Source organism: Manihot esculenta, chromosome 11, assembly GCF_001659605.2.
Source record: "Manihot esculenta cultivar AM560-2 chromosome 11, M.esculenta_v8, whole genome shotgun sequence".
Lineage (NCBI taxonomy): Eukaryota > Viridiplantae > Streptophyta > Magnoliopsida > Malpighiales > Euphorbiaceae > Manihot > Manihot esculenta.
In genome coordinates this window covers 3,882,548-4,026,726 of record NC_035171.2, presented here as the reverse complement: position 1 = coordinate 4,026,726, position 144,179 = coordinate 3,882,548, and the positions used below count along the sequence as shown (strand labels likewise).

The 144,179-nt window shown below is 36.3% G+C and overlaps 6 protein-coding genes and 1 pseudogene across 7 annotated transcripts; all 7 read right to left on the bottom strand.

The window, feature by feature from the left end:
* Positions 1–13,899: 13,899 nt before the first annotated feature.
* Positions 13,900–17,805, bottom strand: LOC110626689 (proline-rich receptor-like protein kinase PERK15). Its single transcript, XM_021772734.1, has 10 exons — positions 17,682–17,805; positions 17,523–17,606; positions 17,321–17,391; positions 16,622–16,701; positions 16,325–16,457; positions 15,949–16,101; positions 15,805–15,873; positions 14,922–14,973; positions 14,600–14,806; positions 13,900–14,060 (listed from the first exon to the last, which is right to left on the bottom strand). The coding sequence occupies exons 1-10, from the start codon at positions 17,803–17,805 to the stop codon at positions 13,900–13,902; spliced, it is 1,134 nt and encodes a 377-aa protein (XP_021628426.1).
* A 15,780-nt stretch (positions 17,806–33,585) lies between these two features.
* Positions 33,586–34,227, bottom strand: LOC122725133 (thioredoxin H1-like). Its single transcript, XM_043961887.1, has 2 exons — positions 33,870–34,227; positions 33,586–33,761 (listed from the first exon to the last, which is right to left on the bottom strand). Exons 1-2 carry the CDS (start codon positions 34,225–34,227, stop codon positions 33,586–33,588), a joined length of 534 nt encoding a protein of 177 aa, XP_043817822.1.
* A 790-nt stretch (positions 34,228–35,017) lies between these two features.
* On the bottom strand, positions 35,018–38,811 carry LOC110626362 (proline-rich receptor-like protein kinase PERK15). Its single transcript, XM_043961886.1, has 8 exons — positions 38,253–38,811; positions 38,094–38,177; positions 37,881–37,951; positions 37,265–37,344; positions 36,970–37,102; positions 36,677–36,829; positions 36,447–36,569; positions 35,018–35,107 (listed from the first exon to the last, which is right to left on the bottom strand). Exons 1-8 carry the CDS (start codon positions 38,641–38,643, stop codon positions 35,018–35,020), a joined length of 1,125 nt encoding a protein of 374 aa, XP_043817821.1. The 5' UTR covers positions 38,644–38,811.
* A 12,126-nt stretch (positions 38,812–50,937) lies between these two features.
* On the bottom strand, positions 50,938–57,308 carry LOC110625779 (annotated as a pseudogene).
* Positions 55,057–57,125, bottom strand: LOC122721272 (proline-rich receptor-like protein kinase PERK14). The gene is made up of 5 exons (XM_043961885.1): positions 56,735–57,125; positions 56,577–56,660; positions 56,434–56,447; positions 55,318–55,479; positions 55,057–55,236 (listed from the first exon to the last, which is right to left on the bottom strand). Exons 1-5 carry the CDS (start codon positions 57,123–57,125, stop codon positions 55,057–55,059), a joined length of 831 nt encoding a protein of 276 aa, XP_043817820.1.
* A 6,065-nt stretch (positions 57,309–63,373) lies between the features above and the next one.
* On the bottom strand, positions 63,374–89,424 carry LOC110607634. Of its 2 annotated transcripts, XM_043962045.1 has the most exons (24): positions 89,274–89,424; positions 88,808–89,152; positions 88,632–88,715; positions 88,434–88,504; positions 87,930–88,009; positions 87,552–87,684; positions 87,216–87,371; positions 87,009–87,081; positions 86,199–86,558; positions 86,038–86,121; positions 85,829–85,899; positions 69,507–69,586; positions 69,203–69,335; positions 68,937–69,095; positions 68,529–68,858; positions 67,607–68,276; positions 67,449–67,529; positions 65,887–65,951; positions 65,726–65,775; positions 65,450–65,576; positions 65,173–65,331; positions 64,853–64,925; positions 63,957–63,987; positions 63,374–63,818 (listed from the first exon to the last, which is right to left on the bottom strand). In XM_043962045.1, the coding sequence occupies exons 1-24, from the start codon at positions 89,323–89,325 to the stop codon at positions 63,557–63,559; spliced, it is 3,729 nt and encodes a 1,242-aa protein (XP_043817980.1). In that variant the 5' UTR covers positions 89,326–89,424; the 3' UTR covers positions 63,374–63,556. The 2 variants fall into 2 exon arrangements, with proteins under 2 accessions (XP_043817980.1, XP_043817981.1); XM_043962046.1 differs by lacking the exons at positions 85,829–85,899; positions 86,038–86,121; positions 86,199–86,558; ... (6 more) ...; positions 88,808–89,152; positions 89,274–89,424 and adding exons at positions 69,764–69,834; positions 69,965–70,048; positions 70,124–70,648.
* Positions 89,425–105,463: 16,039 nt separating this feature from the next.
* On the bottom strand, positions 105,464–106,245 carry LOC122725061 (thioredoxin H1-like). Its single transcript, XM_043961537.1, has 2 exons — positions 105,888–106,245; positions 105,464–105,779 (listed from the first exon to the last, which is right to left on the bottom strand). Exons 1-2 carry the CDS (start codon positions 106,243–106,245, stop codon positions 105,592–105,594), a joined length of 546 nt encoding a protein of 181 aa, XP_043817472.1. The 3' UTR covers positions 105,464–105,591.
* Between the last annotated feature and the right edge of the window lie 37,934 nt (positions 106,246–144,179).

The following is a 144,179-nucleotide window of genomic DNA, read 5'->3' as shown; positions in this document are numbered from 1 at the left end:
CATGAAATGTGCCACATCACAGACAATTCACATTAAGGGTGAACCTGTCACCAAATAGTCCCAGCATCATATCCATGCCAGGCCGTAGAATGGGGTCCTGGTCTTCTTGTCATATCATAACATTACTTACCATTGGCCCAGGGCCTCATCTGGCACCTAGTCTTCGCGGTTCATACCGTGCCAGGCCGTAGAATGGGGTCCTGGTCTTTCCTCAGGGACTAATTGGATCATACAGCATTCACCCACATCCACAACCAAGAATGCAGTTCAATATATTCGTGGATTCTAATGCAACAACCTATTATATCTCATGGCATTCGTGATGCATGAATCATGCTGAAACATTTATTATTTACTTTAAAATATCAGTAGTTATTCCACTCACCTCTAGCTGAAGCTCAAAAGACTCTGAAGCAGCTATCTCACTGCTGAGGTCATCGGTTCCTCGGGTCCGAACCAACACAGGTGGACTCAAATGAGGTACCAAACCAACATGAACATGACTCTGAAATACTCCCCAAAAACCCCTTAAAACACCTTAGAACAACCATAAAAATCATGCAAAGGGAGGCTGAACAGGGCACTTTCGGCGGCAGGTTCGGCGGCCGAAAGTCTCTTCAGAGCCGAAACTCAGCCACTTTCGGGGGCACCTTCGGCGGCCGAAAGTGAGCTCCAAAGACGAAACTCATGCATGTTCGGCGGCACCTTCGGCTACCGAAACTCCCTTCCAGAGCCGAAAGTCCACTTTCGGGGGCAGGGTTCGGCTGCCTAAAGCATGCCTCCATAGGCAGGTTCGGCGGCCGAAAATCCCTTCGGCTGCTGAACCTGAGTTCTTCCCAATGGGCAGAACTCAGCCTCTTTCAATGCACATTGCCTCCCAAACCATTTAAATCATGCATTTTCCTATTCTACAACATGCATTCTCAAGCATACAAGCTCCTAGGGGCTTCAAACTATCTTAAACCCCATCTACAACACATCAATCAAGCATATCCAACATACATTGCTCATAAACACACATTTAACCAAAAACTTAACATAAACCTACACATGCATTTCTACCCCAAGAAACTTCATAAAACTAGTTTAAAACATACTAGGAAGGCCGGATCGAAGCTTACCTCTTGAAGATCTAGAGGAGGACGACCCTAACTTGGAGATGGGAGAGATCCGCTCTTTGGTCTCCAAGTTTCCAAAACTTACTCTTTTTGTTCAAATCTCTTCAAAACCAAGCTAGAACTCGTTAAAACTTGAAAGATTGGAGGAAAAACAACTTAAAACGACCATGGGAAGGCAAGAACTCACCGTGGCTGAAAATGGGAAAGAAAGCTTGCCCGTTTCGGCCATGGAGCCCTTAAATAGGGGCTGACCATGCAACCTTCGGAAGCCGAAGACGCCCCCCAAACTCATGCAAGTTTTGCGGCCGAACATGAGGTTTGGCGGCCGAACCTTTGCCACCTTCGGAAGCCTAACTTGGCCCCCTAAACTATCCCACGTTCGGCGGCCGAACCTGAGGTTCGGCGGCCGAACCTGGAAAATGCCTCCATGGTCTTTTTCATTCAAAACTTAATTTCCTTTTTACTTAAAAACATAAAATACATTAAAACATTTTATAAAACATGATTTTACCCCTCTAGAGGTTTCTGACATCCGAGATTCCGCCGGACGGTAGGAATTTCAATACCGGAGTCTAGCCGGGTATTACAGTGAAGTCCTCATTACTGATAGGCAGAGCTAACACCGTTGCCAAAGTCAACCTCTTCTTTAGCTCCTCAAAGCTCTCTTCACACTGGTCAGTCCATACAAACCTCTGTTTCTTCTTGGTCAATCTGGTCATAAGAGCTGCAATCTTAGAGAAATCCTGAACGAACCTCCTGTAGTAACCTGCCAAACCTAAGAAGCTCTTAATCTCTGTCACTGTAGTGGGTCTAGGCCAGTTAGCTACAGCTTCCACCTTCTTGGGGTCCACTTCTATTCCATTTTCTGATACAACATGCCCTAAGAATGAAATGTTCCTCAACCAGAACTCACACTTGGAGAACTTGGCATACAAGTCGTGTTCCCTCAAGGTCTGCAAAACCAACCTCAGATGATGGGCATGCTCCTCTGCATTTCTGGAATACACTAGGATATCATCTATGAAGACAATAACAAAGTGATCCAGATACTGGCTAAACACTCTATTCATGAGGTCCATGAATGCTGCAGGGGCATTGGTTAACCCGAACGGCATCACAAGAAACTCATAGTGCCCATATCTAGTCCTAAACGCCGTCTTCGGCACATCTTCCTCTCTTATCCTCAGCTGGTGATACCCGAATCTCAGATCTATTTTGGAGAAACAACCCGCTCCTGCTAGCTGGTCGAATAGATCGTCGATCCTAGGCAATGGGTACTTATTCTTGGTAGTGACTTTGTTCAACTGCCTGTAGTCGATACAAAGTCTGAGGGATCCATCCTTCTTCTTCACAAAAAGTACTGGAGCACCCCAAGGCGAGGTACTCGGTCGGATGAAGCCCTTATCTACCAGTTCTTGCAATTACTCCTTAAGCTCCTTCAATTCTGCTAGTGCCATCCTGTAGGGAGGGATAGAGATCGGTCTGGTTCCAGGCATCAACTCAATTTCAAACTCTATCTCCCTAGCAGGTGGTAAACCCGGCAGTTCGTCTGGGAAAACATCTAAAAACTCTCTGACCACGGGCACTGAGATGGGCTCTCTGACATGACTATCCAGCTCTCTCACATGAGCTAGGAAACCCTGACAGCCCCTCCTGAGTAACCTATGAGCCTGTAGGGCTGATATCAAACCTCTAGGTGTACCCCTCCTGTCTCCTCTGAAGACAACCTCTGACCCATCCTGACCTTTAAACCTGACTACCTTGTCTCTGCAGTCCAAGGTAGCACCATGGGTAGATAGCCAATCCATCCCTAGAATGACGTCAAAATCTGTCAAATCTAGAACCACAAGGTCGGCTGAAAGGCATCTCCCCTCAACAAAAACTAGGCTACACTGGCAGACTGACTCTGCCACTGACGGGTCACACTTGGGTCCACTGACCCATAGGGGACACTCTAACCCAGAGACCATCAACCCCAACCTCTCTACGGCTTTCGGAGCAATAAAAGAATGAGATGCACCAGGGTCCATTAAGGCATAAACATCTGAACAACCAATGATGAGATTACCTGATACCACGGTGTTTGATGCATTTGCCTCCTGCTGTGTCATGGTGAAGATCCGTGCTAGAGCTGATGGACCTTCACCCCTGAAACCCACTGAAGAAGAGGCTGCCCCTCTCCCTCTGCCTTTGCCACTGGCCTGCGTCGCGGCTGGAGCTGCTGGCTGAGCCACACTACCAGAAGCTGTCTGCTGGAACTGTGCCATAAAAGCTGCTCTAGGACACTCCCGTGCCATGTGTCCCTCCTGCCCATATCTGAAGCAGGCTGTCGTCCCAAACCGACATACTCCCTTGTGCGGCTTCCCACACTTCATACATACTACATTGTCTGCACCTGAGCTCGAGCCACTTCCTAACCCCAGACCTGACTTGATCTTGTTCCAGAACTTGTTCTTTTTGGATTTCCTGAGGCCTCTGTCCCACTTTTTCTTTTCACCTGAAGCTGCTGCATTCAGAGAAGAGGAGTCTAACCTTCCCCCGCCGGGGGTCTTGGAACCTGAAGACTGTACCACTGACTGTTTAACTTTTCCTTCGATTATTGCACTAGCCTCCATCCTCCGGGCCATATCCACTATGGCATGGAAACTCTCCCTCTCTGCTGACTGGATCAAGGAGGAATACCTGGAATGGATCCTCATGATATACCTCCTTGACTTCTTCTGGTCTGTGTCGAGATTTTGCCCAGCAAACGGCAACAGCTCCAAGAATCTATCTGTGTACTCATCTACACTCATCTCCTCCGTCTACCTTAACTGCTCGAATTCAATCATCTTCAACTCCCTTGAGCTATCAGGGAAAGCCCATCCTGCAAACTCATTAGCAAACTCCTCCCAAGATAGACTATCCAACCTTGGGTTCACATAGTTTTTAAACCACTCTCGGGCCTTCTTGCACTTCAGTGTGAACCCAACCATTTGAATGGCTCTACCATCATTAGCTCCTATCTCATCTGTAATCATCTTGACCCTTCCAAGGTACTCAAACGGGTCATCACCTGTTTCATACTGGAGAGCACCCAGCTTCATGTAATCGGTCATCTTGACCTTGCTCCCTCCAGATGAGCTAGGTTTAGGTACTTGGGTTTCTGGTACAGTAGGTTCTGCTGGTGGTGGAGGAGGCGCAACATTCCCTGGGTTAGGGTTTACTGTACCTGGGTAGAAAGATGGGGGTGGGTACATAAAGTACTGTGGGTATGGTGGGTAGAAAGGTGGGTATGGCATGTGAGAAGGGTAAGGGTTAAAGCTGGGGTAATCCGATGTACCTCCCATCGAATACCCGGGATTCTGTGAAAAGGGTGGATATTGGGGTGGCTGAACAAACCCCGAGGCCTGAGTGCCTCCTTGAGACTCTCCCATGCCCTCTTCAGACATGCTCACACCAAGACTGCCATCCCTCCTCTGATCCACATCCATCTCATCCCCCACATCTTCCGACATTCCACCTTGCACTGTTCCTCTTCTGCTCACATCAAAAGACCTTCTAGGGTCCCTTGACGTTCTCTCCCTGCTAGACCTGCAGGACATTGCCCTAGGCAATGCAGAAGGATGGGCATTCGTGCCCTCGTCCTGAGGTGGTACTCCAGTCAATCGTGCAGATCGACGAGTTCCTCTCATCTTGCTTACTGAAAAACAACACACATCACATAAAACATTAGCATCAAATGGTTCATGTGGAAACACATGAACCCGCATCACATACATAGCATATCATTAATACACATGCATAAAATCATGGCATTTCACATCATCATACAAGACAGGACTCTACATCCTATCCTAGTCGACATGATTTTTCCTATTGTGCTTGCCCTACTATGACCTCTATGAGCCCGACACTCTCTATAGGTCCGACCATGTGAACCTAGGGCTCTGATACCAATCTGTAACGACCCAAAAAAGGGACCGTTACCGGGACTAGGATCAGATCGACTTAAGGTCGCCGGGACCCGTAGCAAGTCTTATCATACATCCTGTATACCTGTTTAATCCCATACATGATCATACATTTACATAAGAGTTTAAACTTTCATTTCATTCACCAAGCTCAACCTGTGCATGCACAACTCATAACCATAAAACCCTACATTAGAGCCCTCATCAAATGCTCCAATGGGGTAACATATCATATTTTAAGCTTGGATTACATAAGTATCATTAAACATTTTATAGACCATGTGCAAAAGGGATTAATCAACATACTAGGGTCAAGCACAACTCTAAACCTCAATAAACATCATTATATTACATGACTGATCAATACTATTCATTACATCATATTCTTTCTCATGTCCACTTACTAGCTATTACATACATAAAACTTCCTACTCTAGCTGACTTTCCGGACTACCTCGTACCTGCAAACCTGGGGAATCAAGGGAATAGGGTGAGCTACTAGAGCCCAGTGAGCAGAATAGCAAAACAATGTATTAAAATTCATGCTTTCATGGCATGCATCACATCACAAGCAAATCACATTAAGGGTGGACTTTGTCACCAATAGCCCTCTACATAATCCAATCATGCCAGGGGCGTAGTGCAGGCCACACTTGGTCTTTCTCTTACACATATCATATCATACATAGCCAATCGTGCTGGGGGCGTAGTGCAGGCCACACCCGGACTTTCTCTTACATTGTGCCAGGAGCGTAGTGCAGGCCACACTTGGACTTCCACATCATATCATATCATATCTCATCCTATTGAGGACTAATGGGTCATCCAACATCCATCCACATCAACATCATAATATGCAATGCAACATATTCGTGGATTCTAATGCAAACAACCTAATGATTAACATGGTATTCATGATGCATGAACATGCTCAAACTGATTTATTTACTTTGAAACATATAGAGTTATTCTACTCACCTCAAGCTAGCTCTAGGAAGGTACTGAAGCAACTATCTCACTGCTGGGGTCCTCGGTTCCTCGGGTCCGAACCTACACAGGTGGACTCATATGAGGGACCAAACATACAAGAACATGACTCTAAACTACTCCTCAAAAACCCCCTAAAACACCTTAAAACAATCATAGAAATCATGCAAAGGAAGGCTGAACAGGGCACTTTCGACGGCAGGTTCGGCGGCCGAAAGTCCCTCTAGAGCCGAAAGTCATGCACCTTCAGCGGCACTTTCAGCGGCCGAAGGTTCCTTCCAGATCTGAAACTCGTGCATGTTCAGCGACACCTTCGGCGGCCGAAACTCCCTTCCAGATTCGAAAGTCCACTTTCGGGGGCAGGTTTCGGCAGCCAAAAGTTTGCCTCCACAGGCAGGTTCGACGGCCGAAAGGGCCTTCGGCTGCCGAACCTGGGTTCTCCCAAAGTGGCAAAATCCAGCCTCCTCATGCACATTTTGCCTCCCAAATCACTCAAACATACATTTAGCTATTCTACATCATGCATACACATATTCATCAGCATATAAGGGCCTCAAACTATCCTAAACCCCAACAACAACTCAAAACAACACAAATAAACATACATTGCTCAAAAACTCAACATTAACCTAAACATGCATTTCTACCACATAACCCCTCAAAACTTGCTTAAAACATTCAAGAAAGGTAGGATCGAAGCTTACCTCTTGAAGATCTAGAGGAAAAACGATCCTAACTTGGAGATGGGAGAAATCTAGCTCCTTGGGTCTCCAAGCTCCAAAACTTGATCTAAGCTCACAAATCTTCAACAACCAAGCAACTACTTGTTAAAACTTGAAAGATTGGAGAAAAATCAGCAAAATCGACCATGGGAGGGCATGGACTCACCTCTGGCCGGAAATGGGGAAGAAACTCACCCATTTCGGCCAGAGAGCTTCTTATAGTGGCTGGCCAGGCCACCTTCGGAAGCCTAAAGTGCTTCCAAAACTCATGCAAGTTCGGCGGCCGAACATGGGGTTCGGCGGCCGAACCTGGAATTCCCTCTTTGGTCTTTTTCATTCAAAATTCAATTTCTTTCTCACTTAAAACCTTAAAATACATTAAAACATTTTATAAAAACATGATTTTACCCTTCTAGAGGTTTCCGACATCAGAGATTCCACCGGACGGTAGGAATTCTGATACCGGAGTCTAACCGGGTATTACATCCCCTGCCGAGCTCGGTTCTGCCACTGTGGCCAAGTACACCACTCTCGCTTCTTCCTGGCTTCCCCGTACTACTCCCACTCCTGCCTCTGTTGGGAACTTCAGTGCCAGATATCTGATACTGGTGGCGGCCTCGAAGTCAAACAGCGCAGGTCTCCCCAGGATTGCGTTGTAGCTCAGTGGGAGTTTGACCACTAAGAACACCGCATAATGGGTGCGAGTTCTTGGCGCTTCGCTTAAGGTGAGAGCCAGCTTCACCTTCCCCTCTACGGGCACTGGTACTCCTCTGATCCCCTTGACCGGTGCCTGATCCCGGACTAACTGCTCCTCGGGGATTCCCATCTGCTGGAAAACCCGGTAGGGCAACTGTAATACCCGGCTAGAGTCCGGCATCGGAATTCTGCTTTCTGGTGGAATCCGGGATGTCAGAAGTCTCTAGAAGGGTTAGATTTATGTTTTTCTATAATGTTTTGCTATGTTCATCAAGTTTTCTGAGTGAGCCTGAGGTGGCGATTCTTACAGATCTCACCTATATAGAGCAGCCAGTGCGGATTCTGGACACACAGATCAGACAGCTAAGGAACAAGGAGATTCCGATGGTGAAGGTTCTGTGGAACCACCATAATCTAGAAGAATGCACTTGGGAGACGCGGGAATCTATGCTTCAGCAGTATCCATATTTATTTTGAGGTTAGTTTCCTCCTTTTTATGTGTTTGTTATTTGTTTTTGGCACATTCGAGGACGAATGTTCTTAAGGAGGGGAGAATGTAATACCCGGCTAGAGTCCGGCATCGGAATTCTGCTTTCTGGTGGAATCCGGGATGTCGGAAGTCTCTAGAAGGGTTAGATTTATGTTTTTCTATAATGTTTTACTATGTTCATCAAGTTTTATGCATAAGGAAATGAGTTTTTGCGTGACATGAACCAAGGCAGAAAAGCCAGGTTCGGCCGCCGAAGTTGAGGTTCGGCCGCCGAACATGCATGGCTTTCGGTTTCACGTGTGGCCGCCGAAGGTGGTCTGGCCAGCCACCTATAAATGACCCTCAGTCGGTTGAAGCGGTGCAAGCACCGTTTCTTTTGTCTTCTGAGGTGAGACCCTGTCCTTTGTGCGTATTTCTCCCTGTTTTCATTAAATCATGCAAAGATTTGATTAGTTTTCATGATTATTTGAAGGTTTTACGCTTAAAACTCAAAGTTGTGAAGTTTGGAGAGTTTGAAGGCAAGTTGCTCCAAACTCCACGTTAGGATCCTTCATCTACTTGTTTTCACGAGGTAAGTGAAGATTCTGAGCTTACTTTTATGTTTTCTGAAGGTTTTATGGGGTTTGTGGAGAGAGTTGCATGACTAGGGTTATATGTGAGGTTTTAATGATTTTGTGCATAGAGCTTGTTTCTGTGTTGTTTGTGTTGTGTGTTTGGGGTTTTTAGGTAGTTTTTGACCCCTTTGAGCATATACATGAGTATATGCAAGTGGAGGAAGTGTGGTGTGAAGTGGAGAGGAGTTTTGGTGCATTTGGCGAGAGGCAGGGCAAGTTTCTGCCCTGTTGATGAACTCAGGTTCGGCAGCCGAAGGTACATTCGGCCGCTGAACCCCTAAGGAGAAGAGAGGAGGTGGCTTCGGCTGCCCAAGCTTGCCCCCGAGCTTTTGGACTTTCGGCTCTGGAGGAAGTTCGGCCGCCGAAGGTACCGCCGAAGGTAGAGACTTTCATCTCTGGAGTGCCTTTTGGCCCTCGAAACTTGCCCCCGAAAGGGTTCGGCAGCCGAAAGTGGAGTTTCGGCCGCCGAAGGTGCTTGAGTTTCGTCTCTGGAGAGGACTTTCGGCCGCCGAACCTGCCGCCGAAAGTGTTCTGCCCAGCTTTCCTTTGCATGCTTTGCATAGATGGTTGAGTGAGTTGCAGGGGATTCTTGGGGGGTTTCATAGAGTTGGTCATAAGCTAGTTTGGTCCCTCATTTGAGTTTATCTGTCCCTATACAGACCAGAGGAACCAGAGAGAGCAGCAGTGAGTACTGCTCCAGAGTTTTCAGAGCCTGCAGAGTCAGTCAGTCCAGTTAGCCAGAGGTGAGTGGACCTAAACTTAATGCCTTTACTTGCACAATGAAATGTTTTCACATATCTCATGCATCATGATTATGCACTAGGTTGATTGCATTAGTATCCATGAATATGTTGCATTGCATCGTTATTTGTTGATGTGGGTGAATGCTGAATGATCCAATAGGCTCAGACAGGAAGTCCAGGAGCCTTTGACTACGCCCTGGCAGGTATAGTGAAGTTCAAGAGCCTTTGACTATGCCCTGGCAGGTATATAGTAAAGTCCAGGAGCCTTTGACTACGCTCTGGCAATGGTAAGTACAGAGGTGTTATATACACATATACATATATGACAGGAAGACCAGGTGCTCGATTCTACGCCCTGGCACAGAGTTACTGGGACTATGTGGTGACAGGTTTACTCTTGATGTGGTTTGTTTGTGATATGGTGCATTCCATGAGATCATCTTTTAATGAATTGTTTTACTGTTCTACTCACTGGGCTATAGAGCTCATCCCACTCCCTTAACCCCAGTTTTGCAGGTTCAGTGTACAGTGTACAGGGCAAGTCAGCAGAGCATAGAAAGAGTAAAGAGAAATGTCAGGGTGTAGAGTGGACATGTAATGTTATAGAGATGTAATAGTTATGTTTGCAGTTACAGGTGTGCTTGACTTAGTTGTTTGTGTTGTAAAGCTGTTGTTATGTACATGATCTGTATATGTATATGTTTTACAGAGTATGTGAAATACCAGGCTTAACAGGTATGAGTTAACCCATCTAGAGCAAGCTCTAGTCAGGGGTACAGAGTACAGAGTACAGAGTACAGAGTACAGAGATAATGCACGCACAGGTTAAGCCTTGGTTCAGAAAAGAGTTTTTATTTTCACAGAAAATGCATGATCATGTATGAGTTTTACAGGTACACAGAGAGTATAGCAGGCTTGCTACGGGTTCTGGCAGCCTTAAGCCGACCTGAATCCTAGCGCCGGTGACGGTCCATTTTGGGGTCGTTACAGCAACAAGTTCACCTTACTCCCGTCATCCACTAAGATCTTCTTAACACGGTAATTGTGAATGACGGCTTCAATGACGAGGGTGTCATCATGGGGTATCTGAACACCCTGAGCATCCTCCGGAGAGAATGTGATGGCCATTGAAGAGTGCTCGACGACCTGCATGACCTCGGCGCTGCTACTTTCCCCCTCTCGACTCCTCTTCTTCCCCCTACGGCTCATCCGACCTCCTGTTCCCCCAACAATCATGTTGATGGTCCCACTGGACCCATCATTCACTGGTCCAGCCCCTGCTCTCCTTGGCCCTTGGGCTGCCGGATTGGGCTGAGGCCTCTGTCCCTCCGGTTTCTTCACGAAGTTCTTGAGGTGCCCTCTTTTTATCAGCCTCTCGATCTCTGTGATCAACTGGAAGCAGTTATTAGTGTCGTTGCCGTGCGTACGATGGTACTGACAATATTTGTCAGGATCTCGCCGATTTGCTTCCGTTTTCATAGGCCTGGGCTATTGGAGGAACTCCTTGTCCTGGACGGCCATGAGCACTTCGGCTCTAGAGGCGTTGAGTGGGGTCGGCTTCTCTGGAACCCACGGAGGGAGTGGCCTCTGTTCTGAGACCCGAGGAAGGAGAGGTCTTTGGTCCCTTCGCTCCTAGGGTCGTCTATAAGGCTCAGGTCTCTTGCCATGCTTTTTCTCGTGCCGCTCCGGCCTCCCTTCCTCCGGTGCTTTCCCCTTATCTATCGCTCCCCTGGCGAACCTGCTTGTTACCAAGGCATCATCCTGCCTTATGTATTTTTCAGCCTGCTTCATCAGCTTGGCCAGCGAGGTCGGAGGCTTCCTGCTCAATGAACCGAAGAACTCGGTAGAGGTCGTCCCCTTCTGCATGGCTTCCATCGCCCTTCCCTCATCGAGCTCGGGAATCTGCAGGGCCTCCGTATTGAAACGAGCGATGTAATCCCTGAGCGATTCGTCTCTCCTCTGCCTGATCGTCTCCAGGTAGCTTGTCTTTCTATCTGCGGGCACCCCTGCGATAAACCGGCTGATGAAGCGAGTGGCCAGATCTCCAAAGCTGCTGACACTTCCGGCCTCAAGGTTATTAAACAATGCCCGTGCTGGCCCCGTGAGTGTCGTTGGGAATACCTTGCACATCAAGGCATCTGACAAAGTCTGCAGCTCCATGAAAGTCTTGTAGTTCAAGACATGCTCCCGGGGGTTTTCAGCTCCGTCGTATGCAGCCACAGGCGGCATCATAAATTTTTTGGGGACGGTCTCTTGCTGTACCCACTTCGAGAAGGGTGAAGAGGTAGGTAGAAGAGTTTGGCTGGGGTCTTTCGCCCCTAACTTGACCAAAAGCTGCTCTCTCATTTTTTGCAGCTTTTGGTCTACACTCTCCGCTTCCTGCCTGGGTTTCTTCTCCTGGTGGTACTCCTCCTCCCACGTCTCACTTCCCATTGTTCCGGCCATTCCAGCGGAATAACTATTGACTTCATCATTCTCAATCAACTCTCGCGCCCTCCTTCCGTGAACCCTTGCTTCTAGCTCTACTTCTCCGCCAGCTCTCCTGCTTCTTTCTCCTGTTTCTCGGCTGGTTGTTTGAGGAGGATTGGGCGTAGGTTGGCGAGATTCATTGGTTTTGGGTTCCTCTACCACTGGCAATACATTCACTGGGGTGTTAAGGCCCCTTTGTTGCATCATCTGCCCCAACCAGTGAGCGGTATTTTGCAGTTGGAGGGCCATAGTTTGAAGGTCCTGGTTGGATGGAACAGCTCCAGGTACGTTCCCCGCCAAGCTTGGCGAGGGGTTGAAGAGGATCAGTATTTGGTTGTTTGGTGTTGTGGGACTGGAAAAAGAGAAATGTTGTCCCTCCTGATCAGAGCTTAGGTCATTAAGAGTATTGACAGGATTGTTTTCGTTGTGGTTAGCCATCGTGGATCTCAGTGGGTATTATAAGAGTGGAACTCCGGTGATGAAAAGATCTCCTTCGAGTTCCCACAGACGGCGCCAAATGATGATCTGAGATCCAGAAAAATAGGGTTTTACAAGGGTTTTTGTGAACTTAAAGAAAAACTTAGCCCTATAGGAGAGTATTCCTCCCCTTTTATACTCTTTCTTCTCCCTCATGTGGAGTAGCCTCTTTGCTATAGGACCACCTACTCCTGGGTGCAGGTACATGCATAGGGATAAACCCATGCCCCTCCCTGTGTCAGGCGAGTATTTAATTCCCTTCGACGCGTGCGTGGACAGAGTGGACAGAACGGACAGGGTTGCGAAATGACTGGACCCGCAGCCTTCTCTTCTTGTGACTGGGTTTGAGGGAGAAAGGTCGGACCCTGGGAGAGGGCTGGAATGGGCTGGACTGGGCTGATTGAGTGACTGATGGGTTGAACCTGGCTTATTCAGGGGCTTAGGAGCTTCATGATTTTGGGCCGATACTAGCGGCCCGTTTCCCCAATGAGATTGAGAAACCCAGCGATCATCAGAATCTTTTTTTTTTTTTATTAAAACTTGTGGTAACATAAAATTGAGAAGCAAATATAGCAAACAAGATGATAAACAAGCTATTGAAACAATAAAATAAATTAACAACAACTATAACTCTGTAATTAAAATATTATTGACTAATAATATAGTTTTAAAATTCTATTTGACTAATAAAATAGTGCTTAAATATATATTTTTATTACAATAATATTATTTATTATTAATCACATTATCACTTTTATACGGTATTATAAATTATTAATGAAAACTTATAATATGAGAAAAATACTTTAAAATATATAATATTTTATTTTATTTAAAATATTATTGATAAAAAGTGAAAAAATATACATATAATTTATAATATTAAGTATAAATATTTAATGAAATATTTTAATATATATTAATTATTTATATGTGATATTTTATATTCTAAAAATTTATTTAAAATAAATATTTATTTAATATAATATATTTAATTTAATATAAAATTTAAATTAAAAGATTATATATTTTATTAATAATATAAAACTTTAGAAACTGTGTTATAATTTATTATTAACTTTTTTAAATTTAATTTAATACTCTTTAACTATAATTATGTCAAATAAAAAAAAAATGCTTTTTGTTATCCAAAGTTTAAAAATATAAATAAAAATATAAATTATGGTAATCATTTAGATTTTTTTTCAATAGTTCAAATACTAATTAATTAATAAAAGAAAATTTTATTATTTAATTTCTACATTATAAAAAAAATTGATAAGTTGATTTTTCTTGAAAAATATATTAAAACATTTATAAATTTTTAAAAAGTCTACTAAATAAATTTTCTATTATTTTTAACCGTTGAATATTATTAAAAATTTTAAAAAACTATTGATAGGAGAAACTAATTAATAAACTTTTTAAAATTTAAGAGATCAATTAATGTTTAAAACTATAGACACTAAATAATAAAATATTTAACATTAATTTTTTTGAGTGAGAGATTAACTAATAAATTTTTTAAAATATTATAGATATTTTAGTATATTTTTTAAAATTAAAAAATCGAATTTTTTATATTATAAAAATTAAATAATAATTTTTTTTAATAAAATGATTTATACATTTAACTTTTCCATGTAATATCCAACTGAAACTTACCCTCAACGTCCTCATTGTACTCAAATTCTTCTTCCTTCCCTTTTTCATCATCATCACCATGTAATATCCAACTGAAACTTACACTCAACCATTGAATGTCAAACGACGATGGGTAAATGATTTCAACTAGTCAGCACGTATTCATGATGTTATATATGAAGTCCACTTCACAGATAAGACGAAGACTTTCCACAATTGACCAAGTCCAAATTGTGTTAATTAATTTAAAGCTAATTGAAGATGCACTGGATAAAAGCATTAGCCATGCATGGTGAACGTCCCCACCATCATCAACTGAATTTCTCAATATAAAAACTCTTAAATTAACAGTACTGATAATTTCATACTGAAATCTCTGAGGCCAAATCATTCCTTTAGTTCATCCACTTAGTAATACATTTAAGTAATATTACTTAATAATAAGGATAATAGCAATGATGAGTAGAAGTGTTGGTGGTGGTGGGCATGTCAATGCTAGTAGATGGTGTTGCCGGAATGTTAACCGGAAAACCATTGTTAGTCCCCATTATGAAAATTTTAATTAAACTTATATATTTAATAACATAATTATTTTTATTATATAGCATTTTAGCTAAGTTTATCCACATGCTAAGTTCATATAAAATATATATATATATATATTATGCGTATCTTTTTGTACTGACCTAAAATCCCGTGTGCGCCACCAGCATGCCTTGCAATGGTAGAGATCAGTTGCTCTACGTTGGCACCAACAACCTTGTCGAGTAATTGTCCTCGTTTCAAGAACAAAAAGGTTGGCATTGCCTCAACTGCCCAATCCATAGCAACAGAACACAATTCATTAACATCCACCATCAAGAATGTGACATTTGGCATCTCCTTCGCCAACTCTGCCAGAATTGGACTCATGGAACGGGAACGTGGGCACCAGGCAGAAAATGAATTAACAATTAAAAAAAAAAATTCATTACAGTTGGATAAGGAATGAACCTTTATATATAGTACTCTGATTTCCATATCCATGCAGAGCAGTGCGTCGTTCAAGAAAATCTGTTGCCTGTATGATATTTATAACAAAGTTAAGGACATCAATGTAAATTCAATTTTATAATATTGAGTATAAACATTTAATGAAATATTTTAATATATATTAATTATTTATATGTGATATTTTATATATTATAATTTATTTAAAATAAATATTTATTTAATATCATATATTTAATTCAACATAAAATTTAAATTAAAAGACTATATATTTTATTAATAATATAAAACTTTAAAAATTATATTATAATTTATTATTTATTTTTTTTAGATTTAATTTAGTACTTTTTACTATAATTGTATCAAATTAAAAAAATATATACTTTTTATTATTTAAAGTTTAAAAATTTAGATATAAATATAAATTACCATAATCATTTAGATATTTTTTTCAATAATTCAAGTATTAATTAACTAATAAAAAAAATTTATTATTTAATTCCTACATTAGAAAGAAATTTATTAGTTAATTTCTCAATTTTAAAAAATTTACTAATTAATTCTGCCACTTTTAACTATCTAATATTATAAAAAAAATTAAAATATCACTGATATAAAGAGATTAATTAATAAACTTTTAAAATTTAAGAGATCAAACTAATGTTTAAAATTATAGGATTAAAAAATAAAATATTTAACACTAAAATTAACTAAAAATATTAATTAATAGATTTTTTAAAACGTAATGAATATTTTAATATATTTTTTAAAACTGAAAAATCAACCATTGAATTTTTAATATTATAAAAATTAAATAATAATTTTTCCTTAATAAAATGATTCATGCATTTAGCTTTTCCATGTAATATCCAAATGAATTAACAAGAATTGAATTACTTACACCGTAATCTGGACCTTTTTGTGACGATAATTCATCTAGAGATAAAATTCCTTCGAGAGCGTGAAGTATCTATATGGCATAGCAATAATGAAATTATTGTATATATTATCAATTATTAATATAATACATAAATAAATTTTTTACCTTCTTTATTGATGGACGAAAATTTGGAGGATTATTTATACAAGCATCCGCATAAAAAATCATTTGATACATTTCTTTATAATCAAACCTCAATGTAGAATCTACAAAAGCCGCAAGTTTTCCGTTCAAAGCTTTTTTAATTTGAGATTTTGCCTGCAAAATATTTAATAAAAAAATATATTTTTTTATTAAGTTGAGTTTACAATAAACATGAATTGCATTAATATCAAATAAAAGTTGTATGTAAATACTTATTTCACTTCTAAGACACCAAATATATATATATTTTTTACGTTTTAGTTATTAGAGAAAAACCTTTTACTTATGTAATTAATTATCACAAATTTTTAGAGTATACTACATGCGTATTACATACCCATTTCACAATATCAACACCATTTTTTATAGGCATTCTTCCGGTAATTAATTCCAAAAGTATAACACCAAATGTATAGACATCTGATTTATCATAATACTGTCTCGTTTCTATTGCAAATAGATCTACATAACTGCATTAAACACAATAAAAATACATGTTAAGATTCAAAAAATTAAAATTTAAAAAATCATAAACTTTTATCTGGTTTCATATGTGTTTTTATTTTATTTTAATTATTTTAAAAGTAAAATAAAATAATGGCACTACAAATTAAACATGTAAAAATTATCTTACACTCTGGTTCCGATAATTTTTGATTCAGAGATGTGAGTAGCAGCATTTGAAAAAAATCGAGCAAGTCCAAAATTTGCCACCTAAAAAAAAATTATTTAAGAAGATTAATAAATTTATTATGCCATATCTATTTTTATACATATATAGCATTAATTGCTTCATTTCTTACTTCTTTCAAAGGTTGACGGTTGAGAAAAACCCATGAAGGAGGACGTTAGTCATTAACTTGATATAAAATATTAAATGAAAATATTGTTACCAATCATGAAACTAGAAGTCCTATAATTTTAGTAACTTTTTCTGTCTAATTATAATATTTCTTAAATAAAGAAAATAATTATTGATAATCTTTATTTTAGAATTAATGTTTAAATCATTATTAAATAAAGAAGAAATAATACAACAAATTAACAAATAAAAACTAAAACGAACTTCTTATAGTATGGACTACCTTAGTAACTTTTCCTAAAAATTTATAAGAATTAAATAGATAATTTTTAAAAAATATAAATACTAATTATTATATTACCTTTTAAAAATGTTAAACCATAAAAAAAAACAATCAAACTCAATTATTATTAAAATACATCTATCAAAGTCTTTGAATTTATATAACTTTTCAATAATTTTTGAGAAAGATTTTAATCATAAATAAATAAAAATTTATAATATATATATTTATAATTAAAATTATCTTACCTTTGGTTTAAATTCATCATCGAGAAGAATATTATCTGATTTGATATCTAAATATATGATCCGAATATTACCTAATATAAAAAAATAAAAATATTTGTGAGAAAATAAATTATAAACTAAAAGAAAACATTTAAAATAGATTGAGCACTTGAGTGATAATTAAATATTAAGATTAGCAAATTAGATACAGTTATATACTTACAATATTCATGTAAATATTCCAGTCCTCTTGCAGTGCCTTTGGCAATATTCATTCTCTTTTGCCAGTCCAAATTTCGATCGCTTTCTAAAAAACTATTTTTTAGTTTATATTAATCTTCATAACGATTATGAAAATACAAAGAGAAAAGATGAGACTCACTATGTAACTGAGAGCTTAAGGACTTATTGTGAAAATATTTGAAAACAAGCAATTTATTGGCCCCTTCATTGCAGTAACCAAGCAGTTCAACAAGATTTTTGTGGCGGACGCTGCTAACAACCATAATCTCATCCTGCAGTTTTCCTTGAGACTGTAAGTCCGGAAAATTTTTAAGTTTCTTGATAGCATAGTATTTATTAAGGATAAAGACTAACTATAACAGTTTTATCTATTTGTAACTTGAGTTATAGTTGTATACTTATCTTGTATTTAGTTAGTTGTAGACTTATAGCTGTATACTTATTTTGTATTTAGTTAGTTGTAGACTTATAGCTGTATACTTATCTTGTATTTACTTAGTTGTAGACTTGTATTATATAAGCTTCTGTAATACGTTCAGTAAATATAACAAAAACCCCTTTTTTCTATATGGTATCAGAGCCGCAATCTGCTCTCACGAGTTTTCTGATCCAATTTTCTTTTAATTAATGGTTTCGTCATCTAATACTGTTATTCAATTAAATGCTCCAACGCATTTTCCAATTAAATTTACTCAGGAGAATTTTCCTTTTTGGAGAAAACAGATCCAGTCAACCTTAATTGGTCTTGATTTACTTGATTTTATTGATGGTTCATGGGTTGCACCATCACAATTTATTTCTGAAAAAGATAAAACAGCCAACCCAGCTTTCGCCTTATGGTTTCGACAAGATCAAATCTTGATCAGTGCTCTTTTAGGAAGTTGTTCCGATACTATTCAACCCTTGATTTCTTCAGCCAATACTGCCAAAGAAGCATGGGATCTGCTTCACCAGAGTTTTGCTAATGTTTCTCGTTCTAGAATTTTGTCCTTAAAAACTAAATTAGCACAGAACTCTAAGGGAACCAAACTGATTGCTGTTTTTCTCAATGAGATGAGGGCTATTGCAGATGAGCTTGCTCTTACCCAGAATCCGATGAGTGATGATGACTTAATTGTTTATATTATCACGCGATTGGGAGATGATTACAGTCCCATAGTTGCTGCGTTTAAAGTTCGTGAAACCCCAATAACCTTTTCTGATCTCTTTGAAAAACTTACTGATCATGAACGATCCTTACAAGAAAAAGATTCCACAACTGTTTCAGCTACGTCACAAGTGATTACTACTGTCAATTACACTCAACATTCTGGAGGGCGTTCCCAAAATCAGAATGGCAATTATTGTAATATCCGGCTAGACTCCGGTATCGGAATTCCTGCCGTTCGGTGGAATCTCGGATGTCGGAAGCCTCTAGTAGGGTAGAAACATGTTTTCATAAAATGTTTTAATGATTTTCATGGTTTTAAGTAAAAAGGAAATGAGTTTTTGAATGAATACAACCTTGGAGGAAAAATCAGGTTCGGCCGCCGAAACTCAAAGTTCGGCCGCCGAACATGTGTGCATTTCGGGTGAGCCTTAGGCCCCTGAAGGAATAAGTGAGGGAAGCCCAGGTTCGGCCGCCGAACCTCAAGTTCGGCCGCCAAACAGGGCATGCATGCGGAGGCACGTTCGGCCCCCGAACGTGGCCTGGCCAGCCACTATAAAAGGGTCCCTTAGCCGAAAACGGGCGAGCTTTTCTCCCCATTGTCGGCCAAGGTGAACTCTCCGCCGTTCCTCACCGATCTTTGATGTTTTTCCTTTAGATCTTTCAAGATTTTCACAAGTTTTCATCTTGTTTTGAAGATTTCCAAGTTTTGAACAAGTTTTGGAGCTTTGAGGTTCAAGGACTCAGATCTCTCCCACCTCCGAGTTTAGGACGTCTCTCTCTCGATCTTCAAGAGGTAAGAGCCGATCTTAAGCTCGTTTCATGTTTAAAGTGAGTTTTATGCAAGATCTATGGGGTAGAATGCATGTTTAGCACATGGTTAGGTTTTTGAGTTTATGTTGTGTTTTTGAGTAATGTGTTGTTGTTGTGTGTTGTAGTTGGGGTTTAAGTTAGTTTGAAGCCCCTAGGAGCCAATGTATGTGTATTTGCATGATTTGAATGAGTTATATGCATGTTGGGAGATTTGGGAGGCAAATGTGCATTAAGGAGCCAAGTTTCTGCCCTTTGGCAGAAACCAGGTTCGGCAGCCGAAGGAACTTTCGGCCACCGAACATGGCTGGGGAGGCAGGCCTTTCGGCTGCCGAAGTTGCCCCCGAAAAGAGACTTTCGTCTCTGTCTGGGACTTTCGGCCGCCGAAGGTGCTGCCGAACCTGCCTGGGTTTCGACTCTGGAGGGACTTTCGGCCGCCGAAGGTGCCGCCGAACCTGCCCTGTTCAGCCTTCCTTTGCATGCTTTTGCATGTTTGTTTGAGGTGTTTTAGGGGGTTTTTGGGGGATGTTTTTAGAGTTATGTTCTAGATGTTTGGCCCCTCATTTGAGTCCACTTGTGTAGGTTCGGACCCGAGGAGCCGAGGGCCTCAGCAGTAAGTCAGTTGTTTCTGTCAGTGTCAGAGCTAGCCAGAGGTGAGTAGAATAAACCTTTATGTTTTTAAAGCAAATGAATTATACCGTTGAGCATGTTCATGCATCATGAATGCCATGTGATGAATTAGGTTGTTTGCATTAGAATTCACGAATATGTTGCATTGCATTTATGATGTTGATGTGGATTGGTTATTGGATGATCCTTTAGTCCTCATATGGTATGATGATGCTACGGCATGATATGGTATGGAAGTCCAGGTTGTACCCATTCTACGTCCCTGGCACATTGGTATGTATGATATGTTATGTTAAGAGAAAGACCGGTTGTACCCATTCTACGTCCCGGCACTTTGGAATGTAGAGGACTATCGGTGACAATACCATCCGAGATGTGATTTGCTGTGATGTGTTGCATTACATGATGGCATGAAATTTTAAATATTGTTTTCTATTATTCTGCTCACTGGGCTCTAGTAGCTCACCCCTTCTCCCTAATCCCCTAGGATTGCAGGTACGGGCTAGACAGAGAAGTCAAGAAGAGTAAAGTCTTGTAATTGTAATAGTTAGAAAGTGGACATGATAAATTGTAAGATGATGTATAACTGCCTAGTTATGTTATGTATAAATATGTAATGTAACGATGTTGAGGTTAGAAGTGTGCTTGACCATAGTATACTGTAATCCCTTTTTGATACATGATCTTAATGTTTATTGATGTTTATGTTTAGCCAACTCAACGCATGTTATGCCACCCATTGGGGGCATCGTTGTGATCCCACAGAGGGGTCAAGTTTATGATTATGATTATATTTAGTGCATGCATAGGTTGAGTTTGGTGTATGAGAGAATGAATGAAAGAAAAGTTTTAATTTTTATGTATGATTGTTGATCATATATGGGATTAAACAGGTTTTCAGGATGCATGTTAGGCTTGCTACGGGTCCCGGTGGCCTTAAGTCGACCCGGATCCTAGCGCCGGTAGCGGTCCAATTTTCGGGTCGTTACAGAATGGTATCAGAGCCCCAGGTTCATATGGTCGGACCTAGAGTGTCGGGCTCATAGATGTTATAGAAGGTCAAGCACAATAGGAAGATCATGTCCAATAGGAAGATCATGTCCACTAGGATAGGATGTGGAGTCCTGTCTTGTTTTATGATGTGAAATGCCATGATAATATGCATGTGCATTAATGATATGTGATGAGGGTTCATGTGTGCCCACATGAACCATATGATGCTAATGTTTGCTTGTTATGTGAACTGTTTTTCAGAAAACAGGATGATAGAAACTCGTCGATCCGCAAGATTGACTGGAGTACCACCTGAGGATGAGGGCACGAGCGCCCGTCCTCCAGCATTTCCTAGGGCAATGTCCAGTAGGTCTAACAGAGAAAGAGCAGTAAGAGACCTTAGAAGGTCTTTGGATCTGGGTAGAAGCAGATCAGTCAGAGGAACAGTTCAGGGAGGACCGTCTGAGGACATTGGGGATGATATGGATGTAGAGCAGAGGAGGGATGGCAGTCTGGGTGTTAGCATGTCAGAAGAGGGAATGGGAGAGTCCCAAGGAGGCACTCAGGCCTCGGGATTTGTTCAGCCACCCCACTACCCACACTTCTCACAAAATCCCGGGTATTCGATGGGAGGTACATCAGATTACCCTAGTTTCACCCCTTATCCCACACAGATGCCATACCCACCCTACTACCCACCATATTCACAATACCCAATGTATCCACCCCCACCTTACTATCCAAATCCAGCAAACCCTACCTCAGAAAATGTTGCACCACCTCCACCACCTACAGAACCAGCAGCCCCAGCTACTCAACCTTCTAGACCTAGCTCAGCCAGTGGGAGCAAGGTCAAGATGACCGACTATGTGAAGTTGGGTGCTCCTCAGTATGAAAAAGGGGATGACCCGTTTGTGTATCTTGAGAGGGTCAAGGTGATCACAGATGAAATTGGGGCTGATGATTGTAGAGCCATTCAGATGGCAGGGTTCACACTTAAGTGCAAGAAGGCACGACAGTGGTTCAAGAATTATGTGAACCCGAGGGTAGACAACATGTCTTGGGAAGAGTTTGCAAACGAGTTTGCAGGATGGGCTTTCCCAGATAGTTCAAGGGAGCTGAAGATGATAGAGTTTGAGCAGTTGAGGCAGACCGATGATATGAGTGTTGAGGAGTTCACAGACAGATTCTTGGAGCTGTTGCCGTTTGCAGGGCAAAACCTTGACTCAGACCAAAAAAAGGTCGAGGAGGTATATCATGAAACTCCACTCTAGATATTCCTCCTTGATCCAGTCCGCAGATAGGGAGAGCTTTCATGCCATAGTGGATATGGCCAGGAAAATGGAGGCCAGTGCCATCGTTCAGGGAACAGTTAAGCAGTCAGTGGCACAGCCTTCTGGTTCTAAGACCCCAGGCTCTTCTTCTTTTAGTGCAGCAGCTTCAGGTAGCAAAAAGTGGAATAACACCACTAGAAAGCCCAAGAAGAACAAGTTTTGGAACAAGGTTAAGTCCAGTCTGGGACTAGGGAGTGGCTCGAGCTCTGGTGCAAATAACGCAGTTTGTGCAAAGTGTGATAGGCCACACAGGGGAGTTTGTCGGGCTGGGACAACAGCCTGTTTCAGATGCGGGCAAGAGGGACACATGGCTCGGGAGTGTCCTAGGACAGCTTTGGGAGCACAGTCTCAGCAGACAGCTTCTGGCAGTGTAGCTCAGCCAGCAGCTCCAGCCATGACTCAGGCCAGTGGCAGAGGTAGAAGGAGAGGGGCAGCCTCTTCTTCAGCGGGTTACAGAGGTGAAGGTCCATCAGCTCCAGCACGGATCTTCACAATGACACAGTAGGAGGCAGATGCATCTAACACCGTGGTGGCAGGTATCTTAGTCATTGGTTGTTCAAATGTGTATGCTTTGATAGACCCTGGTGCATCTCATTCTTTTATTGCACCGAGAGCCGTTGAGAGGTTAAGGTTGATGACTTCTGGGTTAGAGTGTCCTCTCTGGGTCAATAGACCCAAGTGTGATCCATCAGTGGCAGAGTCAGTCTGCCAGAGTAGTCCTGTGTTTGTTGAGGGAAGATGCTTGTCCGCCGACCTAGTGGTTCTAGATTTGACAGATTTTGACGTCATTCTAGGGATGGACTGGTTATCTACCCATGGTGCTACCTTGGACTGCAGGGACAAGGTAGTCAGGTTCAGAGGTCAGGATGGGTCAGAGGTTGTCTTTAGGGGAGACAGGAGGGGTACACCTAGAGGTCTGATGTTAGCTCTTCAGGCTCGTAGGATGCTTAGGAGGGGATGTCAGGGGTTTTTGGCTCATGTGAGAGAGCTTAGCAGTCAGGTTAGAGAGCCCGCCTCGGTACCAGTGGTTAGAGAGTTTCTAGACGTCTTCCCAGACGAGCTGCCAGGTTTACCACCTGCTAGGGAGATAGAGTTCGAAATAGAATTGATGCCTGGAACCCGACCGATCTCTATTCCTCCCTACAGGATGGCTCCAGCTGAGTTGAAGGAATTGAAAGAACAGTTGCAAGAGCTGGTAGAAAAGGGCTTCATCCGACCGAGCACTTCACCTTGGGGTGCACCAGTTTTGTTCGTGAGAAAGAAAGATGGATCCCTTAGGCTTTGTATCGACTACAGACAGTTGAACAAAGTCACTACCAAGAATAGGTACCCGTTACCAAGGATCGATGATCTATTCGACCAGCTAGCCGGAGCGGGTTGTTTCTCCAAAATAGATATGAGATCAGGGTACCATCAGTTGAGGATCAGGGAAGAGGATGTGCCAAAGACAGCCTTCAGGACCAGATATGGGCATTTTGAGTTCCTTGTAATGCCGTTCGGGTTAACCAACGCCCCTGCAGCATTCATGGATCTCATGAATAGAGTGTTTAGTCAGTACCTGGATCACTTTGTTATTGTCTTCATAGATGATATCTTGGTGTACTCCAGGAATGCAGAGGAGCATGCCCATCATCTGAGGTTGGTTCTGCAGACCTTGAGGGAACATGGCTTGTATGCCAAGTTCTCCAAGTGTGAGTTCTGGCTGAGGAGCATTTCGTTCTTGGGGCATGTAGTGTCAGAGAATGGGATTGAGGTGGACCCCAAGAAAGTGGAAGCTGTAGCCAATTGGCCTAGACCCACTTCAGTGACAGAGATCAGGAGTTTCTTGGGTTTGGCAGGTTACTACAGGAGGTTCGTTCAGGACTTCTCGAAAATAGCAGCTCCTCTGACCAGGTTGACTAGGAAGAATCAGAAGTTTGTGTGGACTGACCAGTGCGAAGAGAGTTTTGAAGAGCTTAAGAAGAGGTTGACTTCAGCACCAGTTTTAGCTTTACCATCTGGTGATGAGGACTTTACAGTCTTTTGTGATGCGTCCCGTATGGGACTGGGTTGTGTGCTGATGCAGAATGAGAGGGTGATTGCTTATGCTTCTAGGCAGCTGAAGAAGCATGAGTTGAATTACCCCACGCATGACCTAGAGATGGCAGCAGTAATCTTTGCACTCAAGATGTGGAGGCACTACCTCTATGGGGTAAAATGTGAGATCTTTACAGATCATAAGAGCCTGCAGTACATCCTGAGTCAAAGAGATTTGAACTTGAGACAGAGGAGATGGGTAGAGCTGCTGAGTGACTATGATTGCAAGATTCAGTATCATCCGGGAAAGGCGAATGTTGTGGCAGACGCCCTAAGCCGGAAGTCACTAGGCAGTCTATCCCACATCACGGCAGAAAGGAGACCAGTGGTGAAGGAGTTTTACAAGCTCATTGATGAAGGTCTACAGTTGGAGTTGTCTGGTACAGGTGCTTTAGTGGCCCAGATGAGAGTGACACCTGTGTTTCTAGAGCAAGTGGCTCAGAAACAACATGAGGACCCAGAGTTAGTGAAGATTGCCAGGACTGTTCAGTCAGGCAAAGACAGTGAGTTCAGATTTGACAGTAAGGGGATCCTCCGCTATGGGAGCAGACTATGTGTACCAGATGACATAGGGCTAAAAGGAGACATTATGAGAGAGGCTCATAATGCAAGGTACAGCATTCACCCCGGAGCCACCAAGATGTACCAAGATCTGAAGAAAGTTTATTGGTGGCCAACAATGAAGAAAGAAGTGGCACAGTTCGTGTCAGCCTGCGAAGTGTGTCAGAGGGTGAAGCTGGAACATCAGAAGCCGGCTGGAATGCTTAACTCGCTACTTATTCCAGAGTGGAAATGGGAGAACATAGCTATGGACTTCGTAGTGGGGTTACCGGCAGCGTCCAACAGATTGGACTCCATATGGGTGATTGTGGACAGACTCACCAAATCTGCTCACTTCATCCCTGTCAGGAGTGGCTACTCTGTAGACAAGTTGGCGCAGGTATATGTGGATGAGATCGTCAGGCTGCATGGGGTTCCTGTTTCAATAGTGTCGGATAGAGGGCTCCAGTTCACCTCCAGGTTTTGACGAAGTCTGCAGAATGCCATGGGTACCAGGTTAGATTTCAGTACTGCCTTCCACCCCCAAACTGACGGACAATCAGAAAGGACCATCCAGACTATCGAGGATATGCTTAGAATGTGTGTGCTGGACTTTAGCGGTTCTTGGAGGTAGCATCTACCGTTGGTGGAGTTTGCCTACAATAACAGCCATCATGCTAGCATTGGGATGGCTCCGTATGAAGCTTTGTATGGGAGGAAGTGCAGGTCACCGGTTTGCTAGGAAGAGGTTGGAGAAAAGGCCTTGGCAGGGCCTGAGCTGGTAGAGATCACCAGCAGGGTGGTACCCATAATCAGAGAGAGGATCAAGACTGCTGCAAGCAGACAAAAGAGTTATGCAGACATCCGCAGACGGCAAGTAGAGTTTCAGGAGGGGGATCTGGTATTGCTCAGAGTGTCTCCAATGAAAGGAGTGGTTCGCTTTGGGAAGAAGGGTAAACTAGCCCCACGATACATCGGACCCTTTGAAGTCTTGCAGAAGATTGGGAATGTGTCGTACAAGCTAGATTTGCCTGCTTCAATGGAAAGAATCCATCCGGTTTTCCATGTTTCAATGTTGAGGAAATTTGTGTCAGATCCGAGCAAGGTTCTTAATGAGCCTGATGTGGAGATCCAAGAGGATCTCACCTATGTTGAGCAGCCAGTACGGATCATAGACACCCAGATCAGAAAGTTGAGGAACAAGGAAATCCCGATGGTGAAAGTCCTGTGGAACCACCACAACATAGAAGAGTGCACCTGGGAGACACGGGAGTCCATGCTCCAGCAATACCCTTATCTTTTCTAAGGTTAGTTCCCTGTGAGTCTTGTGTGCTTTACATGTTTGATATGTGTATGCCTTGCATGTGCTAGTTGAGGAACATTCGGGGACGAATGTTCTTAAGGGGGGGAGAATGTAATACCCGGCTAGACTCCGGTATCGGAATTCCTGCCATTCGGTGGAATCTCGGATGTCGGAAGCCTCTAGTAGGGTAGAAACATGTTTTCATAAAATGTTTTAATGATTTTCATGGTTTTAAGTAAAAAGGAAATGAGTTTTTGAATGAATACAACCGGCCGCCGAAACTCAAAGTTCGGCCGCCGAACATGTGTGCATTTCGGGTGAGCCTTAGGCCCCCGAAGGCATAAGTGAGGGAAGCCCAGGTTCGGCCGCCGAACCTCAAGTTCGGCCGCCGAACAAGGCATGCATGCGGAGGCACGTTCGGCCCCCGAACGTGGCCTGGCCAGCCACTATAAAAGGGTCCCTTAGCCGAAAACGGGCGAGCTTTTCTCCCCATTGTCGGCCAAGGTGAACTCTCCGCCGTTCCTCACCGATCTTTGATGTTTTTCCTCTAGATCTTTCAAGATTTTCACAAGTTTTCATCTTGTTTTGAAGATTTCCAAGTTTTGAACAAGTTTTGGAGCTTTGAGGTTCAAGGACTCAAATCTCTCCCACCTCCGAGTTTAGGACGTCTCTCTCTCGATCTTCAAGAGGTAAGAGCCGATCTTAAGCTCGTTTCATGTTTAAAGTGAGTTTTATGCAAGATCTATGGGGTAGAATGCATGTTTAGCACATGGTTAGATTTTTGAGTTTATGTTGTGTTTTTGAGTAATGTGTTGTTGTTGTGTGTTGTAGTTGGGGTTTAAGTTAGTTTGAAGCCCCTAGGAGCCAATGTATGTGTATTTGCATGATTTGAATGAGTTATATGCATGTTGGGAGATTTGGGAGGCAAATGTGCATTAAGGAGCCAAGTTTCTTCCCTTTGGCAGAAATCAGGTTCGGCAGCCGAAGGAACTTTCGGCCGCCGAACATGGCTGGGGAGGCAGGCCTTTCGGCTGCCGAAGTTGCCCCCGAAAAGAGACTTTCGTCTCTGTCTGGGACTTTCGGCCGCCGAAGGTGCCGCCGAACCTGCCTGGGTTTTGGCTCTGGAGGGACTTTCGGCCGCCGAAGGTGCCACCGAACCTGCCCTGTTCAGCCTTCCTTTGCATGCTTTTGCATGTTTGTTTGAGGTGTTTTAGGGGGTTTTTGGGGGATGTTTTTAGAGTTATGTTCTAGATGTTTGGCCCCTCATTTGAGTCCACCTGTGTAGGTTCGGACCCGAGGAGCCGAGGGCCTCAGCAGTAAGTCAGCTGTTTCTGTCAGTGTCAGAGCTAGCCAGAGGTGAGTAGAATAAACCTTTATGTTTTTAAAGCAAATGAATTATACCGTTGAGTATGTTCATGCATCATGAATTCCATGTGATGAATTAGGTTGTTTGCATTAGAATTCACGAATATGTTACATTGCATTTATGATGTTGATGTGGATTGGTTATTGGATGATCCTTTAGTCCTCATATGGTATGATGATGCTACGGCATGATATGGTATGGAAGTCCAGGTTGTACCCATTCTACGTCCCTGGCACATTGGTATGTATGATATGTTATGTTAAGAGAAAGACCGGTTGTACCCATTCTACGTCCCGGCACTTTGGAATGTAGAGGACTATCGGTGACAATACCACCTGAGATGTGATTTGCTGTGATGTGTTGCATTACATGATGGCATGAAATTTTAAATATTGTTTTCTATTATTCTGCTCACTGGGCTCTAGTAGCTCACCCCTTCTCCCTAATCCCCCAGGATTGCAGGTACGGGCTAGACAGAGAAGTCAAGAAGAGTAAAGTCTTGTAATTGTAATAGTTAGAAAGTGGACATGATAAATTGTAAGATGATGTATAACTGCCTAGTTATGTTATGTATAAATATGTAATGTAACGATGTTGAGGTTAGAAGTGTGCTTGACCATAGTATACTGTAATCCCTTTTTTATACATGATCTTAATGTTTATTAATGTCTATGTTTAGCCAACTCAACGCATGTTATGCCACCCATTGGGGGCATCGTTGTGATCCCACAGAGGGGTCAAGTTTATGATTATGATTATGTTTAGTGCATGCACAGGTTGAGTTTGGTGTATGAGAGAATGAATGAAAGAAAAGTTTTAATTTTTATGTATGATTGTTGATCATGTATGGGATTAAACAGGTTTTCAAGATGCATGTTAGACTTGCTACGGGTCCCGGTGGCCTTAAGTCGACCCGGATCCTAGCGCCGGTAGCGGTCCGATTTTCGGGTCGTTACAATTATAATCGATCTCCACAAAACTCCAATTATTCTGGAAATCGACGTGGTGGTCGTGGTTCTTACTCTGGTGGTCGAGGTCGAGGTTCTTATCGACCTGATGTGGTATGTCAATATTGTGAATATGCTGGACATACTACTGCTGAATGTCGCAAATTGGCTCGCTTTCTTAAGGAGAATAATATGTCTTTGAAGACTGATACCTCTCATTCTTCAGCACCGATACCTGCAGTTAATGTTACTTCTGCTATGGCTGCTTCTTCTCCACAACAATGGTTGTTTGATAGCGGAGCTTCTCATCATGTTGTGTCGAATCCAGCTTCTTTGCAAAGCTATTCTGACTATGGAGGTCCTGAGGAAGTACAACTTAGTGATGGTAAAACGCTTGCTGTATCACATACTAGTTTTGTGCAAATTCCTGCTTACTCTAAGAATTTATCATTGCCTAATGTGTTATGTGTGCCTAATCTGCGCAAGAATTTGGTTTCAATTGCTAAGTTATGTCGCACTAATCATGTTTCTGTGGAATTTTTTCCATCTTATTTTGTTGTGAAGGATCTGTACACGGGGGCGTCTCTGCTACGGGGAGAGAACATTGATGATATCTACTGTGCAAGTTTTTCCAGAGTTAATTCTCAATGTCCTCAGCTGAATGTTACTACTCGGTGTCTGTCTTTGCTTTCTGACTGGCATCACAAGCTTGGTCATTACAACAATAAAGTCTTTTTGTTAGTACTTCGAAATATTGGTCTTCAGTCTATGTCTAAATATGTTTCTAGTTTCCATTGTACTTCCTGCTCTATGAGCAAGAGTCATAAATTACCGTTTTCTGAGAATTCTCTTGTTAGTAATAAGCCTTTGCAACTTGTTTATTCCGATGTTTGAGGTCCTACACAAAAATCTATTGATGGCTATGAGTATTACGTTACATTTATTGATCACTATTCTAAGTATGTTTGGCTATATCCCATGAAGAAGAAATCTGATACCCATGATTTGTTTATCCACTTTCAGAAATTGGTTGAAAATTATTTTCACACTAAAATTGTTTATGTGTTCACTGATAATGGTGGGGAGTATCAAAAGCTTAAGAATCATTTTTTGTCTTGTGGCATTTCACATTATACAACACCTCCACATACGCTAGAGCATAATGGTACTGCTGAACGTCGTCATCGCTCAATAGTTGAAACAGGTCTTGCTATGTTACAATTTTCGTCTTTACCTTCTAATTATTGGTCTCATACTTTTCAGACTGCTGCTTATTAGAATCTATGGTTTTCTAATTATTCATTCTTTAATTTAGATACTAACAAAAGGTTTATTGATTTAATTCGTTCAGACTTTGTCATAACTAACAGGAAAGCTTCCTAAATGAGGCGATGATTTCTCTCTGTCTATGGTCTAATTGTATTAATGGAAGCCAATAATCGAGCTACGAGTTCAATCTAACATTGAAACAATATCCTTTTCCACTGTCGTAACCATACATGTATGCATGTGAGTGTGTATATATATATATATATTCTTCTTCACAGAAGATCCACATCCATGTCCAATTTTCCCAATGTCCAGCATCAGATGCAAATCGTTGGGAAAAATTATCGATTGGTCTAGAAATAAATATAACAACAGATAAATAAAAGAGACAATATGTGATTTAGCTAAATATTAGCATACATACATGGATAGTGTTAACTTCAATTTTTATATATTTTTTAAATACATTTTGCATCCATTTTGCTCATGTAAATAAGTATTTTTACTTATTTATTTGATATTTTTAGTAATTTTAATTAACTTTTATAAATTAGTGTTTTATATACATTCTACCCTTATTTTGTAGGAAAAAGACATGTGAATTGGGTATTGAAGATTATTTGTGTCACAGCTCATATCATTCAAGCTGCCACCTATATTTCTTCCCCCATTTCCCACTATTTTCACCTTCTTCTTCATCATTTCACCTTGGGAGAACAAGGGAGCTGCTGGAACTTCACCAATGGAGACTCCTTGGGCATGTATTTTCATCAATTGAAGAGTTCTTCAATTGGATTTTTCTTTTCCTTTATTAATTCATGTTTTCTTTGTTTTATTTTGAGATTTCTTTTGTAAATACTATGAATAGTGAATAGATTTTTAGAATATTTCAAAGATTGAGCATGTAATACTCTATTTTAATCTTAGATTTTTAGATTTCAAAGATTGAACATGAATAGTTGATTTATTTTTCTCTCTTTTCTTAAATTTGGCTAGTAAATTATTATTATTATTATTATATTATAATAATAATAATAAAGGTGACTGTGGTGTAATGTTAAAATTAGTTTGCTTTGTAAATTTTCATATAAAAACAAAAATAGTTTAATTTTTTTAAGAGAGGGAGAGAGGTGGGGATAACATATGGGTTTTGAGTGTGAATAATTATTTTAATTTCTTTTTCTTTTTCTTTTTTGTTTTCCTTCTACTTAAGTACAAGTGTTATTGGTTCATAAGAATTGGTTGACATTATTAATGCCTGGATATTATAATTATTAATGTTTGTAAATAGTTGAACCATTTTAAGTTTATGGGCATGAGTTTCTAGGGTACAATTCAAGTGAAATAAATTGTTTGATAGTCTTGGATAAATTTTGAATCTCTTTTGTGACATGCAGTAAAAGACTAGGAGAGAAATTTTTTTGATATGTGAATTGTTAATATATAAATGCTCCTTTCTTTTTTTAACCAAATTACTAGCCAGTATTTTATTACAAAACGCAGGAATATTCGTAGAACCAAATATATTGAGGAGTTAAAGGAAGAGATCAATCACATTGAGGAATTAAAGAAATTTCGCCACATCCCACCGCTTCAAACTCCATTTTTCATTAAATCCTTTAAAAAATTGATTGTGTTATTTATGTAGTACTTTTTTTAAATATTATTAAGTATTTTTTGCATGTCTATGATGAACATAGATAATAATGTTTTATAAAAAAGTTTAACTTATATAATATTTTTCTTAATTGTGAATTATCCAGATAATATAGGGAATATTAAAATAAAAATAAAATTTTTTTTTACTGATTATATTAATTGGTGATAGATTTGTGACGAATATGAAAATGTCAATTTTTTAAATGGATTTGTGATAAATATCATTGAACATATTTTCCAATGGATTTGCGACGAAATTGTAAATGGAAGTGTTATGTTTTTCCAACAGAATATGCGACAGACTAATTTTGTCGCCAAAATTTTCGATGGAATGTTCTATCAGAAATCCGTCGCTAATATTTACGACGGTGCAGAAAATCTGTCATAAAAAACTAGCGACAGGACTTTAAGCGACGAATTATAGTTTGTCGGAAATCCATCGCTATAATATTAGCGACGGATTTTGAACTATAAACATCAATTTAAACAAATTTTAGTAACGGATTGAATTCCATCACTAATTAATAATGGATTAATAAATCCAATAATAAATCGTAAAAAATAAAATTATTTTAATTTTAGTTACAGATTTTAAAATTTATTACCAATGATTTAAAAATGTAGTAACGAATTACATAAATTTTTTATTAAATCTATTACAAAATTAGTAAATTAATGAATTTGATAAATTAATAATAAATTTAGTAATGAATTTATATGTGTTACTTAATGAATTTAGTAACGGATTAAATCCGTTACTAAATTTTCGAAAAAAATGCTCCCTTTTCTTTTTTGGATTCTTGTGTTTTCCTTTTAATTAAAAACTCATTATTTTTATTATTTCGAAATCTATTATTAAATTTTAGAGAAAAATATAATATTTTTATTTTAAAATTTTTCTTTTTATTTTTAATTTTATAACAGATTTAATAATTTATTACTGTAAACGAATTCAATCCGTTATTAAATATATTACTAATTTACATATTTGTATACTCACACATCATATCTCTTTTTATTATTTTATCCATTCAATTTCTTTCTTATCTTCACTCATCTTTTTACTCATTTTTTTTCTTCCATTTTCCTTTCATTATGCTTTTTTTTATTATTTTTTTCATTTTGTCTCATATTTTCTTCTTTTTTTTTTCTTTTCCTCTATTTTTACCTATTCATTTTCTCTTTTATTTTCTATCATTTTCCCTTCCCTTTTCTCTCAATTTTTTCCTTTAATTCATTTTCTCATACTTTTCCATTTTTTCATTTTCTTCTTTTTTTCTATTTTTTTCTCATTTTCTTTTTTTTTTCTTTTTCTTCATTTTTTTGTATTTCTCTCATTTTCTTCCCTTTTCTTTCCTCTTTTACTCATTTTCTCTTTCCTTTTTCCTCATTTGCTTTAATTTTCCTGTTTTCCTTTTATTTTTCTATCATAATTTTCTTCCATTTTCCTTTTTTCCTCAATTTTCTTTTTCTTTCTCATTTTTTTTATTCTCTCAATTTTTTTCACCTTTTTTTAAAAATGTTTATCATTTAGTTTATAATAATTTTTTTCATAAACTTAATATAATTTAAAATTAGTAATGGATTTGAAATCAATTATTAAATTTCATTATTAATTCATTACAGATTACTAAATCGGTTCGCCGTTACTATTGATTAAGTAAACGAAATTTATAACAGATTTTTATTAATCAGTGATAAAAAAAATTGTTACTAATTTAAAAAAAAAATATTGTAGTGTTTAAAAAAAACATTTTCTTTTGGCTTTTCAATAGGTAATAGAATATCCAAACTAAGCAAGACATACACCAAACTGTTGATGAAAAAGGCCCTTGTAAATGCAAGAGGAAGCACAAACCAAAATAAAAACTCTTAAATTAACAGTACTGATAATTTCATATACTGAAATCTCTGAGGCCAAATCATTCCTATAGTTCATCCACTTAGTAATACATTTAAGTAATATTAATTAATAAGGATAATGGCAATGATGAGTAGAAGTGTCGGTTGTGGTGGGCATGTCAATGCTAGTAGATGGTGTTGCCGGAATGTTAACCGGAAAACCATTGTTAGTCCCCAGTATGGAATAATTAGGAAAACCAATGAGCACTTGAGGTTGTGGATAATTAGTCCCCAGTATTGATTCTGTATCATGAAAGACAAGGGTAATTAAATCACCGATAAGTTTATAAAAAAACAAAAGGAAAATGTTAGCAAAAATCATCCATTGACCTAAAATCTTTTTGCACTGACCTAAAATCCCGTGTGCGCCACCAGCGTGCCTTTCAATGGTAGAGATCAGTTGCTTTACGTTGGCACCAACAAACTGGTCGAGTAATTGTCCTTGCTTCAAGAAAAAAAAGGTTGGCACTACCTTAACTGCCCATTCCATAGCAACAGCACACAATTCATTAGCATCCACCATCAAGAATGTGACATTTGGCATCTTCTTCGCCAACTCTGCCAGCATTGGACTCATGGAACGAGAATGTGGGCACCAGGCAGCACTGAAATCCAGCACAATCAGTTGCTTTCCCCTATTTGCCTTCTCAAACTGCTCCGTCCAAGCCTCAAATGTGTGGCTGGCGATCACCTTTCCCTCTTCAGCCATTTTTTCTGCTTTTGTTGAGAAAAGTTCACATTAAAATTCTTTATTATGATGTTTAGTTTAATTTTATTTAATAATTACGTGGAATTCAATTAAATTTATATATAATTTTTTAAAAATTATTTTATCATATAGTATGATATGACTTAAAAATATAATTATTTAATAAATTTATAATATTTAACAAACATATAACTATTGATAATACATTAATAAATAAATAAATAATTTACGTGCCTTGAATATTTATGTAATAAAAGAAATAGTATCATTATTAAAAGCATAATAAATTTAAATTTTTATAAAATTAGAAAAAAAATAAAATAATTGGTCTAGCTATATTAATGGTAAATAAATAGAAAATTAGTTTTATAATTTTAATTTTTTTTCAACTAACAAGAGTTTAGTTAAATGTAAGAAAATGAATGATGGAGAGAAAATTGTTTGATATGATTTTAATTCAAAACTTGAAAATTAAACTAAATCAAATTTTTTTTAAAAAATCTCTAATTTTACATTAAATATATCGATACAAATAAATTAAACTAAATAATTTTTAAACTCATTTTTCATATGTATCAAAATAATTAATCTAAATTATTTAGATTAGTTTCACAGTACTGTTATAATTAATATTAAATACACCTAAATATTTTTACTTGGATCTTATTCTTAGATAGTCAAATTTGTATCACTGAATTATTAAGTGACTATTTAATTAAAATTCAGTAACCATTCTTTTTTTTTTTCTTCTATAAATAAAGAAAATGAATTAACAATTAAAAAATATTCATTACAGTTGGATAAGGAATGAACCTTTAGATTTAGTACTCTGATTTCCATGTCCATGCAGAGCAGTGCGTCGTTCAAGAGAATCTGTTGCCTGTATGATATCCATAACAAAGTTAAAGACATCACCTAGCCATGTAAATTCAATTTTATATAAAAATAAGTTTAATAGAAATTATATTAATATATTTAATATTTAACAATAATTTTTAAAGTAATGTATTTAATATTTAGAATTTAGCCAAAACACTGTATATAATTATTAGATAATAGTTTATATATATATATAAAAAAAACTCTCCCTTAATTTTTAACTAATAGCTATTAAAAAATAGATAATATCATCAAACATGCCCTAATATTAAATAGAGTCTAGGATGTGCTCATTAAAGTATTAAGGGATATTAAAAAAAATTCAAAATTTTATGATAATTCACCTTTATATTCAAAATTTTAAATAGTAAAATTAAATCTTTTTAATTTCTTCGACAGCTAAGTAAAATTTTAAAATATTAATAATAAATTATAATATGGTCCTCAATTTCTATTTAATTAATAAAATAATCTTTAAATATATATTTTTGTTACAATAGTATCATTTATTATTAATTCCATTATTTACTCTTTATTTTAAATAATAATTTAAAATATAAAAAAAATTAAAATTTTCAAATTTAAAATATATAATATTTTATGATAAGAAGTAAAAAATATGCATATAATTTATAATATTGAGTATAAATATTTAATGAAATATTTTAATATATATTAATTATTTATATGTGATATTTTATATATTATAATTTATTTAAAATAAACATTTATTCAATATAATATATTTAATTCAACATCAAATTTAAATTAAAAGACTATATATTTTATTAATAACATAAAATTTTAGAAATTATATTGTAATTAATTATTATTTTTTTTAGATTTAATTTAGTACTTTTTACTATAATTGTGTCAAATTAAAAAAATATGCTTTTTATTATCTAAAATTTAAAATTTAAAATATAAATATAAATTACCATAATCATTTAGATAATTTTTTCAATAGTTCAAGTATTAATTAACTAATAAAAGAAAATTTTATTATTTAATTCCTACGTTACAAAGAAATTTAACAGTTAATTTTTCTATTTTAAAAAATATAAAAATATATTAAAATATTTTTAATATTTTAAAAAATTGATTAATTAATTCTGTCACTTTTAACCATCAAATATTATAAAAAAAATTTAAAATTATTGATATAAAAGAACTAATTAATAAACTTTTAAAATTTGAGAGATCAAACGAATGTTGCAAATTATAGGAATTAAATAGTAAAATATTTAACACTAAAATTAACTGAAAGATTAATTATTATTAATATTTTAATATATTTTTTTAAAACTGAAAAATCAACTTCTTAATAAAATGATTTATACATTTAGCTTTTCCATGTAATATCCAATTGAATTAACAAGAATTGAATTACTTACACCGTAATCTAGACCTTTTTGTGATGATAATTCATCTGGAGATAAAATTCCTTCGAGAACTTGAAATATCTATATGGCATAGCAATAATGAAATTATTGTATATATTATCAATTATTAACATAATATATGAATAAATTTTTTACCTTCTTTGGATTTCAAAAAAAAATTTTTTTACCTTTTTTATTGATGGACGCAAATTTGGAGGATTACTTATACAAGCATCTGCACAAAAAATCATTCGATACATTTCTGTATGATCAAACCTCAATGTAGAATCTACAAAAGCTGCAAATTCGCCATTCAAAACTTTTTTAATTCGAGATTTTGCCTGCAAAATATTTAATAAAAAAATATTTTTATTAAGTTGAGTTTAATCTAAACATGAATTTCAAATGCATTAATATCAAATAAAAGTTGTATGTGAATACTTATTTCACTTCTAAGACACCAAACATGTGTATTACATACCCATTTCACAATATCAATGTCATTTTCTATAGGCAATCTTCCTGTAAGTAATTCTAAAAGTATAATACCAAATGAATAAACATCTGATTTATCAGAATATTGTCTCGTTTCTATTGCGAATGGATCTACATAGCTGCAATAAACACAATAAAAATTCATGTTAAGATTCAAAAAATTAAAATCTAAAAAAACACTAATTTTCATCTGGTTTCATGTGTTCTTATTTTATTTTAATTATTTTAAAAATAAAATAAAATAATGGTACTACAGATTAGACATGTAAAAATTATCTTACACTCTGGTTCCGATAATTTTTGATTCAGAGATGTGAGTAGCAGCATTTGAAAAAAACCGGGCAAGTCCAAAATCTGCCAGCTGAAAATAAAAAATATTTAAGAAGATTAATAAATTTATTATGGCATATCTATTTTTATAAATATATAGCATTAATTGCTCTATTTCTTACTTCTTTCAAAGGTTAACGGTTGAGAAAAACCCATGAAGGAGGACGTTAGTCATTAACTTGCTATAAAATATTAAATGAAAATATTGTTACCAATCATGAAACTAGAAGTCCTATAATTTTACTAACTTTTTCTGTCTAATTATAATATTTCTTAAATAAAGAAAATAATTATTGATAATCTTTATTTAAGAATTAATGTTTAAATCATTATTAAATAAAGAAGAAATAATACAACAAATTAACAAATAAAAACTAAAACGAACTTCTTATAAATTATTATATTACCTTTTAAAAATGTTAAAGCATTAAAAAAAAAAATCAAACTCAATTATTATTAAAATACAACTATCAAATTCCAAAACTTTTCAATAATTTTTGAGAAAAACTTTAATTATAAATAAATAAAAATTTATAATATATATATTTATAATCAAAATTATTTTACCTTTGGTTTAAATTCATCATCGAGAAGAATATTATCTGATTTGATATCTAAATGTATGATCCGAACATCACCTAATATAAAAAAATAAAAAAAGTAAAGAAGTTTGAGAGGAAATAAATTATTAACTCAAAAAAGAAATATATAAAATAGATTGAGCACTTGAGTGATAATTAAAAATTAAGATTAGCAAATTAGATACAATTATATACTTACAATGTTCATGTAAATATTCCAGTCCTCTTGCAGTTCCTTTGGCGATATTCATTCTCTTTTGCCAGTCCAAATTTTGATCGCTTTCTACAAAACTACTTTTTAGTTTATATTAATCTTCATAACGATTATGAAAATACAAAGAGGAAAGATGAGACTCACTATGTAACTGAGAGCTTAAGGACTTATTGTGAAAATATTTGAAAACAAGCAATTTATCGGCCCCTTCATTGCAGTAACCAAGCAGTTCAACAAGATTTTTGTGGCGGACGCTGCTAACAACCATTATCTCATCCTGCAGTTTTCCTTCAGACTGTAAGTCCGGAAAATTTTTAAGTTTCTTGATAGCATAGTATTCACCATCTAGCAATCCTTTATAAACTTGTCCAAAACCACCCTCGCCGAGAAGATGACTATTAGAGAAATGATTGGTGGCTTTTGCTAGTTGTTGATATGAATATTTCCTCGGCCCAATACTTTTACTTGGATTCAGTTCAGGCGATGGCTTAGAAAACATAGTACCTCTACTTTCCTTCTCCCAGCTACGAGCCATCACAAGTTGCACAGTCGCTAGAGCTAGACTTGTACAACCACGACCACTAAAACAAAAGTCTGCTACAATACCTCAAACATAGGTATCCTGCAAGATTTATATAAATGCAGAGAGAGAAATCTTACAAGTGTGAAAGATATTGAGCTTTGAAGTCATGTCCTATGAGAAAATATCTCCCCTCATTATGAAGCTGGAATCGTTAGGTAACTATCTATCCAATGAGATGGAAGTATGTCCAATAGTAGATTATTCAGCCTTTTAGAATTAATATTTTCCAATAAAATAGAACAAAATAATAATAATAAAAAAAAGACCTAGACTAAAAGATTTTGAATTCTAATAAAATATTAAAATTAAGAATTTTATAAAAATTTAATTCAATTGAATTTTTTTTTATAAAATTTTTATTTAAAATAAAAAGTTCAAAATTTTTTAATTTTAAAATTTTTTATTAAATATAAAAATAAAATCATAAATAATTTTATAAGAAGTTATTTAAATTTATTTTTTTATAAAATTATTAATGTCAAACGACGACGATGGGTAAATGATTTGAACTGGTCAGCACGTATTGACGATGTTATATATGAAGTCCACTTCACAGATGAGATGAAGACTTTCCACAATTGATCAAGTCCAAATTTCTAATTAAATTGATAATATTATTAAATTTTTAATAATTTTATACTATTGATTTGGATTTTTTCCAAAAAAAAAAAAAAAAAGAAAATTCCTTGTTATTATTTAATGGCCAAACTTCATGATCACTTTAATTTAAGTGGTCCACCCAATTCCATATAAAAAAATTCATACCTATCTTTATATAAGTTTTAATCTAAATGAGTTTAATTATGTTCTATAATACATGGAATAACTGTAATATATATTTTCATTTATTAGAACTTTTAAAACTAGAGAGGGTACTGATCAGTGTTCGAAGGAGAGGTTGGATCGTGCTTGTTCTAATACAACCTGGGATGCTCGTTTTCCTGATGCGATTTCGTCTAATTTAGTTGCTCCAGTTTCTGATCATACTCCTTTATTGATTGAAACTGTTGGAACTCAAGTTAGGGAGGATAATCGACATTTTCGTTTTGACAATTCATGGCTTGAGGATGATGAGTTAGGGAAAGTGGTTTTGACGTCTTGGCAGCAAGGTTTGGGGTTGGATTTTATTCAACGTAAAGACCAGCTTGTGAAGCGTGTTCAGTATTGGGGGAAGAATAGAAACTGCATGCGTTGGCTTCAAAAAGAACGAATTAAGAAGAGATTGGGGGAGTGTTCTGAATCGCTTGATACAAGGGAAGTGCGGCAACTGAAGGATGTTTGGAATCAAATTTTGGCAGAGGAGGATATTAGACTACGCCAACAAGCAAAAAAGTTCTGGTTTCGACATGGGGATAGGAACTCAAAATATTTCCATAATAGTATCAAAGCTCGGCGCAGATATAATCGGATTCAGCAAATTGTGACATCGGATGGTTCATTATCTTCAAATGTGGGTACTATTCAGGATGCATTTTTGCAATATTTTTCGGGTTTATTTTCCAATTTGCCTACTGATTTTGCGGAGCTTCTCCCTCTGGTTCAGCCTAGAATTGGGGCCGAAGATAATGTTGAGTTATTGGCAGATTTTACAGATGAAGAATTTCGTTCAGCGCTCTTTCAAATGGACCCGAATAAAGCTCCTGGGTTGGATGGTCTTAATCCGGCTTTTTTCCAGAAATATTGGCCAATTATTGGGGTGGATGTTTGCAATATTTGTCGGTTGTGGCTTGCAAAAGGTACTATCCCTTCTGAAATCTCCAGGGCTTTAATTGTTCTTATTTCGAAATGTGTGAATCCTGTTGATGTGAAGGATTTTAGGCCTATTGCTCTCTGTAATGTGATTTATAAGATCTTGTCTAAGGCCTTAGCCAATAGATTGAAGAGGGTCCTGCATAAAATTATTTCACCAAATCAGTCTGCTTTCATTCCTGGGAGACTAATTACGGATAATTTTATTGTTGCTTTTGAGACCATGCATGGTTTGAAATTACAAAATAGAGGTAGTGTGGGGTCGTGTGCTCTGAAAATTGATATTGCTAAGGCCTATGATAGAGTTGAATGGTCATATTTGTTTGCGATGTTATCTGCATTGGGCTTTTCTGATACTTGGGTTGGATGGATGCGTATGTGTTTTTCAAACATGAGCTACTACCTTGCTGTTAACGGAGCAGAGATTGGTCCTGTGGTTCCAAGTCGGGGTCTACGGCAGGGAGATCCCATTTCTCCCTATTTATTCTTAATTGTTGCTGAAGGACTGTCTTTGTTGATTCAGGATAGTGAAAATAGGGGCCTTTTGCATGGGTGTTGCGCGAAAGTTGGTTGCCCCCGGGTTTCTCACCTTTTATTTGCAGATGATTCTTTACTATTTTTTGATGGTACAGTGGAGGAAGCTATACGGATTAAGCAAATTCTTGGTGTTTATGAGAAGGCTTCAGGTCAGGTTGTAAATTTTGATAAATCTGGTATCATGTTTTGTCCGTGTGTGTCTGAGGAAAACCGGTTGACCATCTCTGGTATACTTGATGTTCATCTTCCTTTGGGTAGCGGTAATTATTTGGGGTTACCATCTCTTATTGGCCGTAGTAAAAAGCAAATTTTCTCTTTCTTGAGGGATCGCATTTGGAAACGTATTAGTAGTTGGAGTAATCGTTTTCTTTCTCGTGTAGGCAGAGAAGTATTAATTAAATCTGTATTACAGGCAATTCCAACATATTGCATGAATGTTTTTTTATTATCTGTTTCCACTTGCCGACAGCTACAGGTCATGATGAATAAATTTTGGTGGGGTGGTTGTCGTGAGGATGGGAGAGGGATGAATTGGCTCTCGTGGGATCGAATGTGCGGCCGTAAATCGGAAGGTGGGATGGGCTTTCGGAATTTGGCTAGTTTTAATACTGCCTTATTAGGAAAGCAAGGTTGGCGTTTATTGGTTGACACCAATTCTCTTCTATATAGAGTGCTCAAAGCTAAATATTTTCCGAATGGGGATTTTTTGTCAGCTCGGTTAGGTTCTAACTATAGCTTCGTTTGGAAGAGTCTTTTGTCTTCTCAACAAATGTTGCAACGTGGGGTAAGGTGGCGAATTGGTGATGGTAAGCAGGTTTTTGTTGTTAATTGCCCTTGGATTCCTCGGGATATTGGTTTTATGCCTTTAGATGAGGCGATGTTTGTTCCTGAAGCCATGAGAGTATGTGATTTGTTTGTTGAAGGTGAGCTGCGTTGGGATGTAGAGAAGCTAATGAATATTTTTAGTGTTGCTGATATGAGAGCTATTCTTACTATTCCATTGCCTCTATTCCCAAAACCGGATAAATTAATTTGGCACTTGCATAAGAAGGGTGTGTACTCAGTTAAATCTGCCTATTTTTGTGCCTTAGAATTGTCGGGTAGGACTGGTGTGCTGGGTTATAATGATGGGTGGAATCGTTATTGCTGAAACTTTGGCCTTGCGTCAATGTTTATCTTATGCTAGAGATTGTTTTCTTCAGGCGGGTTGTATTTTTACGGATAACCAATCTTTAGCCTTGGCTATTCGCTCTCCTCTGGATGACTTTTCAGAGTTTGGATTAGTTGTTTCTGATTGCAAAGATGTTATGCGGTCTCAGGGTAACATTCATGTTTGTTGGGTACGGCGTTCAGAAAATAGAGTCGCCCATTTATTAGCTAGAGAGTCTATTCATCATTGTAGATTCAAGATTTGGATTGACATTCCTGATTGTCTCTTGGATTATTATTCTACAAGATAAATAAAGTCTTTCTTGATTCAAAAAAAAAAAAAAAACTAGAACATATAAAATAGAAAAACAAAAGTAAAATTTAATTAACTTTTATTTTTAAAATTTTACTATGCTTAGTTTTATTTTTAAAATTTACAATTAATTTTTTAAAAAAATTAAATTTATTAATGAAAACTTAATACTCTTTACAATAATATTTTAAAAATTTTTTTCGAATCAATATATTTTCTTAAAAAAAAACATAGTTTATCCAATGAAGGAAAAGAAATGATAAAGGTCCTGAAAAATCCATTTAAGGGATTTTTGGTTTAATGTGCCCAAGTCACAATATGTAAGAATAGGGGCTTTAAAGTTATTATTTGATCTCTATGGCACGAAAAAATTTATTAGTTAATTTTTTAATTTTAAAAGATATATTAAAATATTTTTAATATTTTAAAAATTTTATTAATTAGTCTCTCTATTAATTTTAACCGTTAAATATTTTATTAAATAGTTTTTATAATTTTAAAAAATTTATTAATTGATCCTTTAAATTTAAAATTTTTTAATTTTAAAAATTTTTATTAAATATAAAAATAAAATCATAAATAATTTTATAAGAAGTTATTTAAATTTATTTTTTTATAAAATTATTAATGTGAAACGACGACGATGGGTAAATGATTTGAACTGGTCAGCACGTATTGACGATGTTATATATGAAGTCCACTTCACAGATAAGATGAAGACTTTCCACAATTGATCAAGTCCAAATTGTGTTAATTAATTTAAAGCTAATTGAAGATGCAGTGGATGAAAGCATTAGCCGTGCATGGTGAACGTCCCCACCATCATCAACTGAATTTCTCAATATTCTTTCACTTGAAAAGAACAAATTAGCAGGATTTTAATCAAATTTCTGAATCTATTACGTCCTACCACATTTTATATCGTATTTACCAATATTAAAGATCCATTTATTTTAGAAAAAAAAATGATTGCATATAAAAAATATTTTGAAAATTTTCAAAAAAATATTAAAATATATAAATTAATTAAATCATACAATAAATGTTTTTCTTTTAGCAACAAAGATTACGATAATTCTTAAATAAATATTCAAGCTTTTAAAATATTAAAAATTTTATTTGTGATATTATATTCTTTGTAAAATTATAGAATTTAAATTGAAATGGGAAATTATTATTTAAACAATACTAAATTTTTATATTTTTCAGCCAATTAAAATACTAAATAATATATCATTATCAAATAAAATCACGTGCTTTTTTTTAAAACAATTCCACCTTTCTATTTTTATATATATTACAAATAGATTATACATATATTATAAATATAATAGATTTATTAAAAATTATAGATAAATATGTAAACTATAACATATTACAAAATAATTAAATACATAATATATTGATAATAAAATTATAAATTCTGCTACTAAAAATATTAATTTTATAAATAATAAATTGAATTATATTTTACTTTATTTATTAATATATAGAATAAAGAACTTAAATAGGTAAATTTTTATTTTTAATTAATTTTTATGGAAATTGGGTCAACTTTTCTAAATATGTTTGGTAAAATTTTTATTTTTAATCAATTTTTATGGAAATTGATCAACTTTTCTAAAAATATTTTGTTTTTCAAAAATTTGTTTGTAAAAATTGATTTTAATTTTATGAAACCACATTTCTTTAAATGTAATTTATAATTTTTAAATAACTTTTCTAATTATTTTCTTTTTACAGAATTTTTCTTATAATTATAATAAATTTAGATCATAGAAATGAGAGAAAGCTGTAGGAAATTTTACCGTTCAGTCTTGGATTCTCCTTTAAAAAAATATAAAGTTGACGGCTGACCCTAGGAATAAGAATAATATATTCATGTTTTACTTGCAAATTTTTAATATTTTATTTGTAATAATAAAATTAACTAAAATAATATGTCTTTTTTTATTTTATTATGTTATAATCTTTCCATTTAATTATAATTAGATATAAATTATAATTATAAGAATTTAATATTATAATAATATAATATCAGTTAAATATATTTAAAACTAACTTAAACTAATCTTTAACCGATGATTCCATACTCTCTCACAAGATTGAGGTACCATTGCGTACTGACTTGGACAAAGGTTTAGTTAGAAGATCAGTAAGCTGGTTCTTTGAAAATGAATGAGAAATTCGTAACTTGTTCTTTTGAACAAGATCCCTTATAAAATGAAGATCAATCTCTATATGTTTAATTCTTGAATGGTACACTGGATTTTGACATGCATATGTTGTTGAAATATTATCACAATATAGCACAGGTGATGCCAAAGAAGAAGAAACTCAAAGTCCAATCAATAAGGACTGTACCCACATAACCTCAGAAGCAACAAATGCAACGGCACGATACTCAACCTCTGTAGAAGATCGCGCTGTAGATTTCTGTTTGCGAAACGTCTAGGAGATAGGAATAATTCCAAGATACAATAGGAACTCTGTAGCAGAGACTCTATCAGACGGATCTCCTACCCAATCGGCATCAGAGAATGCATGAAATACAAGAAAAGTCTGTGGAGAAATCAGAATACCATAGTCAACTGTGGACTTAAGATAACGCATCAACTGTTTCAAAGCTTCCTAGTGCTTATCAGTTGGACTTTGCATGTATTATGACAACCTGTTCACAGAAAAATAAATGTCTGGCCGTCCAAGCTAAATATTGCAATGCTCCTATTTTACGATAATCAGTCACATCAACCTCTAAAGTAGTAGTATCATTTTTCGAAAGAACAGTGATTGTTGCAAACGGAGTAGAGATTGGCTTTGAGCCATCCATTCTAGCAGCAACTAATATCTTTCTAACATAGTGATGCTGCGACAAAAACAGACCAGCTGATGTAGTTTGAACATCAATGCCCAAGAATAAACTCAATTGCTGTGGGTTTTTCAAGGAAAACCGAGAACCCAGCTCATCAATGAACATCCGAAAATAAACTTTGTGCAAGTGTCAATTAAGAGCAAATAATCAACATACACTAAAAAGAAGCAAACCTCAGTGTTCTTTTGATAAATGAAAAAGGAATGATCACTCTTGGACTGCTCAAAACCAAACTGAGCTACACAATTTCTCAATGCGTGATACCAAGCCCTTGGAGCTTGCCGAAGACCATATAAAGCTTTGATAACCTTGCAAAAATAGCCTGGTTTATCAGAATCAACAAACCCTAGTGGTTGTTTCATAAACACCTATTCCTGTAAAGGACCATGAAGAAAAGCATTATTCATATCTAATTGACAAATTCTCCACATATTTGTTACAGCAAGAGTTAGAACAACTCGAATGGTGGCTGGCTTCAACACCAGACTGAAAGTATCCCCATAGTCCACTCCAGGCCGCTGACTATACCCTTTAGCAACTAGCCGTACTTTATACTTTGGAACAGTTCCATTAGTCATTAATGCATCAAATTCTAAGGACATGGCTTGTCGCCATTCAGGTACTTTGAGAGCTTGAGAAACACATGTTGGTTCAACAGAAGGAGAAAGAGGATGTTTTGTGACTGAATGAAGAATTTTTTATTTGAAAATATTGTTCTGGGATCGTGTTGTCACTGGACGAGTGCGAATTGGTGGAACAAACGCAGAAGAAGATAATTGGGAAGCAGTCGCAGCAGATTGAATATCATTGGGAACTGACGTAGGAAAAGACACTGGAGAAGACAACGGAGAAAAGGACTGACCAGTTGAAGGCAATGGAGAGGAAGAAAACTGATGGGTTGAAGGTGACTGTGTAGACAATGATTGAGAAGATAACGGAGAAGAAGTGGACTGATCGATTGAAGATTCGGTCCCAGCTCTAACGCTAGACAACACCGTTTGGAAGGGAATGAATATTGAATTTTTTCGTTTTCTTGTATTATAGTGGAAGATGGATTTTCTGAAGAAGACTGAAACTGCACCGTTTAGGATTGTGCTATTTCAGTTTTATAGTCATACCAAGAACTCGGATACTAAAGACGCTGTCTTAAACAAGAATTGACTAGGAAACTTGTTCTCAACAAAGACCACATGACAAGAAACATATAATTTTTGGTGCTGATAATCAAAACAAAAATATGCACTTTGATGCAATGAATATCCCAAGAAGATACAAGGTTGTAATTTTGCATCAAACTTATTATGAATATATGGACGAAGATACAGATAACAGAGACAGCCGAAAACTTTGAACCTAGTATAGTTTGGTTGTTGTTTAGGCAACTTAAAAAATGGAGAGGACATTTTTAGAACAAGCGTAGGTAATCGATTGATAAGATACACAGCTGCTTGAAAAGCATAAGACCAGAATTTAGATGGCAAAGACGCAGACTGAAGAAGTGTAAGTCCTGTCTCAACCAAATGACAATGACAACGCTCAGCAGTTCCATTATACTGGGATGTATAAGGTGGTGTTTGAAGATGATTTATCCCATTATTACCAAAAATATTTATCAAAGCAACAAATTTACCTCCCCTAACTGTATAAATATATACAATTTTAGAATGAAAAGTATTCTCTACTAAATTTTTGGAAATTGGGAAAATTGATGCAACATCAGATTTAGCTTTAAGGGGATAGAACCATATATATTTGGTAAAATGGTCAACAAAAATTAAATAATACTTGAAACCATCTACTGATTGAACTGGAGCAGATCCCCATAAGTCGAAATACAATAATTCTAATGGACAAGAATTATGAAGAGACGACACACCAAACGCGAGTCTATAACTCTTATTGCAATGACACGAATTACATTTGAAAGACGCAGCAGAAGACTCAGACAATTGAAATTTAGACAAAATAAAACGACAAACTTTAGCCGCTGGATGATCGAGACGATAATGCCAAGCAAAGGATGAATCATGAACACAAGAATGAGCAGCAGGTTGAGACAAGGAATGATATTTGGATAACAAAGAAAGACGATAAAGAGAATTCTCAATTCGCCCCAATGTGATTACCTCCTCAGTGGATAGGTCTTTAACAAGAAAACAATCAAAAGAGAATTCAATTAAAACATTATTAGCAAGACAAAATTTAGAAACAAATATGAGATTTTCTTTCGCACGAGGAACACAAAAACATTATAATGGAAAAGAAAGAAATTGTGAACCAACATGAGTTATTCCCAAACCTGTACCATCAGTAAGATGCAATTCATCAAGCCCATCATAAGGTGCAGGTAAAGATAGATTTTACAGGTCATTCATTACATGATGGGATGCACCAGTATCCAAAGCCCAACTTGAAGACTCATGAGCAGTAACATGATTAGCTAGTGGCTGTGGAAAATTATTTTTGAAGAAGTCTTTCGCACGATAACACTTTTTGGCATTATGTCCAGGCCACTCACAAATCTGGCACAAAATTTTTGAGCCACCTGATGCTTTCCTCACAAAATCAGAACGATTATTCTGAGCAAAAGAAAATCGAGAACTAGAAAAGGAATTATTTCCATTCAAAAATCATTGATGGTCAAACTGATTGGTCTGGCGACTAGCAGACCGTTTCCTGACGTTATTGGTAACCATTGGAGCTGGAGCATATAAAGGATCAATTCGGTTCAAGTACAGTTCATGAGCTTGAAGTTTATCTTGAAGCTCCTCGAAAGAAATAACTGAGTCTCTAGCACGCAGAGCAGCTGCGATGTCTCTAAATTCAGTACCCACACAATGTAAGACATATATGACAAGATCAATATCAAAAACAGGGCTCCCACAAAGAGCTAAATCCTCAGCCATGATTTTAACAGCCTGCAAATATTCAGACACAGGCTTGGATTCACATTTGAAATTGGCGAGCTTCTCACGAAGAGAAAGGATTCGTGTCGCAGAACGATTAGCACAAGAAACTTGGATTTTGTCCCAGGCATCAGCAGAAGATGTTGCAGATGATACAAGATGCATTACCGAAAAACTTGTTGAAGCTATGATAGCTACCAAGATTAATTGGTCTTGGCAAAACCAGAATTCATAATCACTATTAGACATATCCTTTCCATCTTCTTGCTGAACAACAAGAGAAGGACATGGCAACGTTCTATCAATATACCCCATCAAATTATACCCTCGAAACACAGGGACAAGCTTCCAAGTAGGATATTTTTGAGGTGTGATTTTAAGGGAAATTGGAAAGCATTAAAGGAAACCAGCGTCTTCCCAGAGAAATGAATCACATTTGAAACTGTTGATGAAGAAGACATTTGATTAAAAGATAAAATGGGAAATGTTGAAGAAGAATAGATCGGATCAAAACCAAAAAAGTTTTGAAGCTCTGATACCATATAAAGAAAGCACATAATTGTTATTTAAAAATATTTTTTCTATAATGTGCAAAGATGTATTTATATACGAGTATAACCTAACTATTCTTATTACAAATTAGTTACAGGTGATAAGGATTGATAGCTCAAATATATCAGTTAAATATATTTAAAACTAACTTAAACTAATTTTTAACCGATGATTCAATAAAAAATAGATTTAAAAATTATTTGGATTAATTTTAACATGTAGAACTTTTCAGCCAAGTCACAATTGGAGTATATGATTGTGTATTCCAAAAACTCTCTCATCATCCTCCACTGCATTTCCTGCACATGAAAGGCTTAATTCCATGTTTTCTCCTGTAACGTGTTTGAAGGGTTCTAAAATCTTTAAGTGGCTTAGCTTTAGGGTGATCAAATATTGTTCTTGCACCCAGTTGCACAGCAATAAATAAGGAAAGCCTAAGCATTCAATCAACAATAATAGACTAAAAATTCAGGTCCTTTTGTATACTGAGATCCATGCATGCCCTCACATATGCATCTGCACAATAATTCAAATATCACAACATAGCCTATATATATTATCACTTGAAATTCAACAAAACAAAATTCAAAAGAGGCAAAAATATAAAGTGTTATCGAATCACACAGTAAAATCAAAGCAATTTCAACCTCATAAACAAAAGCAAAGTCATTTCACTAACCAAAATCAGTCCTTGTGAAACAAAACCAAATGCTTCATTGCTTATGTGCATCAACTTATATATGCTCTTCTTCTTTTGCCCTGGTGCTCCTCTGATCTCTACTCATGGTCCTCTCTTTGTAACGGTTTGATCTTGCTCTCTATCCCAATCTCCCATCTGTTTTTACCATCCTATCAATCTCGTATTCTCACCATTATCAAGAGCTTCAAGGAAGCTATTTTTGATAAGTAGAATTAGCAATAGGGAATGAATCGAAAGTCAAGTTATTGTGCTCAATTGCGCACTAATCTAGAATCCACAAAGGGTGTTGTTCAATTAAGATAACAAGACAGTGATCATGAAAGTCGAAATCTGCTAAGGAGTATGTAACAACTCACCTACTAAATCAATTAGCCCTGAAAATGGATAACGCTTAAGCGTGCGACTTATATTCAGCTGTTGGAGCAAGAGCCAGGCTCCAATGAGTAGGGGGCCCTGATGATAGCTGCAAAACCAAAGGTGCGAGCTCGACGGAGCTATCATTGGTGCATATTTTAATGGTAGTAGGACATTTAAATGAGAACTTTGAAAGCCGATGAGAGAAAAGGTTCCATATGAACAACGCTTCCACATGAATATCCCATTCTTGATCTGACAGTGAAGCTACCTTTTCGCTGTCAAGATTTTATAAGAGAGCTAGTAGAAGGAGAGAAGAGTTGGAAATGGGAATGCTGCAAAGTGCAAGGTTTTCATCACTAGTCTAAATTTACAAATTATAAAGTTGCCGATAAAATCAGCCTCGTCGGTGATTTTTGGTGAAGGTTTTTGTCAGTAATTAGACAAAATTTATAGCTTTTATAGTTATTTTTTCCACTTATTGGCACTATATTCACTGACTACATACTTCTCATTTGTAATGTTTCGTCAACAATTTATAGGTGAGTCATTATTAAAGTTATTGATAATTTTTATTTACTCTTTTTTATCATTAATAGGTAAGTATATATATAAAAAATAAAAAAAAATAGCTACGAAATTTCATTGATAAATAATCAGTACTTTAATCGTTAGTATTTAACATAACCGGTAAACGATTAATAATTTATTTTAGTGACCACTTTTTTTATAATTTAATTAATAAATTTTATTTTTTTTACTTTTCTTATATGTTTATTTATCGTTACTAATTTTCATAGTTAACTTTTACTTTTCTTGATTGAAATTTATATATGCATAATAGATGTTGATTATATGTATATCTTAATTGATTTTATATGAATATGAAACATATATTAATTTGAAAATTATTACTCATTTTTATAAAATTGACATTATTATAAATTATCAATCCTATCAAGATTTCTTTTTTTTTTTTTTTAGATTGAAAGAATTTGTCTAATTATCTATCTCTAGTTTTTGAAACTAGAGAGACTCTCTCTGAAGGAAATTCTGCAGAATTAATTTAAGAACAGATGATTAATATAGACCGAAGAAACAACAGCACTCAATGTTTCTGCTTGAAACACGATATTCCTTCTGTCATTTATTGAATTCAAGAGGTGCCTATTATATAGGCTCGTTACATGTGGAAGAGGAAAACAAACACCAGAAAAATAGCACACGTTCTTGACGTGTTTTCATGAACTGAGAAAAAAAAAAAGAAAAAAACAAAAACAACAAACTAATTGAACGTGTAGAGATACTGGCAGAAGGATAGGGGAGCTAACTGAAAGTTGAATCATTCTCCTACATCCCCCCTTGATTCAAATTTGCAGACACCGATTTTAGCCCTTAAGTAGTCATGCTTGCTTCGAGCAAGAGACTTTGTTAGTATATCAGCAGCTTGTTCATTGGTGCTACAGTATTTTAGAATTATACTTCCTTCAGCTACAAGCTCACGAATAAAATGAGCTCTAATATCAATGTGCTTAGCTCTCCCATGATAAACTGGATTCCTTGTCATTGCTATCGCTGATTTACTATCGCACCAGATCTCAGTTGCCTTTTCTTGTTTTGCCCAAGGTCTGACAGCATTCTTCTCAACCACACCGCCTGACACGCTGAAGAGATTGCTGCAATATACTCAGCTTCCGAGGATGATAATGCAATGGATGCCTGTTTTTTTGAGCTCCATGATATAGCTCCTGATCCAAGACTGAAAACATACCCTGAAGTACTTTTTCTATCCTCCTTACAACCTGCCCAATCACTACCCGTATACCCAAATAAATCAGAGCTATTTTTCTGTTCATACCAAATCCCATAATCCACAGTTTCAGCCACATATCTCAGAATCCTTTTTGCTGCTCCAAGGTGATGTCTTAAGGGAAAGTGCATGAACCTTGAGACAACTCTCACGGAGAAGGCAATGTCTGGTCGTGTATGAGTCAAATAAATCAAACCACCGACCAAACTCCTAAAAAAAAACCTCATCTGCCTGTTTTGTACCATCATTAAGCTGGAGTTTTTCATTTGTGTTCATGGGAGTAGGAGCAGTCTTGCAATTCTCCATTCTGAAACGCTGAAGTAAATTCTCAGCATATTTCTTTTGGGAGATGAATATTCCTCCTTCAACCTGTTTTACTTCTATTCCAAGGAAAAAATGCAGTAAACCCAGGTCAGTCATTTCAAATTCCTTTTTCATATTTGATCGAAAATCTTCCAATAAGGATGTGGAGGAGCTGATGTAGATCATGTCATCTACATATTATATCATCAAAATTATATGGCTTATACAAAGTATTTTTGAATTTAATTAAATTTTATTCAAGGGCAATAAATTAATAAAATAGATTATAATTTAGAATAAATGAAAGAAAAAATTCTATCTTTATAGAATCGAGAAAGTATATGACTGATAAACCACAACTACATGTGTAAAATTTGTTAATGCATTTACTAGCTTTATTTAAATCTGCTTGTTTTTAATAAGATTACTTGATCATCCTTTTATCCTATAAAGAAAATGAATTTAGCATGAATAAAAAATGTACCAAGTAGGAATTGATTGTCATTCTCATTCCATATGTCCTTCAGAGGAACACTTTCCTCAAGAACTCCAACTATCTATAACACAACAAAGATTGAAAAAGGTTAGACGTCAATGATATAATCTCTCATTCTTTGAATGCTTTGACAGAATATTAATAGCAAATAGAGTTTAGAATATAGAAAATTTTATTATATAATATTAACGGTTAATTATTACCTGTGAACTATAACGAAATCTACTTAAAAAGTCATTATAATTAATTATTATAATAAAATTATTATATAGACGATGTTTGTATATAATAACTTTTCTTAAAATGCAATTAATGACGTAACATATAATTGAATCAGTATCTTTCTTATTGGTGGACGAGACTCTGGAGGTTTAAATAAACAAGCTGCAGCATAATAAATCATTCATTGTACTTCTTTTTTATTATAATCACCTCTCAAATCAGAATCAATAAGAACTGCAGGTTTCCCGTTTAAAGCTCGTTTTATTAAAGTGCTTGCCTGAATATTAATAAAAATGTATCCATTATTTTCTTAAAACAAATTCATATAGTTCACATAAAACAAAAATTGTTGCCTCTATCCTTTATTAGCTATTATAGATCATTTAACTAATGATAAGTGCATACCCAATTAACAATATTAGTGGCATTGTTATTTTTGCTAGTAATCAATTCCAAAAGTACAACACCAAAGGCATAAATATCAGATTCTTCAGAAATACTTTCACCATCTTCAGGATCTGCATATCTGTGATGTAGAATTGAGATAAGGAATTAAAAAATAGAAGTCTTCAATAGAGAAGCCTCATAAAAAAAGGTTTAATTTCTACTTTTAGTTTATTTTAACTAATTCAAAAATATACCATAGTTACAATATAAATATTAGAAAGAAAAAGGAAAAAAGAAATTTTCTTACACATCAGTTCTCTCATGTCTATAATATAGGACAAGTCCAAAATTTGCAACCTGAACTCAAAATTAGTAGATTAATTGGTGTGGCATATTTATACATATTTATAATTTCATCCAAACCTAATGAATTTTGGCATTTAATTTTAGTATAAATAAAACTATATATTTTACCTTTGACCGAAAATTATCATCGACAAAAATATTATTTATTATGATATCTCCATGTATGATATTACTTATATATATATATATATAAAAGAGTAGTAAATTTTATTTAAAAATAAATTAATAATATAAAAACTAAAGAAAAATGAAAACTTTACATAAAACCAAGATGGAAATGAACATCATAAATATATTATATACACTCACAATCATCATGGAGATATTCCAATGCTTTTGCAGAATCTATAGCGATTTCCATTCTTTCTGACCACGCAAGCCACTTCTTTCCTGCAATAAAATTTCTTAATCATGAGATCTTAACATCACATTGGGCCTTTATGCGTAAATAAAGAAAAATGACTCACCATTTAAAAGAGATCTTAAGGAGTTACTGGGAAAAAACTCTAGAACGAGATATATATTGGATCCTTCAATGCAGAGCCCAAACTGCTGAACAAGATTTGGGTGACTCACACTGCCAATGGTCTTAATACTCTGCTCAAGTTCTTCTTGTTCCTCTTCATCTGAAAGATCTTCAAGCTTCCTTACAGCAACGTCTTTGCCATCCAGGAATCCATTAAAAACTGAACCCAGACTACCCTCACCGAGAAATTTGGAGAAACCTCGAGTTGCCCATTCAATTTGTTGATAAGTAAATATCGTTGGAGTATCATCGACAGCATGCTTTGCAATGGTCGACTGCAGCTCCTCTGTATTGGCACCCACAATCTTGTCAACTACTTTCCTTGTTTGAAGAACAAAAAAGTTGGCATTGCCTCAATTTTCCATTCCTCAGAAACAGAAGTCAATTCATCAACATCCACCACCAAGAATGTGACATTGGGCATCTTCTTGGCCATCTCTGCCAGAACTGAACTCATGTAACGAGAAGGCGGGCACCAGGCAGCACTGAAATCCACCACAGTCAGTTGTTTTCCCTTCTGTGCCTTCTCCAGCTGCTCGGTCCATGCCCGAACGGTGTGGCAGGCAATCACCTTTCCTCCTTCAGCCATTTTTGACTTATGACTATAATGTCCTACAAAAATTTTTAAAGCAATGTTTAGAACATAGTCAAAACACTATATGTAGCTTTACAAGAATATAAAAGCTACTCAGCTATTTCCCTTAATTAATTTCCACTACCAGATATTTAAAAACACAAAAATATAAAAGTTACTAAATTGAACATGCCCTAATAGCAAATAGAGTCTAAGATGTGCTTATTAATAAAATAATTGATATATTTAGTTTTCCAATGCAATATCCAACTGAATTAACAGGAATTGATTGACTTACGTCAACATCCTCATTCTCTTCAAGTTCTTCTTCCTCCTCTTCATCCGAAACCTCTTCTTCATCATCTTCTTCATCATCTTCTTCTTCCTCATCATCATCATAATCATCATAAGAAAGATCAAGATATTTAACATCATCTTCAGCTAAACGATTAGTTGCTTCAGTAGATATCCTTATTAAGGCTTCATCAGCAGATCTCCACATTTTATTAGATGTACTCCAATTTCGAGTTGCTTCAGTAGATCTCCTTATTAAGGCTTCATCAGCAGATCTCCACATTTTATTAGATGAGATCTCCACATTTTAGTTCTATTATTGGCTTTCATAGGAGATGGATCTTTATATAAAGTAGGGTACCGTGGCAATCTGTTATCACTCTTCTCATTGCATAATTCGTCTAGAGGCAAAATTCCGTCAAGAACTAGAAATATCTATATGGCACAACAATAATGAAATTATTGTATATATTATCATTTATAACATAATATATGAAAAAGAAAAAAAAAATTTACCTTCTTCTTCATTGATGGCCGAAACTTTGGAGGATTATTTATACAAACATCAATGCAGAACAACATTCGATACATTTCTCCATGGTCAAACATTTTCAATGTAAAATCTACAAATTCTTCAAATTTTTCATCCCGCAAAGCGCTTTTAATTTTAGATTTCGCCTATAAAATATCGATAAAAATATAATTATATCTATATATTAAGTCCGACTTACATCAATTGGGAATTTCAAATGCATTAATATCAATAATTGCATGTGAATGGTGAGTTTTGGATCTTAAATAGCTTTTATTATATTTTAGTTATACAATTACATATCATAAATTTTTAAAGTACACTATTTGCATACGCCTTACCCATTCAACAACATCAAAGCCGTCTTCTTCTATGGGTCTTCTTCCGGTAATTAATTCCAAAGCATAACACCAAATGAGTAAACATCTGATTTTACATAGTACTGCCCAGTTTTTATTGCATATGGATCTATATAGCTGCAATTTAGTAAGCTCAATCAAAATTCAATGTCAAGATTCAAGAAATTAAAATCTAAAGAAGCACTAGTTTCCTTCTGTTTTCATATGTATTTTATTTTTATTTTAATTATTCTAGAAGTAGAACATAATAATGACAATAAAAAACTCAGAAATGTATAAATTATCTTTCGCTTTGGTTCCCATAATTACTGATTTCAGATATGTGAGTAGCAGCCTCCGAAAAAAAGCGTGCAAGTCCAAAGTCAGCCACCTAATTAACTAAATAATTTAAGTAGATTAATTAATTTATTATGCTATATATATATATAAATTTAAAGTTAGAAGAAATAAAAATGGATGCTGTTTTCAAAAGTATATATGCTAATATGTGAAGTTTATTGAATCATAAAAACTAATTAACCTATTAAGGTTCAATTATTATTTAAATACAACAGTGAAATTATTGGAGTTTCACATAATATTTCAATATTTTTTGAAAATAAAACTTTCACATCCAATAATATTTTTTGAGAGGTTCACTATGCGATGGCTTCAATATAAAAAATTATTATCAAAATATCTTACTTTTGGTTTAAAATTATCATAAAAAAGAATATTATCTGACTTGATATATAAATGTACAATAGCAAACTCACCTAATATAAGAAAATAAAAAATTTAAGATGAAATAAATTATTAACTCGAACAAAGAACAATAGATAAAATCTCAAGAGTTAAAGAGATTGGCAATTATTAGCTATGAATATAGTTAATTATATACTTACAGTGTTCATATAAATATTCTAATCTACTTGTAGAGCCTTTAGCGATATTCATCCTCGTCTCCCGGTCCAAATCTTCACCGTTTTCTAAAAAATCAATTTTTGTTTATATTAATATTCATAATAGTTATGAAAATACAAAGAGAAAGAAGGAGACTCACCATGTAATTGAGAACCCAAGGACTTATTAGGAAAATACTTTAAAACAAGCAATTTATCGGCCCCTTCAATGCAGTAACCAAGCAGTTCAACAAGATTTTTGTGACGGACGCTGCTAACAACTATGATCTCATCCTGCAGTTTTCCTTGAGACCGTAAATCTCGATGATTTTTAAGTTTTTTAATAGCAAGGGATTGACCACCTACTGATCCCATATAAACTTGTCCAAAATCACCCTCTCCAAGAAGATTGTTACTGGAGAAATGATTGGTGGCCTTTGCTAGCTGTTGATATGAATATTGCCTCGGCCCAATACTTTTATTTCGATTCAGTTCAGGCGATGGCTTAGAAAACATAGTACCCCTACTTTCCTTCTCCCAGCGACGAGCCATCACAAGTTGCACAGTCGCTAGAGCTAGACTTGTGCAACCACGACCACTAAAACAAAAGTCTGCTACAATACTTCAAACATAGGTATCCTGCAAGATTTATATAAATGCAGAGAGAGAAATCTTACAAGTGTGAAAGATATTGAACTTTGAAGCCATGTCCTATGAGAAAATATCTCCCCTCATTATGGAGCTGGAATCGTTAGGTGACTATCTATCCAATGAGATGGAAGCATGTCCAATCGTTGATTATTCAGCCTTCTAGAATTAACACTTTCCAATAAAATAGAACAAAATAATAATAATAATAAAAAGACCTAGTCCACAAGCCTTTGAATTCTAATAAAATATTAAAATTAAGAATTTTATAAAATTTTAATTCAATTGAATTTTTTTTTATAAAATTTTTATTTAAAATAAAAAATTTTAATTTTAAAATTTTTTATTAAATATAAAAATAAAATCATAAATAATTTTATAAGAAGTTATTTAAATTTATTTTTTTTATAAAATTATTAATGTCAAACGACGACGATGGGTATTTCAACTAGTCAGCACGTATTCATGATATTATACATGAAGTCCACTTCACAGATAAGCTGAAGACTTTCCACAATTGACCAAGTCCAAATTGTGTTAATTAGTTTAAAGCTAAACGAAGATGGACTGGACAAAAGCATTAGTCATGCATGGGTCCCCACCATCATCAACTGAATTTCTCAATATTCTTTCACTTAAAAAGAACAAAGCAGGATTTTAATCAAATTTCTGAATCTATTACGTCCTACCACATTTTATATCGTATTTACCAATATTAAATATCCATTTATTTTTTTAAAAAAAATGATTGTATATAAAAAAAATATTTTGAAAATTTTCAAAAAAATATTAAAATATATAAATTAATTAAATCATACAATAAAATGTTTTTCTTTTCGCAACAAAGATTATGATAATTCTTAAATAAATATTCAAGCTTTTAAAATATCAAAAATTTTATTTGTGATATTATATTCTTTCTAAAATTATAGAATTTAAATTGAAATAGGAAATTATTATTTAAACAATAATAAATTTTTATATTTTTCAGCCAATTAAAATACAAAATAATATATCATTATCAAATAAAATCACGTGCTTTTTTTTAGCAATTCCACCTTTCTATTTTTATACATATTACAAATAAATTATACATAGATTACAAATATTTTAGATTTATTAAAAATCATAGATAAATATGTAAACTATAGTATCATATTACAAATTAATTAAATACATAATATATTGATAATAAAATTTTAAATTCTGCTACTAAAAATATTAATTTTATAAATAATAAATTCAATTATATTTTACTTTATTTATTAATATATAGAATAAAGAACTTAAATAGGTAAATTTTTATTTTTAATCAATTTTTATGCAAATTGGTCAACTTCTCTAAATATATTTGGTAAAATTTTTATTTTTAATTAATTTTATGGGAATTGATGAACTTTTCTAAATATATTTTGCTTTTCAAAAATTTGTTTGTAACAAATGCCTCAACCTCTGTAGAAGATCGCGTTATAGATTTCTGTTTGCGAGACGTCTACTAGGTAGGAATAATTCCAAGATACAATAGGAACCCTGTAGCAGAGACTCTATCAGACGGATCTCCTGCCCAATCGGCATCGGAGAACGCATGAAACACAAGAAAAGTCTGTGGAGAAATCAGAACACCATAGTCAACTGTGGACTTAAGATAACGCATCAACCGTTTCAAAACTTCCTAGCACTTATCAGTTGGACTTTGCATGTATTATGACAACCTGTTCACAGAAAAATAAATGTCTGGCCGGGTCCAAGTTAAATATTGCAATGCTCCTACTATTTTACGATAATCAGTCACATCAACCTCTAAAATAATAGTATCATTTTTCGAAAGAACAGTGGTTGTTGTAAACGGAGTAGAGATTGGCTTTGAGCCATCCATTATAGCAGCAACTAATAACTTTCTAACATAGTGATGCTGCGACAAAAACAGACCAGCTGATGTAGTTTGAACATCAATGCCCAAGAATAAACTCAATTGTTGTGGGTTTTTCAAGGAAAACCGAGAACCCAGCTCATCAATGAACATCCGAATAAACTTTGTGCAAGTGTCAATTAAGAGCAAATAATCAACATACACTAAAAAGAAACAAACCTCAGTGTTCTTTTGATAAATGAAAAAGGAATGATCACTCTTGGACTGCTCAAAACCAAACTGAACTCATAATTTCTCAATGCGTGATACCAAGCCCTTGGAGCTTGCCGAAGACCATATAAAGCTTTGACAAGCTTGCAAACATAGCCTGGTTTATCTGAATCAACAAACCCTAGTGGTTGTTTTATAAACACCTATTCCTGTAAAGGACTATGAAGAAAAGCATTATTCATATCTAATTGACAAATTCTCCACTTATTTGTTACAGCAAGAGTTAGAACAACTCGAATGGTGGCTCCCATAGTCCACTCCAGGCCGCTGACTATACCCTTTAGCAACTAGCCGTACTTTATACTTTGCAACAGTTCCATTAGTCATTAATGCATCAAATTCTAAGGACATGGCTTCTCGCCATTTAGGTACTTTGAGAGCTTGACAAACACATGTTGGTTCAACAGAAAGAGAAAGAGGATGTTTTGTGACCGAATGAAGAATTTTTTTATTTGAAAATATTGTTCTGGGATCGTGTTGTCATTGGATGAGTGCGAATTGGAGGAACAAACGTAGAAGAGGATAATTGGGAAGCAGTCGCAGAAGATTGAATATCATTGGGAATTGACATAGGAGAAGACACTGGAGAAGACAACGGAGAAAAGGACTGACCAGTTGAAGGCAATGGAGAAGAAGAAAACTCATGGGTTGAAGGTGACTGTGGAGACAATGATTGAGAAGATAACGGAGAAGAAGCGGACTGATCGATTGAAGATTCGGTCCCAGCTCTAACGCTAGACAACACCGTTTGGAAGGGAATGAATATTGGATTTTCGTTTTCTTGTATTATAGTGGAAGATGGATTTTCTGAAGAAGACTGAAACGGCACCGTTTAGGATTGTGCTATTTCAGTTTTATAGTTATACCAAGAACTCGATACTAAAGACGCTGTATTAAACAAGAATTGACTAGGAAACTTGTCCTCAACAAAGACCACATGACAAGAAACATATAAATTTTGGTGCGGATAATCAAAACAAAAATATGCACTTTGATGCAATGAATATCCCAAGAAGATACAAGGTTGTAATTTTGCATCAAACTTATTATGAATATATGGACGAAGATACAGATAATAGAGACAGCCGAAAACTTTAAACCTAATATAGTTTGGTTATTGTTTAAGCACCTTAAAAAATGGAGAGGGCATTTTTAGAACAAGCGTAGGTAATCGATTGATAAGATAAACATTTGCTTGAAAAGCATAAGACCAGAATTTAGATGGCAAAGACGCAGACTGAAGAAGTGTAAGTCCTGTCTCAACCAAATGACAATGACGACGCTCAGCAGTTTCATTATACTGGGTGTATAAGGTGGTGTTTGAAGATGATTTATCACATTATTATCAAAAATATTTATCAAAGCAACAAATTCACCTCCCCTAACTATATAAACAGATACCATTTTTGATTGAAAAGTATTCTCGACTAAATTTTTGAAAATTGGAAAAATTGATGCAACGTCAGATTTAGCTTTCAGGGGATAGAACTAGATATATTTGGTAAAATGGTCAGCAAAAATTAAATAATACTTGAAACTATCTACTGATTGAATTGGAGCAGATCCCCATAAGTCGAAATACAATAATTTTAATGGACAAGAATTACGAAGAGACGACACACCAAACGCGAGTCTATAACTCTTATTGCAATGACACGAATTACATTTGAAAGACGCAGCAGAAGACTAGACAATTGAAATTTAGACAAAATAAAACGACAAACTTTAACCGCTGGATGACCGAGACGATGATGCCAAACAAAGGATGAATCATGAACACAAGAATGAGCAGCAGGTCGAGACAAGGAACGGTATTTGGATAACAAAGAAAGACGAAAAAGAGAATTCTCAATTCGCCCCAATGTGATTACCTCCCCAGTGAATAGGTCTTTAACAATAAAACAATTAAAAAAGAATTCAATTAAAACGTTAGTAGTAAGACAAAATTTAGAAATAAATATGAGATTTTCTTTCGGAGGAGGAACACACAAAACCCTATCTCTACACATTTTATATCGTATTTACCAATATTAAAGATCCATTTATTTTAGAAAAAAAAAATGATTGCATATAAAAAATTTATAATTTTTAAATAACTTTTCTAATCATTTTCTTTTTACAGAATTTTTCTTATAATTATAATAAATTTAGATCATAGAAATGAGAGAAAGCTGTAGGAAATTTTAGCGTCCAGTCTTGGATTCCCCTTTAAAAAAAATATAACGTTGAAGGTTGACCCTAGGCATAAGAATAATAAATTCATGTTTTACTTGCAAATTTTTAATATTTTATTTGTAATAATAAAATTAACTAAAATAATATGCCTTTTTTATTTTATTATGTTATAATCTTTCCATTTAATTATAATTAGATATCAATTATAATTATAAGAATTTGATATTATAATAATATAATATCAAATTTAATTGGCTATTTAATATGATATATGATAATAATAATAATACTATATTATATACAAATTACTATAAAAAAATGTATATGAAATTAATAAATAATATGCAGAACGAGTTTAAAAAGTTTAGGGGCACGTTAAAAAATATAGTATAAATAAACGTGGGAAGAGGGAAAAACATTTAGCTATCCATATATACCTTACATATATTTGATAATTACACATTTATTTTATTTTTTAAAAATATTTAATTTACATGATTAATTATATTGATTTTTATTTAAATTGATTGAAAGGCTATTTACATTTAAACCCTATCTCAACACATATTCACATTTTTTTTTTTATCAAATTTGGCTCATAGTGTGATGACCACTGCTTTGTTGAGATTTCAATCCCACATGGGTAAAATATATAACAGGGATATATATATATATATATATATAAAATAGTAATCACAGAATAAATAAATAAATAGAATTAATCATTTTAAGTCTAATGAAAAATAAATCTAAAAATTATTTCGACTAATTTTAACGATCATTACACACAATACGGAACTTTTCAGTTAAGACACAATTCGAGTCATAAAAAAAAAAAAAAAAGATTTTTGTATTCCAAAAACTCTCTCATCATCCTCCACAGCATTTCCTGCACATGAAAGGCTTAATTTCATGTTTTCTCTTGTAACGTGTTTGAAGGGTTCTAAAATCTTTTAAGTGGCTTAGCTTTAGGGTGATCAAATATTGTTCTTGCACAGCAACAAACTAGGAAGCCTAAGCATTCAATCAACAATATTAGACTAAAAATTCAGGCCCTTTTGTATACTGAGATGAGATCCATGCATGCCCTAACATATGCATCTGCACAACAATTCAAATATCACAACATAGCCTGTATAGATTATCACTTGAAACTCAAGAAAACAAAAATCGAAAGAGCCAAAAATATAAAGTGTTATCGAATCATACACTAAAATCAAAGCAATTTCAACTTCATAAACAAAAGCAGAGCCGTTTCACTAGCCAAAATCAGTCCTTGTCAAACAAAACCAAATGCTTCATTGCTTATGTGCATCAACTTATATATGCTCTTCTTTTGCCCAAGTGCTCCTCTAATCTCTACTCATCGCCCTCTCTTTGTAAAGGTTCTGGTTTTGGTCTCGCTCTCTGTTCTGATTTTGGTTTCGCTCTCTCTGTCCTAATCTCCCATCTTTTTTTACCAGCCTATCAATCTCGTATTCTCACCATTATCAGAGCTTCAAGGATACTGTTTTTAATAAGCAGAACTAGTAATGCGTAATGAATCGAAAGTCAAATTATAGTGCTCAATTGCACACTAATCTAGAACCCACAAAAGGTGTTAGTCAATTAAGACAATAAGATGGTGATCATGAAAGTCGATATCTGCTAAGAAGTATGTAATAACTCTCCTGCGAAATCAAGTAGCGCCTAGTGCCCTTTGGTTTTAATTCTTTAATCTTAAAAAAAAAAAAAAAAGAATTTGTCTAATTATGAGTAACTAAGGGCATTTTCATAAATAGCAGGTAAATTTCTTTTAACAGTTATCAATGTTGCTTATTTTTTATGGAAATAGCTATGAAGGCAATCAGTTTTCTTTTATTAAAAAATGACAACCTACTATACCTTTATTCGCGTTTGCACATGGATGACAAGATTCATACAAACACTGACATTGCCAACACACATACACTATCTAATACTCTGATCAAGATAACTTTACTAGGAACCATGAGGAGATTCTCGTACAAGTTGTCCATCTTCAGCGCCCACCACTCGCAGGTTCTATTGTACTCCCAAGCCCAGTACCCTTCAGCTGCATGCAATAGCCTTCAGCATCAGCCTGAGCACAAACAATCACCTCTGCCGAGCCCTTGTAATGTACATCTCTCGCTATGTTATCTGCATTTTCACGGGTCATTCCAGGGATAAACTTCATCAGTTTTTGTATAACAAAGTCCACAGTATGGTAGTCGTCATCATGCAATATCACCCGGTAAAGTGGAGATGTTTTCTTTGATTTCCTGAAGAAAAAAAGAATACAGAACAATAATATTAAAGTTTTCAACTCAATCTGATATCTCATATCCAAATAACTGAAATTATATGAAAAAGTTATGCTCATAGTCAAACTCAGATTCACGGTTTTCTTTATGACTGACCTCTTCAATGAGCCGCCTCCTTTTCCTGATCCTGTAGTTGATAAAGCCATTAGAATCCCTCGGCTGATACATGATCCTCTAGAAAGACAATGCTTTCTAATGATGATAAAAATTCATTCTCTTTGTTCATAAAATTATGTCTTTTTTTATTTGTATAAAAAAATTTAAAAAAAAAAAAACATAATCAGGTGTAATAGTCATTTTCAAATAATAAAAGCAAAACCCCTAATTTTATGTTGTTTATTTTTTTAATTGAGTAAATAAAAAAATAATCTCTCCATTATATTTTTTTTAGTATTAAAATTTTCAAATCTATTTAATTTTAAAATAAAAGTATAAATAAAATATTTACTCTATTTAAATCTTTATTTATTAATAAATACTTTTTCACTGAGAAACAAATATCCGACTCGAATCACAAATCACAAATCTAAGAAAAATAATAAAGTTTGCTTAATTTTTATAATACCCTTCGTTAATATTTGATGGCTTTTATTATGTAATCAAAATTATATGGCTCATCTTTCTACGAAGTATTTTTGAATTTAATTAAATTTTAATATTTATTCAATGGCTATAAATTAGTATAGTAGATTATAATTTATAATAAATAAAGATAAATTCTATCTTTATAGCATTGAGAAAGTATTAGTATTTATTAATGCATTTACTAATTTTATTTAAACCTTGTTGAATCCAATATAAAAATCTTACGTGCCGGGCTCTCCTAAACTAATTTTTGACATGAATTAGACTTATATAAATTTAATAAGTTTACTTGTTATTAATAAAATTACTTTACATATACTATTGAAATAAATGGTATTTGATTAAAATTCAGGAATCATTCTTTTTTTACATAAATAAAATGAATTCAGTATCAATAAGAAATTTACCAGATAAGAATTGATTATCATCGTCATCCCATATATCTTTCAAAGGAATACTTCTTTTGAGAACTCCAACTATCTATAACATAGCAAAGGAATAAAAAGGTTAGACGTCAATAATATAAGCTATCATTCTTTGAATGCTTTGACAAAATTTAATAGCAAATAGTCTTAGCATGTGAAAATTTTATTATATAATATAACAATTAGATGTTAATGATATGTATAATCATTAGTTATAATAAAATTATTGTATATACAATGCTAGTACGTAATAACTTTTTTGTTAATAAATTAATAGCATAATGCTAGAATTGAATTGATACCTCTTTCATTTGTGGGCGAGAGTCTGAAGGTTTATATAAACAAGCTGCAGCACAATAAATCATCCGTTGTACTTCTTTTTTATTATAATCACCTTCCAAATTAGAATCAATAAGAAGTGTATATTCTCCGTATAAAGCTCGTTTCATTAGACTGTTTGCCTGAATATTTATAAAAATGTATCAGTTATTTCTTTAAACAAATTCATGTATTTCACATATTATTGTCTCTATCCTTTATTAACTATTATAGATCACTTAATTAATGATAACTGCATACCCACTGAACAATATCAGTGTCATTATCTTTAGTATTTTTGCCTGTAATCAGTTCCAAAAGTACAACACCAAAGGCATAAACATCTGATTCTTCAAAACTACATTCATTATCTTCGGGATCTGCATACCTATAATGTAGAATTAAGATAAGAAATTAGAAAATAAAAGTCTTCAATAGAGAAGCCTCATAAACAAGGTTTATTTTAACTAATTCAAAAATATACCATGGTTGCATTGTAAACATTAGGAAGAAAAGGGGAAAAAAGAATTTTCTTACACATCAGTTCTCTCAGATCTATAATACATGATAAGTCCAAAATTTGCAACCTGAAACCAAAATTAGTAGATTAATTGTTGTGGCATATTTATATATTTATAATTTCATCCAAACCTAATAAATTTTGGCATTTAGTTTTAGTATAAACAAAATTATTTTACCTTTGGCTGGAAATTTTTACCGACAAGAATATTATTTGTCATGATCTCTCTATGTACGATATTATCTGCATATATAAAAAAATAAAAAATTTTATTTGAAAATAAATTAATAGCATAAAATCTAAAGAAAAATAAAAACTTTATATTATTGTTTGGAATGGCTAATTTTAAAAGGATTTAAAAGAAATAATTTTTTTTTTAAATTTCTGCGTTTTGCAAAACTAATAGTATAGAAACTCAATTCTTTAAATTTTTGTGAGAATTGATTTTGAATTAAAAGCAAATCTTGAAAAAAAAATTATTAGAATTTTACCAGAAATGATTTTACTTAAAACTATTTACATCAAATAACTTAATTAATCATTGAGATTTTTTTTATATTTTATTTTTTAATTTATTTTTTTATTTTTAATTAATAATTACTTTTTAAAAAATTATTTTAATTTAGTATTGACTATTAATATTCGAGGCATTTATAATTAACATAAAGAAATTTATTATATTATTTTATTAATTAAAAAATCTTAATTTATAATTTTTATTAGTAAAATATATGTAAAATTTAAATTTTAAATATTATAAAAATGTTAATAATGATTTTCAATCAATATAATAAAAATGATTGTTATTTATAAAAAAATAAATATTTATGTTTTTAGAAATAATAAAAATAATAAACAAATTAAATCAATTTAAATTTATTATTTATTTATTTAATATAAAAGAGTTCAATTGAATTTTATTGTATTTAAATTAATTGTAAATAAATAATTTTTTTAATTTTTTATATGTATTTTTGTAAGAAAAGAATTAAATTTTATTAATAAAATTCAATTCATTTATATTAAAAAAATCATTTATTTAAAATTAATTTAAATATAATAAAATTTAATTAAACTCTTTTACATTAAACAAATTAATAATAAATTTAAATTAATTTAATTTTTATCATTTTTATTATTTTTAAACTAAACATAAATATTTATTTTTATAAATAACAATAATTTTTATCACATTTATCGAAAGTGATTATTAATATTTTTATAACATTTAAAATTTAAATTTTACCATTAAAAATATAGAGATTTTTTAAAATTAATAAAATAATATAATAAATTTTTTAATATTAATTATAAATATATTAAATATTAATAGACAATATTAAATTAAAATAATTTCTTTAAAGAACAATTATTAATTAAAAGATAAGAAATAAATTTAGAATTGAAACAATAAAAGAAAAAAAAAGAATTTTCAAAGGATTAATTAAGTAATTTTGATGTAAATAACCTTAAATAAAATCATTTCTTTTAAAATTCTAACAATGTTGATAAGATTTTACTTTTAGCTTAAAATAATTTTTTTGATTTTATCAAATACAAAAATTTAGAAAAAAAAATATTTCTTTTATATTTTTTTCAAATTTGTCATTCCAAACAAGGGTTTTATGAATAGAATGAATCCATTTCTATTAAAAGAATTCAATTCTTTTCAAAACATACAAGTAAGGCCTATAAAAAACCAAGATATAAATGAATATCATAAACATTATATACACTCACAATTATCATGGAGATATTCCAATGCTTTTGCAGAATCTATTGCGATTTTCATTCTTTTTGACCATTCCAGTGTTTTCTTTCCTGCAATAAAATTTCTTAATCATGAGACCTTAACATCACATTGGGCCTTTATGCGTAAATAAAGAAAAATGACTCACCATTTAAAAGAGATCTTAAGGAGTTACTGGGAAAAAACTCTAGAACGAGATATATATTGGATCCTTCAATGCAGTGCCCAAACTGCTGAACAAGATTTGGGTGAATCACACTGCCAATGGTCTTAATACTCTGCTCAAGTTCTTCTTGTTCCTCTTCATCTGAAAGATCTTCAAGCTTCCTTACAGCAACGTCTTTGCCATCCAGGAATCCCTTAAAAACTGAACCCAGACTACCCTCACCGAGAAATTTGGAGAAACCTCGAGTTGCCCATTCAATTTGTTGATAAGTAAATATCGTTGGAGTGTCGTCGACAGCATGCTTTGCAATGGTCGACTGCAGCTCCTCTGTATTGGCACCCACAATCTTGGCAACTTCTTTTCCTTGTTTGAAGAACAAAAAAGTTGGCATTGCCTCAATTTTCCATTCCGCAGTAACAGAAGTTAATTCATCAACATCCACCACCAAGAATGTGACATTGGGCATCTCCTTGGCCATCTTTGCCAGAACTGAACTCATGTAACGACAAGGCGGGCACCAGGCAGCACTGAAATCCACCACAGTCAGTTGTTTTCCCTTCTGTGCCTTTTCCAGCTGCTCGGTCCATGCCCGAACGGTGTGGCAGGCAATCACCTCTCCTCCTTCAGCCATTTTTGACTTATGACTAAGGTCCTACAAAAATTTTTAGAGTAATGTTTAGAACATAGTCAAAACACTATATGTAGATTTACAAGATTATAAAAGTTACTGAGCTATTTCCCTTAATTAATTTCCACTACCAGATATTTAAAAAGACAAAAGTTACTAAATTGACCATGCCTTAATAGCAAATAGAGTCTAAGATGTGCTTATTAATAAAATAATTGATATATTTAGTTTTCCAATGCAATATCCAACTGAATTAACAAGAATTGAGTGACTTACATTGTCACCGTCCTCATTCTCTTCAAGTTCTTCCTCCTCTTCATCTGAAACCTCTTCTTCATCATCTTCTTCTTCTTCTTCATCTTCTTCATCTTCTTCTTCCTCATCATCATTAGAAAGACCAAGACGTTTAACACCTTCAGCTAAAAGATTAGTTGCTTCAGTAGATCTCCTCATTAAAACTTCATCAGCAGATCTCCACATTTTATTAGATATACTCCGATTTCGAACTTGAATCTTTATATAAGTAGGGTACCATGGCAATTTGTTATCACCCTTCTCATTGAATAATTCGTCTAAAGAAAAAAGTCCTTCAAGAGCTAGAAATATCTATATGGCATAGCAATAATGAAATTATTGAATATATTATCAATTATTAACATAATATATGAACTTTTTTTTTATTACCTTTTTCATTGATGGACGAAACTTTGGACGGTTATTTATACAAACATCAATGCAGAACAACATTCGATACATTTCTCCATGGTCAAATATGTGCATTGTATAATCTACAAAATCTTCAAATTCTTCATTCCGCAAAGCGCTCTTAATTTTAGGTTTTGCCTGTAAAATATCGATAAAAATATAATTATGTCTATTTATTAACTCGGGCTTATATCAATATTTCAAATGCATTAATATCAATGACTGTATGTGAATGGTGAGTGTACCCATTCAACAACATCAAAGCCGTTTTCTATAGGTCTTCTTCCAGTAATTAATTCCAAAAGCATAACACCAAATGAGTAGACATCTGATTTTACAGAGTACTGTCCAGTTTTTATTGCATATGGATCTACATAGCTGCAATTTAGTAAACTCAATCAAAATTCATGTCAAGATTCAAGAAATTAAAATCTAAAGAAGCACTAGTTTCCTTCTGTTTTCATATGTATTTTATTTTTATTTTAATTATTCTAGAAGTAGAACATAATAATGACACTAAAAAACTCACACATGTAAAAATTATCTTACGCTTTGGTTCCCATAATTGCTGATTCAGAGATGTGAGTAGCAGCCTCCGAAAAAAAGCGTGCAAGTCCAAAGTCAGCCACCTAATTAACAAAATTATTTAAGTAGATTAATTAATTTATTATGCTATATATATATGAGTTTCACATACTATTTCAATATTTTTTGAAAATAAAACTTTCACATCCAACAATATTTTTTTGAGAGATTCCACTATAGGATGGCTTCAATATAAAAAATCATTATCAAAATTATCTTACCTTTGGTTTAAAATCATCGTCAAGAAGGATATTATCTGATTTGATATCTAAATGTATAACAGAAGGATCACCTAATATGAACAAATAAAAATTTTTAAGATAAAATAAATTATTAACTCGAACAAAGAATAATAGATAGAACCTCAAGAGCTAAAGAGATTGACAATTATTAGCTATGAATATAGTTAATTATATACTCACAGTGTTCATGTAAATATTCCAGTCCTCTGGCAGAGCTTTTAGCGATATCCATCCTCTTCTTCCAGTCTAAACTCTCTTCACTTTCTACAAAAACCAATTTTTATTTATATTAATATTCATAATAGTAATGAAAATACAAAGTGAAAGGAGGAGGCTCACCATGTAATTGATAACCCAAGGACTTGTTAGGAAAATACTTTAAAACAAGCAATTTATCGGCCCCTTCAACGCAGTAACCAACCAGTTCAACAAGATTTTTGTGACGGACGCTGCTAACCACTATAATCTCATCTTGCAGTTTTCCTTGAGACTGTAGATCTCGATGATTTTTGAGTTTTTTAATAGCAAGGGATTGACCATCTACTGATCCCATGTAAACTTGTCCAAAGCCACCCTCGCCAAGAAGATTGTTACTGGAGAAATGATTGGTGGCCTTTGCTAGTTGTTGATATGAATATTGCCTCGGCCCAATACTTGTACTTCTATTCAACTCGGGCGACGACCTAGATCCCCTCAGATCTGTAAAACTATTAGTACCTCTACTTTCATTCCTTCTCCTTTCCCGGCGAGAAGCCATCAGAAGTTGCAGAGTCGCTGAGACTTATGGAGTTGAAGATATATTGGACAGAGGTTTCCTTCAAGATATATATATATTGAGAGAGAGAGAGAGTCCTTACATGTGTGTGAAAGACATTGGAGTGCTGAAATCATTGCCCTTTTTATGGAGTTGGGATCATGCCATCAAATAAAAAAAAAATTATTGAATTGTTGATTATTGAGCCTGTTAGATCTAACAATTTATAATATATAGACCTGAACATAAAAAAAGACCTAGATCCCAATAAAATGCTTGCATTTAACAACAAATGTTATGATAATTCTTAATAAATGTCAAACTTTTAAAATGTCAAAAGTTTATTCGTGATATTATGTTCTTAATTAGTAAAATTATAGAATTTAAATTGAAATATGAAATTAAATTTTTAAATAGTAACAAATTTTTGCGTTTTTCAGCCAATCAAAATATAAAATAATTAATATATCATTATCAAAATAAATCATGTACTTTTTTTTTAACGATCCCACCTTTTCATTTTCATATATATTATATATGGATTCTATATAGATTAAAGATAGTATAAATTTATTAAACAAATTATAAATAAATATGTAAATTATAATATCAAATTAAAAAAGTAAATAATAATATATTAATAATGAAATTATAAATTCTGTAACCAAAAAGTATTAATTTTATAAACAGTAAATTGAATTATATATTTTACTTTATTTATTAATATATAGAATAAATAACTTAAAAGGTAAAACTTTATTTTTAGTCAATTTTTATGGAAATTGGTAATTTTTTTTTAAATAGATTGTGTTTTTCAAAAATGTTTTTGTAGAAATTGATTTTAATAAATTCAGTAAATCCAAAAAAAACGTTAAACCTCATTGCCTCCACTTTATCGGAAGAGTCAAAATTAGGACTAAGACAGATTAAGCCATCAAAAGCATAAATAATAATTAAGCTCTTTTGTTTTTTAAATCGAGAATTGAGAATTAGATCTTCTCAATATTTAATCAAATACACTTACTATCAGATTAAGCATGTGAGTGCAAATAATAATTAAGCTTATATTTACCGTTTCCATATTGTTTAATTAGCCAGAGAATAGCATATTCACCGGACATGATCATCAAAGATGATGTTCTTTTTTTATTATTATTATTTTCCAACTAGCAATGAAATAATACAAAATTAAGCTAGATCTCCATCAAAATATAAGTATTTATTTTATAATTAAGCCTAAAAGCAAAATTTAAAGACAAAAATATACACAATACAATATTAGCACAAGATGGCAATAAGTATGCTAAAAATGCAATTTAATGAGTAACATGCAGCAACTATATCACCCCATGTGTTATAGAATCCCAACAAATGAAATGAATTAAAGATGAAAAAGATTAAAAGAAAATGCTAATCCGAAAATAAAATGAATTTCGCACTCCCCTAATGGAAGCTGAAACTGAACTTAAATTAATACCTAACGTTCGAAAGCCCTAAACTAACAAAAAAATCACACAAAAATAAAAACTTTAGGCGTGTAATAATTCTAGAACCTCAAACTAAAAGTTTTAATCAAGGTATATGTCAAACAGATTACAAAGTTGGTATTTTTCTTGCTTGTAAATTTTCTAGATCTGAATTTTTTTTTATTAAAACTTGTGATAACATAAAATTGAAAAGCAAACGTAGCAAACAGGATGATAAACAAACTCTGTAATTAAAATATTATTGACTAATAATATAGTCGTAAAATTCTATTTGACTAATAAAATAGTGCTTAAATATATATTTTTATTACAATAATATTATTTACTATTAATTCCATTATTTACTCTCTATTATCACTTTTATTCGATATCATAAATTATTAATAAAAACTTATAATATGAAAAAAATATTTTAAAATTTAAAATATATAGTATTTTATTTTATTTAAAATATTATTGATAAAAAGTGAAAAAAAATATACACATAATTTATAATATTAAGTATAAACATTTAATGAAATACTTTAATATATATTAATTATTTATATGTGATATTTTATATACTAAAAATTTATTTAAAATAAAAATTTATTTAATATAATATATTTAATTCAACATAAAATTTAAATTAAAAGACTATATATTTTTATTAATAATATAAAACTTTAGAAAGTATATTATAATTTATTATTAACTTTTTTAGATTTAATTTAATATTCTTTATTATAATTATGTCAAATTAAAAAGATATGCTTTTTGTTATCTAAAGTTTAAAAATGTGGATATAAATATAAACTATCATAATGATTTAGATTTTTTTTTAATAACTCAAATATTAATTAATTAATAAAATAAAATTTTATTATTTAATTCCTACCTTACAAAAAAATTCGTCAGTTGATTCTTCTTGAAAAATATATTAAAAGTTATAACATTTTAAAAATCCACTCTTTCTGTTATTTTTAGTCATCGAATATTAATTATTAAAAATTTTAAAAAATTATTGATACTAAAAATTAATTAATAAATTTTTTAAAATTTATTAATGTTCAAAATTATAGATATTAAATAATAAAATACTTAATACTAAAATTAATTGAGCAAGAGAATAATTAATAAAAGTTTTAAAATATTATGAATATTTTAGTATATTTTTTAAAATTAAAAATTCAACCAATGAATTAAATAATAATTTTTTTTTAATAAAATGATTTCTTCATTTAGCTTTTCCATGTAATATCCAACTGAATAATTACTTACACTGTCAACGTCCTCATTGTACTCAAATTCTTCTTCCTGCCCTTTTTCATCATCATCACCAGATAGATGAAGATGTTTATAATCTTCTGCTAAACAGTTATAATCTAGATCTTTTTGTGACGATAATTCACTTGGAAATAAAATTCCTTCAAGAGCTACAAGTATCTATATGGCATAATAATATCGAAATTATTTTATATATTATCAATTATTAATATAATATATGAATAAATTTTTTATTTTCTTTATTGACGGGCAAAAATTTAGAGAATTATTTATATAAGTTTAAGTACAAAAAATCATTCGATACATTTCTTTATGATCAAACCTCAATGTAGAATTTATAAAAGCTGCAAATTCTCCATTCAAAACTTTTTTAATTTGAGATTTTACCTGTAACATATTTGATAAAAAAATAGATTTTTATTAAGTTGAGTTTACACTAAACATGAATTTCAAATGCATTAATATCAATAAAAGTTGTATGTGAATATTTATTTCATTTCTAAGACACCAAATATATATATATATTTATCTTTCTAGCATTATTAGTGAAAAACCTTTTACTCATGTAATTAAGTATCATAAATTTTTAGAGTACACAATATCAACACTATTTTTTATGAAAATTTTTTTGATAATTAATTTTTAAAGTATAATACTAAATGAATAGACATCTGATTTATTAGAATACTGTCTCGTTTTTATTGCGAATGGATCTATATAACTGCAGTTAAAAAAATCCAAATTGTGTTAATTAATTTAAAGCTAAATGAAGATGCACTGGATAAAAGCATTAGCCATGCATGGTGAACGTCCCCACCACCATCAACTGAATTTCTCAATATTCTTTCACTTAAAAAGAACAAAGCAGGAATTTAATCAAATTTCTGAATCTATTACGTCCTACCACATTTTATATCGTATTTACCAATATTAACGATCCATTTATTTTAGATAAAAAAAAATGATTGTATATAAAAAATATTTTGAAAAATTTCAAAAAAATATTAAAATTTATAAATTAATTAAATCATACAATAAAATGTTTTTCTTTTCGCAACAAAGATTATGATAATTCTTAAATAAATATTCAAGCTTTTAAAATATCAAAAATTTTATTTGTGATATTATATTCTTTGTAAAATTATAGAATTTAAATTGAAATAGGAAATTATTATTTAAACTATAATATAGATGGGTTTGTGTTTGTATGCAGATTCTCAGAGGCTTGTTCTGCCATTCGAGTGTTGTTGCATGCTTGATAGAGGCGATTTTTCAGACACTTTGAGATCCCTCTCTCAGTTCCCTCCCTTTTTCGTCTGCGATCTTCAATTAGGATTCTACCCTTTTCAGCTATGGAGGTGTTAAAATTTTTCTGTGATCAAGATCTCAAGGATCGTTGTACCGTTCCCCTCATCATGGGCAAGAGATCCTCAAGGGAAAGAGATGATTGGTTGAGCTCTCTCGACTTCCTTCTCCATAGCTCAGACGAAAGCTCAGCAGTGCTTTCTTATTTCTAACTGTTTTCTTTAGCTCGTGCTTCAAGTTGTCTTCGTTTTTTGGGTTGCATGTGCTTGAATCTTTGTTCCTTTGTTGCGACTGTTGAAGCTGTATTCCGATGCTATACTCGCAGCAGGCGGTGGAGGCAGCAGACATAGACATTTCTTATACTCCCAAGCCCAGTACCCTTCAGCTGCATGCAATAGCCTTCAGCATCAGCCTGAGCACAAACAATCACCTCTGCCGAGCCCTTGTAATGTACATCTCTCGCTATGTTATCTGCAATTTCAATGGTCATTCCAGAGATAAACTTCATCAGTTTTTGTATAACAAAGTCCACAGTATGGTAGTCGTCATCATGCAATATCACCCGGTAAAGTGGAGATGTTTTCTTTTATTTCCTGGAGAAAAAAAGAATACAGAACAATAATATTAAACTTTCAACTCAATCTGATATTTCATATCCAAATAACTGAAATTATATGAAAAAGTTATGCTCATACTCAAACTCAGATTCACGGTTTTCTTTATGACTGACCTCTTCAGTGAGCCGCCTCCTTTTCCTGATCCTGTAGTTGATAAAGCCATTAGAATCCCTCGGCTGATACATGATCCTTTAGAAAGAAAATGCTTTCTAATGATGATAAAAATTCATTCTCTTTGTTCATAAAATTATTTCTATTTTTATTTTTATAAAAATTAAAAATAAAACATAATCAGGTGTAATAGTCATTTTCAAATAATAAAAGCAAAACCCCTAATTTTATGTTGTTTATTTTTTTAATTGAGTAAATAAAAAAAATAAACTCTCCATTATTTTTTTTAGTATTAAATTTTTCAGATCCATTTAATTTAAAAATAAAAGTATAAATAAAATATTTACTCTATTAGATATTCTCTTATTAATAAGTACTTTTTCACCGGAAAAAAATATCCTACTAATTACAAGTCACAAATCTAAGAAAAATAATAAAGTTTGCTTAATTTTTATAATACCCTTGGTTAATATTTGATGGCTTTTATTATGTAATCAAAATTATATGGCTCATCTTTCTACGAAGTGTTTTTGAATTTAATTAAATTTTAATATTTATTCAATGGCTAAAAAGTAGTATAATAGATTATAATTTATAATAAATAAAGATAAATTCTATCTTTATAAAATTAGAAAATATTAATATTTATTAATACATTTACTAATTTTATTTAAATCTATTGAATTCATGTCAGTTTGAAATAGAGTAATATATTTTTATAAAGGGTCTTAGGCAATCATCCTTTTAAATTAATTTTTTGGCGGCATGAACCAAATTTAACAAATCTGCTTGTTATTAATAAAATTACTTTACATATACTTTTTGAAATGAGTGGTATTTGATTAAAATTCAAGAATCATCCTTTTTTCGCATAAATAAAAGGAATTTAGTATCAATAAGAAATGTACCGAGTAGGAATCGGTTGTCATTCTCATTCCATATATCTTTCAAATGAATACTTCCTTCGAGAACTCCAACTATCTATAACATAGCAAAGGAATAAAAAGAGAATAAAAAGGTTAGATGTCAATGATATAAACTCTCATTCCTTGAATGCTTTGACAGAATTTAATAGCAAATAGAGTCTAGGATGTAAAAATTTTATTATATAATATAACAGTTAGATATTAACGATATGAACTATAACAAATCTACTTAAAAATCACTATGATAAATGGTTATAATAAAATTATTGTATATACAATGCTGGAATGTAATAACTTTTCTTTAAATATGTTAATAAATTAATAACATAACTCTATAATTGAATTGATACCTCTCTCATTAAATCATCTGTTGTACTTCTTTTTTATTATAATAAAACAAGCTGCAGCACAGTAAATCATCTGTTGTACTTCTTTTTTATTATAATCACCTTGCAAGTTAGAATCAATAAGAACTGCATATCCTCCATATAAAGCTCGTTTCATTAGAATTTTTGCCTGAATATTTATAAAAAATGTATCAGTTATTCTTTTAAACAAATTAATATATTTCACATAAAAAAATTTATTGCCTCTATCCTTTATTAACTATTATAGATCACTTAATTAATGATAACTGCATACCCACTGAACAATATCAGTGTGATTATCTTCAATATGTTTTCTAGTAATCAAATCCAAAAGTACAATACCAAAAGCATAAATGTCTGATTCTTCAGATCTACATTCCTTATCTTCTGGATCTGCATACCTATAATATGGAATTGAAATAAGAAAATAGAAAATAGAAGTCTTCAATAGAGAAGCCTCATAAACAAGGTTTAGTGTTTGCTTTTAGTTTATTTTTAACTAATTCAAAAATATACCATGGTTGCATTGTAAATATTAGGAAGAAAAGGGAAAAAAAAATTTTCTTACACATGAGTTCTCTCAGATTTGTAATATGTGATAAGTCCAAAATTTGCAACCTAAAACCAAAATTAGTAGATTAACTATTGTGGCATATTTATAATTTCATCCAAACCTAATAAATTTTGGCATTTAGATTTGATATAAACAAAACTATTTTACCTTTAGCCGAAAATTCTTATCAACAAGAATATTATTTATTCTGATATCTCCATGTATAATATTACCTGTACATGTAAAAAATAGAAAACTTTATTTGAAAATAAATTAATGGCATAAAATCTAAAGAAAAATGAAAATTTTATATTATTATTTAGAATGGCTAATTTTAAAAGAATTTAAAAGAAATAAATTATTTTTTCTAAAGTTTTGTGTTCAGCAAAACTAATAGTATTGGAATTTAATTTTTTAAATTTTTGTGAGAATTGATTTTAATTAAAAGTAAATTTTAAAAAAATAATTATTAGAATTTTACAAGAAATGATTTCGCTACTATTTACATCGAAATTACTTAATTAATCATTGATATTTTTTTATATTTTTTTAATTAATAATTATTCTTTAAAAATTAATTTAATTTAATATTGACTATTAATATTCGATGCAGTTATAATTAACATTAAAAAATTTATTATATTATTTTATTAATTAAAAATTCTTAATTTATAATTTTTAATGGTAAAAAAATATGTAAAATTCAAAATTTAAATATTATAAACTATTAATAATGATTTTCAATCAATATAATAAAAATGATTGTTATTTTATTTTTTTATTTTTAATTAATAATTATTTTTTAAAAAATTAATTTAATGTAATATTTACTATTAATATTCGGTGCATTTATAAATAACATTAAGAAATTTATTATATTATTTTATTAATTAAAAATCTTAATTTATAATTTTCAATAGTAAAAAATATGTAAAATTTAAATTTTAAATATTATAAAAATATTAATAATGATTTTCAATGAATATAATAAAAATGACTTTTATTTATAAAAATAAATATTTATATTTTAAAAATAATAAAAATCATAAATAAATTAAATTAAATTGAATTTATTATTTATTTGTTTAATGTAAAAGAGTTTAATTAAATTTTATTATATTTAAATTGATTCTAAATAAATATATTTTTTTATTTTTTTATATGTAATTTTTTAAGAAAAGAATTGAATTTTATTACTAGAATTCAATTCATTTATATTGAGAAAAAAATTATTTATTTGAGAATCAATTTAAATATAATAAAATTTAATTCAACTCTTTTATATTAGACAAATTAATAGTAAATTTAAATTGATTTAATTTTCATCATTCTTATTATTTTTAAACTAAACATAATTGTTTATTGTTATCAATAATAATCATTTTTATTATTCATGAAAAGTCATTATTATTATTTTTATAACATTTAAAATCTAAATTTTACCATTAAAAATATAGAGATTTTTTTAAATTAACAAAATAATATAATAAACTTTTTAATATTAATTATAAATATATTAAATATTAATAGTTAATATTAAATTAAAATAATTTCAGAGCAATTATTAATTAAAAAATAACAAATAAATTTAAAATTCAAACAAACAAAAAAATTATAGATAAAAAAAAAAAGAGTTGCCAAAGGACTAATTAAGTAATTTTGATCTAAATAACCTTAAATGAAATAATTTCATGTAAAATTTTAACAATTTTAGTAAGATTTTACTGCAGCTCCTCTATGTTGGCACCCACAATCTCGTCAACTACTTTTCCTGGTCTGAAGAACAAAAAATCTGGTAGTGGCTCCTCTTCATATGAATCCTCTTCTTCTTCCTCATCTGAATCAGAAAGGTCAAGACGTTTAACACCTTCAGCTAAACGATTAGTTGCTTCAGCAGATCTCCATATTTTATTAGATGTACTCCGATTTCGAACTAGAAATCTCCCCTTAAATAAAGCTTCATCTGTAGATCTCCACATTTTAGTGCCATTATTAGCTTTCACAGGAGATGGATCTTTATATAAAGTAGGGTACCGCGGCAATTTGTTATCACCCTTCTCATTGCATAATTCGTCTATAGGCAAAATTCCTTCAAGAGCTAAAAGTATCTATATGACATAGCAATAATGAAATTATTGAATATATTATCAATTATAACATAATATATATATAAAAAGATTTTTTTTTTTTTTTTTACCTTCTTCATTGATGGGCGAAATTTTGGAGGGTTATTTATACAAACATCAATGCAGAACAACATTCGATACATTTCTTCATCGTTAAACATTTGCAATATAGAATCTACAAATTCTTCAAATTCTTTATCCCGCAAAGCACTCTTAATTTCAGATTTTGCCTGTAAAATGTTGATAAAATATAATTATGTATATTTATTAAGTTAGGCTTACATCAATTTAGAATTTCAAATGTATTAATATCAATAGTTACATGTGAATAGTTTTAAATAGCTTTTATTATATTTTAGTTATACTATTACATATCATAAATTTTATAAGTACACTATTTGCATACACCTTACCCATTTAACAACATCAAAGCCGTCTTCTTCTATGGGTCTTCTTCCGGTAATTAATTCTAGAAGCATAATACCAAATGAGTAAACATCTGATTTTACAGAGTACTGTCCAATTTTTATTGCATATGGATCTACATAGCTGCAATTTAGTAAGCTCAATCAAAATTTATGTCAAGATTCAAGAAATTAGAATCTAAAGAAGCACTAGTTTTTTTATGTATTTTATTTTATTTTAATTATTCTAGAAGTAGAACATAATAATGACACTAAAAAACTCAGACATGTATAAATTATCTTACGCTTTGTTTCTCATAATTGCGGATTCGGAGATATGAGTAGCAGCTTCCGAAAAAAAGCATGCAAGTCCAAAGTCAGCCACCTAATTAATGAAATGATTTAAGTAGATTAATAAATTTATTTTCAAAACAGAGTAGATAAATAAATTTATTATGCTATATATATATATATACACACACAAAAAAAGTGTAGTTATTTCCACACCAAATTTCATAAATATACTTCTTTTACTCTTATTCTGACAAATTACACTGTTATGTGTACTTCAAGAATATTCATAAAAAAGATGGTGGATATATCTTTCACTCACACTTTAAGTGACATGGAGCAACTAGGCTTGAACTTTACGGGAGACTTGGACCGACCCTAACTTTTACTATCAATGTCCGATAGAGATCCACAATAGTTTTTCGGAAAGAAAATTTCTAGACACACGACGTTCGATATGGAAATTCTATCGTTTAGGGGGCCAATTTTGTATTTTAATTATTTTTTTAAATATTTTGGGTATTTTCATAATTTTGCATTTTAGGATTTTGTTTCTATTATAAATAGCCTCTCTTGGCTATTAGAAACTCACTTTTTAATCTTTGAGGAATTTCAATAAGACTTTCCGTCTTCTAGCCTATCTTTTCTTTTATTTCATCTTAGCTAAATGATATTGGTTAAAACTCCTGACGGAGTCTAAATAGTCCTTTATCATATTGGTATCAGAGCAAAGTTCGACTATAGTAGATAACCAAGAGGCGCGACTTGCTGCGATTGAGGCATCTTTGGCAGAATTGAGAGAGATGATCGGACAGCTGACCCTACAGCAGGGAATCCACCAACCCACCGCCTTCGCACACCCCCAACCAGTCGCCAATCCTGTGGTTGCCAATTATGTGCCTGCAAATCTCCATCAGAATTATTAGGAAGGTTACAAGATTGATATAGACCTTCAAAACTTTTCTGATTCGTTGAATGTGGAATCTATTCTTAATTGGCTGGCAAAGGTTGAACGTTTTTTCGAAGTTATGAACGTGGAAGAGGATCGCAAGGTTTCGAATATGGCCTATAAGTTAAAAGGGGATGCAGCAATCTGGTGGAATTCGATCCAAAATGAACGCTATCGGAGGAGGCTGGAACCCTTACGAAACTGGGTGTTGAAGAAGCAGATGATTGAACAACGGTTCTTGTCCAGCGATCACACTCAGGTTTTGTATAACCAGTATCATGACTGTGTACAGGAACCGAAGGGTGGATAAATATACCGAGGAGTTTTTAAGGTTGCAGGCGAGGTGTGAAAACTGTGAAAATGAAGCCCAGCAAGTTGCTCATTATCAGAGAGGCTTGAATCACAAAATTCGTTATATGATGGGAGTAGCTGCGATTTTCACCTTGGCAGACGCCATTGAGATGGCAAAAAGGGCAAAAGAGCGTGTTGATTGGCAGCCACGACAGCAGTACAATCGAAATTTTAATTACAAAAATTCTGGTTCGACAGGGACGCAGCAATATAGAGGCAATTACAGCGGACAACCTTCTAAAATTGTAAATTCTGGCAATCCTCAGAATACTATGGAAGAAAGGAGAGATAGTAAAGGAAAGGCAGTCACCACTATAGCAGACAAAGGAGGCAAAACCAATCATTATCAGAAGCCAATGGGAGACATATGTTACCGCTGCAGGCAAACTAGTCATCGATCAAATAATTGTCTAGAAGGTAGAGGAGTAAATACTGATCACTGACAGGTTAATGTAGTTGAGCAGGTGGCTGAAATTAACGAGGAAGTGGATAATGATGACGGATCTATTGTTGATTCTGAAGATGGAGAGGTCACCTATGTGGTGAAGAAAATCTTATGCTCAACAAAACAGGAGGATGAGACACAAAGGAGGAAGATTTTCAGGCAAAGAGTCGAGTAGGAGAGGCAATTTGCAGGCTAATTATAGATAGCTGTAGTTGTGAGAATCTGATAGCTAAGCAATTGATAGAGAAATTGCAGTTGCCTACACAGCCGCACCCTTCACCATACAAATTCGAATGGATTAAAGAAGGTCCAACAATTGAGGTCAACAAAATTTGCAGTGTACCTATCTCGATTGGTAAATCTTATACTGAACCTGTTAATTGTGATGCTGTGGATATGGATTGCTGTGAAGTTTTGCTAGGTCGCCTTTGGCAGTTCAATGTTGATGCTTTACATAAAGGGAAGGAGAATTCATACATGTTCACGTGAAATCAAAAGAAGATTACTATTTTGCCTTCCGGTTCTGCGAAACATTCTAAAGTGGAAGGGAAGAATGTTGTTGTTATTTCCACGGGAGTGCAGAGGCTATTAGGCGCAGTTGAGAAATTTGGAGGCACACTAGCTTTATTGGTGAGAGCAAAAGGTGCAATGGAGGATGCACCATCTTTACCACCACCCGTCAAAGAGCTATTGAAGGAGTTTCCTAAGATAGTGGAGGAATCATCCAAGCTTCCACCTCTATGGAATATCCAATATTATATTGATCTCATTCCTGGATCAAAATTACCGAATCTACCTCATTACAAGATGAGTTCAAAGGAGAGTGAAATCCTTCAAGAACAGGTTGAAGAATTGCTGAAGAAGGGGCATAATCGGGAGAGCATTAGCCCCTACGGAGTACCTACCCTATTAGTTTCAAAGAAAGATGGGACTTGGAGAATGTGCGTGGATAGCAGGGCAATGAACAAAATTATAGTTCAGTACCGATTTCATATTCCACGACTGGATGACATGTTGGATCAACTATCTGGATCTAAAGTCTTTTCTAAAATCGACCTTAAAAGTGGCTATCACCAAGTTCGGATCAAGGAGGGAGATGAATGGAAGACGAATAGAAGATTTCCTTCAAGACTAAGGAAGGCTTGTATGAGTGACTGGTTATGCCCTTTGGTTTGACAAATGCACCTAGCACTTTTATGCGACTCATGAACCAGGTTTTGCATCTTTTCTTATGCAAATTTGTGGTTATTTATTTTGATGACATCTTGATTTTTAGTCGCAGTGAAGAAGAACATTTACAATATCTCCGTCAAGTCATGACAGCCTTACAAGAAAGTGAGCTGGTTATTAATCTTAAGAAGTGCATTTATATGATGGAGCGCGTTCTGTTCCTGGAATTCATTGTTAGTGCAGAAGGGATACATGTTGATAAGAAGAAGGTAGAAGCAATATAGAATTGGCCCATCCCCAAAACTATTTCTGAAGTTCACAGCTTTCATGGCCTTGCTACTTTCTATTGACGATTTATTAGAAATTTCAGCAGCATTGTTGCCCCTATCACAAATTGCTTGAAGAAAGAGAGATTGCAAAAATTTACTTGGACTGACGCTGCCAACAATAGTTTTAAAGAGATTAAAGATAAACTTACTTCTGCCCCTTATTCTTGCTCTATCAGATTTTAATAAATTGTTTAAGGTTGAATGTGATGCTTGTGGAGTTGGGATTAGTGGAGTGTTATCACAGTCTAAAAGACCTATTGCTTTCTTTAGTGAGAAATTGAATGAAGTTAGAAAAAAGTGGTCTACATATGAGCAGGAGTTATATGCAGTATTCCAGCCTTTTAAAACTTGGGAGCAATATCTAATGGGGCGAGAGTTTATTATTCACACAGATCATCAATCTTTGATCCATTTTAATACTAAAAAATATGTGAATAAGATGCATGCTCGATGGGCAGCTTACTTTGGAGCCTTTCATTATGTCATCAAACATAAGGCTGGTCATAGTAATAAGGTGGCAGATGCTTTGAGTAGGAGGGTTGCTCTGTTGATTACAGTTAATCAGGAGGTTGTAGGTTTTGAATTCCTGAAAGATTTGTATGCTACAGATGATGACTTTCTTAATTATGGGCTAGAGTCCAGACTCACCAGCCTACTGATGGGTTCTTGATACATGATAACTTTCTTTTTAAAGAGAACAGATTATGCATTCCCCGATCTTCTTTGCCGGAAAAGCTAATTCGGAAGGTCCATGGAGGAGGTTTGAGTGGTCATTTGGGGCGTGACAAGACTATTACTGGGTTGGAGGAGCGTTTTTACTGGCCACAATTAAAAAGAGATACAGGTCGGATGGTCCAAAAGTGCCCAGTTTGTCAAACTCAGAAGGGACATTCGCTGAATACAGGCTTATACACTCCACTGCCTATTCCAGTACATCCTTGGGAGGACTTGTCTATGGATTTTGTTCTTGGTCTTCCACGTACTCAACGTGGATCTGATTCCATTTTTTTTTTTTTGACAGGTTCTCCAAAATGGCGCATTTCATTCATTGTAAGAAAACTAATGATGCTTCTCATGTGGCAAAACTGTTTTTCTAGGAGGTTGTTCGCTTACATGGTGTCTCCAAGACCATACTTTTGACAGAGATGTGAAGTTTCTAACTCACTTCTGGATGACTTTATGGAAACATTTTGGAGCTGAACTTCGATACAACAATGCATCCCATCTCCAAACTGATGGACAAACTGAAGTGGTGAACCGCACGCTTGGCAATCTTCTGCGCTGCATCTGCAGTAGTAAGAAAACTGATTGGGATCTTGCTCTTGCCCAAGCAGAATTTGCTTGCAACAGTGCTGTCCACAGCTCCACAAAGATGTCACCATTTGTTATTGTGTACAGGAAAGTCCCAGCGCATACAGTTGATCTTATTGGCCTTCCCACAGGTTCTCACAACAGTATTGCAACAAGCAACTTGGCAAAGCAGCAAGTGAATGTTTTCAAACAGATACAACAATGCCTTACAGAAGCCAATGACAAATATAAAGCTACAGCTGATAAACATAGGCATTTCAAGTCCTTCAATGTCGGTGACCAAGTTATATTGTATTTATGCAAGGAGCGTAGTGGAGGACATAAAAAGCTTGACGCCAAGAAGATTGGTCCATTCCGGATCACTCGGAAGACTAATGATAATGTCTATGTTCTTGACCTCCCACATGAGATGAAAAAATTCCAAAACGTTTAATGTGGCAGATCTATTTCAGTAATACACTGCTGATGACAACTCGAGGTCAAGTTTTTTACAAGTGGAAGGGAATGACATGGAGCAACTAGCCTTGGACTTTACGGCAGACTTAGACCGGGCCTAACTTTTGATGCCGACGTCCTATAGAGACCCACGATAGCTTTTCAGAAAAGGAATTTCGAGACGCACGATTTTCAAAAGTGTGACAAAGGTCATAGGCCTGTCACAAAATTTGATATGAAAATTTTGTGGCAGATCTATTTCAGTAATACACTGCTGATGACAACTCGAGGTCAAGTTTTTTACAAGTGGAAGGGAATGACATGGAGCAACTAGCCTTGGACTTTACGGCAGACTTGGACCGGGCCTAACTTTTGATGCCGACGTCCTATAGAGACCCACGACAGCTTTTCGGAAAAGGAATTTCAAGATGCACGATTTTCAAAAGTGTGATAAAGGTCATAGGCCTGTCACAAAATTTGATATGAAATTTCATCGTTTGGGGGGTCAATTTTGCATTTTAATTATTTTTTTGGATATTTGTAAGTATTTTTCGTAATTTTGCATATTAGGGTTTTGTTTCTATTATAAATAGCATCTCTTAGCTATTAGAAACTTACTTTTCAATCTTTGAGGAATTTCAATAAGAATTTTTGTCTTCTAACTTATCTTTTCTCTTATTTTGTTTTAACCAAACGATATTGGTTAAAATCTCTGACGGAGTCTAAATAGTCATTTATCATTAAGAGAGGCAAATTCAGTGGCTCTCTTAAAAATAAAAATTTGACATCCAACAATATTTGATGCTCCACTGTATTATGGGTCCAATAATTATAAAAATATTTTACCTTTGGTTTAAAATCATCATCAAGAAGAATGTTGTCTGACTTGATATCTAAATGTAGGATAGGAGGCTCACCTAATGTAAAAAAATAAAAAATTTTAAGATGAAATAAATTATATATTAACTCAAAGAAAGAACAATAGATATATAGAACCTCAAGAGCTAAAAAGCTTGGCAACTATTAGCTATGAATATAGTTAATTATATACTCACAGTGTTCATGTAAATATTCTAGGCCTTTTGCACAGCCTTTGGCGATATTTATTCTCGTCTTCCAATCCAAATCCAGATCGCTTTCTACAAAAACCAATTTTTATTTATATTAATTTTCATAACGGTTATGAATATATATAAAGAGAAAGGATGAAACTCACCATGTAATTGAGAGCTCAAAGACTTATTGGGAAAATACTTAAAAACAAGCAATCTATTAGCCCCTTCGATGCAGTAACCAAGCAGTTCAATAAGATTTCTGTGGCGGATGCTGCTAACAACCATAATCTCATTCTTCAGGTTTTCTTGCGACTGTAAATCTGGATGATTTTTGAGTTTCTTAATAGCAAAGGATTCACCATCTAGTAATCCCCTATAAACTTGTCCAAAGCCACCCTCGCCAATGAGATCGTTACTAGAAAAATAATTGGTCGCCTTTGCTAGTTGTTGATATGAATATTGCCTCGGCCCAAGAATTATACTTCTATTCAACTCAGGCGATGACCTAGATCCTTTCGGATCTGTAAAACTATTAGTACCTCTACTTTCATTCTAACTATATATATACAGATCTTGTGAGCTTGACGTAAAGGTCAGATTTTTTTGTTTTAAAATAATCTGTAACTATAGAAGAAAATAGAGGAAAAAACCACATATATTTGTTCCAACTCAATTTTTTCAGCTAATTATGTATGAACTTTTAGATTTATGTTTTAAAACTTTAAGGTAATTTTTCATTCTCTTCACAGTTTGTTTGAATAATTATAAGATAAAAAATTATATTTAATTAATACGTTATCAATTTTGGTTAAAAACTATTTTATTCTAAATTTCAAATTAAAAAACCAATATTTTTGCAGTTGAAAATCAACATCTGTTTCAAATATTAAGATATGACACAAATTAAATGAAAATTTAAGGCATCAATTAGATCAAATATGCATGTATGGTAAATTAACATAAAAGAATACCTCTAATACTCCGTTGCAATTCGTCATCGCATAATTTCTCTGGAGGTAATTTTCCTTCAAGAACAAAACGTATCTATATGACATAGCAATAAAATGATTATAAGTCAACTATGTAATTCTCAATGTTTCTACAAAATAAATTGAAAATATATACATAAAACATTTTGAAATATACTAAAATAAATTAATTATATGAATAAATTTTACCTTTTCCATTGTTGGACGAGAATTTAGGGGTTGATTTAGACAAGAATTAACACAAGAAACGGTTCGGTACACTTCTTCATTGTCAAAGGATTGTAATTTGGGATCTATAAAATTCGCATATCTTCCCTCTAAAGCGTTTTGAATTAGAGGATTTGCCTACAAGATATTGATTAAAAAATTATTTATTAATAGATATAAATGCATGGGGTTGAAATTTAATAGCCCCAATTGAGATTTAAATTTAATTTTTTTTTTTAATTAAAGGACTATAAATCAATGAAATAAAAATAAATTTTTTTTATAGTACATTTTTTATTAGTGCAAATAGAGTCATACCCAAGTAACAATGTCAATGCCATTATCTATAGGTTTTCTTCCTGTAATCAACTCTAAAAGTGTAATACCAAAAGAATAAATATCGGACTTATCAGAGTACTTTCCTAATTTCGTTGTCAGTGGATCTTCATATCTGCAATAGAATTATCACAATTAAAAGTTATGTTCTCTCCATTTGAAATAAAAAATTTCAATAAAAATTTATTTCGATTAATATGTTCTCTCCATTTGAAATCAAAAATTTCAATAAAAATTTATTTCGATTAATTTTTTTCACCAATTCTTAATTTTTATATTTTTTTAAACTATTCTAAGAGTAGATAAAATGGCACTGAAAAAAGAAAGATAATAATAGCGGAAGAGGAGGTTATATCTTACACATGAGTTCCCATAACTGATGATTTGGATATGTGAGTAGCACCGTCGGTAAAAAATTGAGCAAGTCCAAAATCTGCTATCTAAACAAAAGATTTAAGTTAATTAATAAATTTATTATGCTATTTATATATAATGTATATATTAATTTAAAGTTGAAACTTCACACTTAATTCCACGAATATACTCCTTTAACCTTTTTATTTGACAAATTACAATAATTTCCGTACTTCAAAAAGGTTTATTAAGAAAATATTAAATCAAAAAACCTACTAAAGTTGATTTATTAATTTTTTTATAAGCAAGACATTTTATTAAAAAAGCCAAAAATATATGGCAAAAAAAAAAACAATTAGAACCGAGATTTATTAATTAATTACAACAATTAAATTATATAATTAATGATTCACATAATTTATCAATGTCAAAAATAAAATTTCGGTATTCAATAATCAAAGTTCCGTGATGATATAAATAAAATGTTTATTTGTTATAAAATTATCTCACCTTGGATTCAAAATTTTCATCCAAAAGAATATTATCTGGTTTGATATCTAAATGAATAATTTTAGGTTTACCTGAAAAAAATATAGAATATAAATCTTTGAGAAAATAAATTATCAATATAAACAAAAATAAATAAATAAATTCACACTCAAAAGCTAAAATCCTGCCAAATAAAAATATATAGTAGTATATACTCACAGTGTTCATGTAAATATTCCAATCCTTTTGCAGAACCTGTAGCGATCTTCATTCTTTTTTTCCAGTCCAAAACATCCCCACTTCCTACAATACCATTTGTAATTTTTAAGATTAATCATGTTATATTGATTAGTTATCCGAACATAAAAGTAAAAGAAAGAATATATGGGACTCACCATGTAATTTAGATCTCAAGGACCCATTTGGAAAATACTTTAAAATAAGCAATCTATTGGCTCCATCAATGCAGTAACCAACCAGTTCAACGAGGTTTTTGTGACTGACACTTTTGACTACCATAATCTCCCTCTCCAAACCTCCTTCGCATTGTACATCCGGAAAATCAAGTCTCTTAATAGCACGGATCTCACCATCTAAGGATGCCTTAAAAACATGACCAAAACCACCTCGACCAATTAGGTTATTGAGCGAGAAATGACCCGTTACCCTTGCTAGTTCACCGTATGAATATGACTTTGGCCCAATAGACTTCTCAGGAGATGAGCCAGATTCATTCTGATCTGTGCTTAGTAACAATCAATAAACAGCGTGCCTCAATTAGTTAGATGAAATGAAATCTCCATGAAACTATTATTATTTGGTACAACAGTTTCAGCATTAAAAAAAAAAAAAAATTAATACCTCTAGTTTCAATCCGGCGATCTGCCCTGTTCATCCCCAATCGAGAGGCCATCAGAAGTTGCAGACTTATGCAACCACAAAGAGAGGTTTCTTGCAAGTATATATATAATACAGTTCTGTGAATGTGAATGGTCAGAGATAGAGAGGGAGATGCAGGAAGGATGAAGGAAGACAGTAGGTAACTTTAGCGTGCAGACCTTCGTTTCCCCTTTTTTTTTAAAAAGAAAAAAACATTAACGTTGACGTTGAGCGTAGAATTCGCAGCATGTGGCCTCCAGTTAATGTCATTTTGTGTAATGCATATTATAAATTTATTAATGAGTTTCTCTTTATTCTAAGTTTCAATCCATAAGCCTCTGTTCGATCTGATTTCTTTTCTTAAAATATATAATTAATGGGGATTTCTTACAAAATGAGTTTGGGGATTTTATGACATATTAGTGATTTTATGCAGGCTATCCAATAAAAATAATAAATTAATTATTAGAATGTATTAAAAATAATGACTCCCGTAAAAACATTTATTTTCTACTTGTTAAAATTTGTTTTTTAAAAAAAAAAATCATCTAAGCCTCCTGGCAAATATCAACAATGCTTTTTAATTTTGAAGAACCTATTCATCTTTATCAATGGTTTTTTTTTTTAACTACCATGCAAACACATAGGTATGGAGTTTTTGTGTTTTCTGGATTTGAGTTTAGTGATATTTGTCATGTTAAGTTTTTTTTCTTAATTTTAATAAAAAAAATATAACTGACCAATTAATTTCATGTAGTGGACAACATAAAATTATGAAAATAAAAATAAAAATATAAAAGTCTTATAAAGAGAACAACTTGTTTATTGTTTATTAAGGCACAAGGTTAACGTGATTTCCACCTAGACATATGAATGGATACACTTATGCTAATGACTCTATGAACAATCATGGCCTTTGAATTTAATTAGTATTAACCCTTTTCCCAAAGTCAATAATCTGGAAGGTCAGAATCTAATCCATATGATTATGGTTTTCTAATTATTCATTCCTTAATTTAGATACTAACAAAAGATTTATTGATTTAATTCGTTCAGGCTTTGTCATAACTAACAGGAAAGCTTCCTAAATGAGGCGATGATTTCTCTATCTATGGTCTAATTGTATTAATGGAAGCCAATAATCGAGCTACGAGTTCAATCTCCCATTGATACAATATCCTTTTCCACTGTCGTAACCATATATGTATGTATGTGAGTGTATATATATTCTTCTCCACAGCAGATTCCACATCCATACCCAATTTTCCCAATATCCAGCATCAGATGCAAATCGTTGGGAAAAATTATTGATTGGTGATAGGCGGTTGTCGAAACCGTCAAAAATAACCTATTATCAATCAACAAATAAGTTTGTAGATAGTGGCAATAGGGTCGAACCACAGGGAATTGACACCAAGTATCTTCCTAATAATGACTAAGGCAAGAAATAACAAGTAAGTAAAAGAGGGGGTTTGTTTTGATGAGTTTAAATCTAAAAGCAAAAGAGAACAATAATTTAATTGAAAAGGTATTTCAATGAGAAAGAGATTCTAGCTGAAGTGTGAGTCTAATTCAGTTTGTTCAGAATTGATCATTGATTATTAGAGACTCCTATTTAATTCCAATAAATCAGTTTTGGTTGTGGAAGACGCTTCTCACAATCCAAATTCCTCCTTAGTTCTAGTTTGATTAGGAAACGTTCGCTAATCAAACACTGATCAACAAGTTACCAAGGAACGTCCTTGGGGCATTTAGCATCGAACAACCGTTGATCGCATTAAGACTTAGAGAAACCCAATTCTGTCCTTGCCAACCGCGTGGTCAAGGCTAGGTTATGCAATTGATTATATTCATGTTCAAACAATTTAAGCAATTACGGACCTAAATCATTCAAACAATTTATCACTTAAGCAATTTAAAAGCAATGGGCCCTTATTGATTCTAAAAGCAAAGCAATAATTATGGAAAAGATCAGATTGCATAAATATTGAAATAAACAAGAGTTCAACAATGGAGTATTAAACCTCCCAATTCATCACAAATCTGAATATTCTCAACTTCAACTAGAAAATAATGAATTTAGCCACTCATGGTGACTAAAATTCACAAAAATAAAGAAGAAAAGAAAGAAGGAAAGTTTCTGCTGTGTTGCTGGAGAATTTTCGAGGATGGCAGATGCTGCGAAAGATGATCCCCTTGCTGGTTTTGGAGGTTGCTCTTTTATAGTTGGAGAATCCCATCCATCTAGGGTTTTGAAATCCCTTCTTGACTTGGTCTTTGGTTCCTCTTTGGATGTGGATTTTAATTGTAAAAGGAATTCCTTGGGTGAGAGATTGTCTCGTGGCTCCTGGAATTATGTTGGTAGTGATTGAGTTGGATTTGGGCTTCTGAAAATTCGAATTTCTAATTTCTGCCCTTTTCCCGCTCTGCTGTCAACTCCTGCTGTCAAGGTGATTTGGGCAGTTTCTGCGAGTGATTTGGGCAAATCACTTGCCCAATTTGCTCCAATCGCTTTCTGGGATTCAGTCCAGTTTCTGTCTCTGTCTCTGCGAGTGATTTGGCCAGTTCCTGCTAGTGATTTGGCCAAATCACTCAGACCCAATCACTTTTCCAGCTTTTTCTTCACTTTTTCTCCAACTTTCCAATTTCTTCCTTTTCTGCAAAAACATGACAAAAACACAAATTAAGCTAGAAAAATGTGTAAATAAACAGTAATAAATATAATAAAAATGTGGCTAAATTATGCTTGATCAAATACCCCCACACCTAGCTTTTTGCTTGTCCTCAAGCAACAAACAACTTAGTCAATCAAGCCCCTTTTTCTTTTGAGCCTAAGTACCACTTAATCAGCCCCCCTAGACTCCTAAATTGAAACACTATAGTGTAGGATGCATGTACTAAGGTTGTCCCCTTCTTTCCTTGTTTCCTATCGCTCACCATGGCCAAGGGAAAGTTTTTTATTTGATCATGCTTATTCTTTTATATTAGGTTTAATGCAATCCCTTAAGAGTGACTTGCCCTATTTTAAGCATTTTTAATTACCAGCACTTTTTATCCTTGCCTGAAAAAATCACCAACCTTTTTACGCGATGGTGCATATGGGTGATACACCCCCGGTTACTCAGTTGGTCACTTGTCCAAGTGGCTACTAGCTCTGTTCATAATCTTAGACCATCGAAACTTTATTTTATGCTTGAAAAGTCACCAACCTTTTTACGCGACGGTGCACATGGGTAATACACCTCCGGTTACTCAGTTGGTCACTTGTCCAAGTGACTATTAGCTCAGTTCATAGCCTTAGATCATAGGAACAGGTTGTGCTTTTTGATTTGCTGAGTTTTTCTTTTTTCTTTTTCCTTTTTATATCAATTTGGGCAAATCAACTCAAAGAGAATTACACTAACTTTTATTGCATGTATTTTATTTTCCTTTCCTATTGGCCACAGCAGTTTCAAGAACTCAATTTAAGAAGAAAAACTTCCTAAGTAAAGGCTACACACTGTGCATGTTTCAATTCAGATTTAAAGGGTTGGATAATTTAATGGGGTCATGAGGTAAGAAGCTTTGTTGACTTAGTCATCTATGCTGAGTAAAGCAATAGGCTAGAAAAAACAAAATTCTGTGTGTGTGTGCGCAAAAAGTGAAAAAATGTGTGAAAAAATTTTGGTGTGTGTTTATGGGGTAAAAAGATGCAAAAAGAAACAAAAAGAAAGCAAAAAGATAATGTAAACGGAAAAAATATAACCTAAACCTAACAGTAAATACCCCCACACCTATCTCAAACATTGTCCTCAATATTTAAATATAAATATGAAAAAATTAATAAGGAGAAGGAAAGGGACTGCCTGGGATGTGGGTGATTTGAGCAGGTGATTTGGGCAAATCACCCGGCCAAATCACTGGCTGTCATGGTCTGTGGGCAGAAAATGTTGAACCAGCAGCTGCAACATGCTTTCCATGTGCTGCATCCTGTCTTGAGCCTCCACCGAATGGTCTTGAGGTGCCTTTTATGTCCTCCAAAGTCCACCCAATTGCTTTTTTGTGCTTCCTTAACACATCAAGGAGCTTTTCTTCTTCTTCTTGGCTGAGCTGGTTGGAAATAATTACTGGAAGTGTATTTCCAGCCTCCAAGTATGCATATTTGAGGTGGCTGGGCAAGGGCTTCAGATCTGGTGCAGCTGCTATCTGGGACTCTGCCTGCTGTCTGCTGATTGATTTGGGCAGATCATCGCTGATGATTTGGGCAGATCGACTGCCAATCGTGTCTGTCTGCATTGGTGATTTGGGCAAATTGAATTCTGCTTGCACTGATGATTTGGGCTGATCACCTTCTGTCGTGTCCGTCTGCTCACTGATTTGGGTAGATTGTCTGGGTGATTTGGGCAGATCACCTTCTGTCATGTTTGTCTGCTCACTGATTTGGGCAAATTGTCTGGGTGATTTGGGCAGATCACTCGTAGAAACTGCCCACGTCACTGTCTGGTCTGTCTCTGAGCGGTTTCTGTCCATCTCTTCATATTTGCACAAATCAGCATGGAGTGTTTCCTCTAGATCAAAATCAAAGACTTCTTGGCTCAAGTCATCAATGACATCAAGGCCATAAACAGGAGAAACATCTTTAGGGAATTTCATAGCTTCATAAACATTGAATTTGATAATCTCCCCTTCAAACTCCATGGTTAGTGTGCCATCATGCACATCAATTTTTGTTCTGGCTGTGCTCAAGAATGGTCTCCCAAGTAGGATGTCAGAGGTGATTTTGCCCTTATCCTCCTCCATGTCAATCACATAAAAATCTGCTGGGAAGACTAGTTGGTCAACTTGTACCAACACATCTTCTAGCACTCCCTTGGGATGGACGATGGATCGGTCAGCCAATTGGATCACAATGCTGGTGCCCTTGAGTGTACCTGCATTCAACAAGTTAAAAATAGAAAGGGGCATGACATTAATTGAAGCTCCAAGGTCACACATGGCTTTCTTTATTCCCACATTGCCTATTTTGCATGAAATCGCGAACATTCCTCTATCCTTGCATTTGGTAGGAAGTTTCCTTTGAATGACAGCTGAGACACACTCCCCCACACTTACCTTTTCATGTTCAGCAAGTTTCCTCCGGTTAGTGCATAGTTCTTTGAGAAACTTGGCATACCTTGGAATTTGCTTGATAGCATCAAGTAGGGGAATATTGATTTCCACCTTGCGAAATGTTTCAAGTATTTCTTTCTCCTCTTTTTCTTTTTGGAACCTTGCAAATCTCTTTGGAAATGGAGGAGGTACCTTGAATTTCTCTGCTGGTTGCTGTTTCTGCCCTTGACTGGGTTCTGCTTGATCTGGTGATTTGGGCAAATCGTTTGGTGATTTGGGCAAATCACTTTCTGTCAAGTCTGTCTGCTCACTGATTTGGGCAGATTGTCTGGGTGATTTGGGCAAATCACTGCCCTGATCACTTTCTGGCAGATTTTCTTCCATGGCCTGTTTCTTCAATTTCTCAACCTTGCTATCTTGCAGCTCTTTTCCACTCCTCAATGTGATGGCACTAACATTTTGTCTTGGATTTATCTCAGTTTGGGAGGGTAGCTTCCCTTGAGACTCCAATTTGCTCATTGAAGAGGCCATTTGACTCACTTGTCTCTCAAGACTTTGCACAGTATTTGCTAAATTCTGCACAATCTCTTCAAGAGGTGCATTGGGATTCTGAGGTGCAGCTTGAGCTTGATTCCTTTGCTGATAGCTTGGATATTGATTTCCCCTTGCATAACTGAAATTTGGATGGTCCCTCCAACCTGGATTATAAGTATTTGCATAGGGATCATACCTTCTTTGCCCAATGAAGCCTCCAACAGCATTGACTTACTGGTCCTCCTCTTGAAGGGAAGGACATAGATCAGTTGGGTGGTTGTTGGCACATATTCCACATGGCTTGGGCTGCTGAATTTGCTGAACTTGTTGGGTTTGACCCACAACAAGGCTACGGACAGCATTGGTGAGTTCAGAAAGTTGGGATGATAAAATGGAATTACTCACCTCATTTACATTCCTTGTTGGCAGCTCTTGGTCTCCAAATTGTTGAGAAGCTGCAGTCCCTCATCTCTCGAGGTGATTTTTTTTCAATTGTTCCTCCACATGCTGCGTCAATAAATTTTCTCTCTGAGGGTAGCAAACCTCCATAGAAGTACTCAATGAGAGATTGGTCAGAAATATCATGCCGAGGGCAGCTTGTGCACAACTTTTTGAACCTTTCCCAATACTCATACAAGCCTTCAGAGTGCTTTTGCTTTATGCCACTTATTTCTCGACGGATGCCTATGGCTTTTGAGGTTGGAAAGAATTTTCTCAAGAATGCTCTTACCATATCAGCCCATGATGTGATGGATCCGGGTGGCAAGTAGAATAGCCACTCTTTGGCATAGTCTTCAAGGGAAAAAGGGAAGGCTCTAAGCTTGATATCGTCTTCTGGAATGCCTTGGGGTCTCATGGTTGAGCACACAACATGGAATGCCTTCAAATGCTTGTGAGGATCTTCATTTTCTAGGCCTCTGAATTTAGGTAGGAGATGAATCAGCCCTGTCCTTAGCTCGAATGGTGCTGTCAATAGGGGATATTCAATGCATAAGGGTGCTTGATCTCCTGTTGGTTCAGCTAACTCTCCGAGAGTTCTTTCCCGTGGCTGGGGTGCTTGGATGGGCATGTTTCTAGCTTGTATTTCAGCTTCTACATGTGCAGCAGGTGGTGCCGCCATTGCTGGATTTTCTGCCATAACCTGGAATCGGGTATCAGGTTCAAACGCAGTAGTGGCTGTAGGAGAGTCTGCTGGTGCAAAGATTTCTGCAGCAGGGGCAGATGTGACAGCAAGTGCTTCAGCTAGTGTAGAAGTAGGTGAATTTGCTGGTGCAGAAAAATCAGCAGGTGTAGCAACAGCTCTGTGAGATGGTGTTGCTGATGAAGATGCTTTTGAGGCTTGGTTCCTCAAATTTGCTTGCTTCCTTAAGTGCTTGGCAGTTTTTTCAATCTTAGGGTCGTAAAGAAGAGTGTCTTTACGGCCAGACCTGGTCATAAAGGGAAAATACGTTAGTTTAAATCAATTCCCCGGCAACGGCGCCAATTTTTGATAGGCGGTTGTCGAAGCCGTCAAAAATAACCTATTATCAATCAACAAATAAGTTTGCAGATAGTGGCAATAGGGTCGAACCACAGGGAATTGACACCAAGTATCTTCCTAATAATGACTAAGGCAAGAAATAACAAGTAAGTAAAAGAGGGGGTTTGTTTTGATGAGTTTAAATCTAAAAGCAAAATAGAACAATAATTTAATTGAAAAGGTATTTCAATGAGAAAGAGATTCTAGCTGAAGTGTGAGTCTAATTCAGTTTGTTCAGAATTGATCATTGATTATTAGAGACTCCTATTTAATTCTAATAAATCAGTTTTGGTTGTGGAAGACGCTTCTCACAATCCAAATTCCTCCTTAGTTCTAGTTTGATTAGGAAACGTTCGCTAATCAAACACTGATCAACAAGTTGCCAAGGAACGTCCTTGGGGCATTTAGCATCGAACAACCGTTGATCGCATTAAGACTTAGAGAAACCCAATTCTGTCCTTGCCAACCGCGTGGTCAAGGCTAGGTTATGCAATTGATTATATTTATGTTCAAACAATTTAAGCAATTACGGACCTAAATCATTCAAACAATTTATCACTTAAGCAATTTAAAAGCAATGGGCCCTTATTGATTCTAAAAGCAAAGCAATAATTATGGAAAAGATCAGATTGCATAAATATTGAAATAAACAAGAGTTCAACAATGGAGTATTAAACCTCCCAATTCATCACAAATCTGAATATTCTCAACTTCAACTAGAAAATAATGAATTTAGCCACTCATGGTGACTAAAATTCACAAAAATAAAGAAGAAAAGAAAGAAGGAAAGTTTCTGCTGTGTTGCTGGAGAATTTCCGAGGATGGCAGATGCTGCGAAAGATGATCCCCTTGCTGGTTTTGGAGGTTGCTCTTTTATAGTTGGAGAATCCCATCCATCTAGGGTTTTGAAATCCCTTCTTGACTTGGTCTTTGGTTCCTCTTTGGATGTGGATTTTAATTGTAAAAGGAATTCCTTGGGTGAGAGATTGTCTCGTGGCTCCTGGAATTATGTTGGTAGTGATTGAGTTGGATTTGGACTTCTGAAAATTCGAATTTCTAATTTCTGCCCTTTTCCCGCTCTGCTGTCAACTCCTGCTGTCAAGGTGATTTGGGCAGTTTCTGCGAGTGATTTGGGCAAATCACTTGCCCAATTTGCCCCAATCGCTTTCTGGGATTCAGTCCAGTTTCTGTCTCTGTCTCTGCGAGTGATTTGGCCAGTTCCTGCGAGTGATTTGGCCAAATCACTCAGACCCAATCACTTTTCCAGCTTTTTCTTCACTTTTTCTCCAACTTTCCAATTTCTTCCTTTTCTGCAAAAACATGACAAAAACACAAATTAAGCTAGAAAAATGTGTAAATAAACAGTAATAAATATAATAAAAATGTGGCTAAATTATGCTTGATCAATTGGTTCAGAAATAAATATAACAACGGACAAATAAAAGAGACAATATTTAACATGGTTTAACTAAATATTAGCGTTCAGCTAAATGTTAGCATACATCTACATATAGTGTTAACCTCAATTTTTATATACTTTTTAAGCACGTTTTTGTATCTAATAACCGTTGGGTCTCACACTCGTTTGGACTGAGTCAGGGCCCATGAAGGCAGATCAGCCCCCGAGCTCGGAATGCCCCTAGGCAGGCCTACCCCGCGGTTTTGGATTGGGTTTCAACATGCATGACAGACCGGGTCGTCCACGAGCCCAAGACCGGAAAGAAGGAAGCCGGCCCGGTGATGGGACAAGGGGAGAAATGAGCAGACCCTGTCCCTTTGCAGCCCTATTCGCATGCGTACTGGGGAAAATTAAATGGCCGCCTGACATAGGTAAGGTAACTAACAATACGGTACGTACGAGCATGTCTGACAGAGACGGGCGCTACAGAGAGGCTGCAAGACGTCACTAGCAAGTCAGAAGAAAATAATAAGAAAGAAAAAATCCTTAAGGATGGGCACGTACTGTAAACCCTATTCTCGGGATCTCAGAACATCAATTGGCGCTGTCTGTGGGAAACGAAGGAGATCTTCCCGTCATCGGAGTTCCACTCTCATCACACCCACTGAGATCCACAGTGGCTAACCACAATGAAAACCACACTACCAACTCCCCAAATGACTTGAACTCTGCTTAGGAAGGGCAGCATTTCTCTTTCTTTAGTCCTACAAATCAACCACCAATACCGTTCAATCCCTCGTTGAGCTCGGCAGGGAATGCACCCGTAGTTGCCATGACCAACCAAGACCTTCAAACCATTGCCCTTTAGCTACAAAACACTGCCCAATGGCTATGGCAAATAATGCAGCAAAGGGGTCTCAATACCCCCTTGAACGTGTCACCCATAGCTGAAGAGATTCAAGCCAATGAACCCCAGCCAACTTTCAACCAACCAATCCCTCAGCAAAGTAGTAGGGAGACAGGAGAAAGAGATAGGAGAGTCGATAGGGAAGAAGAACCGATGGCCAAAGTTCACGGAAGAAGGGTGAGAGAGCTTATAGAGAACGACGAAGCGAAGAGCTATTCTTCCTCAATTTTTATATATTTTTTCATTTTCACCTTCTTCATCATTTCACCTTGGGAGAACAAGAGAGCTGCTGGAACATCACCAATGGAGACTCCTTGGGCATGGATTTTCATCATTTGAAGAGTTCTTCATTTGGGTTTTTCTTTTCCTTTATTAATTCCATGTTTTCTTTGTTTTAATTTGAGATTTTCTTTGTAAATACCATGAATAGTGAATAGATTTTTAGATTTCAAAGATTAAGTATGTAATACTTTATTTTAATCTTAGATTTGAACTAATTTTTATCAATGGGTTTGTGCTAATTTCTAATTTTGAGTTGTATATTTGATCTTGATTCTTTTTCTTGTGCTTAATCTCTTGCTTTGTATTTGGCCAAACAAAGCAGTATTTTAATCATTAATTGATGTATTGAAAGATGAAGATTAATGGTGGAAAACCTAGAATTAGAACTTATATTCTTATATTCAAGAAATTGATTAAGGGTATGAGCCACGAAAGTATGAATTGGTTTAATTAAGACACAATCTCGATATCTTGAAAGAAAATTAAGGTGATTTTAGAGTTAATTCTTTTAAGAAATAGAATACCCAAGAATTGATAGAAATTGGGAAAAATCCGGATGAATTAGAGTGTGAAGCGCAAATCTCTGAAATCGCCTTCCCATATTTGATTTTTAATCTTAATTAATTGCTGATTTTTGTTAATTTCTAGTTAATTTACCATTGTTTAGTTTAATCCCTTTCAATTGCTAGTTATTTCTTCTTGCTAGTATAGAAATTAATTAGTTTAATTGCCATCTCTTTTGTTAATTTTAATTAAATTGCTGCAAATTTTAGCTTAATTAGTTAATTTTAGCGCTAAATTGATTAGTCCAAACAATTGCTTCAACCATAGCCTAGTACTTGAATGCTAATTCTCCGTGAGACGATACTCTACTCTATCATTATATTACTTGTGCAACCCGTATACTTGCAATATTACAACAGATAGCAATAAAATGTATTTTTCACTGTGTGAGAATAATATTACATACAAATATTATAATAACCATTTGTGTAATTCCCATCCAATATTTCCCACAATATTTGTATACCCGTCTCACATAAATACAAAGGCTTCTGCTAGTGTTTAAGCCACCCTACTGAAACAATAACCCTCTAGTTCCCCTAAAGAAAGTACCCCAAAATCAAATCCCACTCTTATATATCCAGTATTTAAGCCACCCCACTAAAGTAAATAACCCTCTAAACTCGGAGGAAAAATACCAAAAGTCCCCCTAAATCTACTCCCCTACACCTCTGGACCCAAGGGAAATTTTCTGTGAGTTTGTGCCTTCCCCTTCGCCCTTGGTGTGCCTTTAAGTTCCATCTCCTGCCCTTTTATAGGCAGGAGCTACCTTTTCACCATTGGGTGCAACTTGCTTTATTCATGCATCTGCATCATTACCTTTTATTTTCTTCTTTTTTTCTTTTTTTTTTTTCAATTTACAAACTTAACACAAATAAAATTAATTCAATGTAAAAACTGAAGAGCCTAGGGAGAACCATTAACAAAATAGTCGACTAAATCTCATCATGTTATATTAAATACGACATTGGTTTGATATGGGGTAAAATGACCCTTATAAAACTCGAACACTCCTCCTCGTGAGCTAACTTTTGGGGCAAAGTAAGCTTGATCCATTTATTTAAGATATTATAATTAAGTTGGTGTTAAGTACTATGATAAAGATGATAAATTTATAGAAAAACATCTTGAACTATGATGAGTTGCAAAACTCACAACTTTTTCCATATTAATTTCCATTATTTTATTATGATTTTGATGTAAACTTTTTCATATTAATTTTCATAATTTTATTATGATTTTGATGTAAACAATTAGATTTTCACATGAATTTTGATGTCGAATAGGTTTAGAGCTTAAAATGTGTAGAGATTAATAGAGGCTATTTTAGAGCTGTTTTAGTCTGGAGGGTACAGTCTTGCCCAAAGCAGTGACCTAAGTTCGATGGACAGATTGCAAGATTTTTGTTTTGATAACTGTACAGAATTCAAATTATTTTAGATAATTGTAAATAAGATAAAATTAGGATTAGGATAACAATTATAGTAGGATTAGTACATTTATTTTACTTCTTTTTAATTTCGAATAATATTTTTTTATCTTTTTATTGGGAAAAACCTATATAAAGGCTGTTTTAGAAGTAGGAAATCATCTATCTAGCTGAACCCTTCTCCTCTTTTCTTTTTCTTATTTTTTACATTTTTGTTATGACTTTTAGAAGTAGGAAATCATCTATCTAGCTGAACCCTTCTCCTCTTTTCTTTTTCTTATTTTTTACATTTTTGTTATGACTCTTAGTGGCTAAGTACACTTTTTCAGTTGAAAGTTAATTTAGTTGAGTTTTTTTCAAGTTGTGAAATCTGATATTATTTTTGTTCATCTTAATTTCTGTTTTTGAGAAATACCACCTCCATTGTTATCTTTTTAGAGATTCAAGAGGCCTATTGAATATCCTAAATAGACAACATATTGTTAATTAACTCAAGTAAATACGTAATTATTTAATTGGATCAATATAAGTAGCAATTAGCATATCTATTTACGTTAAGAAACGGATTGATTTGGTTTAAATAATTTGCTTATAATTGTTAATCAAGTTTGGTTCTTCTCTTTTTAAAGCAATTAATTAATTAAATCTACATGCTTGATGGGGTTGTTAATTAATTAGGAATTAATTTAGTGATTTACAAATTAATTTAATCAAGAATTGATGAGATTCGTTTGCTTAAATAATATAACCAAACAATAGAAATTAAATGAATCATCTTTTAAATTAATGATAACTATTAAACCTCTTAACTTTGATTACCTTCAATTGAGCTTGTTATATTAATTGTTTACTTCATCATTCCATCACATTATTTTATTTCTTTCTCAGTCTCTCTTCAAATCAATTTTTTTAATAGAAATTTTCTTATTCTCTCTTTTATTTTAAACAATTATTTTTTTTCTTCACTAGGTATTTAATTTAAATAAATTTAAAGTCTCTTGTGGGATCGACACTCATACTATTTAATTAGAAAAGGGGAATCAATTTTAATTGACAGATTGACGCCCGTCAAATTTTGGCGCTGTTGCCGGAGAACCTCTAATAATTTATTTTTATTTTTATGACAAGATTTATTTTTATTTTTATTATGAGTCCAGTTTGATCCAGAGAAGATTGTAAAACGGTTGAGGAAAGCAATCAAGTTGCAGAAATAGGCCATTTCGGGAACCTCTTAGCTGCCTGTCCGAACTCCTACACGTGAGAACATCGAGGACTCAGCACCTTCAAGCCTGCCTGAACACCCAGTTAATTCCAGCAAAAGGGAAATGATGGCCGCCGAAGAGCAATCCCTTTGCATCACATACCCAGTGCTGAATGTAACCCTAAAATTGCGAATAGGTATGATTCACATGTTACTAAAATTCCATGGGCAAGAGAATGAAGACCCACATTGCCATATGCAAAAATAACTTATGAACAGATCATATTAGTAGCCTTTCCTTTTACTTTGATTGAAAGATAGAAGTTTACAAGCAATATTCAAATAGTTGATTTATTTTTCTCTTTTTTCTTAAATTTGGCTAGTAAATTATTATTATTATTATTATTATTATTATTATTATTATTATTATTATTATTATAATAAAGGTGACTATGGTGTAATGTTAAAATTAGTTTGCTTTGTAAATTTTCATATAAAAACAAAAATAGTTTAATTTTTTTAAGAGAGGGACAGAGGTGGGGATAACATATGGGTTTTGAGTGTCAATAATTATTTTAATTTCTTTTTCTTTTTCTTTTTTTGTTTTCCTTCTACTTAAGTGCAAGTGTTATTGGTTCATAAGAATTGGTTGACATTATTAATGCCTGAATATTATGATTATTAATGTTTGTAAATAGTTGAACCATTTTAAGTTTATGGGCATGAGTTTCTAGAGTACAATTCAAGTGAAATAAATTGTTTGATAGTCTTGAACAAATTTTGAATCTCTTTTGTGACATGCAGTAAAAGAGTAGGAGAGAAATTTTTTTGATATGTGAATTGTTAATATATAAATGCTCCTTTCTTTTTTTAACCAAATTACTAGCCAGTATTTTATTACAAAACGCAGGAATATTCGTAGAACTAAATATATTGAGGAGTTAAAGGAAGAGATCAATCACATTGAGGAATTAAAGAAATTTCGCCACATCCCACCGCTTCAAACTCCATTTTCATTAAATCCTTTAAAAAATTGATTGTGTTATTTATGTACTACTTTTTTTAAATATTATTAAGTATTTTTTGCATGTCTATGATGAACATAGATAATAATGTTTTATAAAAAAGTTTAACTTATATAATATTTTTCTTAATTGTGAATTATCCAGATAATATAGGGAATATTAAAATAAAAATAATTTTTTTTTACTAATTATATTAATTGGTGATAGATTTGTGACGAATATGAAAATGTCAATTTTTTGAATGGATTTGTGATAAATATCATTGAACATATTTTTCAATGGATTTGCGATGAAATTGTAAATGGAAGTGTTATGTTTTTCCAACAGAATATGCGATAGACTAATTTTGTCGCCAAAATTATCGATGGAATGTTCTATCAGAAATCTGTCGCTAATATTACGACGGGCGCAGGAAATCTGTTATAAAAAACTAGCGACAGGACTTTAAGCGACGAATTATAGTTTGTCGGAAATCCTTCACTATAATATTAGCGACGGATTTTGAACTATAAAAATCATTTTAACCAAATTTTAGTAACGGATTGAATTCCATCACTAATTAGTAATGGATTAATAAATCCAATAATAAATCGTGAAAAATAAAATTATTTTAATTTTAGTAACGGATTTTAAAATTTATTACTAATGATTTAAAAATGTAGTAACGAATTACATAAATTTTTTATTAAATCTATTACTAAATTAATAAATTAATAAATTTGATAAATTAATAATAAATTTAATAAAGAATTTATATGTGTTACTTAATGAATTTAGTAACGGATTAGATCCGTTACTAAATTTTCAAAAAAAAATGCTCCCTTTTCTTTTTGGATTCTTGTGTTTTCCTTTTAATTAGAAACCATTATTTTTATTATTTCGAAATCTATTATTAAATTTTAGAGAAAAATACAGTACTTTTATTTTAAAATTTTTTATTTTTTCTTTTTAATTTTATAACAGATTTAATAATTTATTATTAAATCTGTGAACGAATTCAATCCGTTATTAAATATATTACTAATTTACATATTTATATACTCACACGTCATATCTCTTTTTATTATTTTATCCATTCAATTTCTTTCTTATCTTCACTCCTCTTTTTACTCATTTTTTTTCTTCCATTTTCCTTTCATTATGCTTTTTTTTTATTATTTTTTTCATTTTGTCTCATATTTTCTTCTTTTTTTTCTTTTCCTCTATTTTTAGCCATTCATTTTCTCTTTTATTTTCTATCATTTTCCCTTCCCTTTTCTCTCATTTTTTTATTTAATTCATTTTCTCGTACTTTTCCATTTTTTCATTTTCTTCTTTTTTTCTATTTTTTTCTCATTTTCTCTTCTTTTTTCTTTTTCTTCATTTTTTTGTATTTCTCTCATTTTCTTCCCTTTTCTTTCCTCTTTTACTCATTTTCACTTTCCTTTTTCCTCATTTGCTTTAATTTTCCTGTTTTCCTTTTATTTTTCTATCATAATTTTCTTCCATTTTCCTTTTTTCCTCAATTTTCTTTTTCTTTCTCATTTTTTTTATTCTCTCAATTTTTTTTCACCTTTTTTTAAAAATGTTTATCATTTAGTTTATAATAATTTTTTTCATAAACTTAATATAATTTAAAATTAGTAATGGATTTGAAATCAATTATTAAATTTCATTATTAATTCATTACGGATTACTAAATCGGTTCGCCGTTACTATTGATTAAGTAAACGAAATTTATAACAGATTTTTATTAATCAGTAATAAAAAAAATTGTTACTAATTTAAAAAAAAATATTGTAGTGTTTAAGAAGGGCATTACACTCAAGGGGAGAGGTTAGTGGGATTCGAATTCGACACTCTGGAATCAAGTGCTATGCACTTTGACCAACCAAATTGGATAGCAATGTTTTGATGGTTAGTAGGCAGGCGTACAAAGTGAGTCAGTCGATTGGCTCAGGATATCCTTCCTGCTGGCTCCTTTTCTAATTAGCTAGAATCAGGAATGAATTCATATCCCTAAACATATGATGAAAGGAGACATCTTCTACCACATAATCTTTTTTTTTTTTTTTTCTTTTGGCTTTTCAATAGGTAATAGAATATCCAAACTAAGCAAGACATACACCAACTGTTGATGAAAAAGACCCTTGTCAATGCAAGAGGAAGCACAAACCAAAATAAAAACTCTTAAATTAACAGTACTGATAATTTCATACTGAAATCTCTGAGGCCAAATCATTCCTTTAGTTCATCCACTTAGTAATGCATTTAAGTAATATTACTTAATAATGAGGATAATAGCAATGATAAGTAGAACTGTTGGTGGTGGTGGTGGGCATGTCAATGCTAGTAGATGGTGTTGCCGGAATGTTAAACCGGAAAACCATTGTTAGTCCCCAGTATGGAATAATTAGGAAGCATTTGCGGGTTGTGAAATGAAGACGTCCCAATGAGCACTTGAGGTTGTGGATAATTAGTTGGGATTGTCCATTGCGGATTTGCAGCATTTGGAATTATAGCAGAGTTCGACATCGTAGGCAGGTTACATGTCATTGATTCTGTATCATGAAAGACAAGGGTAATTAAATCACCGATAAGTTTATAAAAAAACAAAAGGAAAATGTTAGCAAAAATCATCCATTGACCTAAAATCTTTTTGCACTGACCTAAAATCCCGTGTGCGCCACCAGCGTGCCTTTCAATGGTAGAGATCAGTTGCTTTACGTTGGCACCAACAAACTGGTCGAGTAATTGTCCTTGCTTCAAGAAAAAAAAGGTTGGCACTACCTTAACTGCCCATTCCATAGCAACAGCACACAATTCATTAGCATCCACCATCAAGAATGTGACATTTGGCATCTTCTTCGCCAACTCTGCCAGCATTGGACTCATGGAACGAGAATGTGGGCACCAGGCAGCACTGAAATCCAGCACAATCAGTTGCTTTCCCCTATTTGCCTTCTCAAACTGCTCCGTCCAAGCCTCAAATGTGTGGCTGGCGATCACCTTTCCCTCTTCAGCCATTTTTTCTGCTTTTGTTGAGAAAAGTTCACATTAAAATTCTTTATTATGATGTTTAGTTTAATTTTATTTAATAATTACGTGGAATTCAATTAAATTTATATATAATTTTTTAAAAATTATTTTATCATATAGTATGATATGACTTAAAAATATAATTATTTAATAAATTTATAATATTTAACAAACATATAACTATTGATAATACATTAATAAATAAATAAATAATTTACGTGCCTTGAATATTTATGTAATAAAAGAAATAGTATCATTATTAAAAGCATAATAAATTTAAATTTTTATAAAATTAGAAAAAAAATAAAATAATTGGTCTAGCTATATTAATGGTAAATAAATAGAAAATTAGTTTTATAATTTTAATTTTTTTTCAACTAACAAGAGTTTAGTTAAATGTAAGAAAATGAATGATGGAGAGAAAATTGTTTGATATGATTTTAATTCAAAACTTGAAAATTAAACTAAATCAAATTTTTTTTAAAAAATCTCTAATTTTACATTAAATATATCGATACAAATAAATTAAACTAAATAATTTTTAAACTCATTTTTCATATGTATCAAAATAATTAATCTAAATTATTTAGATTAGTTTCACAGTACTGTTATAATTAATATTAAATACACCTAAATATTTTTACTTGGATCTTATTCTTAGATAGTCAAATTTGTATCACTGAATTATTAAGTGACTATTTAATTAAAATTCAGTAACCATTCTTTTTTTTTTTCTTCTATAAATAAAGAAAATGAATTAACAATTAAAAAATATTCATTACAGTTGGATAAGGAATGAACCTTTAGATTTAGTACTCTGATTTCCATGTCCATGCAGAGCAGTGCGTCGTTCAAGAGAATCTGTTGCCTGTATGATATCCATAACAAAGTTAAAGACATCACCTAGCCATGTAAATTCAATTTTATATAAAAATAAGTTTAATAGAAATTATATTAATATATTTAATATTTAACAATAATTTTTAAAGTAATGTATTTAATATTTAGAATTTAGCCAAAACACTGTATATAATTATTAGATAATAGTTTATATATATATATAAAAAAACTCTCCCTTAATTTTTAACTAATAGCTATTAAAAAATAGATAATATCATCAAACATGCCCTAATATTAAATAGAGTCTAGGATGTGCTCATTAAAGTATTAAGGGATATTAAAAAAAATTCAAAATTTTATGATAATTCACCTTTATATTCAAAATTTTAAATAGTAAAATTAAATCTTTTTAATTTCTTCGACAGCTAAGTAAAATTTTAAAATATTAATAATAAATTATAATATGGTCCTCAATTTCTATTTAATTAATAAAATAATCTTTAAATATATATTTTTGTTACAATAGTATCATTTATTATTAATTCCATTATTTACTCTTTATTTTAAATAATAATTTAAAATATAAAAAAATTAAAATTTTCAAATTTAAAATATATAATATTTTATGATAAGAAGTAAAAAATATGCATATAATTTATAATATTGAGTATAAATATTTAATGAAATATTTTAATATATATTAATTATTTATATGTGATATTTTATATATTATAATTTATTTAAAATAAACATTTATTCAATATAATATATTTAATTCAACATCAAATTTAAATTAAAAGACTATATATTTTATTAATAATATAAAATTTTAAAAATTATATTGTAATTAATTATTAATTTTTTTAGATTTAATTTAGTACTTCTTACTATAATTGTCTCAAATTAAAAAAATATGCTTCTTATTATCTAAAATTTAAAAATTTAGATATAAATATAAATTACCATAATCATTTAGATAATTTTTCAATAGTTTAAGTATTAATTAACTAATAAAAGAAAATTTTATTATTTAATTCCTACGTTACAAAGAAATTTAACAGTTAATTTTTCTATTTTAAAAATTATATTAAAATATTTTTAATATTTAAAAAAATTTATTAATTAGTTCTGTCACTTTTAACCATTAAATATTATTAAAAAATTTAAAATATCACTGATATGAAAGAACTTGATAACCGCTGGATTTCTCCACCCCGGTTTGGGGGCCACGCCCACGATATTAGTTCATTGTCTGGAGGCCCTCAAGTCTCCCGAATGCACCCGGTCTGGTCCATCCTGCTTTGGGACCGGACTCCAGTTAGTTTCGTTCATAAGGCCGGCCCAACTCTTTCGGCCCAATAGACAGGTTCTCTCTGAGCTCAACCTTTATCTTACATTCTGGTCCAGCCCAGAATTAGGAAGAAAACCAACCCATATGTCTTGTGTGTCCCTTAGCATGCGCGCCCCGGAAAGAATCAGAGGCCGTTACGCATGGGGCAGGGATCTGATTTCCTCGTACGCCCATATCCACATGACAGAGATAGGTGGCCCAATAGTAGTCAGTCTGTTATGCGTCATTAGCAGACAAAAGGAAACAGATATAAGGAGGAAGACTCTCCTCTAGAAAAAAAAAAAAACTTTTTCCAGTTTTACAGAACCCTTGTAAAACTCTATTTTCTGGATCTCAGATCATCAAGTGGCGCCGTCTGTGGGAAAACGAAGGAGATCTTTTCATCACCGGAGTTCCACTCTTAAAAACCCACTGAGATCCACGATGGCAAACGACAATGAAAACAACGTTGTTAACACTCCCAATGACCTGAGCTTTGCACAAGAGGGGTAGCAGTTCCCTTTTTCCAGCCCCACAACTCCAAACAACCAACCACCCATTCCTGTCAACACCTCGCCAGGCTTGGCAGGGAATGCGCCCGGAGCGGCCTTGTCCAACCAGGACCTCCAAAACATTGCCCTATAACTACAAAACACCGCTCATTGGCTGGGGCAGATAATGCAGCAAAGGGGTCTCAGTACCCCAGTGAATGTACCACTAGTGGTAAAAGAACCCCAAACCGATGAACCCCAGCCTATCCTTAACCGCCCTCAAGCCAACAGCCAAGAAACCGGAGAAAGGGGGATAAGAGCTGGAGAAGAGGAAGAGCCGGAGGCCAGGGTGCATGGAAGGAGGGTGAGAGAGACGATAGAAAATGACGAGGCTGACAGTTATTTTGCCAAAACGACTAAAAGAACGGGAAGTGAAACGTGGGAGGAGGAGTACCGTCTGGAGAAGAAAGCCAGGCAGCAAGAGGAAAGCGTAGATCAAAAGCTGCAAAAAATGAGGGAGCAGCTCTTGGCCGAGCTGGGGGCGAAGGACCCCAGCCAAACTCTCCTACCTACCTCTTCGCCTTTTTCAAAATGGGTGCAGCAGGAAACCATTCCCAAGAAGTTCATGATGCCACCGATGGCGACCTATGACGGAGCGGGGAACCCAAGGGAGCACGTCTTAAACTACAAAACCTTCATGGAGCTGCAAACTCTATCAGATGCCTTGATGTGTAAGGTATTCCCCACGACGCTCTCGGGACCAGCAAGGGCATGGTTCAACAGTCTTGAGGCCGAAAGCATAAGAAGTTTTGGAGATCTGGCCAATCTCTTCATCAGCCGGTTCATTGCCGGAGTGCCAGCGGATAGGAAGACCAGCTACTTAGAGACGGTCAGGCAGAGAAGAGAAGAATCGTTGAGGGAGTACGTTGCCCTTTCAATACGGAGGCCCTACAGATCCCTGAGCTGGATGAGGGCAGAGCTGTGGAGGCTATGCAGAAGGGGACGACCTCGCCAGAGTTCTTTGGCTCGTTGAGCAGGAAGCCTCCCACCTCACTGGCCGAGCTGATGAAGAGGGCGGAGAAATACATAAGGCAGGATGATGCCCTAGTAACGAGCAGATTCGCCAAGGGAGTGGAAGATAGAGGAAAAGCCCCAGAAGAAAGGAGATCTGAAAGGCAGGAGAAGAAGCAGAACAAAAGGCCTGAGACCTACAGGCAGCCTTGGGACCGGAGGGACCAGGGACCATTCCCCCCTCGGATCCCGGAGCAGAGACCGCTCCCCCCGCGGGTTCTGGAGAACTTGACCCCACTCAACGCCTCCAAAGCCGAAGTGCTCATGGCCGTCCAAAACAAGGAGTTCCTCCAGTGGCCCAAGCCTATAAAAACAAATGTGAGCCAGCGAGATCCTGACAAGTACTGTCAGTATCATCGTACACACGGCCACGATACCAATGATTGCTACCAACTGATTAGTGAAATAGAAAGGCTCATAAAGAGGGGACACCTCAGAAACTTTGTGAAGAAACAGGAGGGAGAAAGACCTCAGTCGAACCCTGCAGCACAAGTACCCCGGAGGACGGGAGCAGGACCAGTGAACGATGGTTCTAGTGGAATCATCAATATGATCGTTGAAGGAACCAGAAGCCGGTAAAACAGAAGAAGAGGGCGGCAGAAGGAATATCCAGCACCTGAAGAGGTACTCCCCCTAAAATATTTGTAAAGAAAATTCTTGTACTCTGAAAACATGAATGAATGAAATAACATCATTTTTTACAAAGCAATGTTATCTCTATTACTGGGAGTATTAATCCTCTTTGAAAAAGAAAGAACAGATTCTAGAAAACCTCAAAGAGGTAGGTGGCCAGGCTCCCAAACGGCCCCCGGCACCACAAAATCGGCTGAGATGATGAAGCGACAGTAAGGCCAAAGAGCCTGAATCTTACACAAGACCTCAGTGAGATAGGTGGCCGGGCTCCCAAAAGGCCCCCAGCACCACAAAACCGGCTGAGACGATAAAGCAATAGTAAGGCCAAAGACCCTGAATCTTACGCAAGACCTCAGTGAGGTAGGTGGCCGGGCTCCCAAAAGGCCCCCGACACCACAAAACCGGCTGAGATGATGAAGCGACAGTAAGGCTAAAGAGCCTGAATCTTACGCAAGACCTCAGTGAGGTAGGTGGCTGTAATACCCGGCTAGACTCCGGTATCGGAATTCCTACCGTCCGGTGGAACCTCGGATGTCGGAAACCTCTAGAAGGGTAAAAAGTATGTTTTTATAAAATATTTTAATGTATTATATGGTTTTAAGTAAGAAAGAAATTGAGTTTTGAATGAAAATAACCATAGAAGGAAATCTAGGTTCGGCCGCCGAACGTGCATGAGTTTTGGAGTCATCTTCGGCTTCCAAAGGTGGCCTGGCCAGCCACCTATAAGAGGCCCCATGGCCGAAAATGGGCGAGTTTCTTCCCCATTTTCGGCCAGAGGTGAGTCCATGCCCTTCCATGGTTGGTTTCGATGCTTTTCCCCAAATCTTTCAAGTTTTAACAAATATTAACTTGGTTTTGAAGATTTCGAAATAAGAACAAAGTTTTAGAGCTTGGAGACCCAAGAAGCTAGATCTCTCCCATCTCCGAGTTGGATCGTCTCTCCTCTCGATCTACAAGAGGTAAGAGTAGATCCTACCCTTCTTTCATGTTTTTAATGAGTTTTGAGGGGTTTATGGGAGGTTAAATGCATGTTTAGAGTTAATGCTTGTGTTGAGGTTTATATGAGTTTAACGATGAAATGTATGTGTAAATGCATGTTAAATGTGTTGTTGTTGGGGTATAGGCTAGTTTTAAGCCCCTTGATGCTTAAGAATGTGTTTATGCATGATTTGGTTTGAGTTTGGAAAGTTGGGAGGCAAGTATGCATGAGAAAGGCTTGGGTTCTGCCTGCTGGAGAACTCAGGTTCGGCAGCCGAAGGCACTTTCGGCCGCCAAACCAGCCTGTGGAGGCATACTTTCGGCTGCCGAACCCTGCCCCTGAAAGTTGGACTTTCGGCTCTGGAGGGGAGTTTCGGCCGCCGAAGGTGCCGCCGAAAGTGGCTGAGTTTCGACTCTGGAGGGACTTTCGGCCGCCGAACCTGCCGCCGAAAGTGCCCTGTTCAGCCTTCCTTTGCATGTTTTCTATGAATGTTTTGAGGTGTTTTAGGGGGGTTTTGGGGAGATGTTTAGAGTTATGTTAGTCTATGTTTGGTCCCTCATTTGAGTCCACCTGTGTAAGTTCGGACCTGAGGAACCGAGGAGGTCAGCAGTGCTAGCTGCTTTAGAGTCTTCAGAGTCAGCCAGAGGTGAGTGGAACTGAACTGTATTTTAAATTAATGAAAGTTTTAGCATGATTCATGCATCATAAATGTCATGTATGTATTAGGTTGTATTGCATTAGTATTCACGAATATGATGCATTGCATTAATTGCTGTTGATGTGGATGGATCTTGGATGACCCACAAGCCCTCGGTATGTAATATAAGAAAGTCCAGGGCTGCCCATGCCACGCATCCTGGCACCATGTAAGAAAGTCCCGGGCTGCCCATGCCACGCGTCCGGGCAATGTATTACGATTACGAGAGATGAGGGTTATTGGCAACAAGTCCGTCCTTGATGTGAAATGTATGTGTTATGATGCATTCCATGAAAGCATGAATTATTAAATTATTTTATGGTTCTGCTCACTGGGCTTTTTAGCTCACCCCATTCCCTTAACCCCAGGTCTGCAGGTACGAGGCAGTCAGGGAGGTCAGCTAGAGTAGGAAAGTTTTATGTATGTAATAGTTAGTTGTGGACATAAAAATATTATATTGTAAAGTATTGAATAGCCATGTAATGTAATGATGTTTTTCGAGGATTAGTATGGTGCTTGACCCTATGATCGAGCATAATTTAGCCACATTTTTATTATATTTATTATTGCTTATTTACACATTTTTTAGCTTAATTTATGGTTTTTATCTTGTTTTTGTAGAAAAGGAAGAAAATGGAAAGTTGGAGAAAAAGTGCAGAAAAAGCTAGAAAAGTGATTGGGTCAAAGTGATTTGGCCAGATCACTGCCCAAATCAAGCTGAAACAGAAAACTGGGATTAACTCACAGACAGCGATTGGGGCAGCGATTTGGGCAAATCACTGCCCAAATCAAAATAACAGCAGAAAATACAGCAGAAGCGGGAATGTGTAAAAATGCAAGATTTAAAATAAAGAAATCCTAACCCCTCTCAAACACTTCAAGATCAATCCTAGAGCATCTCAAAGAGTCACTCTCAAGATAGACCTCCTCAAAAAGAAGATTTATTCACAATTAAAGAAGAGATCAAAGACAAGGACCAATCCAATTTGGGATTCCAAAACCTAATTGGATTGGGATTCCTCACCTATAAAAGGAGGCAGCCCAAACCAGCAAAGATATCCTCCCTCCAGCTTCCGGATCACTGCAGATTCTTGGCAGAAATTCTCCTTCTTTCTTTTCTTCTTTCTTTTGTGATTTTGTCCACCATGAGTGGCTAAACAATTCTTTTTCTAGTTGAAGTTGGAGAAATTCAGATTTGTGATGAATTAGGAGATTTAAAACTCCATTATTAAACTCTTATTTACCTTCAATATTTATGCAACTTGATCCTTCTATAATTATTACTTTGCTTTTAGAATCAATTAAGGCCTGTTGTTTTTAATTGCTTGAGTAATATATTGTTTGAATGATTTAGGTCCGTAATTGCTTAGGTTATTTAAGCACAAGTATAATCAGTTGCATAATCTAAGCTTGACCACGCGGTTGGCAAGGTTAGAGTTGGGTTTCTCTAAGTCCTAAGGCAGTTAACAGTTGTTCGATGCTAAAAGCCCCAAGGACGTTCCTTGACAACTTGTTAACTAGAGTTTGATTAGCGAATGTTTCCTAATCAGACTAAAACTAAGGAGGAATTTGGATTGTGAGAAGCGTCTTCACGTCCTAAACTAACTTATTGAAATAAATAGGAGTATCACAAAGTCAATGATCAATTCTAAACAAACTGAAATAGATCCATGCTTCAACTAGAATCCCTCTCCCATTGAAATTCTTATCTTTTTAAATTATTACTTTCTATTGCTATTTAGTATTAATTCATTATCATCAAATCAAACCCCCTCTTTTTATTTATTTGTTATTTACTTGTCCAAGTCATTATTAGGAAAATCCGTAGTGTCAAATCCCTGTGGTTTGACCCTATTGCCACTATCTACAAGTTAATTGTTGATTGTTTAAATAGGTTTATTTTTTACGGCTTCGACAACCACCTATCACCCTAGTATGTATAGTTAATCCCTTTTTATACATGGCCTATGAAATGTTTTATGTTAGCCAAGCTTAATGTATGATATGTTATCCCATTGGAGCATTTGATGAGGGCTCCAGTGTGGGGTTTATTGTAACGACCCGAAAACCGGACCGCTACCGGCGCTAGGATTCAGGTCGGCTTAAGGCCGCCGGAACCCGTAGCAAGCCTGACATACAACCTGTGAACCTGTTTAATCCCATACATGATCAAGCATTTACATAAAATTTTAAACTTTTCTTTCAAACACCAAGCTCAACTTGTGCATGCACAAACTATAAACATAAAACCTCACACTGGAGTCCTCATCAAATACTCCAATGGGGTAACATAACATATGCTAAGCTTGGTTTACATAAATCATAAAACATGTTCATAACAATTAAGATCATGTACAAAAAGGGGATTAACCATAAACTAGGGCCAAGCACAATTCTATTCTATATCATACATTACATTCCTTTAACACATTACAAATCATGTCCACAGCTACTAACTATTACATAGGCGACTTCTACTCTTGACGACCACCCGGTCTATCCTGAACCTGCAAAACTGGGGGGTTAAGGGAGAGGGGTGAGCTACTAGAGCCCAGTGAGCAGAATAATAAAACATTATATTAAATATTCATGCTTTCATGGAATGCATCACATCACAAACAAATCACATCAAGGATGGACTTGTCACCAATAGTCCTCCACATAGTCCAATCGTGCCAGGGGCATAGTGCAGGCCACACCTGGTCTTTCACTTACATATATCATATCATACATATCCAATCATGTCGGGGGCGTAGTGCAGACCACACCCGGACTTTCACTTACATAGTGCCAGGGGCGTAGTTCAGGCCACACCTGGTCTTTCCATCTCATGTCATATCATATCATGAGGACTAATGGGTCATCCAACATCCATCCACATCAACATCAAGATATGCAATGCAACATATTTGTGAATACTAATGCAAGCAACCTAATATATCTCATGGCATTCATGATGCATGGACGTGTTCAAGATTTATTTATTTACTTTAAAACATAAGGAGTTATTCCACTCACCTCTGGCTGAAGCTCTAAAGACTCAGAAGCAGCTACTCACTGCTGGGGTCCTCGGTTCCGAACCTACACAGGTGGACTCAAATGAGGGACCAAACATACTTGAATATTACTCTAAAACATTCCCCAAAAACCCCCTAAAACACCTTAAAACAATCAAAGAAAACATGCAATGGAAGGCTGAACAGGGCACTTTCGGCGGCAGGTTCGGCGGCCGAAAGTCCCTCCAGAGCCGAAACTCAGCCACTTTCGGCGGCACCTTCGACGGCCGAAAGTGGGTTCCAGAGCCGAAACTCCCCTCCAGAGCCGAAAGTCCACTTTCGGGGGCAGGGTTCGGCAGCCGAAAGTTTGCCTTCACAAGCAGGTTCGGCGGCCGAAAGTCCTTTCGGCTGCCGAACCTGAGTTCTCCCACAAGGCAGAAACTCAGCTCCAACATGCACAAATGCCTCCTAAACCTTCAAATCAAGCATTCAACTCTCCCAAATCATGCATTCATACATACATAAGCTCCTAGGGGCTTCAAACTATCCTAAACCCCAACTACAACACAAAGCAACAACACATACAACTCACATTGCTCAAAAACACAACATGAACCTATAAACTCAACATTAGCCTAAGCATGCATTTCTACCCCATAAAATTCCATAAAACTTATTTAAAACATACAAGAAGAGTGGATCTAAGCTTACCTCTTGAAAATTGAGAGGAAAGACGATCCTAGCTCGGAGATGGGGAGATCTCGCTCCTTGGGTCTCCAAGTTCCAAAACTTGCTCTTTTGCTCAAAATCTTCAAAACCAAGTTGAAAACTAGTTACAACTTAAAGGATTTGACGAAAATCATCAAAAACAACCATGGGAGAGCATGGACTCACCGGTAGCCGAAGAGGAAGAGAAAACTCGTCCGTTCGGACATGGGGACCCCTTTATAGGGCTGGCCAGACCACCTTTCGGCAGCCTAAAGTGCCTCCAAAACTCATGCAAGTTCGGCGGCCGAACATGAGGTTCGGCGGCCGAACCTGGGCCACTTTCGGAAGCCTAACTTGGTCCCCTAAACTATCCCACGTTCAGCGGCCGAACTTGAGATTCGGCGGTCGAACCTGGAAAATGCCTCCATGGTCTTTTTCATTCAAAATTCAATTTCTTTCTTACTTAAAACCTTAAAATACATTAAAACATTTTATGAAAACATGGTTCTACCCTTCTAGAGGTTTCCGACACCGGAGATTCCACCGGACGGTAGGAATTTCGATGCCGGAGTCTAGCCGGGTATTACATTTATATTATGAGTTTATGTATGTACAGGTTAAGCTTGGTAAAAGGAAGAAAAAGTTTTCAGTTTTATGTATATGTATGATCATGTATGGGATTTAACAGGCTTTCAGGATGTATGTCAGGCTTGCTACGGGTTCCGGCAGCCTTAAGCCGACCTGAATCCTAGTGCCGGTAGCGATCCGGTTTCAAGTCGTTACAGAGTGGTATCAGAGCCCTAGGTTCACATGGTCGGACCTAAAGTGTCGGGCTCATAGAAGTTATACAAGGGCAAGCACATTAGGAAAAATCATGTCCACTAGGATAGGATGTAGAGTCCTGTCAATATGATGATGTGAAATGCCATGATTTTATGCATGTGCATTAATGATATGCTATGTATGTGAGGGTTCATATGTTTCCACATGAACCATATGATGCTAATGTTGTGCTATGTGATGTTTTGTTCAGAAACAGAATGTGAGGAACTCGTCGATCAGCAAGATTGACTGGAGTACCACCGGAGGATGAGGGCATGAGCGCCCGTCCCCCAGCATTGCCAAGGGCAATGTCCAGTAGGTCCAGTAGAGAAGGGGCAATAAGAGACCCTAGAAGGTCTCTTGACATGAGCAGAAGCAGATCAGTAAGGGGTACAGTTCAAGGCGGAATGTCAAAAGATGTGGGAGATAGTATGGATGTGGATTGGAGGAGGGATGGCAGTCTTGGTGTGAGCATGTATGAAGAGGGCATGGGAGAGTCGTAGGGAGGCACTCAGGCCTTGGGGTTTGTTCAACCACCCCAATACCCACCCTTTTCACAGAATCCCGAGTATTCGATGGGAGGTGCATCGGATTACCCTAGTTTTAACCCTTATCCATCTCACATGCCATACCCACCTTTCTACCCACCATACCTGCAGTATCCTATATACCCACCCCCATCCTTCTATCCAAGCCCAGCAAACCCTACCTCAGGGAATGCTGCACCTCCTCCACCACCAGCAGAACCCATGGTCCCAGATGTCCAAGTACCTAAACCTAGCTCGTCTGGTGGGAGCAAAGTGAAAATGACCGACTACCTGAAGTTGGATGCTCCTAAGTTTGAAACAGGGGATGATCTGTTTGAGTACCTCAAAACGGTGAAAATGATCACAAATGAGTTGGGGGCGGATGACAGTAGAGCCATTCAGATGGCTGGGTTCACCTTGAAGTGCAAGAAGGCACATGATTGGTTTAAGCACTATGTGGACCCGAGGTTGGACGGCATGTCATGGGAAGTTTTCACAAACGAGTTTGCGGGATGGGCTTTCCCTGATAGCTCAAGGGAGCTGAAGATGATAGAGTTTGAACAGTTGAGGTAGACCGATGAGATGAGTGTGGAGGAGTTCACAGACAAGTTCTTAGAACTGTTGCTGTTTGCAGGGCAAGCCTTTGACACAGAGCAAAAGAAGGCAAGGAGGTATATTATGAAGCTTCATTCCAGATATTCCTCTTTGGTCCAATCAGCAGAAAGGGAGAGCTTCCATGCCATAGTGGATATGACCCGGAAAATGGAGGCTAGTGCAATCGTAGAAGGGAAGGTTAAACAGTCAGTGGCTCAGTCTTCAGCTTCTAAGGCGCCAAGCAGTGCAAAGTGGGATAGATCCAAGACTAAGAAGAGCAAGTTCTGGAGCAAGATAAAGTCCAGTATGGGAATGGAAAGTGGCTCAAGTTTCGGTTCGGGCAGTCATGTTTGTATGAAGTGTGGTAAGCCACACAAAGGAATCTGCCGAGCTGGGACGACTGCATGTTTCAGATGTGGGCAAGAGGGGCATATGGCTCGGGAGTGTCCTAGAGCAGTTTCAGGGGCACAGTCGCTGCAGACGGGTTCTAGTAGTGTAGCCCAACCAGTAGCTCCAGCCATGACTCAGACCAGTGGCAGAGGCAGAGGGAGAGGGGCAGCCTCTTCTTCAGGTTCCCGGGGTGAAGGTCCATCAGCTCCAGCACGGATCTTCACCATGACACAGCAGGAGGCTAACACGTCTAACACCGTGGTGGCAGGTAATCTCATCATTGGTTGTTCTGATGTGTATGTATTAATGGACCCTGGTGCATCTCATTCTTTTGTTTCTCCGAAAGCAGTAGAGAGATTGGGTTTGATGGTCTCCGGGTTAGAGTGTCCCCTCTGGGTCAGTGGACCCAAGTGTGACCTGTCAGTGGCAGAGTCAGTCTGCCGATTTAGTCCCGTGTTCATAGAGGAGAAATGCCTTCCAGCCGACCTTGTGGTTCTAGACTTGACTGATTTTGATGTCATTCTAGGGATGGATTGGCTGTCTACGCATGGTGCTACCTTGGACTGTAGGGACAAGGTAGTAAGGTTCAGAGGTCAGGACGGGTCGGAGGTTGTCTTCAGGGGAGACAGGAGGGGTACGCCTAGAGGTCTGATATCAGCCCTACAGGCTCGTAGGTTGCTCCGGAGGGGTTGTCAGGGTTTTATAGCGCACGTGAGAGAGATCGATAGTCAGATCAGGGAGCCCGTCTCAGTGCCGGTGGTCAGAGAGTTTCCAGACGTCTTTCCAGACGAGCTTCCAAGACTACCACCTGCTAGGGAGATAGAGTTTGAAATAGAATTGATGCTTGGAACCAGACCAGTCTCTATTCCTCCCTACAGGATGGCGCCAGCAAAGCTAAAGGAGTTAAAGGAGCAGTTGCAAGAGCTGGTAGACAAGGGTTTCATCCGACCGAGTACCTCACCTTGGGGTGCTCCAGTGCTGTTTGTGAAAAAGAAGGATGGATTCCTCAGACTTTGTATCAGCTACAGGCAGTTGAACAAGGTCACTACCAAGAACAAGTATCCGTTGCCTAGGATCGACGATCTATTCGACCAGCTAGCCGGAGCGGGTTGTTTCTCTAAGATAGATCTGAGGTCCGGGTATCATCAACTGAGAATAAGAGATGAAGATGTACCAAAGACAGTGTTCAGGACCAGATATGGGCATTATGAGTTCCTAGTGATACCGTTCGGGTTAACCAACGCCCCTGCAGCATTCATGGATCTCATGAATAGAGTTTTCAGTCAATATCTGGATCACTTCATCATTGTCTTCATTGATGATATCTTAGTGTATTCCAGGAGTGCAGAGGAGCATGCCCATCATCTGAGGACAGTTTTGCAAACCTTGAGGGAGCATGGCTTGTACGCCAAGTTCTCCAAGTGTGAATTCTGGTTGATGAGCATCTCATTCTTGGGGCACGTTGTATCGGAAAATGGAATAGAAGTGGACCCCAAGAAGGTAGAAGTTGTGGCTAACTGGCCTAGACCCACTACAGTGACAGAGATCAAGAGCTTCTTAGGTTTGGCGGGTTACTACAGGAGGTTCGTTCAGGACTATTCAAAAATTGCAACTCCTATGACCAGATTGACCAGAAAGAATCAGAAGTTTGTTTGGTCAGACCAGTGCGAGGAAAGCTTTGAAAAGCTGAAGAAGAGGTTGACGTCAGCACCGGTGTTAGCTCTGCCTACCAGTAACGAAGACTTCATGGTGTTTTGTGATGCGTCCCATGTGGGACTGGGTTGTGTGTTGATGCAAAATGAGAGGGTGATTGCTTATGCTTCAAAACAGCTGAAGAAGCACGAGTTGAATTACCCTACGCATGACTTGGAGATGGCGGCTGTGATCTTCACGCTCAAGATGTGGAGGCATTACCTGTACGGGGTAAAATGTGAGATCTTCACGGATTATAAGAGTTTGCAATACATCTTGAGCCAGAGAGAGTTGAACCTGAGGCAGAGAAGATGGGTAGAACTGCTTAGTGACTATGATTGCAAGATTCAGTACCATCCGGGTAAGGCGAATGTTGTGGCAGACGCCCAAAGCCGGAAATCACTTGGCAGTTTATCCCATGTTACAGCAGAGAGAAGACCGGTGGTGAGAGAGTTTTACAAGCTCATTGATGAAGGGTTGCAGCTAGAGTTGTCTGGTACAGGTGCTTTGATAGCTCAGATGAGAGTGACACCCGTGTTTCTGGAGCAGGTGGCTTAGAAACAGCATGAGGACCCAGAGTTAGTGAAAATAGCAAGAACAGTTTAGGCAGGCAAGAATGAAGAACTCAGATTTGACAACAAAGGGATCCTCCGCCACGGGAGTAGGTTGTGTGTACCAGATGACATAAGTTTAAAAGGAGACATTATGAGAGAGGCTCATAATGCCAGATACAGTGTTCACCTTGGAGCCTCCAAGATGTTTCAAGACCTGAAGAGAGTTTATTGGTGGCCAGTTATGAAGAGAGAAGTGGCACAGTTTGTGTCAGCCTGCGAGGTATGTCAGAGGGTGAAGTTAGAACATCAGAAGCCGGCTGGAATGCTTAATCCACTACCGATTCCAAAATGGAAATGGGAGAATATAGCAATGGATTTTGTGGTGGGGTTACCGGCGATGTCCAACAGATTGGACTCTATATGGGTGATTGTGGACCGATTGACCAAATCTGCTCACTTCATCCCTGTCAGGAGTTGCTATTCTGTGGACAAATTGGCGCAGGTCTATGTGGAAGAGGTTGTCAGGTTGCATGGGGCTCCCGTATCAATAGTGTCAGATAGAGGACCCCAGTTTACCTCCAGGTTTTGCCGGAGTCTGCAGAATGCCATGGGTACCAGGTTAGATTTCAGTACTGCTTTCCACCCACAGACTGATGGACAGTCAGAGAGGACCATCCAGACAATAGAGGATATGTTAAGAATGTGTGTGCTAGATTTTGGCGGTTCTTGGAGGCAGCATCTACCCTTTGTGGAGTTCGCCTACAATAACAGTTACCATGCTAGCATTGGGATGACTCCTTATGAAACTTTATATTGGAGGAAGTACATGTAACGACCCGAAAACCGGACTGCTACCGGCGCTAGGATTCAGGTCGGCTTAAGGCCGCCGGAACTCGTAGCAAGCCTAACATACATCCTGAAAAACCTGTTAAATCCCATACATGATCATACATATACATAAAACTGAAAACTTTTTCTTTCATTTACCAAGCTTAACCTGTGCATGCACTAAACTCATAAACATAAAACCCACACTGGAGCCCTCATCAAATGCTCCAATGGGGTAACATATCATACATTAAGCTTGGTTAACATAAAACATTACAGAGATCATGTATTCAAAAGGGATTAACTATACATACTAGGGTCAAGTACAATACTAATCCTCAGAGTACATCATTACATTACATGACTATTCAATACTTCATATTACAACATTCTCATGTCCACAACTAACTATTACATACATAAAACCTTCCTACTATAGCTGACTTCCCTGACTGCCTCGTACCTGCAAACCTGGGGTTAAGGGAATGGGGTGAGTTAAAAAGCCCAGTGAGCAGAACCATAATACATTTTAATAATTCATGCTTTCATGTAATGCATCATAGCACAGACATTTCACATCAAGGATGGACTTGTCACCAATAACCCTCCTTCCTCATAATCACACACAATTGCCCGGACGCGTGGCATGGGCAGCCCGGGACTTTCATACATGGTGCCAGGACGCATGGCATGGGCAGCCCTGGACTTTCATATGTTACATACCGAGGGCTAGTGGGTCATCCAACATCCATCCACATCAACAATGTAACGCCCCGGAAATCCGGACCGCTACCGGCGCTAGGATCCAGATCGGCGTAAGGCCGCCGGGACCCGTAGCAAGCCTAACATAACCTGTAATCCTGTTTAATCCCATACATGATCAACAATACTCATATAACAACCAAGCTCAACCTGTACATAAGCATAAACATAACATAAACCTCCACTGGAGCCCTCATCAAAATGCTCCAATGGGGTATCTCATCATACATAAGCTTGGCTGAAACATAACCTCATATCTCATATCATAAAGACCATGTACATACAAGTGGGATTAACAATCTGTATTGGTCAAGCACAACTCTATCCTCAATATTCAATTTACATAACATAACTTAAAACACTTTTTACATTATATCATAATACAATTGTCATGTCCATAATCTAGCTATTACATAAACATAGCTTCCATACTCTGGCTAACCTCCTGATCTACCCTGTACCTGCACATCTGGGGTTAGGGGAGAGGGGTGAGCTATAAAGCCCAGTGAGCAGAATAGTAAAACATTTAAAACATATGATAACATGAAATGCATCACACCACAGCTAATCACATCAAGGATGAATTTGTCACCAATAGTCCCCTACATGGACCAACTGTGCCAGGGGCGTAGAATGGGCCTCACTGGTCTTTCTCTTACATAACATAACATAACATGGTCCAACTGTGCCAGGGGCGTAGAATGGGCCTCACTGGTCTTTCTCTTACATAGTGCCAGGGGCGTAGAATGGGCCTCACTGGTCTTCCGTACCGTATCATCATCATCATAGCATAGGGGGACTAATGGATCATTCAACATCCATCCACATCATCAAACATAATATGCAATGCAACATATTCGTGAGTCTAATGCAACACCCTATTATCTCATGGCATTCATGATGCGTGAATCATGCTAAAACTGATTTATTTATTTAAAAGCATAAGAGTTATTCCACTCACCTCTGGCTGAAGCTCTACAGACTCTGAAGCAGCTATCTCACTGCTGAGGTCCTCGGTTCCTCGGGTCCGAACCTACACAGGTGGACTCAAATGAGGGACCTAACATGATGAACATAACTCTAATAGACTCCCCAAAGACCCCCTAAAACATCATGAAAACATCACATAGGAATATGCATGAAATGGCTGAACAGGGCACTTTCGGCGGCACCTTCGGCGGCCGAAAGTCCTGGACAGATCCGAAAGTCAGGCACTTTCGGCGGCACCTTCGGCGGCCGAAAGTCCCAGACAGAGACGAAAGTCTCTTTTCGGGGGCAACTTCGGCAGCCGAATGCTGCCTCCACAAAGGGGGTTCGGCGGCCGAAAGTCACTTCAGCGGCCGAACTTGAGCTTCTCCCGAAGGGCAGAAACTCAGCTCCTCTATGCACATTTCGCCTCCCAAGCTCAAATCATGCAAAAAAAAAACTAGTTCTAAAACATGCATACATATCATACATTACACCTAGGGGTCTCAACTAGCATATACCCCAACTACAACACTTCAAACACACAAAAACCAACATACATTGTTCATCAAAGCATCAAAACCCATAAACTCAACATATACCCTAACATGCATTTCTACCCCATAAATCTACCTAAAACTTGTTAGAAACATACATTGAGCTCAAGATCGGCTCTTACCTCTTGAAGATCGAGAGAGAGACGATCTAAACTCGGAGATCCAAGCAAATGGGCTCCTGAGTCTCCCAAGCTCCAAAACTTGTTTTAAAAGCTCAAAACCTTCAATGCAAGCTCAAAACTTAAGAATAATGGTGAGGATTTGGAGGAAGAACACTAGATTTGCAAGAGGAAGGTCGGAAGCTCGCTGTGGCCGAAAATGGGAGAAAACTCACCCATTTCGGCTAAGTCCCCTTTTTATAGGTGGCTGGCCAGGCCACGTTCGGGGGCCGAATGTGCCTCCGAATCCATGCAATGTTCGGCGGCCGAACTTGACTTTCGGCGGCCGAACCTGGACTTCCCTCACTCATGCTTTCGGGGGCCTAACGTGCCTCCAAAACGCATGCATGTTCGGCGGCCGAACTTGACTTTCGGCGGCCGAACCTGAGTTTTCCTCCAAAGACTTTTCATGCAAAAACTCATTTAATTTCATACTTAAAACCATTAAAACATAAAAACATTTTATAAAAACCTGATTTTTCCCTTCTAGAGGTTTCCGACATTCGAGATTCCACCGGACGGTAGGAATTCCGATACCGGAGTCTAGCCGGGTATTACATTCTCCCCCCCTTAAGAACATTCGTCCCCGAATGTTCCTCAACTAGCACATGCATAGCAAACAACATAACATACACATGAAACACAAAGAGGTCTAACCTTAAAAGAGATGAGGGTACTGTTGGAGCATGGACTCCCGTGTCTCCCAAGTGCATTCTTCTATATTGTGGTGGTTCCAAAGGACTTTCACCATCGGGATTTCCTTGTTTCTCAGCTTCCTGATCTGGGTGTCTAGGATCCGTACTGGCTGCTCAACATAGGTGAGATCCTCTTGGATCTCTACATCAGGCTCACTAAGAACCTTGCTCGGATCTGACACGAACTTTCTTAACATAGAAACATGGAAAACCGGATGGATTCTCTCCATTGAAGCAGGTAAATCCAGCTTGTACGATACATTCCCAATCTTTTGCAAGACTTCAAAGGGTCCGATGTACCGCGGAGCCAGCTTACCCTTCTTCTCGAACCGAACCACTCCTTTCATTGGAGACACCTTAAGCAATACCAGATCCCCCTCCTGAAACTCTAACTGTCTTCTGCGGACGTCTGCATAGCTCTTCTGTCTGCTTGCAGCAGTCTTGATTCTCTCTCTGATAATGGGTACCACCCTGCTGGTGATCTCTACTAGCTCAGGCCCTGCCAAGGCCTTTTCTCCAACTTCCTCCCAGCAAACAGGTGACCTGCACTTCCTCCCATATAAAGCTTCATATGGAGCCATCCCGATGCTAGCATGATGGCTGTTATTGTAAGCAAACTCTACCAAATGTAGATGTTGCCTCCAAGAACCGCCAAAATCTAGCACACACATTCTGAGCATATCTTCTATTGTCTGGATGGTCCTCTCTGACTGTCCATCAGTCTGGGGATGGAAGGCAGTACTGAAATCCAACCTGGTACCCATAGCACTCTGCAGACTCCGCCAAAACCTGGAGGTGAACTGGGGCCCTCTATCTGACACTATTGAAACAGGAACCCCATGCAGTCTGACTATCTCATCAACGTACACCTGCGCCAACTTGTCCACAGAATAGCCACTCCTGACAGGGATGAAGTGAGCAGATTTGGTGAGTCTGTCCACAATCACCCATATGGAGTCCAATCTGTTGGACGTCGCCGGTAACCCCACTACGAAGTCCATAGCTATATTCTCCCATTTCCACTCTGGAATAGGTAGCGGGTTAAGCATTCCAGCCGGCTTCTGATGTTCCAGCTTCACCCTCTGACATACCTCGCAGGCTGACACAAACTGTGCCACTTCCCTCTTCATAGCTGGCCACCAATATACTCTCTTCAGATCCTGATACATTTTGGTGGCTCCGAGGTGAACGCTGTATCTCGCATTATGAGCCTCTCTCATAATGTCTCCTTTCAATCCCACGTCATCTGGTACACATAGTCTGTTCCCATAGCGGAGGATCCCCTTATCATCAAATCTGAACTCTTCACTCTTGCCTGACTGTACAGTCCTGGCAATTTTCACTAACTCTGGGTCCTCATGCTGTTTCTGAGCCACCTGCTCCAGAAACACGGGTGTCACTCTCATCTGTGCAATCAAAGCACCTGTACCAGACAACTCTAACTGTAGACCTTCATTCATGAGCTTGTAAAACTCCTTCACCACTGACCTCCTCTCTGCCGATATGTGGGATAAACTGCCTAGTGACTTCCGGCTTAGGGCGTCAGCCACAACATTCGCCTTACCCGGATGATACTGAATCTTGCAATCATAGTCACTCAGCAACTCTACCCATCTCCTCTGTCTCAAATTCAAATCCCTCTGACTCAAAATGTACTGCAAGCTTTTATGATCTGTGAAGATCTCACATTTTACCCCATAGAGGTAATGCCTCCACATCTTGAGTGCAAAGATGACTGCTGCCATCTCAAGATCGTGTGTGGGGTAATTCAACTCATGCCTCTTCAGTTGTCTAGAGGCGTAAGCGATCACCCTGCCATTCTGCATCAACACACAACCCAAGCCTACTCTGGATGCATCACAGAATACTGTGAAGTCCTCATTACTAGTCGGCAGAGCTAACACTGGTGCTGAGGTTAACCTCTTCTTGAGCTCCTCAAAACTTTCTTCACACTGATCGGTCCATACGAACCTCTGGTTCTTTCTGGTCAATCTGGTTAGAGGAGCTGCAATCTTTGAGAAGTCCTGAACGAACCTCCTGTAATAACCAACCAAACCCAAGAAACTTCTGATCTCTGTTACTGAAGCGGGTCTAGGCCAGTTAGCCACGGCTTCTACCTTCTTGGGGTCTACCTCTATCCCGTTTTCTGACACTACATGCCCCAAGAACGAAATGCTCCTTAGCCAGAACTCACACTTGGAGAACTTGGCATACAAGCCATGTTCCCTCAAGTTCTGCAGAACTGTCCTCAGATGATGGGCATGCTCCTCTGCATTCCTGGAATACACTAAGATATCATCTATGAAGACAATAACAAAGTGATCCAGGTACTGTCTAAACACTCTGTTCATGAGATCCATGAATGCTGCAGGGGCGTTAGTTAACCCGAACGGCATCACAAGGAACTCAAAATGCCCATATCTGGTCCTGAAAGCTGTCTTCGGTACATCCTCTTCCCTGATCCTCAACTGATGATACCCGGACCTCAGATCTATTTTGGAGAAACAACCCGCTCCTGCTAGCTGGTCGAATAGATCGTCGATCCTTGGCAATGGGTACTTGTTCTTGGTAGTGACTTTGTTCAACTGCCTGTAGTCGATACAAAGTCTAAGGGATCCATCCTTCTTTCTCACAAACAGTACTGGAGCACCCCAAGGTGAGGTACTCGGTCGGATGAAGCCCTTGTCTACCAATTCTTGCAACTGTTCTTTCAATTCCTTTAACTCGGCTGGAGCCATCCTGTAGGGAGGGATAGAGATCGGTCGGGTTCCAGGCATCAGTTCTATCTCGAACTCTATCTCCCTAGCAGGTGGTAAACCTGGCAACTCGTCTGGGAACACATCTAAAAACTCATTGACCACTGGCACTGCGGCAGGCTCTCTAATCTGACTGTTTAGCTCTCTCACATGAGCTAAGTACCCCTGACATCCCCTCCTAAGCAACCTACGAGCCTGAAGAGATGAGATCAAACCTCTAGGTGTACCCCTCCTGTCTCCTCTGAAGACGACCTCTGATCCATCCTGACCTCTGAACCTGACTACCTTATCCCTACAGTCCAAGGTAGCACCATGGGTAGATAACCAGTCCATCCCTAGAATGACGTCAAAATCTGTCAACTCTAGAACCACAAGGTCGGCGGACATGCATCTCCCCTCAACAAAAACTGGACTACACTGACAGACTGACTCTGCCACTGACGGATCACACTTGGGTCCACTGACCCAGAGAGGACACTCTAACTCAGAGACCATTAATCCCAACCTCTCTACGGCCCTCGGAGCAATAAAAGAATGAGATGCACCAGGGTCCATTAATGCATACACATCAGAACACCCAATGACTAAATTACCTGCCACCACGGTGTTAGATGCATCTGCCTCCTGCTGTGTCATGGTGAAGATCCTTGCTGGAGCTGACGGACTCTCACCTCTGAACCCTGCTGAAGAAGAGGCTGACCCTCTCCCTCTGCCTCTGCCACTGGCCTGTGTCATGGCTGGAGCCACTGGCTGAGCCACACTACCAGAAGCTGTCTGCTGAGACTGTGCCACAAAAGCTGCTCTAGGACACTCCCGTGCCATGTGTCCCTCCTGCCCGCATCTGAAACAGGTTGATGTCCCAACCAGACATACTCCTCTGTGTGGTCTCCCACATTTCTTGCATACTGCATTCTCTGCACCTGAGCTCGAGCCACTTCCTAATCCCAGACCTGACTTGATCTTGTTCTAGAACTTGTTCTTCTTAAACTTCTTGGTGGTACTGCTCCACCTCTTGCTGCCTGAACTTAAGGAAGAAGGATCCACTTTTCCCTTACCTGGGGTTTTGGAACCAGAAGGCTGTGCTGCTGACTGTTTGACTTTTCCCTCGATGATAGCACTAGCCTCCATCCTCCTAGCCATGTCGACTATGGCATGAAAACTCTCTCTATCCGCTGACTGTATCAAGGAGGAATACCTGGAATGGAGCTTCATGATATACCTCCTTGACTTCTTCTGGTCTGTACTAAGATCCTGCCCAGCAAATGGCAGCAACTCCATAAACCTGTCAGTATATTCGTCTACACTCATGTCATCAGTTTACCTCAACTGCTCGAATTCTATCATCTTCAATTCTCTTGAACTATCAGGGAAAGCCCATCCTGCAAATTCATTAGCAAACTCCTCCCATGATAGACTATCCACCCTCGGTTTCACATAGCCCTTGAACCACTCACGGGCCTTCTTGCATTTTAGTGTGAACCCAGCCATCTGAATGGCTCTACTGTCATCCGCCCCTATCTCATCTGTTATCGCCTTGACCCTCTCAAGGTACACAAACGGGTCATCACCGGTTTCAAACTGGGGAGCACCCAACTTCATATAATCAGTCATTCTGACCTTGCTCCCTCCAGATGAGCTAGGTTGAGGTATTTGGGTTTCTGGGACAGTAGGTGCTACTGGTGGTGGAGGAGGTGCAACATTTTCTGTAGTAGGGTTTGCTGGATTTGGGTGATAGGGTGGTGGTGGATACATAGGATACTGTGGGTATGGTGGGTAATATGGTGGGTACGGCATCTGTGTGGGGTAAGGGCTAAAACTAGGGTAATCCGATGTACCTCCCATCGAATACCCGGGATTCTGTGAGAAAGGTGGGTAATGAGGTGGCTGAACAAAACCCGAGGCCTGAGTGCCTCCTTGGGACTCTCCCATGCCTTCCTCTAACATACTCATCCCCAAACTGCCATCCCTCCTCTGGTCCACATCCATGTCATCTCCCACATCTTCTGACATACCACCTTGAACTGTTCCTCGTACTGATCTGCTTCTTCCCAGATCTAAAGACCTTCTAGGGTCTCTCACTGCTCGGTCCCTGTTGGACCTGCTAGACATTGCCCTAGGCAATGCTGGAGGACGGGCGCTCATGCCCTCATCCTCAGGTGGTACTCTAGTCAATCTTGCTGATCGACGAGTTCCCCTCATCCTGTTTTCTGAAAAACAGTACACAGCACAAGCAACATTAGCATCATATGGTTCATGTGGGCACACATGAACCCGCATCACATACATCACATATCATAGCATATCATTAATGCTCATGCATATTATCATGGCATATCACATCATCATGTAAGACAGGACTCCGCATCCTATCCTATTGGACATGACCTTTCCTATTGTGCTTGACCTTCTATAACATCTATGAGCCCGACACTCTAGGTCCGACCATATGAACCTAGGGCTCTGATACCACTCTGTAACGCCCCGGAAATCCGGACCGCTACCGGCGCTAGGATCCAGATCGGCGTAAGGCCGCCGGGACCCGTAGCAAGCCTAACATAACCTGTAATCCTGTTTAATCCCATACATGATCAACAATACTCATATAACAACCAAGCTCAACCTGTACATAAGCATAAACATAACATAAACCTCCACTGGAGCCCTCATCAAAATGCTCCAATGGGGTATCTCATCATACATAAGCTTGGCTGAAACATAACCTCATATCTCATATCATAAAGACCATGTACATACAAGTGGGATTAACAATCTGTATTGGTCAAGCACAACTCTATCCTCAATATTCAATTTACATAACATAACTTAAAACACTTTTTACATTATATCATAATACAATTGTCATGTCCATAATCTAGCTATTACATAAACATAGCTTCCATACTCTGGCTAACCTCCTGATCTACCCTGTACCTGCACATCTGGGGTTAGGGGAGAGGGGTGAGCTATAAAGCCCAGTGAGCAGAATAGTAAAACATTTAAAACATATGATAACATGAAATGCATCACACCACAGCTAATCACATCAAGGATGAATTTGTCACCAATAGTCCCCTACATGGACCAACTGTGCCAGGGGCGTAGAATGGGCCTCACTGGTCTTTCTCTTACATAACATAACATAACATGGTCCAACTGTGCCAGGGGCGTAGAATGGGCCTCACTGGTCTTTCTCTTACATAGTGCCAGGGGCGTAGAATGGGCCTCACTGGTCTTCCGTACCGTATCATCATCATCATAGCATAGGGGGACTAATGGATCATTCAACATCCATCCACATCATCAAACATAATATGCAATGCAACATATTCGTGAGTCTAATGCAACACCCTATTATCTCATGGCATTCATGATGCGTGAATCATGCTAAAACTGATTTATTTATTTAAAAGCATAAGAGTTATTCCACTCACCTCTGGCTGAAGCTCTACAGACTCTGAAGCAGCTATCTCACTGCTGAGGTCCTCGGTTCCTCGGGTCCGAACCTACACAGGTGGACTCAAATGAGGGACCTAACATGATGAACATAACTCTAATAGACTCCCCAAAGACCCCCTAAAACATCATGAAAACATCACATAGGAATATGCATGAAATGGCTGAACAGGGCACTTTCGGCGGCACCTTCGGCGGCCGAAAGTCCTGGACAGATCCGAAAGTCAGGCACTTTCGGCGGCACCTTCGGCGGCCGAAAGTCCCAGACAGAGACGAAAGTCTCTTTTCGGGGGCAACTTCGGCAGCCGAATGCTGCCTCCACAAAGGGGGTTCGGCGGCCGAAAGTCACTTCGGCGGCCGAACCTGAGCTTCTCCCGAAGGGCAGAAACTCAGCTCCTCTATGCACATTTCGCCTCCCAAGCTCAAATCATGCAAAAAAAAAAAACTAGTTCTAAAACATGCATACATATCATACATTACACCTAGGGGTCTCAACTAGCATATACCCCAACTACAACACTTCAAACACACAAAAACCAACATACATTGTTCATCAAAGCATCAAAACCCATAAACTCAACATATACCCTAACATGCATTTCTACCCCATAAATCTACCTAAAACTTGTTAGAAACATACATGAGCTCAAGATCGGCTCTTACCTCTTCAAGATCGAGAGAGAGACGATCTAAACTCGGAGATCCAAGCAAATGGGCTCCTGAGTCTCCCAAGCTCCAAAACTTGTTTTAAAAGCTCAAAACCTTCAATACAAGCTCAAAACTTAAGAATAATGGTGAGGATTTGGAGGAAGAACACTAGATTTGCAAGAGGAAGGTCGGAAGCTCGCTGTGGCCGAAAATGGGAGAAAACTCACCCATTTCGGCTAAGTCCCCTTTTTATAGGTGGCTGGCCAGGCCACGTTCGGGGGCCGAATGTGCCTCCGAATCCATGCAATGTTCGAAGGCCGAACTTGACTTTCGGCGGCCGAACCTGGACTTCCCTCACTCATGCTTTCGGGGGCCTAACGTGCCTCCAAAACGCATGCATGTTCGGCGGCCGAACTTGACTTTCGGCGGCCGAACCTGAGTTTTCCTCCAAAGACTTTTCATGCAAAAACTCATTTAATTTCATACTTAAAACCATTAAAACATAAAAACATTTTATAAAAACCTGATTTTTCCCTTCTAGAGGTTTCCGACATTCGAGATTCCACCGGACGGTAGGAATTCCGATACCGGAGTCTAGCCGGGTATTACAAACAATAATTAATGCAATGCATCATATTCGTGAATACTAATGCAATACAACCTAATACATACATGGCATTTGTGATGCATGAATTATGCTAAAACTTTCATTAATTTAAAATATAGTTCTGTTCTACTCACCTCTGGCTGACTCTGAAGCTCTGAAGCAGTTAGCACTGCTGACCTCCTCGGTTCCTCGGGTCCGAACCTACACAGGTGGACTCAAATGAGGTACCAAACATAGACTAACATAATTCTAAACAACTCCCCAAAAACTCCCATAAAACACCTCAAAATATTCATAGAAGACATGCAAAGGAAGGCTGAACAGGGCACTTTCGGCGGCAGGTTCGGCGGCCGAAAGTCCCTCTAGAGCCGAAACTCAGCCACTTTCGGTGGCACCTTCGGCGGCTGAAAGTCCCTTCCAAAGCCGAAAGTCCAACTTTCGGGGGCAGGGTTCGCCAGCCGAAAGTATGCCTCCACAGGCTGGTTCGGCGGCCGAAAATGCCTTCGGCTGCCGAACCTGAGTTCTCCAGCAGGCAGAACCCAAGCCTCTCTCATGCATACTTACTTCCCAACTTTCCAAACTCAAACCAAATCATGCATAAACACATCCTTAAGCATCTAGGGGCTTAAAACTAGCCTATACCCCAATAACAACACATTTAACATGCATTTACACATACATTTCATCATTAAACTCATATAAACCTCAACACAAGCAACAACTCTAAACATGCATTTAACCTCCCATAAACCCCTCAAAACTCATTAAAAACATGAAAGAAGGGTAGGATCTACTCTTACCTCTTGTAGATCGAGAGGAGAGACGATTCAACTCGGAGATGGGAGAGATCTAGCTCCTTGGGTCTCCAAGCTCTAAAACTTTGTTCTTGTTTCGAAAATCTTCAAAACCAAGTTAATACTTGTTAAAACTTGAAGGATTTGGGGAAAAGCATCAAAACTAACCATGGGAGGGCATGGACTCACCTCTGGCCGGAAATGGAGAAGAAACTCACCCATTTTCGGACACAGGACCTCTTATAGGTGGCTGGCCAGGCCAACCTTCGGAAGCCGAAGGTGACTCCAAAACTCATGCAAGTTCGGCGGCTGAACATAGGGTTCGGCGGCCGAACCTGGATTTCCTCCTATAGTCATTTTCATTCAAAACTCAATTTCTTTCTTACTTAAAACCATAAAATACATTAAAATATTTTATAAAAACATACTTTTTTACCCTTCTAGAGGTTTCCGACATCCGAGATTCCACCGGACGGTAGGAATTCCGATACTGGAGTCTGGCCGGGTATTACATTCTTCCCCCCTTAAGAACATTCGTCCCCGAATGTTCCTCAACTAGCACATGCAAAGCATAAACATAAACATACACTAAAACACCCAACACTCACCTTAGAAGAGATAAGGGTACTGCTGGAGCATGGACTCCCGTGTCTCCCAGGTACATTCTTCCATGTTGTGGTGTTCCAAAGGACCTTCACCATCGGTATTTCCTTGTTCTTCAGCTTTCTGATCTGAGTGTCTACGATCCGTACTGGCTGCTCCTCATAGGTGAGATCCCCAGAGATCTCTACATCACTAAGAACCTTGCCCGGATCTGACACAAACTTCCGTAACATAGAAACATGGAAAATCGGATGGATTCTTTCCATTGAAGCAGGTAAGGCCAGCTTGTACGATACGTTCCCAATCCTTTGCAAGACTTCAAAGGGTCCGATGTACCTTGGAGCTAGCTTACCTTTCCTCCCAAAATGAACCACCCCTTTCATAAGAGACACCTTGAGCAACACCATATCTCTTCCTGAAACTCTAACAGCCTTCTGCAGACATCTGCATAGCTTTTCTGCCTGCTTATAGTAGTCTTGATTCTTTATTTGATAATGGGCACAACCCTGCTGGTGATCTCTACTAACTCTGGCCCTGCAAGAGCCCTTTCTCCCACTTCTTCCCAGCAGACAGGCGACCTGCACTTCCTCCCATACAAAGCTTCATAAGGAGCCATCCCGATGCTAGCATGGTAACTGTTGTTGTAGGTGAACTCCACCAAGGGTAGATGCTGCCTCCAAGAACCTCCAAAATCTAGCACACACATTCTTAACATATCCTCTATTGTCTGGATGGTCCTTTCTGACTGTCTGTCCGTCTGTGGATGGAAAGCAGTGCTGAAGTCTAACCTGGTACCCATGGCATTCTGCAGACTCCGCCAAAACCTGGAAGTAAACTTGGGTCCTCTATTAGACACTATAGAAACAGGAGCCCCATGCAACCTGACAACCTCTTCCACATAGACCTGTGCCAACTTGTCCACAGAATAGCCACTCCTGACAGGGATGAAGTGAGCAAATTTGGTCAGTCTGTCCATAATCACCTATATGGAGTCCAACCTGTTGGACGCTGCCGGTAACCCATCACGAAATCCATTGCTACATTCTCTCATTTCCATTCTGGAATCGGCAGTGGGTTAAGCATTCCAGCCGTCTTCTGATGTTCCAGTTTCACCCTCTGACATATTTCGCAGGCGGACACAAACTGTGCCACTTCTCTCTTCATAGCTGGCCACCAATAAACTATCTTCAGATCTTGATACATTTTGTGGCTCCAGGGTGAACACTGTATCTGGCATTATGAGCTTCCATCATAATGTCTCCCTTCAGACCCACATCATCTGGTACACACAAACGACTCCCGTAACGGAGGATCCCTTTATTGTCAAATCTGAATTCTTCATTCTTGCCTGCCTGAACCGTTCTTGCTATTTTCACTAACTCTGGGTCCTCATGCTGTTTCTGGGCCACCTGCTCCAAAAACATGGGTGTCACTCTCATCTGAGCTATTAAAGCACCTGTACCAGACAACTCTAGTTGTAACCCTTCATTAATGAGTTTATGAAACTCTTTCACCACCGGTCTCCTCTCTGATGTAACATGGGATAAACTGCCAAGTGATTTCCGGCTTAGGGCGTCTGCCACCACATTTGCCTTACCCGGATGGTATTGGATCTTGCAATCATAATCACTAAGCAGTTCTACCCATCTTCTCTATCTCAGGTTCAACTCTCTCTGGCTCAAGATGTATTGCAAACTCTTATGATCTGTAAAGATCTCAAATTTCACCCCATACAGGTAGTGCCTCCACATCTTGAGCGCAAAGATCACAGCTGCCATCTCTAGATCATGCATGGGATAATTCAACTCATGCTTCTTCAGCTGTCTCGAAGCCTAAGCAATCACCCTTTCATTCTGCATCAACACACAACCCAGCCCCACATGGGATGCATCACAAAACACTGTGAAATCCTCCTCACTGATAGGCAGAGCTAACACCGGTGCTGACGTCAACCTCTTCTTCAGCTCTTCAAAACTTTCCTCGCACTGGTCTGACCAAACAAACTTTTGATTCTTTCTAGTCAATCTGGTCATAGGAGCTGCAATCTTCGAAAAGTCCTGAACGAACCTCCTGTAGTAACTTGCCAAACCCAGAAAGCTTTTGATCTCTATGACTGTAGTGGGTATAGGCCAGTTAGCTACAGCTTCTACCTTCTTGGGGTCCACTTTAATTCCACTTTCTGACACAATATGCCCCAAGAATGAGATGCTCCTCAACCAGAATTCACACTTAGAGAACTTGGCATACAAGTTGTGTTCCCTCAAGGTTTGCAAAACTGTCCTCAGATGATGGGCATGCTCCTCTGCATTCCTGGAATACACTAAGATATCATCAATGAAGACAATGACGAAGTGATCCAGACACTGACTGAAAACTCTGTTCATGAGGTCCATGAATGTTGTAGGGGCGTTGGTTAACCCGAACGGCATCACTAGGAACTCATAATGCCCATATCTGGTCCTGAACACTGTTTTTGGTACATCTTCATCCCTTATTCTCAGCTGATGATACTCGGACCTCAGATCTATCTTGGAGAAACAATCCGCTCCGGCTAGCTGGTCGAATAGATCGTCGATCCTAGGCAACGGATACTTGTTCTTGGTAGTGACCTTGTTCAACTGCCTATAGTCGATACAAAGTCTAAGGGATCCATCCTTCTTCCTCACAAACAGCACTGGAGCACCCCAAGGTGAGGTACTCGATCGGATGAAACCCTTATCTACCAGCTCTTGCAACTGCTCCTTTAACTCCTTTAGCTCTGCTAACGCCATCCTGTAGGGAGGGATAGAGACTGGTCTGGTTCCAGGCATCAATTCTATTTCAAACTCTATCTCCCTAGTAGGTGGTAGTCCTGGAAGCTCGTCTGGGAAGACAACTGGAAACTCTCTGACCACGGGCATTGAGGCGGGCTTCCTGATCTGACTGTCGATCTCTCTCACGTGTGCTAGAAAACCATGACAACCCCTCCTGAGCAACCTACGAGCCTGTAGGGCTGATATCAGACCTCTAGGCGTACCCCTCCTGTCTCCCCTGAAGACGACCTCTGACCCATCTTGACTTCTGAACCTGACTACCTTGTGTCTGCAGTCCAAGGTAGCACCATGAGTAGATAGCCAGTCCATCCCTAGAATGACATCAAAATCTGTCAAGTCTAGAACCACTAGGTCGGCTGGAAGGTATCTCTCCTCTATAAACACTGGACTAAACTGGCAGACTAACTCTGCCATTGACGGGTCACACTTGGGTCCACTGACCCAGAGGGGACACTCTAACCCGGAGACCATCAAACTCAACCTCTCAACTGCTCTCGGAGCCACAAAAGAATGAGATGCACCAGGGTCCATGATAGCGGTTGTCGAAGCCGTCAAAAATAAAACCTATTATCGATCAACAAAATAATTTGCAGATAGTGGCAATAGGGTCGAACCACAGGGATTTGACACCACGAATTTTCCTAATAATGACTAAGGCAATTAAATAGCAAATAAATAAAAGAGGGGGTTTTGTTTTGATGGATTAAATCTAAAAAGCAAGAGAAAGCAATAATTTAAATAGATGAGAATTTCAATGGGGGAAAAGCTTCTAGTTGAAGTATGGATCTATTTCAGATTGTTTAGAATTGATCATTGATTCTTTAACACTCCTATTTATTTCAATAAATTAGTTTAGGATGTGGAAGACGCTTCTCACAATCCAAATTCCTTCTTAGTTCTAGTTTGATTAGGAAACATTCGCTAATCAAACACTAGTTAACAAGTTGCCAAGGAACGTCCTTGGGGCTTTTAGCATCGAACAATTGTTAACTGCATTAAGACTTAGAGAAACCTAATTCTAACCTTGCCAACCGCGTGGTCAAGTTTAGATTATGCAACTTGATTAAATGTGTGTTTAAATAATCTAAGCAATTACGGACCTAAATTATTCAAACAATTGTTACTTAAGCAATTAAAAGCAATAGGCCTAAATTCATTCTAAAAGCAAAGCAACAATTATAGAAAGATCAAATTGCATAAATATTGAAAATAAATAGAAGTTTAACAATGGAGATTTAAATCTCCCAATTCATCACAAATCTGAATTTTCCAACTTCAACTAGAAAAGGGATGTTTAGCCACTCATGATGGACTAAAATACACAAAAGAAAGAAGAAAAGAAAAGAAGAGGGACTGCTGGATTTCTACCAATGGCAGATGTTGAGAAGAGATGATGAGATTCTCCTTTGCTGGTTTTAGTTGCCTCCTTTTATAGGTGAAGAGTCCAAGTCCAATTAGGGTTTGGAATCCCTATTTTGATTTGGTCTTTGATTCCTCTTTTGATGTTGAATTTAATTGCAAATGGAATTCCTTAGGTGAGAAACTCTTTCGTGGCTCTTGGAATTGTGTTGGTAGTGATTGAGTTGGATTTGGACTTCTAAAAATTCGAAATTCGGTTCCCTGCACTTTTCCCGCCTCTGCTGTCAATTTCTGCTGTCAAGGTGATTTGCCCTCCTTTGAGCGTTTTATTTTATTTTATTCAGCAGCACTTTTTATTCTTGCCTGAAAAAATCACTAACCTTTTTACGCGAAGGTGCATATTGGTGATACCCACCCCCGGTTACTCAGTCAGTCACTTGTTCAAGTGGCTACTAGCTCTGTTCATAGCTTATTTGGCCATTGGAACAGGTTTTATGATTTGTGCTTTGTGCTGGTTTTTCTTTTTCTTTTCTTTTCATAACAGTTTGGGCAAGTCAGCTCTCAGGGGCTACACCAACTTTTTATTTGCATGTATTTATATTTTTATTTCCCTTGACCACAACAAGTTTAAGGATTCAATTCAAGAAAAGAACTTCCAAAGTGAAGGTAGCACACTATAATTGATTCAATTTAGGCCTAAAGGGGTGGAAAATCAATGGGGTCATGAGATAGGAAGCTCTTTTAACCTTGTTATCTATGCTGAGTAGAGCAAAAGCTAAGTCAAAATTTTGTGTGTGTGTGTGCAAAAAGTGAAAAATGTGTGAAAAAATTTTGGTGTGTGTTTATGGGGCAAAAAAAATGCAAAAAGAAACAAAAAGAAAGCAAAAAGATAATGTAAACAATGCAAAAATAACCTAACAGTACCCCCACACCTACTGCAAACATTGTCCTCAATGTGTAAACATATATATGAAAAAATTAAGAAGGAAAGGGAAAGGGACTTCCTGGCCTGGGGGTGATTTGGCTAGTGATTTGGGCAAATCACTCGCCAAATCACTGTCTGTCATGGTGGTGGGGCAGAAAATGGTCCACCAGCAGCTGCAGCAAGTGCTCCATATGCTGCATTCTATCCTTGATTCTGGTGAGATGAGCCTCCACCAAATGGTCTTGAGGTGCCTTTTATGTCCTCCAAGGTCCACCCAATTGCTTTCTTGTGTTTCCTCAACACCTTTAGGAGTTTTTCCTCTTCTTGCTGGCTGAGTTAATTGGATATTATGACTGGAAGTGTATTTCCAACCTCCAAGTAGATATATTTATGGTGTCCGGGCAGAGTCTTCATATCCGGGGTGGTTGCTGTCTTCTGGTTTACTGTCTGCTGTCTGCTAGTTGATTGCTGTCTGCTTGCTGATGGGGGCAGATTTGGTGTTGATTTGGGCAAATCACTCTCTACCATGTCTGTCTGCTCCAGTGATTTAGGCAAGACGGGGTCTGTTTGCTTAGGTGATTTGGGCAGATCTCCTGTTGATTTGGGCAGATCACCCTCTGTCATGTCTGTCTGCTCACTGATTTGGGCAGATTGTCTGGGTGATTTGGGTTGATCACCTTCTGTCTGCTCACTGATTTGGGCAGATTGTCTGGGTGATTTGGGCAAATTGAATTCTGCTTGCACTGATGATTTGGGCTGATCACCTTTTGCCATGTCTGTCTGCTCACTGATTTGGGCAGATTGTCTGGGTGATTTGGGTTGATCACCTTCTGTCATGTTTGTCTGCTCACTGATTTGGGCAGATTGTCTGGGTGATTTGGGCTGATCACCTTCTGTCATGTCTGTCTGCTCACTGATTTGGGCAGATTGTCTGGGTGATTTGGGCAGATCACTCTCTGTCAAGTCTGTCTGCTCCAGTGATTTGGGCAGATCGTTTGGTGATTCGGGCAAATCACCCTCCACCAGCTGTGAACAGTACTCCATATGGTCTGTATTGGTGTTGCTGTCCACTTCTTCTCTCCTACAAAGACCTTCATAAAGTAAGTTTTCTTGATCAAAATCAAAAATTTCTTGACTTAAATCATCAATAATATCAAGGCCATAAATAGGAGAAACATCATTGGGGAATTTCATGGCATCATAAACATTAAATTTGATAACTTCCCCTTCAAACTCCATGGTCAATGTGCCATCATGCACATCAATTTTGGTTCTTGCTGTGCTAAAAAATGGTCTCCCAAGTAAGATGTCAGAGGTGTTGTTGCCCTTATCCTCCTCCATGTCAATCACATAAAAATCTGCTGGGAAGACTAGTTGGTCAACTTGTACCAACACATCTTCTAGGACTCCCTTGGGGTAAACAACCGATCGGTCGGCCAATTGGATTACTATGCTATTGCCCTTGAGTGTACCTGCATTCAACAAGTTAAAGATGGAAAGTGGCATAACATTGATTGATACCCCAAGGTCGCACATGGCCTTCTTTATCCCTATGTTGCCTATTTTGCATGAAATGGCAAACATTCGTCTATCCTTACATTTGGTTGGAAGCTACCTTTGAATGACAGCTGAGACACACTCCCCCACACTTACCTTTTCACGTTCAGCAAGTTTCCTTCGGTTGGTGCATAGTTCTTTGAGAAATTTAGCATACCTTAGTATTTGTTTGACAGCATCAAATAGGGGTATGTTGATTTCTACCTTGCGAAGTGTCTCAAGTATTTCTTTTTCCTCTTTTTCTTTTTGAGATCTTGCAAATCTTTTGGGAAAAGGGTAAGGTACCTTGAATTTTTCTGCTGGTTGTTGTTTCTACCTTCGACTGGATTCTGCCTGATCTGTTGATTTGGGCAGATCACTTTCTGCCTTCTCTAGTGATTTGGGCAGCTCAGTCTGCCTAGCGATTGGGTCAGTGATTTGGGCAGATCGACTGCCCTGATCACTTTCTGGCAGAATTTCTTCCATGGCCTGTTTTTGCAATTTTTCAGCCTTGCTGTCTTGTAGCTCTTTTTCACTCCTCAATGTGATGGCACTAGCATTTTGCCTTGGCTTTACCTCAGTTTGGGAAGGTAGCTTTCCTTGTGATTCAAGCTTACTCAAGGATGAAGCCATTTGTCCCACTTGTTGCTTTTTTGTTGGCTGTTCAGGAGCTGTTTCAGTGGTGTATGTTGCTGGTTCAGCAAGTGCAACAACTTCTAGTTCAGTTGTGTCAATTTTTGAGGTTGCTGGTGTTTGGACAGCAATAAGGGATGCAATGGTGGCAGATTCAGCACTTGCTGATTTTTGGACAGCAGGTTCAGCAATTGCTGGTGTAATTGTGGAATTTTCAGCAGGTGGACAGCAACTGCTGTCTCTATTTGCAGTAGTTTGGACAGGCAGAGAATTTCAGCTTCTTCACGTGCAATAGGGGGTTCTGCCATTGCTGGATTTTCTGCAGTAATCTGGAACTTGGTTTCTGGTGTAATTTCAGCAGTGGCAGGCATGGCAGTGGGTGAATTTGCTGGTGCAAAAAATTCTACAGCAGGTGCAGAAAATTCTGCTGGTGCAGAAAAATCTGCTGCAGGGGCTTCGGCATGTTCGACAGCAGTTGCTGTCTTTGCTTCGGCAGTTTGGACAGAAGCTTCAACAAGCGTTGTTTGGACAGTAGCTGGTTCAGCTTCAAGTGTAGTGGTGATTTGTGCAGCAGACTCAACAGCTCGGTCTGTTTCTTGGGAACCTTCGTCATCGTCCCATAGATCTTGAAGCTCTTCCTCTCTTCTTAATATGTGCGCGTTCATTGAGTTGACCGCTTGATCTACTTGCTGTTAGAGAATTTTCCCAGAAATTTCCAATTTCCTTACCAACTCTTCAAGTTCCATATTGGAGTTTTGAGGTGTTGCTTGGGCTTGATAGTTTTGGTAGTCCTGGTAGTTGTTAGCCTTAGTGTAGCCATAGTTCGGCTGATCTCCCCAATATGGATTGTATGTGTCAAAGTACGGATCATGTCTTGGCTGTTCATAGAATCCTCCATATGCATGTCCAGATTGGCTATTGAATCCTCTAAATGTATGCACTGGTTAGTCATATTGATAAAGTGTGGGACATTGATCAGTTGGGTGTCCCACATATCCACAGATCCTACATGGTCTTGGTGGCTGAAAGTGTTGAGCTCGACCTTTGACATAACTATCCACAAGAGAGGTTAGTTCAGAAATTTGAGAAGAGAGAAAAGACATACTTACCATAGCCATGCTTGTAAGGTCTTGGTAGTGCGTTCAATTTCAGGATCGTAAAGAAGAGCTTCTTTACGATCAGCCCTGGTCATAAAAGGAAAATACGTTAGTTAGATCAAATCCCCGGCAACGGCGCCAATTTTTGATAGCGGTTGTCGAAGCCATAAAAAATAAAACCTATTATCGATCAACAAAATAATTTGCAGATAGTGGCAATAGGGTCGAACCACAGGGATTTGACACCACGAATTTTCCTAATAATGACTAATGCAATTAAATAGCAAATAAATAAAAGAGGGGGTTTTGTTTTAATGGATTAAATCTAAAAAGCAAGAGAAAGCAATAATTTAAATAGATGAGAATTTCAATGGGGGAAAAGCTTCTAGTTGAAGTATGGATCTATTTCAGATTGTTTAGAATTGATCATTGATTCTTTAACACTCCTATTTATTTCAATAAATTAGTTTAGGATGTGGAAGACGCTTCTCACAATCCAAATTCCTCCTTAGTTCTAGTTTGATTAGGAAACGTTCGCTAATCAAACACTAGTTAACAAGTTGCCAAGGAACGTCCTTGGGGCTTTTAGCATGGAACAACTGTTAACTGCATTAAGACTTAGAGAAACCTAATTCTAACCTTGCCAACCGCGTGGTCAAGTTTAGATTATGCAACTTGATTAAATGTGTGTTTAAATAATCTAAGCAATTACGGACCTAAATTATTCAAACAATTGTTACTCAAGCAATTAAAAGCAATAGGCCTAAATTGATTCTAAAGCAAAGCAACAATTATAGAAAGATCAAATTGCATAAATTTTGAAAATAAATAGAAGTTTAACAATGGAAATTTAAATCTCCCAATTCATCACAAATCTGAATTTTCCAACTTCAACTAGAAAAGGGATGTTTAGCCACTCATGGTGGACTAAAATACACAAAAGAAAGAAGAAAAGAAAAGAAGAGGGACTACTGGATTTCTGCCAATGGCAGATGCTGAGAAGAGATGATGAGATTCTCCTTTGCTGGTTTTAGTTGCCTCCTTTTATAGGTGAAGAGTCCAAGTCCAATTAGGGTTTAGAATCCCTATTTTGATTTGGTCTTTGATTCCTCTTTTGATGTTGAATTTAATTGCAAATGGAATTTCTTAGGTGAGAAACTCTTTCGTGGCTCTTGGAATTGTGTTGGTAGTAATTGAGTTGGATTTGGACTCCTAAAAATTCGAAATTCGGTTCCCTGCACTTTTCCCGCCTCTGCTGTCAATTTCTGCTGTCAAGGTGATTTAGGCAAATCGCTTGCTCGATCTGCCCCAATCGCTTTCTGGGACTCAGTCCAGTTTCTGTCTCAGTCTCTGCGAGTGATTTGACCAGTTTCTGCGAGTGATTTAGCCAAATCACTCCGACCCAGTCACTTTTCCAGCTTTTTCTTCACTTTTTATCCAACTTTCCAATTTCTTCATTTTCTGTAAAAACAAGATAAAAACTATAAATTAAGCTGAAAAATGTGTAAATAGACAGTAATAAATATAATAAAAATGTGGCTAAATTATGTTTGATCAGTCCATTAATGCATACACATCAGAACAACCAATGATGAGATTACCTGCCACCACGGTGTTAGACGTGTTAGCCTCCTGCTGTGTCATGGTGAAGATCCGTGCTGGAGCTGATGGACCTTCACCCCGGGAACCTGAAGAAGAGGCTGCCCCTCTCCCTCTGCCTCTGCCACTGGCCTGCATCATGGTTGGAGCTACTGGTTGGGCTACACTACCAGAACCCGTCTGCTGCGACTGTGCCCCTGAAACTGCTCTAGAACACTCCCGAACCATGTTCTCCTCTTGCCCACATCTGAAACATGCATTCGTCCCAGCCCGGCAGATTCCTTTGTGTGGCTTACCACACTTCATACAAACATGATTGCCCGAACCGGAACTTGAGCCACTTCCCATTACCAGACTGGACTTTATCTTGCTCCAGAACTTGCTCTTCTTGGTCTTGGATCTGTCCCACTTTGCACTGCTTGGCGCCTTAGAAACTGAAGACTGAGCCGCTGACTGCTTAACTTTCCCTTCTATGATTGCACTAGCCTCCATTTTCCGGGCCATATCCACTATGGCATGGAAGCTCTCCCTTTCTGCTGATTGGATCAAGGAGGAATACCTGGAATGAAGCTTCATAATATACCTCCTTGCCCTTTTTTGATCTGTGTCAAAGGCTTGCCCTGCAAACGGCAACAGTTCTAAGAACTTGTCTGTGAACTCCTCCACACTCATCTCATCGGTCTGCCTCAACTGTTCAAACTCTATCATCTTCAGCTCCCTTGAGCTATCAGGGAAAGCCCATCCTGCAAACTCATTAGCGAAAACTTCCCATGACATGCCGTCCAACCTCGGGTCCACATAGTGCTTAA

What these genes read in the sequence shown, in the direction of transcription:
- LOC122725061 (XM_043961537.1), bottom strand. Translation starts at nt 106,245, where the DNA reads ATGGCTGAAGAGGGAAAGGTGATCGCCAGCCACACATTTGAGGCTTGG. An exon ending in TGGCGCACACGGGATTTTAG is followed by an intron (nt 105,780 to 105,887) that starts GTCAGTGCAAAA and finishes TTCATGATACAG; the next exon opens with AATCAATGACATGTAACCTG.
- LOC122725133 (XM_043961887.1), bottom strand. Translation starts at nt 34,227, where the DNA reads ATGGCTGAAGAGGGAAAGGTGATCGCCAGCCACACATTTGAGGCTTGG. An exon ending in TGGCGCACACGGGATTTTAG is followed by an intron (nt 33,762 to 33,869) that starts GTCAGTGCAAAA and finishes TTCATGATACAG; the next exon opens with AATCAATACTGGGGACTAAT.
- LOC110626362 (XM_043961886.1), bottom strand. Translation starts at nt 38,643, where the DNA reads ATGGCTCGTAGCTGGGAGAAGGAAAGTAGAGGTACTATGTTTTCTAAG. An exon ending in TGCGTCCATCAATAAAAAAG is followed by an intron (nt 36,570 to 36,676) that starts GTAAAAAAATTT and finishes TATGCCATATAG; the next exon opens with ATATTTCAAGTTCTCGAAGG. An exon ending in ATTACATGGAAAAGCTAAAT is followed by an intron (nt 35,108 to 36,446) that starts GTATAAATCATT and finishes GATATCATACAG; the next exon opens with GCAACAGATTCTCTTGAACG.
- LOC110607634 (XM_043962045.1), bottom strand. Translation starts at nt 89,325, where the DNA reads ATGGCCTCTCGATTGGGGATGAACAGGGCAGATCGCCGGATTGAAACT. An exon ending in ATGAAAATTTTGAATCCAAG is followed by an intron (nt 88,010 to 88,433) that starts GTGAGATAATTT and finishes TCTTTTGTTTAG; the next exon opens with ATAGCAGATTTTGGACTTGC. An exon ending in GCTTTGATGTTGTTGAATGG is followed by an intron (nt 69,096 to 69,202) that starts GTACACTCACCA and finishes GATATTTTACAG; the next exon opens with GCAAAACCTAAAATTAAGAG.
- LOC110626689 (XM_021772734.1), bottom strand. Translation starts at nt 17,805, where the DNA reads ATGGTTGTTAGCAGCGTCCGCCACAAAAATCTTGTTGAACTGCTTGGT. An exon ending in GCATGGATATGGAAATCAGA is followed by an intron (nt 14,807 to 14,921) that starts GTACTATATATA and finishes CAATTCTGGCAG; the next exon opens with AGTTGGCGAAGGAGATGCCA. An exon ending in TGGCGCACACGGGATTTTAG is followed by an intron (nt 14,061 to 14,599) that starts GTCAGTACAAAA and finishes CGTGCTGACTAG; the next exon opens with TTGAAATCATTTACCCATCG.
- LOC122721272 (XM_043961885.1), bottom strand. Translation starts at nt 57,125, where the DNA reads ATGGCTCGTCGCTGGGAGAAGGAAAGTAGGGGTACTATGTTTTCTAAG. An exon ending in CTTGGGTTCTCAATTACATG is followed by an intron (nt 56,661 to 56,734) that starts GTGAGTCTCCTT and finishes TTGATTTTTTAG; the next exon opens with AAAACGGTGAAGATTTGGAC. An exon ending in GGCCATCAATGAAGAAGAAG is followed by an intron (nt 55,237 to 55,317) that starts GTAAATTTTTTT and finishes TGTGCCATATAG; the next exon opens with ATATTTCTAGTTCTTGACGG.